This window comes from Podarcis gaigeae (genome assembly GCF_964106915.1).
Source record: "Podarcis gaigeae genome assembly, chromosome: 5".
Taxonomy (NCBI): domain Eukaryota; kingdom Metazoa; phylum Chordata; class Lepidosauria; order Squamata; family Lacertidae; genus Podarcis; species Podarcis gaigeae.
The window spans coordinates 52,632,914-52,777,092 of record NC_139681.1 but is presented as its reverse complement, the minus strand read 5'-3'; the positions used below and the strand labels follow the sequence as shown (position 1 = coordinate 52,777,092).

Sequence of the window (144,179 nt, the reverse complement as noted above, 5' to 3'; positions counted from 1 at the left end):
TCTGTTTTGGAGGAAAATAATCACTTCGTTTCCCAAGAGCCGCAGACTAATTAAGGCTACATCTGTTAAAGTTTGCAGTGATGTGGTTTGCTAATTGTGCATGCAAAAAACTCTGTGAGAGTCTCATTACGTTTAACAGGTTGTGTTAACCATTTAGCGCACGTTCAGGACTGAGTTGGTATGGTTAGCTCAGCGTGGACAAATAAGCCATATGCTGAATAACAGAGCAGTATCGGTCCCTGCTCCTGCCAACCTAGCAGTTCGAAAGCACATCAAAGTGCAAGTAAATAAATAGGTACCGCTCCGGCGGGAAGGTAAACAGCATTTCCGTGCACTGCTCTGGTTCACCAGAAGCAGCTTAGTCATGCTGTCCACATGACCCGGAAGCTGTACGCCAGCTCCCTCGGCCAGTAAAACAAATGAGTGCCGCAACCCCAGAGTCAGTCACGACTGGACCTAATGGTCAGGGGTCCCTTTACCTTTACCTTTATGCTGACTTTTACTAGGGTTGTTCCTTTAGGGTGGCTCAACAAAGTTTATTTAGAGCAGGCCTATTGAAATTAGTGGCCCTCACTCATGTTCATTAATTTGAGTGGACTTAATCTGGGTATAATCTAGTTGAATACCACCCTTAGTTTTGAACAGTGCTGTCATGTAAGAACCTCATAAGTATTGAAGACTGCCTCTCCACTCAAGGGAGAGCAAAGATCTCTTAAACAAAAGCCTTAGAATTATAGAATTGTAGAGTTGGAAGGGACTCCAAGCATCACATAGTCTAACTCCCTGCAGTTCAGGGATATTGATTAAAGCATCCATGGCAGAGGGCCACCCAACCTCTGCTTAAAAACTTCTGAAGCAGGTGAGTCCACCACTTCCCAAGGGAGTCTGTTCCAGTGTCAAACAGCTCTTACTGCCAGAAAGTTCTTCCTGATGGTTGGTGGGAATCACATTTCTTGTAACTTGAATCTATTGGTTTGGGTCCTAACCTTCAGAGCAGGAGAAAACAAGCTTGTTCCATATTACTTTAAGACACTAGCCTCCATTGTGCCTCAATTTCCCCAATGGAAACACAGCCCTGGGCGAGCGCCTGGAAGCCCCTGCTCAGCAGATCTTGGAGGTGACACACAACCTTCATCACAATATACACAAATGAAAATGACACACACATTTTGCTTTTTCCTTTACTTTTTTATTTGTCAGCCTGCTTGAACTGAGTAATTAAATTCTAGTTGAGTTTTATAATTCTAGCTAGTTGCCACATAACTTCCTGTGCAAATTATTGGGTGCTAAAACATAAAGATGCTACCATGTTTTATCCAAATTCTCATTCTATTCTGACTAAGGTAATAATGATGCACAGCTGTTAAACTTTTTAAAATTACTTTTCTACTAACACAATTTTTAATTAAGTCATTTAAAGCCAGTAATTTGGCTTCTTTGATGTATGCTGATATCCCCCATTCATTTTTTTAAAAAAAGCAACATTGCATATGCTTAAGATCATTGCTGTGATAGAAGCTGAAATATATTCCCAGCAATTAACACTGGTTCATCTTGCTAAATGATGGGCAATCTGAAAGAAAGTTTTAACTGCAATTATAGTTTAATGGCATATTTGCCGAAAACTGTGAGCACTAGCAATAAGATGCGTAAAGAGTTTGTTTTATTAATATTTAAAGAATATTGCTCTGCTGACATTGTGTTTGGGAGGCTGGTCAGAAATGATTGGATCTGCAGGCCAAGAAACCAATGGAATCCACATCTGGGAGAAATAAATATTGTTTGCTCTCAAAGGATGCTGGTTTTCCAGGGACTTCTTTTTTACTGAATTTGTGTGGAAATTAAGCTTCAGGATTATACACCACAGAACCAAATGTCATAGGACAAATGAAATAGTTGTCAACGTGGTACCCATTATTGTGCCCACCAGTCAATATTCCCTTAAAATCCACAATGCATAAGGGAGTGCTTGCTGTTCCCATCCAATTCCTGTTTGCAGTGGCTTGGCCTCTCCTACATTGAACATGCACCCTTAGATATGTTCATATTTCATTGGATGGCAGAACTGGATACCCACCCTCCATTTTGCTTTGAACAGACAAGAGGTACAGGTCAGGGAGTGTAGCAGTAGCTACACGTTGCAGGATTCCCAAAAAAAATTAGACCAGAGGCAATTGTATTTTATCCAGCAGAGCTTTACTGCTACTGAAGGCAAATGAGCATAATAGTCACAAATCCTAATACATCCAGGATTAGCACAGTCCATAAGAAATCCAGTTGCAGCAGACTTAACTTAAACTTAACAATAACTTATAAGAAGACTAGACCTTAACACCAGAACAGAACACCACACCACAACAAACAGATAGAAAGAGAAAGTGTGAAACTCAGGCTCCTCCTGGCCTGACTATTATAGTCAGCATGACCTTGACAGAAAGGATAACAGAACCAGTTTAAACCAGTTGTACTCAGCTTCCCAGAAGGAATAACCCAAACATTAGAAACCTTCTGCCTGTTTCTTTCACACAGAAATAAACCTTCCAGAACCCTCTTGAACTAAGTAGAACAGGAAAGATCTCTACACATCAAATCAATACTTTCTGTACTAAGAAATGCAAACTGGGGGTGGGGGAAGGCTCACACTATCTGAACCTGTTTCTTTTTATGCTCTTTTAGATGTGGCAGCCATTTAGTTTTATGCCACACCCCTTCATAGCTATCAACTTTTCCCTTTTCTTGTGAGGAATCCTATTCAGAATAAGGGAATTTCCATTTTTAAAAAGGGAAACATTGACAGCTATGCACCCCTTATGCCAACCATTTTGTGACTGGCACCCACATCACTTCCCCAAAATTCCAGATGTGCCTTCTGCAGAAATCTTCTTCATGGGATGACCTGGAGCTCCCACAGTGTTGAGATATCTTTATTCCTCAATAAATGGATAGCTACTTCACAGAAATGTTGCCAAGCCGCCGCCCTTGACTCTAAGGGCATGCAGGTGCCTAAAAATACAGACTCCATCAGCTTTCAGCTGCCAGAAACCAAAGCACCACAGGATGAAATTGATATGCATGAGTAGACTGCTCCTCACAAACATCCACTGGGATCTTGACTCCACTCCCCTGTTGTAGCAGATGAATCTCAAGGGCTTCCAGAGCATGATCTAGTCCAGGGGTGGCCAACTCCCAAAAGACTATGATCTACTCACAGAGTTAAAAAACGAACCCCTTTTTTGGAGTTCAGGTCAAAGTTGTTGAGCTTTTTTATGAAGGAGGAAGGCCCATTTGAGGGGGGTTTGGGTGAAAGTTGTTGAGTTTTTTTCAGGGAGGAGGTAAAATATTGAGCTTTTTTTAGGGGAGCCACAGTTGTTCAGCTTCACGATCTACCTGTTGGACATGCCTGATCTAGTCCTTTGGTTTGGATGAGTTTCAGTTGGTAAGCCTAGAGGATGTGGACAAGGTGCTCAGATCAGTCAGGGCAACCACTTGGCTGTACATGTCAACTGTAATTTACTTGTCCAATGACTCCAGAACCCTTTCTGGCTATCTTAAGTGTTTGTGACTGGCCAGAACATCCTTTTGTTTCCTTGACCAGCTCTTTCACAAATAAGAAATCGTTTTTAGGTCAAACTTGCAGCAAATTTATTATTATAAGGCATGTACTTCATTACACCATACTATAATTCATTTGCAGGATTCCATTCATTTACTTGTCAGATTTATGCCTGACCCTTTTCATGAATTCCTTTTCATCTATTTGTTGTTGTTGTTGTTTGAATTGATATACAGCCCTACACCTGCAGATATCAGGGTGGTTTGAGCAGAATCTGACTTTTTTATATTAAAAAACACAAACCATTACTGAGCAACATGCATTAAACAGCATTCATAAAAGAATTGCATGAGATATATGTTGCTGTTAACAGGAAATTGACATTTTACAAATGAAAATAATGATCAGACCTTTATAAAGGGTACATTAATTACAATGGGCTTTTATTTGTTCTGAGTAAATTGGAACATGAATAGTTGAGAGTACACTTGCCATTTGAAAAAAATAAAAGCTTTCCTTAGAGCTACAGAGTACTGTATTTAATTTAAAGGTTGCTGATTACACATTGGGAATCTAGGAAGCTCACTTATAGGCAGTCAGACCTTTGGTCTATCTAGTTCAGTACTTTCCACTCTGAATGGTAGCAACCGCCCAGGGTTTGAGACAGAATTCTGAATCCTACCTGGAGATGATGGGTTTCTTATCTTTAAATTAGACTTGGATTGGACTGCTCTCCAATACAGAACACCTTCTGACAGAGCACTGTTCTCTGACACCCCATCAACAGATGATTGTCCTCTGTTAAGCAGGAGACATGACTACCCTACACTGACACCCCCCCTCCATCCCCCATTGGCATATCAATGAATTATCCCTGCTGTGAGTTCTTAGTATCCAGTCATCTTGACTGCAACTTGAGGAGATTGCCTCACTTTGCCTAATGGTAGCGTCAGCCCTATCAGTCTGCTTTCTGTCCTGTAGAGAATCACTGAAGCCATTACAATTTAAACTTCATTCTTCTAATCCTAATATACAGTTGTTCTTTCATGCTTCTCCTAAACCCCAAAATAAGTCTCTGCCTTTTCATTTAATTACAGGAGATGCATCCACATGACCAAATGCCTCACAGCTAAATCAAAGTTCGCACTCCTGCTGCAGCCATAGTGAGCAGTTGGACGAAATGCATTATGATGGGCAAAGAGTGGGCAGCTTTGTAAATAACCCTACAACTCACTGTTTTCTTGGCAGAATATGTTTTCTTGGCAGAATATGAATTTGAGGTGTAAATTGCTTCACCCAAGACCTCTGTTAATCCCTCCTCCCCTCACAGGGTGCTAATTGGTTTGTTGGGGGGGGGGGGGATATTTCACACTTCATTGCAAATGAAGCAAGGAGAATAAATGTTGGAGGTTGAGTGAAAGGATTAAAGGAAGGAAGGAGTAATTTGTTACAAAATGGGGCCATAGCTGTCCTTTGCATTGGTATAGTTTGCATTAATTGAAACTGGTTCTGCTGGCATTAAATTCAGTGTAATTAAATTTGAAACTAATTTGCCTGAACTGTTCGTTTGGTGTTTTATGTGACTCATTAACCACGTTATTTCCTTGTAAACTATTATTGTTATTCTTCAGTAATATGTTCTTTGGATCGTTCTTTTTTCTTATTTAACTAGTACTTCTGGACTATTAAGCTAAGTATCCCAGAGCTGCTACACTTTCCACAGCAACTGTGTTTTCTGCAGCTCACAACAGTATTATACAGGTGTTTGGTGCCATGTGTGAAGATGATGTGTCTTTCCAGATGCCTGGGAACACTCAGGATGACCATGTGCTGGGACATTATAATTGGCCACAGGTCTCCGCTACATAGCTTCTGCACATTTGGAGAGGCAATTCTCCCTTTCACACAAAAAGTCCTGGTGGAATGCTGGCATAGCCACAGAAACTGGATTGTTTCTTAAGTCAGCTCTCCCTTTTTGGAGGGCTGCTTTGGAAGTGGAAATCTGGAGCCTGCAACAACCTGGTAGTGGGCGGAGGAACACTGCCCACGTCAGCAGCATCCCCGGCCGCATCATGCTCCCAACCAGCCAATTGGGTTTGTCTGGGGGCGTGGCAGTGTCGGTTTAAATTATGGCACCGTCAGGGAGGCAGCCTCCTTTTGCTTTGGGAGGGGGAGGTTGTTGCTTCCACCAGCCCCCTCCACAGTAAGGGTATCCCGTTAAAGGGATCCGGGGGTGTGGTTCCTGTCCGAAGCCCAAGCGTGGGCTAGGGCCATGCCATGACCCCAAAGGTGACCCTGGAGGGGGGGCTCAATTGATGTACATCATAGGGCTCCCCCCTGCTGGTGGTTGACCCTTAAAGAGACTTCCTGCAGTCAGGCAGGAGTCAGGTTATAGGCTTGCTTCACCCAATTGCCTAAGCCAAGCCTCTCACATCTGTAACCAATAAAAAGTTGTGGCCTTTTTTATCCCATTAACCCAAGATACTTGTGTTTGTGTATTTATTTCGGAGGGATCCAGGGCCCTCGCTACGCAAGGTATGAAACCAAACCAGACCATTGTTCTACTGTACTGCATCATTCTTAAACCAGATATTTGCCTAGGCTTATTTTCTTGCACATATGATACCAGACCAATGTAAAGTTGCCATGGAGCATAGACTGGTTTGGTGCTCCACAAAACAACACTGTCCTCATGGCTGGGTGTAGCCAGACAGTCATAAAAACTGGACTAAATGCCTCTACTCAAGAACCAGTTAGTCATCTTTCCCCCCATTGATCAACTACTGGTTATGCAACACATTTTAACGTTGAGCCTGCATTGGTGGATACTTTTATAGAAAATGGGTAGCAGTGCTAATTTTTTAGAAAAAGAGGTATTGGGACTCATCACAAACTCCCTTGCTTTCTTTTAATGGCAGCGGCGCCTACCTGAGAGGTGCTTGAACTGAATTCCAGCAAGTTCCCACTGAAAAAAAAGCCTGGAGTCAACAAAACCCTGGTTTATTTCAACATAACCAGCTGCCTGGAATGAAGCTGTTGAGAGCTGCTATAATCTACCGGGCAAAACATTAATGCTGGACTAAGGTAGGGCAGGGGTCACATGTGTCATGAGCTTATTATCAGCTTCTCTGTTTGTTAATGGCTATTTATCTCACAGGACCTTCTGAGAACAGATGGGATATAAACATTATTTACACATGCACAATATGTAATGAGAAATGTACAGAGTTGAGAGACACTCACTACTACGCAATATGGCAAGGGGACTGTGAAAATGTGTGAAAGGCCCTGGTTGTATAATGTAACAAGAAGATCACAAAGAAGCTATGATTCTCTGAAATGGTTGTAGCATCCTAGGACACCATGTTGCATTAAGATGTGGGAGTGAGCAGATTTTCATCAACAGCTCCTCTTTTTTATGTTGCGTGAAGTATGCATTTGCTGGCACTTCTGGAGTTATTCATTACTCTCCTCCTGTTTTCGCTATTATTCTTTACCCGGTCCAGCTTGAAAGAACAGTGTAATACGCTCTCCAGTGAGCCTAATCTTCTACGGTGTTTGTAATCTACTGCCCACTTACTTCAGCACAGTCCCATTGGCTGCAATAGGATTAGGAAAACAGTATGCAGAATGGTTCATGCATAGGTTATCAGTAGGACAGTTTTAGTCTTTAAATCCCATATAAAGGAGAAATGAAACCCAGTTAAACAGTGCCAATAAACAGCAGCCTTCCAATGAAATTAAAATATAGAGAAATGCTTGTGGTGACACAATTACTTTTTTGCTTTGTTTTGTAAAACTAGCCATAGGACAAGGATTTGAGGTGTATATTGAGGCACAGGTAATAATAATAGCTTGTGTAAGTAGGGAGCCTTCAGTGCTCTCTGTGAATGGGCAATTAGTTCTCCATTTGACTGAATTATTGTTCACAAAGGCATCTTAATGGATTGGATCTTACAGCGTAATTGTTAAGTATTTGAAATAATTTGCATGAATGATCAAATCTTTTTCTCCAGGTATTAGATGGTTATATAGCTGGGCCACATTTAGTTTAATATACATATTAAATTTTCGGGGAAGATATGCGAAAAGTAGATATTCTTGATCTTTGCTTAGAATACCAAATCTTACACACACACACACACACACACACACACACACAAAATAAATAAAACTCTAAGGCTCATAAGAATGAGGTGGTCATTCAATGACTATTTTCCACCCTCTCAGAGTGCTACAAAGGTATTGGAGCTGGGATGCTGAAGAGGAAGCAAAGCTATCAGTATTATTAAGATAATAATCAGTCAAGCAATTTCTGCCAAAGGAGAAAAGAAGAAACTTCACATGAAGTTTACGTTCTTGTGAACTGTCACTTTGTTTAAATATCTCAAACAATGCTATAACTTTTTGATTGATCTTGCATGAGAGACATTAAAACAAATAGAAATTATGCATCACTAAAGAAGAATTAGTACAACACACACACACACACACACACACACACACACACACACGGTAAAAGAAGACACAGATCTGTATAAAATCTTCACATGCTTATTTATATGGATAGATGCAAATTTAGAAAAAAAACTTAATAGGAATACACTCCCTATAGTGGGGAAGCTTATGACCAGGTATCTGCCTGTTCCATCTGCTGTCACTAAGGTGCTAACACATCCTGAGTTGCCTGAGTGTGTATACAACACTTTGCTGATGGACAATTTCTAGGCCCCACCTTTTCTCATGTTATTGTTCCTTTTCTTTTTTAAAAACATACTTCTTTATTTTAAAAGTAAGACTTAGCAACCCTCAAATACAGAAGACTCAGGGGTGTGTCTCCTGACTGTCTTGTAAGTTGTGGGTTGTTTTCTACCAAGTAGGGCACAGGGCCCATTCCAACATGGGTTCCTACTGAATCATGTATACATCATCTTGAGATGGCTTCCCAGATGCCTCTGTTCCTTCCTATAGCACAAATTCCTATTTAAAAAGAAGAGGAGACTCAGGCGAGGTCTTAAGAGCATAATATCCTTGAACATTATCTTCCTTACAGAGGAAAAATGGGGAAAGTACAGCTCTAAAGTTAAGGGTATGTGAACCAAAAGCTGTGAACATTTTATTGTAGAATCAATTGAGACTAGATACTTCTTTATGTAGTCCACACAGACTCTTGCTCTACTGCCTACCTTTTGCCCATGAAAAGAACTTCTTGAGAAACTGGTTTCATTCCAAAAACAAAATGTCGTTGCAGATAAATTCTGCATTATCCCACAGTGTGTCCATTTGAAACAAGACATAGGTGGTTTCAATATTGGAGGGAGCCATGTATCCACACCTGACCAATGGCATTGTGGGTGAACATATACTAAGATTGCAATCACCACTTCCTTCTTCATTTCCCCAGTGTAGGTGCAGGGAGGGAAAAAGTGTAGATAAGCTAATCAAAGGGGAGGGTTTTAAAAACATGTATCAAGCAACCACACTCATTCTTGTGACTGGCAGGATCTACAACCAATCTAGATTGAAAGCAGAATGTTGAGTACGAGCATTCTGTATTGGGAAATTTTCTTTAAAAAAATGCTGCGAATGAGCTAGTTGTATAGTCAACCCAAATCTATCCTCTCTCAGAAGTATCTGAAATTCAAGCTCACCAAGGGAAAGACAGGAAGAAAAACAAAATGAGAGATGGAAATGCCATGCTGTTTCTCAGCCTTGTTTTCATGCACATATCTTCCTGGCTATATATCAGGCCTCAAGCCTTTAAAAATGCAACAGAGCCATTATAAGCATTGTTATGCTGATACAGTCGTTCTGTTGTGCTCTGAAATGCATAATAATATATCTTTACAGAGAGAAACTTTTCATAGGATAATTGTAGTTAATGTTCATGCACTACCATATGAAGAAAAGAAGGTGAAGAGGCCAATAATCTGAAATTATTATGCTGCCGGAGGGAGGATTGCGGTATGAATGTTGATTACATTTTAACTCCCATCTGATAGAATATTTGGATTTTTTTTTCTCCCCCAGGCCCGAAAGGTCAGCATTGAAAGCGTTGTACTTACATTTTGTTTACAACAGCCAATTTATATTTCCAGATTGGCAATCTTTGCACAGGCTGTTTACATGTTGTCTTATATTGCGGTTTTCACTAATTATGTACCCGATCTTCTGGAGTTTGTAAATCAAACCATAAATTTTGAAACATGACCAAACTGAAAATCATTCAGACATCTGAGAGCTAGTGCAGTGAAGTGGCAAGAAGTAAAGTGCGGTTCAAAAACAACCCCAAACAAATACCCCAATTAAAACCTCAGCATGTAATGCTAGTAAAAGCCAATGTCTTGCCATGTTAGCCCCACATTTTCAATTCTGGGGGACAGCACAGGATTGGTACAATGGACAATGAAATAATGCATGTGAATATCTGAACACACTGAATTGTTTCATAAATTAATATAAATTAATATGATTAGAAAATGTTTCATTTATGGATAAGACAGGAGTGGGGTATAGTGGAGCCATTTTGAACAAATGAATCAGTCTTATACCATCAGACCACTGATTTGTGTAGCTCAGTATATTGTCTACCCTGACTGGCAGCTGTTCTTCATGACCTCCACTAGGGGCTGTTACTAACTCTTCTTGCAGATACCAGGGATTAAATCTGGAACCTGTTACATGGAAAGCATGTGCTTTACCACTGAGTTATGTTCAGTAGTGGGTAGTGGGGTGAAAGCATTTAACCTGCCTCCCAGTAGCTGTGTCACTGCTGCTGGGGTTAAGGCAGCGGCAAGTTCAGTGCCATACAAATGTACCCCACAAACCAAATTGGCATGTGTACTGGTGCATTTACACTGCACCACCCACAGTCACTTGATTTTAGGGAAAAACAAAGACGCTGTGTTGCTACCACTATTAATGGCGAGCCCTGCCTCTGAGAAACTCTTGGAAAATTCCTCCTTTTCCTAGACCACAACTCTACAGAAAACAAAGGAATGCAAGTGGCGCTGTGGTCTAAACCACTGAGCCTCTTGGGCTTGCTGATCAGAAGGTTAGCGGTTCAAATCCCCATGACGGGGTGAGCTCCCATTACTCTGTCCCAGCTCCTGCCAACCTAGCAGTTCAAAAGCACACCAGTGTAAATAGATAAATAGGTACTGCTGCAGTGGGAAGGTAAATGGCGTTTCCATGCACTCTGGTTTCCATTATGGTGTTCCGTTGTGCCAGAAGCAGTTTAGTCATGCTGGCCACATGACCCAGAAAGCTGTCTGTGGACAAACGCTGGTTCCCTCAGCCTGAAAGCGAGATGAGCGCCACAACCCCATAGCCGCCTTTGACTGGACTTAACTGTCCAGGGGTCCTTTACCTTTACCTTCTACAGAAAAAACACACATAGCCACACATCACAAAACTACTAGGTAAAAGTCATGTCTAGTTTGCCCTAAATCTAATGCATTTTTTTTGAATGGGTAATCATTCGTTACAATGGATAGTCCCATGAATTGGCAGCTTCTGTGTCATTGTTCCCCACAAAGCTATAGCCATGACTGTGCTGCCTCTCAGCACCCTTCTTGCCCTCCTGGAAAGCAATCTGAATTGTGCAATTCAGAGTGAACTGATACAGTTTTCTAAGAGTAATGTAATATACATCCCTTGGCTTTGACTGATTGTTTGGGTGAGCCTGATTTAAAGGTAGAAGAACATCCTATCTCTGGCTTTAGAACTTAGTTTTTAAGAAAAGACTCCCAATCCTCCCTTAACCCAGAAGCAGATGATGTGTCTGCAATACAAAAGCTTAACAGGAAAACATTACTGGGTCGAAAAGGCTCAGCACATATCTATAGCTGAAATGGTATTATATGAGATCCAGGATGGTTCTCTTTAAAGCACCTTTGACCATAAACCCAGCATCACACTCCAGGATGTATTCCACACATATCACAATGACAAATTACAAAGTTGAGAGTGAGAATCGTGTAGGTTCCAGTTACAAAAGCTTTCCAAGCAACCACAATATGAATTCCATAAATCCTTTAAGGATACACACACACACACACACACACACACACACACTTTCTTATCACCATGTCACTAGAAAGCTTTACCATGATAAACTTTTTTATCTGCGCAGTTTTGTTAGAAAACCAGGAGTTCAACTAAAAAGGGTTTAAAGAAACATTTTAATAGAATTGCAATCTATCCGCAGGAATGTTCAATTTTTCTGCTCATTTTCATTCTGAGGAGAAGTGGGGAACCTCCTTCTGCCAGCAGGCCAGATGCAACTGGGTAACATCTATCAGTCACCCCATACTATATGACGTCAGTGGCTCTGACCCCTGAGCAAAGTAGTGTGGCTTTCATTCAGTGCCAAATTTAAAAAGAGCACAATGCAAGTCGCACTTGGAGCAATCTTGACATTTCTGTCAAATGGCAGCCATGATATCGATCCACTTGGAAGCTCCACCATGTTACAAAGTGGATCTGACCCTGGCAGCATGGCTTGCCTTGGGCAACAAATTGAAGGTGCACCAAATGCAAGCCATGCTGATTATCAGAGCTCCCAATATGACCCTGATAACAACCCAAATTTAAATTTAAATGGCAGGAGCACACTGGCTTCTAATTGTTCCATTGCTGCCATAGCTTTATCTAACTTGTCTTGTGAATTCAGGTGAGTGTCACTAGGGTAAGTTGGCTTGTGGGCCAAATTAGGACTTCTGGCAAGTCCTAATTGTGCTAGAGAACCTCCATTATCAAATAAAGGTTATTTAGAATAGTCCAAAGAAATACACCTCCCACTCATCCAGTTTCCAAGGCTGGTTATCCTCTGCATGAGAACAATTGACTCATGCATGTATTGAACCCAAGCTCCCCCCTGCCTTGGTAGCAGCTGAATGATTCTAAGACATTTCATTGCCTAGTAAGCTACCACCAAAAACAGAGCAGAACTGGCATTACTGGACTGCAAGGATGCAAGTTTTAAGATTACACTGTTAACTCTCCTAGGGGTGATGCTAGGACTGATACCCCCAATTGGAACTGTAGAAAATGGATTATGGACCAGCTCCCTTCATTGCAGGCCTTCTCCACCTGGTCTAGGAGGCTACCCGATTCCAGCTATGAAAGACTCTTGGACTAACAGGTTGTATGAGGGGTTTGGGGACGGTTGTTGGTATTGTTTATGTTGTTTTTTAATCTTTATTTTAGATCTTGTGATGTACGTGTAAATTGTTTAGTTTGGTTGTGTATTTTCTAATTTTTTATTTATAGTTTATGATTACTTTTGCTATTTATTTTTTCATGTTATAAGCCACCTTGAGCATGATTTGAACTGTGTGTATTCGAGTTTTGTTTTTGATAAGCACTGTCTGCTATTCCCAGAAGCTTTTGGTTTGGTGAATCTCTGCAATCCCTGATCTATACTTGCCATTGGGTCAGTGGTGATCAGCAGCTGGAAAAGACTAAAAATATATTTCCTATGATACAGCTCATTCATCCCACATAGGCTACAAGCTGTTTCTATTTTCCATTCTGCCTTTATCCCTCCAAGCAATGCCTCAGGCCAAACCTTTCAGGTAAGTGACATACTGAGAAAGTGCTATGGGTGTCTGTCAGAAAATTGTTGCCATGGGGGTTCCTCATAAATAAAAATGGTGCCACACTGAAAAGAGCAGAAAGAGGCAAGCATGCCCACCAGTGTTTAGTCACACCAGTGTTTAGTCACAGAGAGAAATCCTTCACATTTTCTCTCTGTTCACAAGAGAAGAGAGATTGAGTTTCCAATCCTGGCATCCAGTGAAATGTAAGCATGTTTAAGTAGTTACCGGTATGTTTGGTGGAGGAGACGCCACATCAGTACAAACATAAAACTCAGCAGGAGGAACTGTCTCTCATGAATTGTGGATTTTTGAGGGGATATTTACTGAGACATTTTTGTGGATGCATCTGACCAGCACACTGGGGCTCATGGGAACTATGTTGACAACCCAATCTCATGTATATATCATGGTCTGGTCCAATGCTAGATATCATGAAGGAAGAAGCAAGGGTGGCTGAAGGTCTCTCGATCACGGATAGCTCCCAGTGAGCAGCTTGCTTCAACAAGGGTTGAGAGCAGGCTGAGGCCATGTAAGCTTCTGACTTCAGACTACTTGCTTCAGGATCTGCCACTTCAGAGCTTTAAAGGTTCAACCACCTGGCTTGAAGATGGGAACTGCTCCTCTGCCCCATACGTAGTATCCCTCCTAGTGTGCTCCCTGCACTACCGGACTGGTGATGTGAAGTGGGAGGCAGCTGGTTCTTCAGGCTCAGTGGAAAGGGCCTGTGAGGGTCTAGGCTCTGTCCCCATAAGCCACAGTGGTCTGAGAGGTTCCTCTGGGGGCTCCTATGCAACAAACTCAGGTGCTGTGGTCTCTCTATCTTCAGCAGTCAACTCTGAGCCCTAAACCTGGCCTGGCTCCCCATCTGCAGATGATGGGATGATCAGATCACTGACAGATTCAGGAATCATGACAGACCACAGCTCCATTTTTGCATTCAACAGCTGAAGGAAGACTTGAATCGCATTCTTCCCTGGGTTATCAGTGGCTCACTTTTCTTGTCCCACTGTATGTATTTTATGGGCATATCCACTCCTTTACACTTTCTACTGAAGTGTTATTTTTTTAAAAAAGGAAACAAAAACCCCCCACAAATCTGTTCCAAAGCAGAAAGATGAAAGATGAGAGGACTAACATTCCTCTATATACTAGATCCTACCAACACCATTTTCTGCTACACAGGATCCAAATGTGCTTAGTTCTTTCAAGGTCTTTGCTTGCAGGAAGTAGATTGCATAGATCAATGATGCAATTTTCTTCTATGTTTTATCACCTGCCCAGAGCAAATTAAGGTGTCAAAGCTAAACCTAGATTGTATGGCAGAACATCTGTCTCACTTGCTGAGAACATGAACAGAGGTCTATCAGGAGAGTGAATAAATCAGCCACAAGAGAAAGAAAAGTATCTGTATACTTGAGTTTTACTTTCAGCTACACAGCAGTGGATTTTATTTCCTCCATGTTATCAAAAAGTTCCATTCGGTTACCAAATTGATGTTCCTCATTTTTTACTTTTATTTCTAAGCCGCGCTTTGACCTGTGGGCATTGTTTCCACTTGTAGCTCTCCGTCAGACACAGAAATCATCACCGGCAAGGAAAGGTCAATTGGCAGCAATTATGACAGCGGTTTTTGTTACATGGTCACTCATCCCTCAAAGAGCAATTGGGCCAAGACGGATTGCCGACATGGTTGTCACAAGGACTAAACTGTTCATGACTGACAGCCACATGAACACAAAGTATTAACTCCCTCAAGCTCTTACTTCCCTCGTTACTCATTGAATTAGTGCCAACGACCCACAACTGTTGGAGCATGTCTGATATAATGAGATCTCCAACAGGCAGCTTTTGTGGAAATTAAATTGTGGGCATCAAAATCTCCATCTTCTGTTCAGGCTCAGCACATACCCTACAATGTTTTCTAACTTGGTGTTTTAAGCATTCTGTTTTGGACATAATCTGACTCAAATTATACAACAACATCGGGGGAGGGCACCATGTTGGCTACCCCTTTTTTTCATTGCTATTCCTTCCCATGGGATTCCAGGTACATATTTACTACAGTGGTCCCTTGGGTTATGTTACCTTTGGGTAACGTAACTTTTGGGTTGCAAAAGCGGCGAACCCGGAAGTGTATACTAGTGGCACCTCTAGATGTGGACTTTGCAGGGTACGTACGGACCCCCGGAATGAATTAAGTTCACATCCAGAGGTCCACAGTATTCCCATTGAACCATTTCGGGTGAAACCTTTGTATCTAACACATCTAAACATGGTGAAAAACACACATATGAGTTCATCACACATGGTGGTGTATATGCATTTTTGCCCACAAGGAAGTTATTCTCACAAGGCAAAACTGTCCTCTGTAAAGCATCCTCCTCCTCCTGTTGGGCTATAGCCAGCCGGCGTGTGCTCGCCCCTCCTTGCTCAAGCTGACCCTGCCGTCACCCTTCCTGTCCTCTCAGCGCCTCTGCCACCTTGAGGGATTGGGAGGGGAGAGGGAGGGGAGCAGTCAAATTAGAGTACCCCTAAACATTTTTTAGGGGGGGAAAGCACTGGCAATAACTATTTACATTTCTCTCTCTCTCTTAATACTGAAATGATTTCTAAAAAAAACTTTCATAACCTATTTAATTCAGGAAGATTTTTCTAAATAATAAAAAAGTTTCACTGAAATGCAATTTGCCAGTGGTTACTTGTTCCTTACTTGGTTACTCGTTGGTGCCATCCATTATCAATGTGCAGAGAGTTCCATGCAGAGAAACCTGGACCAAAGATTGTAAATCACCTTGTCTGTGAGGAAAGGAGAGTTTGTGCAGCTTGCAACACCGGCAGTTCCAATCCCATTATATTTTTCCAACAATGAATTTGATATATAGGATGGTGCCAATGCAGCACATCCAACGAAGGCTAAAAGTCTTTCAGACTGTAATCCTTTAACAGTTACCTTGAAGTAAGCCCAGTGCTTTTTTGCTTTTTTAAAAAATAATGTTTAGGGGTACTCTCATTTTTCTACTCACGTTGAAATACTGCCCCTCAATGAGGCCAAACTTAGATTCACAAAATGTTTAGGGGTATGTGTACCCCTGCATCCCCCGTCCAGAAAAAAAGCACTGAGTAAGCCCCACTGAAATAAACTGACTGACCATTATAGGATTGCACTGTTAGAATGGCAAATGAGTCTTCTTTGGTTCTGCCACTATGCCTTCTCACACTGCTTATTTTTGGGCCGTATAGCAGTCGCATGGTGCTTTGCTCCTGTGACACTGTCAGAACGGTGGCAGCTACTGCTACCATAGCATTGCCACAGCGTCTGGAACCAGCTTGTTCTCTCAGTGCAACATTGCCCCCATATCAGTGCAGCCAGCTCTTCTGCATTCAGTTCTATACACTAATTTTCCAGCAGTGATTGAATAAGTGACGATGCCAAGGCAAAGTGAAATTCACGGGTTTGCTGATTGAGATGCAGCTCACCGTTGAACCATACACATTTCTGTTTGCAGTGCAAAATACAATCATGTTTCACTTCTCAGGTGTCCCTTGGGAGCCATGGAATAAAGTGAAGCAAACTGATCGTGAGTGATTGTGACTTAGTTAATATCCTTCTTTGTATTCCTCCTGTGGCTTTGTGCTTTCCACTGCCAGGACCATCCCCGTCTCTCCCACCATCACGCTGCTGTGATCAGCCCTTCCTTTCTCCTGTCAGCCTGTTATGAACACTGCGCAATGTTAAGCAGGCAAGCTAGGAAGGAGGGCTGACAGCCCCACTGCGTTAATGGCAAGGGGTGGCACTCAAATTATTCCATTCAAAGTTTAATTCAAGTACGTTTCTGCTGTTACTGCTGCAGAAGAGATGAGACACTCTGAAGAGCAATCTTCTGCCACACAGAGAAAGAGCAAGACCAGGAGAGACAGAGAGAGAATTCTAATGCATCCCTGGGTAGTTTTGACATCTAATTGAGTTCAATTATGCATCACACAGCAGACAGGAAAGATTGTCAGTTCACTCAGTTTCGAAAGCGCCCTACTATAAGGCAAAGCTGCAATGTCGGGAGAGAGAGATACAGGCTTTATTACGGAAACAACCTTTTATGTCTTTGCCTACTGCGTCATGCATGAGCCTGGAAAATAGATGGTTAAAAGTGGCACAACCTTGGGTTTCGTAATGCCCCAGAATGAGAGACTGGGGTGTGAGGGGAGCATGATTGGACTATTCCTGTCAAGATAAGGAGTCAATTTAAGGAGACCCCTACTGAACTATGAATGGAGGACACTTTTAGTCAGCCCACATTTTTTAGTGAACCAACCTAATTCACATCTCCCAGACTAATTCAGGGACCGTAACATAATTATCCTCCAGAATTTTCACTTGTCTGAATTGTGTGATAGTTTTCTGCTTTTTTTAAATAAAAAAAACCCATTTAAATCTGCATTAAAAATGTGTATGTCGCGAAAGTTTTAGCTCACTTGGCAGAGCCTGAGACCCTTAATCTCAGGGTTGTGGGTTTGTGTCCCATGTTGGGCAAAAGATTCCTGCATTGCAGAGGGGTTGCTAGAAGACCCTTGTGATCCTTTCCAACTCTATGATTCTGTGTTTAGATGTGTATACCCTGAGATAAAATACATATTTAAATCTGAATGTTGTACTTTTTAAAAGAAAAAAATTAACAGATTATTGCGGCCATAGGTTAAAGGGATGATTTAGGAATGAACACCTGTGAAATTGATGCAGAGCAGAGACAGACTGATCCATCCTTTCATATACTGAACAGTTCCTTGTTGCAATGGCATGAAGCTTCTCTTCAAACAAAATGGAAGAACTACTGAAATACTTAAACTACTACAAACATCATAAAATCAACCTTGGATTGGCCCATGGAGGAGGTTTACAGGAGCAAGACTTACTGATTGGATGGTTGTCTGGGTTCTTTCCAGAAAAATAGATAAATATAATCAATGCCATATTAGCATCTTGCCTTATTTCATATGCTGCAAAGTAATCTCTTAAAGTCATGAAATTGCATTATTTACAGCTGGATTTACAAATGAAAAAAGGTTTCTCACAATCAAACAAAACTGTATATACATCTTTTTAGAGCTTTAGCAGTGTGCACTGCAGTTTAAATCAAATTTCATTAACTTGATTATAAAATCTGCCTAATTGACTGCACTTGCCATGCATTTGCAGAATGTGGGCTTCATTTTGGATCTTGCTTGCAATGAACTAATAAACTTGACATTATTATTATTTTTTGTTACATTTATGAGTCACTTCCTATGAGCCTCTGAAAGCAATTTGCAGTATAATAAGAACATATAAACCAATTACACAAAAAGTTAAAAGAACTGCATACATAAAAATTTAAAACAAAAATGGACTCTTTGCCCTACCACTTGACAGCAAGGGATCACTTTTTGTACTGGTGGTACAGGAACAGCAGGAAGCTCTTAGAGATTCAAATTTCTAGCATTTGGACCTGCTGAACCAATAAGCAGGACACCACCACCACCCCTAAATATGGAGGGCACACCGAAGTTTGCTATCCCTTCCTGACTCTCTGACTCTCCTTAACTATAGTAAGAGATATACTAGTAAATATATTTTTTGAAAGAAGGCAAGCAGGTGGGGGCTGGATGGAGACAAACTGATGTCGATGGAGTAGTGCCCCATTTGCCAAAATGGGCCAATGTTTGCTGGGCTGTACTTTGGTTTGTTCTATAATAAGGGTGCTGGCAGGTGTTATGAAGCATCTTTCATCTCCTTAGCTTTGAGGGACAGCTTTGAAATGCCATCCTTTCATATCTTGCTAGTAATCCAGGTGTGTCAGACATACTGAATTTCTGTTTCGTTTTGTCTGTTGTAATCTTAGAGGTACCTAAACCATTTCAATAACCTCCTATCAGTATATATATGTGTGTGTGTGAATAAACAAGTCGGTAGGATGTTTCTCCTCCATCGTCACAACGTCGGTCTGCAGCTATTTAAGCTGCAATTTTCTCGTGGAAAGTTTCAAGGTTCCCTCATGTCGAAACCTGACTGCACGGATATGTGTATAATAATTTCACGCAGCGGCACTGGCTTGTTAGCCTCTTTAAATCTGTTCTGTAGAAGAAACAGGGAAAGAGGGATATGGCATACTGAGGAAGAGAGGAAAGAATCCAGATCCACTGCTATGACTAATGCAGATGATATAAAAGCATACGGTATAATTCAACCATCAGCCTGAGGCAACCTCCAAGCACAAGATGGATGATAATGCCTCTGTGTCACATCTCCCTAATATTCTCTGAGGCAGGTTTGTCAAGTGTGAGGCCAGGCTTTCCAAAGCAGCCGGCCTCCTGCTGAGCAGCTGTAATGAGCAGAGTGGAGGGTGTGAAGACAGCTGCCTTTAACAGTGTAGCTTGCCACTCTCTCCCTTTCTTTGTATGCCAAAGGGCTTGAGGCAGGCCGCTGTGTGAAAAGACAATGCCCTTTGGTGGGCAAAGTGTTGTTGACGGTTCAGCCTGGTTCCTTAGCTACCTTCACACTGAAATCCTCAGGGCTGGGCAACTTCTTATGGCCTTATCTGGAGCAGCTGACACAAGGGTCCTCCAAAACAAGGAGTCTCCCATAATGACAGTGTTAGATTGTGGGTGAACATATCAGACGACACAGCGATTCGCCAAACAGCTCTTGTTTATTCACAGGTCAGAACAGAACTGAACTGAAGGGTTCAGCCAGCCTGCAGATATAGAACTCCAGTACAACGTAACTGTAACAACTTTCTGTAACTATCCAATCACTGAATGTCACTTTCAATCCCTTATTTGCATATGTGGACCTGAACTATCTACAGTATCCCCTGCTGGCCCAGGGTGAGAACTTCAGTACATAACAGACAGGTTGCTCTAGAGAAACCCTGGGTTAAATATTTCCATGTGATTGAGTGGATCCACATGACCATCTGTACTTGATTTAGCCAAGGCATGGAGAGTCACTGCATGGAAGTAACCTCACTTTGACAGGCTTAAGATAAGGTTTTAATGCTAAAATGAATGCTAAACAAACCAGGACCCACCAGGTCTTGAGGCCTGTTTTTTGAAGTCTAGCCAGATCCCACCCTTTTGCTAACAGAATCGCCTGGTTTGTCCAAGGAGTTGCTGCCTGGGAGTGACAAACACATGTCCAGCAGCCTGAAATCATATTTTGGAAAATAAAACATGTTTTTTAAGGATAAGATCAGTCTTATTGGACCTAGCAGTCTTTGGATCCAGTATCGCAGGTACGATAGCAGACAGAACAGAATGCAAATGGATAACTGCACAGGTAACAGGTATGCTATTTTGTTGCCCATCGTTTGTTTTCCACTGTGGGTCATTAGTCATACCTGCAGGCCTTGCCAGAAAATGCATGCCCTGAATGTAATGGTAATGGGGAAACACACATATTAGTGGAGGACCATTGTTATGAAGGCTCAGTTGCCTAGGAATGCAATGGCAAAAGCAATTATACATGGCTCTCCAGGTGATGTGGGTGATCCAAGTGGCAAGCTGTTCTGCCCATATGGCTGCTACATACAGCTACTACTCCCATGGTGGAAGTTGTTTCAGGTGTCCTCCACAGAGTGCGGGAGAAATCCATGCGGTGCTCTGCAGCTGTTGTTGAACTGCCACTCCCGTCTTCTCTGGCCATTGACCATGACTGGTGGACGTTGCAGTCCAACAGCAGCTGGATGGCACCACATTGGCTACCCTTGGAGTAGTGGCAATTATATGTAGATTGAACCTAATCCAAAAGATGCTGCAATCCTTATGTATCTCACACCATGCCTGAACATAATACAAATCTTCTCCTGAAGCCACACTATCCTTAGAAACTGCCTCCAAACCATCAAAGTCTAACTCTCTAATCTAAATAAGGGTCATGGCTATGGAAAACTGGTGAATTCTGCCACAGAAATTTTGAACTTTAGGGGTGCTAAAACAGAGTCCCTCCTACAGCAGAATTTGAGAGATACACATATCTTTGAGAGATATAATATGGCACCCCACATGGCACCACTGAGCAGCTGCTGACAGGCATCTGTGGATGAGCAAGTCCTTTAGGGATGCTTGCCAACCAAGTAGCTGGAGGAAGATGCCGAGAAGCGAAAGAGCTTTAAGGGAGCTGGAGGAGGAGGGTGACAGTTATATCTCTGCGTGGGAGGGAAAGTTACAAACAACCTCTGTTGCTATAGTGTCACTTCATTCCCACAAAACTCCCGCGAACGCAACAACTGCTTCACATTTGGGGTGGGGAAGCAAGTCCAAACTCAATTATTTCTCCTGATCTCCAGCCATACTTCAAAATGGAAGCAAAGATGCTCCCCTCTTCTTTCCCTGCCACCCCTTAGAACATTGTTTTGTACATTGTTGCCGTTAGGCTTTAAGGGAAAGCATTCAGTCTCTCACTTGGTCTTGCCAAATCCAATTTCCTCTTTGCCATGCTTCCCACAGATACGATCATGATTGCCGCTCATTTGCTGCCAGAGTTCTTGTCAGATAAGCAATATGCAGGTGGCTGAGTTTAGCTGTAACCAGACTCCCATCGAACAGCACAATCCGAAGACAGTGCCAGTGCTCTGGATTATACGCAGCTCCAATGTAATCCCTTCTACCATGGTGGGCTAAATCTAGTAAACATTGCTAGATCTAGGCAAAAAGTTAATCTGACATGACATTTCACGCTCAAGTAATGAAGAATTAATGGCAACAAGCACATCTTAGTGGATAAAAGCACTAGCTTCCTTGTACAAATTATACCTCAGTTTTGAACTCACAAAATGGCCTTTACCAAAACCTAAACACTCCATAAGCCTCAGTTTAACACCTGTAGAAAGCAGAATCTGGGGCTGCTATCTTCTGGTATAAATACAAGTCCCCGCTGCAAAACCCAGCTATCTAGAGGCTGCTTTTCTTTAAAAAAGAGAAGCCTGGAACTGCAATGGGTTCCTGAAAGCAAACACGCATGCCAAAACTAGTAAAGCAGACTAGATCCAAAAGGAAAGCTATCAGCAGAAGGGGCACCAGTCTGGAGCCCCTGGCCTACCTGGCAGCAAGTCAGTGTGCAAAGTCCAAAGGTCAGGAAACACAGTCAACTGACAAAATCAAGTCTGAAGTACAGCAGTCAGGATACAGTCCAGAATCAACCCCACAGAGGACCAGGAGCAACCAAGCCAAGGTCCATCAACATGGGCAGTTGAAGAGACACAGCACCTCAGCTCTGCTTCCCTTGTGTACTTGCAGCTGATTGCAGCATCTGGGCTTGACGAGGCAGGTGACTCTCACCTGTTCCAAGCCTCCTCCAGCTGAGGAATCACACCCCTCCTCTCAGAGCTAGCGAGCCCCACCTGGCCAGCCAGGGAGCTGGGCTGTGGGCTTTTGCCTGCCTCAGCCTCCAAGAGCACCCCTCCCGCTGCTCCCTACACCTCAGAGCCCACTGTGTTTGGGGTGACAGGGGCTCCTCTGGCTCTGGTGATGAATCCTGCTTCTCTGGTTCCTCTGTACTGACCCCCCTCCCCTCCTCATCCTCCATCACCCTGTGAGTACTTTCTACATCAACCTCTCTTTCCCCATCCCCTGCTTGCCCTGGTGTGTCCCAGTCCCAGCTACACCCCTCACTGGGATCCTCCTCATCCTGCTCTGGGAAAAGAGAGGAGCCCTAGCTCAAGAGGAAGACAAGTTGGCTGTGAAACCAAAACTTAGGAATCCCGTTTCAGCACAAGATTTTTGACATGAGAGAGAAGCCATTTGACAGCAAAGGCATAACTCAGGATACAGGGTAAAGATTGCTCCTCAGTGATTGAGGCAAACCCAGACCAAAGTTTCCCTATCCTTGCCCTTGGAAGAAACTTCTGTTAGGGCACGGCCCAAGTAACTCCCATTGAGAAAGGGAACAAGGACACACTTGGCTGTGAATGTGAATGCATTTGGTCTGCTACAGACTTACAATATTATATGATCTTTTCTATAAAATGGGCTACTACAGCTTGAGCTGATCCATGCTACCTTCCTCTTGAAACTGGATGCCGGTACGTTTGAGCATGCTGGCTGCGCTCTACGGTCCATCATTTCCCTGCCTTACGTAACCTGTATTGCTTCCCAGAGGCCCAGATAATGAATTTCAAAGGTGTCGCCTGCTTGCCCAGCCCTAATTGACTCAGCTTCCATTTACGTCACTGAGCCTGTTAATTATTCAGGACAGATTTCTCAGTTGGCCACAGTCAATACTACCTAGCAACTGTTCTTGATACTTTAGCCTGCTCCCCGCCAGGCTTCCTGGTAAAAGCAGATGCTGCATTTAGAAATGCAGTTCTGGCACTTCTCTTTAAAGCCTCTTATTAGCTCACAGAACCATCACCGAGGTTTAAAAGCAAAACAAAAACAGAAAAGCAACATGAACATAAGAACATAAAATAGCCATAATGGATCAGACCACAGGGTTATAGTGCCACATCTTGTTACGCAGATATCGCTAGAAACTCGCAATCAGGACATAAGGCCAATAGTCCTCTCGATATTGTTGTTCCCCAGCAACTGATGTTCGGAGCCATATAGCCTCTGAACCAAGAGGTAATATTGTGAATTCATCCAATCTTCTTCTAAAACAATCTAATTTAAAACAATCTTTTCACTGCATGCCTTGCTAGAGCAGAAGTAAGAACCATACCAATGAAATGAAATCAGGCTACCCCTGCAGGACGGCAGCCCCTATAATATTCTTAGATACACATGATTTTCAAGAACCAGCTACAGTACTGCCCACTACAAATGTTCCCATCTCGATTCTGTCACTTAGAATGGGAATTGATTGACACCACAACAATATGTTTTATGGTCACTTTGTTTCTTGAGGCCATGGCAACTCCCTGCTAATGTCTGACTCATTGGCCAAGAGCACAAGTTGTCAATTTTACCTGCCTACACAGGCTGAAGGGGGAGAAAAAAGGAGCCAGAACATCAGTTGCTGCTGTTTTTTTATTCTGAAATAGACTGATATTCTCAAAGAGGCAGTGGCCATTTTGTAAAACTGGCAGCTGAAGAGAACTCTGAACTTTGGCTCTACCCAAACAGTAAACAAAGTTTTAAAAATATGTTTGGCATCAAGGCTCAGTTTCTGTCAACTGACACCTCATTTTTCCATCTCCCAAACCAAATCAATAGCACAAGGTTTCTAACTGCTGCCACCAAACCAATAATATAGCTCTGGTAGTGAGAAATACTTGCTGCTTCCTGGAAACTCTTTTGCATTCATTGTTACAGAACGCCAGTAACCTACATGTTAGCAATTCTAACCACAAATTTCAAAATGCCATTGATGCTTATAAAAGTTGATTGTTCTACATTCACCTTCTCAGGAGTCCACAAGTACACACTGCTACAGCCACAGTGGTGGAAGCTGGTGTTTCCAAAATTGTTACTCCAGGAAAAAAAAGACATGAGGGGCACCTGTTGACCAATCAGCAGCCACCCAATGTCCCAATAACTAGGTTCCAACCAACACTCTGACACCTCCAAACAGCTGAGATGCCACCAGGGTACCTTGCTAAGCTTTTCAGCCCTTGGTTCTACCCACCCAAAGCTCCTCCTGACTGCTTCAGGGGCGGAGGAAGGGGGTGCGGTGAGGGCAAGCCGCCCCGGGTGTCACCACTGAGGGGGGGAGTGACAAATGTCAGGTGGGACTCACTGCAGGGCCTGCAGCACGCCTGAGCCACATGTCTCTTTTGGGAGTGATACGTTGGCTTGGGCACCCACAGGCTCCACACCATCCCAAACGATCCGCTCCCCGCCTCCCCCTCAGCTGTAGGGCGGCTGAGTAGGAGGAGGCAGACAGACTCCTCGGAGGCCCCATGGAGCGTTCTGCTCTGACTCGTCCCACTCGCCGCCCCAGGCACATGATCGGCTTGCTCCACTGCTGGACTGCTTGACTCACATTCTGCCAATAATAATAATAATAATAATAATAATAATAATAATAATAATATTTATACCCCGTCCATCTGGCTGGGTTTTCCCAGCCACTCTGGACAGCTCCCAACAGAATATTAAAAATACGATAACACATCAAACATTAAAAACTTGCCTAAACAGGGCTGCCTTCAGATGTTTTCTAAAAGTCAGATAGTTGTTTATTTCCTTGACAACTGATGGGAGGGCGTTCCAAAGGATGGACGCCACCACTGAGAAGACCCTCTGCCTGGTTCCCTGTAACCTCACTCACAGTGAGGGAACCGTCAGAAGGCCCTCGGAGCTGGACCTCAATGTCCAGGCTGAACGATGGGGGTGGAGGACCAGGACAATGGCACACTGCGGGGGGTGGGCGGGGGGGAGTTAAATCAAAAACCCCTCTAAAAATTCCATTAGTACCAAATGGTAGGGAGAGTTAGGTATTGTATACCTCTCTTATATGCATTTTTTACTTCTCCAACAAGGCTAGTAGCAGTGGGCGCATCTTTGTTTGTTGGCGTAGGGAGGTTGTATTATAGGTTTCTTTTGAAAGAGATGGATCTCCTGAGTCACATTGTGTGTATTGTGGCCTTGTGTGCCAAGGCATACAGTCCCCAAGCCCATTCCTGCTCCCACAATTGCAGGGGTTAGACTAGATGACTCTTTAGGTCACCTTCCAACTCTACCATTATTCTAATTTGCTGCTGGAGTACATGCAGGAGGAGACCATACGTGAGCCACGCAGGAGCTTCCTGCAGCCAATCAGAAGCCATGCTTTGGTTTCTGAACGTTTTGGAAGTCAAACAGACTTCCAGAACGGATTCCGTTCGACTTCCAAGGTACAACTGTACAATAGGATTTGATAGGATTTGAACCTCAACTCTTAAGCTCCCCAAATTTTGGTCTTCAATTATTTTTTCCCACACACACACAAAACCCCATTCCCCCCCTTGTATCCTCTACCCGATCTATGGGGCCCAACCTTTTCTTCTCTCTGCCTTGCCTTCAGTGAGCCCTTTCGGCATTGGCCAAAGGACAGCTACTCATGGAACACTCAATGGGGCAGGCAGAGAAAATCTCTGTGGACCCTTTCCATGCATGCTCTGACCTGCTCTGGATGTGATTGCCAGCAAAAAAATCAACACGTTGATTTATATTGTGGGTTTTGCAATGGTTTTTAGGGAGGGGAGTGTCAGACTTTAAAGAATTTGAGAAGGCGTCAGGGGTCTCTGATTGGATGCCTGATTGCAGTATTGCCAAGATCAATAAAGACAATAACAGACAGAAAAAAAGAAAATACAGAATAAGGCAAAAGTATCACCTGTGAGATAACCAAGGGCTAGGATGGGGGGCAAATATACCGCCTTTATCTCCTCATGTGCTCATACTGCCTTTATAAATGAGAGACTGGTTGTGTATGTTCTTGCAATGCCACCTAGTGGACACAATTAAAATTAAGCCAATATTGTCTCAATATTGTGTATTAATGAATACACGTACACACACAAAACCACTATCTTGTGGCATCTGAAACGACTAACAGGTTACTTGTGACACCAGGAGCTTCTCCGCAGCACATTTCTTTCGCCATCCCTCCACCACTCCCATGTAGTCCCATCTGAATGGTGTTGCTTAGCTTATTTTTCAGTAGCTGCTTTGTTAACAGTTTTTATAGACTGTACTTGGTTCACTGATGATTTTTAAATTGTTCCATATGATTTATGCTGTGTTTTTGATGTTCTGCCATGTTATTGTTGCTTCCTGTTTGCAAGCCGCTTTGGGATTTATTTGAATGAAAAACAGCATGAAAATATAATAAATCACAGAATCATAGAATCCTTAATCTTCCCACTTTTCACCTTCACAACCCTATTTCCGAAGCCACCTCTCTCTTCTGTTCTGTAGCCCTGCTTTGCCCTTCCCCCTTGTCACCTTCACCCCATGCTCATCCCTCCTCCTTTCCCCCTCTTTTTTTTGCACCTCCCCTTGTACCCAAGGCTTTCCCATGGCCCCGCACAGCCCTCAAGCTGCCAGCTAAATGTGTCACTGGGATTTGGCAAGGAGCCATGAGGTTCTGGAAGGTTCTAGAGCCTTCCCACCTCCTTCCCAAAGCTGAGAAAGTGCTACCCAGGCTAACTCTCATGCCTCCTTTCCAAAGCTCAGCATTCCACCTACCTGGCTCTGCAAGGGCGGCGGGGGGGGGGGGGAATGTTGCTGAGGGCCACCCAAAAAAGGCATTGAGGGTCAAAAATTAAGATAATAATAATTTATTATTTATACTCCATCCATCTGGCTGGGTTTCCCCAGCCACTCTGGGCAGCTCCCAACAGAATATTAGAAACACGATAACACATCAAATATTAAAAACATCCCTAAACAGGGCTGCCTTCAGATGTCTTCTAAAAGTCAGATAGTTGTTTATTTCCTTGACATCTGATGGTAGTGGCGGGTGCCACTACCAAGTAGGCCCTCTGCCTGGTTCCCTATAACCTTAGTTCTCACAGTGAGGGAACTGCCAGAAGGCCCTCGGTGCTGGACCTCAGTGTCTGGGCAGAGCAATGGGGGTGGAGACACTCCTTCAGGTATACTGGGCCGAGACTGCTTAGGGCTTTAAAGGTCAGCACCTACCCTTTGAATTTTGCTCGGAATCGTATTGAGAGACAACGTAGGTCTTTCAGGACCGGTGTTACATGTGATCTTTGGGCTGTGTGCTGGACCATCTTCTTGATAAATTGTACATTACTTACAAAGGGTTGCATTTGACTAACTTTTACTCAAAGTAAACCCAAAGTAGAATAGGAGATGGAACAGGAGAGAAGCTTGATGACTTAGGCATTGCTTGCAGCCTCTAACATGGAGACTCCCTATCAATGTACTGACGTGAGGTTTTGGGAGCAGACCTGCAGGAGAATTCAATTGAGCAAAGCATTTGCTGCTGCCTCCTAATGGACCATTTCCCTGAACACAATCTTTGATGTACTTAACCTAGCAATGTGATCCGATCCGGTGAGCATTGGCATGATACGGTTACATGTTTGACAACCTGAACAATACATTTTCTTTTTATATGCTTTGTGCAATGCTGTTGATGGTGACAAGAACAAAACAGTAAGACACAGCAGGGCTTGCCCAGTTGTCCAGTTAAAGTCTGTTGCCTTTTGCATAAAATACGTAAAATGTTTCTGTATGCTCTTACCATTAAAAAAGAGGGAGCCAGAAATCACCTCTTGGGAACCATTAGACAATTCGAATGTATCAGAGTGAGTCATTTTCTGGCTTAGCAGGAATTTTCAGTAGCTCTCACCCTTCGAGGATGGAACTTAATGATGAAATCAACGGCGGAATTTCAATCAGATTTCTTAATAAAGCAAAGCAAGGAGGTGTTAATAAAAGAGCAGGGGATCTTGCAGTGCATTGCTGCGACTAATCTTTAAATCACTAGAAGTGATGGACAAATTACTCTTAACTCCTCCGCTAGCATTTATCTTTTGCTCTGAAATATTAATGGCCAGTTTGTGTTTAATTCAGTTACTATAGCAGATGAACTACCTGAGCCAATATATGAAAAGATCACAAATCACTTTCCCTGTCCCCTGGTTGAATCTCTGCCTTGGCAATGAGGATAGTCAACCTCACATTGCTACCATCACTTAAAGGATGTCCTTGCTGATCAGAAGGTCGGCGGTTCAAATCCACACAATGGGGTGGGCTCCCATTGCTCTGTCCCAGCTCCTGCCAACCTAGCAGTTCGAAAGCACACCAGTGTGAGTAGATAAATGGGTACCGCTGCAGTGGAAGGTAAACAGCATTTCCATGCACTCTGGTTTCTGTCATGGTGTTCCTTTAGTCATGCTTGCCACATGACCCGGAAAGTTGTCTGTGGACAAACGCCAGCTCCCTTGGCCTGAAAGCAAGATGAGCGCTGCAAACCCATAGTCGTCTTTGAAGGGACTTAACCATCCAGGGGTCCTTTACCTTTACCTTTACCTACCTACTTGTCAAATGACTAAACAATGTAAATTCACATTACATAAGCACCCTGGTACTTTATTTTCAAATAATCACGTGAGATGTTTTCAAAAGTGAGCACCATTTAATTTGTGCTGAAATTGGCACTTTCAAATTGATAGCATTTTTCAAGACATTTGAATCCTTTGCATGAGGGAGTCAGCAGCCGGGGGAGGTGTTACTTAGGGTATCTTCACATTGCTGGTTACTCCGCATCCATTGTGGTCACACTGCTAGTTTTTGAAACCCCGTTCCCAAGAGGTTGGCTGCAATCCATACTTATCCTGTAGTCGGACACATTCTTCCCACTAGAAAACTGGGTGTGAAGTTAACACCTCCATGAACAGGAGTTCTGGAGGGTGAGAGATTTCAGGGATGGGGAAACCCAAAAGGTCATGTGCCTCAGGTGAAGTCATCTCTATCCCCCCTCTGATGTGAACACCAGCTTGAAACACAGCGAAGGGAGATGGCCTCACTGCGGTTTAAGCTGCTCACGTGAACATGCCCCTTATTTTGCTTTTTCCCATGGCTTCTCCCCTCAAATTGCCCCTGGGATGGTTCTGTATCAAAAGCAAGGATTGAACTGTCATTCTCTGTAGGGATGGAGGGGGAATTAAGAGGCAGTTTTGTTCAGAGATAAGGATATGCTCTTTTACACTGTTTCTGCACTTTAGATATTCTGATTCTCATTCTCCCCTCCCATGTTTTTCAGGAGGTTGCTGTTATTAAATATGTATTATGTTTTATTGTTGCACTCAGGACAAGTAGGTAATAACTTATCTTACATTATGAGGGGTTGTGGAGTTTATTGCTGGGGTGATGGTGTGTACAATTTGACGCTGCTGCTTAAAATATGTTCATTATGTTTTCCTTGTGTATTATGTACTCTTATGTATTATTTATCACTATGCATCGCTTATTATTATGCATTGTATTTACATAACTGTTATTAACTTTTTGTATTGCATGGGCATTGCATTATGTATGGGCATATATTGTTTATTATGTTCTATGCTGTAAACTCCCCTGTGGTCTTTTGATGAAGGGTGGCATATAAATCGTAAAAGCAAACAAACAACAGCTCTGCTTGCCCTCCAATTGCCCTCCCCCCCGCTGCCACCCATGCAAATCACTCCTGCCTGTCCCAAATTAGAAAACAAGGGACTGTTTATATTTTACAGCTGTTTATTATTATTACGTATTAAATTTATTAGTCGCTCTTTTTTTTGCCACAAAGCAATTCAAAGCATGTTAAACAAACAAACAAACAAAACGACATTAAAACCAACTTTTTTAAAAATCAAAAAAGACAATTTTATTTTTAAAAACTAAAAGAAAACATCCCACCCATTCACAAATGCCACAGATAAGTAAAAACCAAAGGCAAAGTCTGAAAAGGTTATGTAACAATATCTTTCTAGTTTTGAAACAAATCAGTTCTGAAATATTCTATGTATTTGAAAGGTCAGTTCAGGATTTCTTCAACTGGCACTTTCTGCTTAAAATACCAAAGTCTTGTGCCGCCTATTACCCAAATAATAATAATGCAATGAAGCACAATTAAATAGCCAACTAAATTAACACGTGTTAATGGGGAATCAGTTGCTCATCAGATGTTGTCAAATTCCAACTCTCATCAGCCTCAGCAGGCATGGCTAGTGGGCAATTGTGATGGAAGCTGTATCCCAACATCATCTAGGGAGACACAGGGTCCCCATCCATGCTATACAAATTTTCCTGGAAGTCAACTCCATTGAAGGGAATGTGGTTTGCTTCTCAGGAGGTAAGCTTAAGATTGCCCTTTCAGTTTCACCTGCTCAGTCTTGCACCAAGGGCAGCTCTCCAATCCACCCACTTTCCCCCTCATTGCTTATTTTATAGAACCCACAACTGGCCTACTCCCTCCAATATCATATCTCATGTCTAACAACTTGCACATGTCTACAACGTTTCTCCTCTTCCCCACTGCCTGCTACCCACTCCCTTGTCTTGTTTCCTTCTATCCCTTCTATCAAACGTCCCTTAGGGAAAAGATAATTGTACAGATCCTTTAAACAGACACAGTTGCCATTACGCTTAATGAGAAGCGCAGAATTAAATCCTTTCCAAATGGCTTTGAAAAATCTCAGCCATTGCCCTTCCATATGTTCCACAACATTCTGTGTTCATTTGGTGGCCTCATTCATACAGCAAGGCACCAAATACCATTGGCCTGTTTCAGCAAAACTACCCTGTCTTCTGTATAGATACACCTTTAAAGGCATTTACTGATGTCAGTTGCTGGGCGTATTCTTTTACATGCTTATGTGTAACTTTATTTTTCAATGTACTAGACTTGAAAAGGTGGGCTGAGCGGGTGGATGTTGCAAATTCCTCTCTCTGCTGCTTCTGCTGCTGGAGGCTAGAGGTTTCCCTGTTGTAGTGAAAAGCTTCTCCACCATCATTCCCACCCCAGTGGTAGGAGATAAAACAGGCATCCCCAACCTTGGCCCTCCAGATGTTTTGGGACTACAACTCCCATCATCCCTAGCTAACAGGACCAGTGGTCAGGGATGATGGGAATTGTAGTCCCAAAACATCTGGAGGGCTGAGTTTGGGGATGCCTGGGATAAAACCAGATACTCTTGTGTGGGAAAGGGCACCATCAGCACATAGAAACTGTGGAGACACAGCATCTAAAGCCTTCAATAAAAAGCAGAGGAAGAGAAGATGAAAGACCAAGTACAAAAAGAGAGGGAAAGGGTAAAGGCAGCCTTCTCTGCTCAGGCTACTGTAAGCCCAGCAGAGCATTGATTTCTCTGCCATGACACCTCCACCTCCTCCCAAACCCCACAGGATTACTCTGCCTGGAAAAGCTTCTGTGTCTTTCATCTTGTTTGCTCTAAGACAGGGCTAGGCAGCCTAAGGCCTGTGGGCCGAATGCGGCCCAATCACCTTCTCAATCCGGCCCACGGACGGTCAGGGAATCAGTCTCTGGGTTATTTGTGAGGCCTGCCTGGTGTTTTTACATGTGTAGAATGTGTGCTTTTATTTAAAATGCATCTCTGGGTTATTGTGGGGCATTGGAATTCGTTCATCCCCCCCCCAAAAAAAATATAGTCCAGCCCACCACATGGTCTGAGGAATGGTGGACCAGCCCATGGCTGAAAAAGGTTGCTGACCCCTGCTCTAAGAAGAGCCCAGATGCTATTAGCACACCAAGAATCAGCACCAACATTTATTGTTCCCCGCTGCAATGACTATAGTTTCCTTAGGAAGGCCCATCTCACACTTTGTGAACCAGGACTCTACAACACAGGTGAAGAAATGGCTCTAGCACATTTCAGTAGGCAGTGATACAAGTATCATTATTTATTTATTTTAAAGCTAAAAACAGTCTCTCAATCAGTGATTTCAGGGTTGCCAGGGAGGGTGTCTTCTAGCCCTGAATTGCTTCGTAAACAGGAATGTTTTTAAATTCTGCCTGATAATAATGTTTTTAATAAGTGCTTTAAATCTATGCAAATTCCAACAGCATTCTACATGACGGCCACTATATTCACATCACTGCGGTCTTTGATAGAAGGCTCAGTATCATACCATTCGTCACACTTCCCAGAATAAGCATCATACCAACAACGGTACCCAAGAACGGCACCTTCTTCTGACTGATCTCAAACCCGTTTAATAAAATATCACTGAGAACAAAACTGACTTACATGAAGATTGAAAGATTAGAAGTTGCTTCATCTGACATCTTGCAGGCAAGCAGATTTAGAAAGTGCAAGCTGTTGACATAGAAGAGAATGTGTGCTCACTGTCAATTAAAAGAGGGAGGGGTTACATAAGCCATTGGCAATAATAGAATCTTCATTCTGTACCCAAGCTTTCATTCCAAGAGTTGTTCCGCCTGGCCTTTGGCTTGGAGCCAATTTGATTCCCTCCCTCCCTCCCTCCCTCCCTCTCTCTCTCTCTCTCTCTCTCTCCCCCCCCCCCCTCTTTCTTTCTTTTCCTTCTCCTCCTGCGATGAGGCTACATTTTAATATTTTAATGTTCCATTATTTTAATGTTGTATTTTATTTTGTTTTTAAGTTGTAATCATTCATCTTGTTTTTATTATTGCTTGTAAGCCGCTCTGAGCCCGGCCTTGGCTGGGGAGGGCGGGGTATAAATAAAAAATTATTATTATTATTATTATTATTCCAGAATTATTGTGATGGATAGTGGATGGGCGCAGGCGTAGCCAAAGACTTGCAAAGCAAAACCAGTTGATAAAGAATAAGAAAATCACGAGTCATTCATGACCAATTTCTCTCTAGCCCATGGGCCTAATTATTCCCACCAAGTGTCCCCATTTGACCCGCAAGGCCGTTCTGGCCAAGCCACACCCACCTTCCCTCCTCCTGACATCAGGTAAAGGCATGGCAAGGCCAAAAGGGATTTGCAGACATCAATTATCAGCTGTTGTGCAGCATTTGCAAAGCCCTGTGCACAGGTGACAGATTTCCCCCTTTTAAGAACTTTTTCTCATGCGATGAGCTGAAACCAGCACCTCATTGTGAAGCATCGGGTTTCTTACAAAAGCCCTGTTACGAGCTGCAACCTTAACCTACCCTCAAGTATGTAGACTTTTAGTTCCTACACAAGACAAATCACATCAAGCTTTCATTGTTGGAAAAATACAACTGTCCTATGTTGAAGTAAAGAAAATAGTGTGTTTAGATGAGTATAGATTAAGTTAATTCTTCCTTGCAGTAGAGTAGCAATGAGTGGTCTACAAGCCACTGAACAGGGACTGATTTTTCCCCCCTAATAGGCACAACTGGTGTGAGAATATGCAAACCTATGCTTTAGAGAGAACCTTCAGAGATTGAACAAGGAGTGCTCTTTATAATTTCTTAAGTGATATCACAACAACACAATTTCAAACTGTTTATTAAAATAAAATTACTTTGCAGCTCTGTGCTTCTTACAAGAGGTACAGAAGGAAATGTTAAAGAGAAAAAGAAATGTGTTAACATTCTTCAAGACAGTGCCTGGCTTCACAAAGCAAAATTATAGAGCAGCTACAGTATTTTACTCTTCTCCTCAAGACTTCTATGGCTGATAATGTCATGCAAATACTTTTTTTAAAAAAAAAAATCTGTAAAGGCAAGGCAATAGATTAAAAAAATGAAAGTGTTGCACTTCAGAATGTAAAGCATTAGAATGCAATAGTTACTGTGGCAGGAAAGCTGTATATCCTTAAGAAATCATTCATATGGGATTATAAAAGGTAATGTTACCCTTTCCCTAGGGAGAACAAATTCTACATATTAGCCAACAAGCAAGAGTCCAGTGATGTAATTTGGAATGTTGGTCTTTATACTAACTTGTCCAGCTACACTCCCCTAAGTACAAGTTGCAATTGTACTTGCGATGAAATTTAACTAGCTTTATTATAGATCCAGAATCAGATTATCTTACTTTTAAAAACATAAGTAAAAACCTTGCCTTATACCTATCAGCAAGAAAGATTGTAGGATTAAACCCCAGAAAGGCAGAATTTTATTTAGTAGCATTATTGTAAAAGAGCTTTGTGCTTTACCTTTGCGGAAAAGCAAAACCAGCCCACATGCAAGTAGGTGCATAGCCACGTCCCCCTCCCAGCATAATATTCACAGCTTGACATTTCTGCACATGCAAAGTCTCTCTGCTGATGAAGCCTACGCTGAAAAACACCCTCTCACATCCAGCAATTACAATGTACTGCACATACCAACACAACTCAAATGCACACTGCTGTACCCCAGAAACATTTTAATAATGTAGTAAGTTATTATCATTAGTGACAACAAGCTATTTTACTTTCTAGTGTTCAAACTAATTCCCAGCCCCTCATTGCTTTAAAATTAGGCAGAACATTCTTGTTAAAATTAGCCAAGCATCATCTGCAATATATTGCTTGGTTGTACTTATTTTAAATACACAATCTTCATTCTAGCATACACCAAAATGTTCACTGAAGCATGGTAAAACAAAGGAAAGTTATTTATTTACAAGCACCTACTTATCTGACCTTAAAATGGAAGCCATCAACAATCTTTAAAAATTGCTACTCGGAGAATACATTCAGTTTTAAACAAATAGTGCACATTAGCAAGGATGAGATGTAATTGCTCTAAGTAGCTAGTTGGCTTTATTAGAACAAATGGATTTCATTTCAGCTGCTATTCTACTGGAAATGGTAAAAGAACAAACTACTTTATTCACACTTGCTGCCCGCTGCTGTCACTGATATGATGCAACTTTGGTTCAGAAATTCATCTTTAAAAAAATTCAAAGCACCTATTTAGTGTTGGGAAACATGCATAGCAGTTCCTCTCACAGGAAATTGCATGGGAATACTGACAAAAATATTGTGATCCATTAATTGTTTTAATCCATAAACAGAGTTATAGAAAATATTACTTTTAACAAACGTGGAGTAAACACGCAGTCTAAAACGGCACAGAAGTTCTGTGCTGGAGTTAATGTGCAGTGCTGTTATCACTTCGGCATGCTTTAATTTTTTTTTAAAAAAAGCTGGCAGCTAAAAGGTATTTTCATGATCAAGCTCCCAACTTTAAACAGAAAAGGAGAAAAGGAAAGGATTGTTGTTTTGTTAGTAATACAAGGAGAAATGGGGGGGATACCTAATTTCTCTTAATAAAAATGCCATGCTTATTGCTTATCAAAGGAGTGAATTTGGTGATAATCCACTCTGTGAAACATCATTGCCTTCTATACTATTACCCGAGGATTGCAATATTAATCTATCATAACTTAGACCTCCATGCCCATGTTATGCATCTGCTTGAATAGCCTATGCTTGCAAGATTCTTATGTTCTAGACTCATTCTCCCACTCAAAATTAGTCAAGATTGGAATGAGCTAGTTAACTTATGAAACAACTTTAGTGCTATTTTTGAAATTTAGAGAGCTTAGGCTATAATTATTTTAGAGATCAATATGCTAGCAAGTAGCGAAATGATGCAAACCTTCTGGTTCAAAGTAAAAGTCAAGTGTTTTTGCAATTTGGGTGCAAAATGCTAGTGATTCAGATATTTAATATTCTAACGTGTAACTTCTCTATTAATATATCTTAATAATACTTGTTCATTCTGCCACTGTGTCATTGGTAGTTATTCAACTGATCCTTAATAAGGTACTGGCAGTTAGTCTTATTTTATTTAGTGTGTTGCCATAGTAATCAACAACACACATCAAACACCTCCCCCCCACCAACAGAAAAAAGACAACCTGCATTCAATTCTCCTAAAATTCTCACAGTTTGAAAGAATGAGACCAATGGGTAGGTCTTGTTGACAAGGCTTTTGCAAAGTTCCCACATTACATGGAGTTTAAATGACATTCAGAACTGATGTATTAAAATGACAGATTGCTGGTATATATGTTTGTGCATTTGTCACAGTCATTAGTCTTGAAACAAATGTAACACTGGATACATGTAAAAACTAGTGTGTGTCTGTGTGTGTGTTTGCGTGTTTTTCCCATTAATGGCTCTTCTCTTGCATCCAAGATGTTGTGTTTGACTTGGTTACCAAATCTTGTAGTTCAAGACATGCATATGTATGAAGGCACTTGTCTTCCAGTGGTTTGGGTCAGATAAAGCCTTACCCACAAATGGCACTGTACACATTATGGAAGCAGCAAAAGCCCCGAAGCTTTGTGTCACATTCTCCAAGTCTACCAGCTTCTTGCTGGCAGACAAAGTCAACCCGAAATGTTCTACAGTACAACAAATCCCAGAATGAATTCTAGTAGTTTTTGCCGATTACAATGAGGTAGAAAAGTGCTGCTCAGCTCCAAAATAGAATCTCTCTTCTGCTTTGTCTCCTTAAATACCTAAAAGGGAAATGTAAAAGTGTGTTTCATCACTAACACCTTCCAGCAGCGCCACATATTTGCAAAGTTCACACCAAAGCTGTTCAGCAAAATTGTTCCTCCTACAGCCATGTTATCTTGGGCTGCTTTTCCCATTCAGAAAAGTAATCCACTGCTGCAATAACAGTGTAACAGCTGGCAGATATCAGCTGCAACAACTTTCCTGATCTGCAAGGCTATAAACATACCTCACCATTTGTAACAGCCCTTGCAACTGATTCTTGCAAATGAAAAAGCACCCACAACGAAAATGTGTGAATGAGCTTCGTCTGAATCTAGCCCATCTTCAACACATCTTTAAAACTAGTACTGTATGCAAGCTCTGTTAGTCATGCTCTTAGACATGAGTAATTCAACGTCAAAAGTTGTGGAGTATTGCATATTTATGGCAGGGTGGAAAACTGATCACCTTCCAACTGTTAACTGACTGCAGATCCCATCAACACTGACCACCGGTAATGCTGGCTGCACCCCTGCCATAAATACCAATACTACAAACTTGAATTTATAGAATGGGTAGATAGGTTAACATCATTGAAAGAAGGAATATGCTGAGTGTCCATATGGGGAGAGAAAAAGGACAAGGCCTATGACTGTGATTTGTGTGATTTGTCTGGAAGAAACTGTGGCACCAAAACTGCTTTTTGTTGGAGCGTTCTAAATAGAACAGCACACTAGTCTACTCAACCACGTTGAAAACCAACAGCGTCCAAAGGAACTCAGAACATGTCTGCGTGTTTTCTTAAGTCCAGAGTGGCCCAGTCATTAAGATTTTCAGGACTGATTCACATCCTTCTCAGAACCCCTTTGCAGGTGGGTAGCAGGCTGCCACATGCCTCTAACAATGCATGTCACACTGACCTACCTGGGACACATGTGGACACCAACCTATAACATGACACATTCTCGCCATCTCCCCACCACAACCCACACATACTTTTTGTGGGTTGGAGAGAGGATTGCAGGGGATGTATTTATGCAGGACTGCAATAATTGTATCCTCAAATGAGATACTTTACTCTTGTGCTGATGATACTAGAAAGCTGCTCAGTTTTTATATTAATGTAGCAAGGTGTGTAGCAGGCAAGAGTACTCTTCCTGAGGCAGAGACAGTGGCTATCAACCGGCATCTAGACAGAATATCACTGGAGGATGTTATGGTATTTGGGTACTAGCAACAAGTGGGAAATTCAGGAAGAGGCTGTGAAGGTCAAACTTTCATTTTCAAATAGGTCCATAGCAGCATTTTTCTAAATGAGTAAAAGGGTAGCACTTCAAAAGCATGATTGATGTGGTAAAGGAAGAAGAAATTCAATGTTTTAAAGGTATACAATGGGGGTGTGCACATCTGTAGAGATGTGTAGTTTGATTGTTGTAGGACTCAGTTGTAGATATTTAAAAATAAAACATTTAATGAAAAAATAAAATATTATAGGGGTTCTCTTTTTACACATACCCTTTTGCATAGGGCACAGACTTTCCTCAAGCAAGGAAGTTAGTACAACTCTTCATGTTCAGTTATGTTTAACATCATGCACCTTGCTTATACCACAGGGAACATTGGGATAATACAATTTGGATATAATGAGCTAATCTCTTGAGCCTTAGTGCAGCCCTTTAGCCTAAATAAAGGTTAAATTACCATATCACATCACATTATCCATTTTTAAGGACTAAGATTACAACCCTCAATACACATATTGAAGGAAGTCTCATTAACAGGAATACATAAGTTTAGTTGCGCTGTAAGGCGCCTGAAGCTAACATGACACTTACCCCCATGTCCTTAAAGACTTTCACTGCGTTTTTTGCAAGGCAATAGGTGGCACTCTCAGCTGTAAACATGGAAAGGCAGGCAGATAAACACACATCAGGCTGAATACAGGAAACTTTGATAAGAATATATTGAAAGACAGAGAAGGCTGCTCCACAGAAAGCAGCTGTTTGACATACCATATACTGCGACGTTCTTTTCTGTTCGTGTTATTAAGTATCTGTGTAATTTTTGAAGATATTCCGATTCCCTGACAGGACCGCTGAAGTTATGTATGAAGATGGCAGCAGAACTGTATGCCTCCAGTAACGGTCCCAGTAGCTTCTGAAGGAAGGTGATATACTGCTGGTGCTCCTGAGACTGGCTCACCTGTGCAAGGTATGAAAGGAAAGGAAAAATAAATGTCACTCAAGCTACCTACATCCAGTCCCGTCTCTCGCACCAGCCCAGGCAGGAGGCGGCAAGAGAAGCAAACGGCTTTTTGCTGCAGCCAAGAGGCCTGGATCAGGCCTGTGATAACAGCAGAGCCTGCTCAAGAGCCAGCAGGTCTTTGCCAGCCCTGCTCTGTTTCAGGGTTTTCCAGTGGTAGCTTCTGTCTGCACTGGGACATTTCTTGTAGGTGGGGCTTCCTGGCCAATAGAGCTGGGAGGACGGACACCTTCAGTTCATCCAAACCCCCTCCACAGCAGGGCAGGTCATAGGTTTGGACTGCTCTGCCCAGTTCTGAAAACATTAGAACTGAAGCATTATGCAATATTGCAGCAAAGCTGTAATGGATCTATTTCCCATTCCATAACCAATATAGCAAGGGGTGCACATTATTGATATGCATATTAGTGAACTGAGGTGCTCAATTATGATGGCTATGTAACAACAACAAAGCACTGAGAAACAAGACGGAGGGATGGTTAGAGGAACCCAAAGGGCTTGCAAGAGTAGGAAAAATCCCAAGAGGCCAAAAAGCTCCACACGGCTCCAGAACAACCCAATGATGGGCTGTAGACCACAGAAACAGATGGCATAATAAATCCGCTAGGTCCTTTTCAAAGCCTGAGTTTCAAACTCCCTCATTCATTCTGTGCAGCGCAGCTATGCATATGAAGCACTTCAGAACAGTATGTGCTCTTACAGCCTATGCAGTACCTTCAAGTAGCAATCTCGTTGTTCTTCGCCAAAGTCACTGTCTTCATCCTCCCCGTCACTCCTCCAAGATAATGGCTCTGGGAGTTTCTTTTCCCAGTGCTGCTCTGCAAGGCTAGGACTAATATCCTCCTGCTCATCCTGCTTAATAGAGGAACGCAAAGCAGTAAGCATCAGGCACCCACTAAAACTACTGCATTTTTTCGCTTTGGTGGCCCTGGAGCAGCTACTGTGTGGATTTTTAGAGCCCATACAGTGGCAAGGGAGCAAAGGGAAGACAAGCCTTTATTTCCCCTATAAAGCGATCTCAATTTCCAAAAATGATGCCCAAGGCGACAGTCTTCAGATTAATTCCCTTAACAATAGTTTTCACAAAAGCAAGTCCACACAACTTTGAATATTACAGCTCCCAGAGACCTCTGTATCAGACCCAAAGGAACTCTGGAGAATTTAACCACTGAGTAAGCACTAGAATACTATGAGCAATGACGTTCATAATATTGCCTGGGGGAGGAAGCATTCTCGTTTCCTTGCAACAAGCAAAGGGAGTGCTGCTTCAATGGCATTTAGGAGCCCTCAGAGTGTAGAAGAGATAGCTCTCCTCTTGTTGCTTCTACTGGTTTTAGCTAAACCGCTTATTTGGTTTTTCTAGTTTGCTAAATTTAGCTGCCTTTGATGGACCTTTATTGCAGAATATTAATCATTTAGTAAAGAGGAACAGTACCACAAATATATAGAATGCATGAGCCCAAAGACCTGACATAAATTGTCATTTTCATGAATGTATGTTCAGACTTGTAGCACATACACAAAAAACAACACCTAAATGAATCTACCAGTAAGTTGATCTCTGAGTTCATTTCCTATTGTTTACATTGGGCAAAATAAATAAAAGTCTATCACAATGAAATGGCCATTCCCACATAACAGAAACACATGCAAGCATGAGTTGTATTCAATACAGTGGTACCTCGGTTGTCGAACGTAATCTATTCCAGAAGACCCTTCAACATTCGAAAAGCGTTTGAAAACTGAAACAATTACTTCTGCATTTTCGGCGTTCGAAAACCGAAACATTTGGCTTCTGAGACACTCGAAAACCGAGGCACCACTGTACTTTCTGTATGCCAGTGGAACAGAGCTCAGCTTGCACCATAGGATTTAATCTTCCCCTCTCTTGCACACTCTCAGAATTCACTGCAGAGGATTGGAGGTACTCTCTGGAGCAGATTCTACGGGTGTACATGAGGCAAAGGAAAGTATAATCCCTTCCCCCCTTCATTTGTCTGATTTATTAAAGAAAAGGAAAAACAATTGAACACATTTATAAAATGAACAAGTTGCCCTCATATTTGAGAAGTCAAGACACGGCGAAAGTATAATTCTGTTGTACAATTGGAAGTCTGTTCATTCATACAACACTGGATTGTGATGATTAAAATCAGCCTCTTTTTTAATGGAGCAAAATGCAATAATCACCTCTTCCAAATCTAGTCAACCACTTCCCCATATGCTATATTTGGTAAGTTTTAAGATATACTGTATCACATTAAGGTACATTGTTTGGTGTTAGAAACAGTAGACATAGAAGATCTCAATGATCTTATAGCACTTTTAAAAGTCCAAAAGTAAAAACCTCATAACAAGTTCACTAATCACAACAAAAGAGAATATTATTTCCCCCACTAATCATAACAAATAACAGAACAAAATTCTTATAACACTTCCCCCATTTTTCTCAAGATTTCACACAGACAGATACAGACATACAAACGTAGATAGTAAAACAGAAAGGGGAAAACTATGAACCAATACCAAAGGGAACAGTGCCTTCTAGAGGGCCAAATGTTAGATTACAAGACATTGATGACAACATTTGCAATGAAAATTAACAAAGCTACCCTAATGAAAAAATAAGAATATTCTATAATAAGGCAATGCCACACAATAAGAGGAAAAGAATCAGTGTGAAACTTAAATGAAGTGAATCAGGCAAATGATTTGATAGGATTCTGACCCAAACTGAAAGGTAACAAGACACATTTAACAATTTTCTCGGGAGGGGGACGACGACAACACACTAACAATGTGATCCTATGCATATCTGCTCAGAAAGAGGTCCCATTACATACAATGAGGCTTACTCTCAGGGAGCTGCAGCCTAATTTCATTGCTGACATATGTCAAGGTTGAGAAGAACATATTCTAATATTAGGATTAATGATTCTGACTTTTGCTTTTAAAAAATAGTGAGAACCATTACTAGTACTTTTATAGAACTACTTCCCCAAAAGAGTTCTACATTAAGATGGAGGGAGGTGGGATATAAATTGTAATAAATGATGATGATGATGATGATGATGTTACAGTTTGCCCTGTATTATATTGGTTAAAAAGCTTATTTCCCGCCCCCCTCTGATTAAGATCTGAAACTGAAGATTCACCCACCCCACTGAAGGATTGGAAAATTCACTTGACTTCCACCATTAGATTCCATTAATGGCTGCCTGGGACCTGAACTAAAAATAAATGTAAGTTAAAAAGCACTCTGTGCATACATGGGTGTGCAAAACCTCCCCCCTTTTTGTATTCCAAGTTGAAAAATCAATAAATACTCAGGAAGATGTGAAATTAGGATCTGTTTAACTGTGGCCTTGGTCCAGCAAGCTGCTTAGGATGCTAAAATTAGGTGTGCAGGAACACTAGGCAGACTCCTTCTGTGTTATCAGTCCTCAGAGACAAGAGGCAGGATATTAACTATTGGAATAATGCAAACCATCAGCAACTTACCTCCGCTACCAAAAGAATGCCATACTGTATGAACTGTTCAATTGCTTCATGACACACTTGGCATAACAGCTGGCAGGGCTAAGGAGAACAAGTCAGGTTAATCATTCACAGAAGCTCATCCATCCTATCTTCCCCCTCCCTCCCCCTGGCATTAACTGCCCTGTTCCAAATCGTCACTTGCTTTCCTGTGGAAAGCAGGACTTGCCCCTGGGTGACCCTTCTATTTCTAGAAGAGTTCTCTCTCCCTCTTTTACCCCAAGCTCTCCCAGTACCCCAAATAATTAAGAGGTGAGGGGGCCGGGGGGGGGGCAGGAGTTGTGGATATTTTTACAAGGACTGTCTTGCTTTTCTATTTTCTCTGGCATTTTCCTGTTTCATGGAATCAAAGCCACGACAACAATAAAATGCTGCTATGATATCCATTCTAACCCAAACACAGTCTTTATTCTCAAGCCTTCATTCCCTTCCACTTTTTACCCCCAAACAAGTATATCGTTCATCAAACACACGAGTTCACTGTTAATGCAATCTCCTATTTTTTTCCATACTGCACTTCCCAGTTTCTTCCATCCTATGCATTCAGCTTAACATTTCACATATATACTCAGGGCTTATTTTCAGAGGGTAGGGGGTACTCAAGGGCACACAGTACCAGCACCTCTTTTAGTTGTTGTTAAAAAGTGTGGCACTTTATGGTGAGTACCAGCCCCCAACTTTCTAGAAAAAAAAGCAATGTATATATTCCACCATATGCAGCTGTTTTCATAATTCTGCTTGCCTCCTTGTGCAACACCTGTCAAACTATATTTGTTTACTACCAGGAGCCTTAGATTTTTCCTGCTTTCATTTTCCCTTTCAGGTTTTCAAAGAGTTTTAAGAATTCAGATATACAGTGGTACCTCTGGGTTACATATGCTTCAGGTTACACACTCCACTAACCCAGAAATAGTGCTTCAGGTTAAGAACTTTGCTTCAGGGTAAGAACAGAAATTGTGCTCCGGCAGCGCGGAGACAGCAGGAGGCCCCATTAGCTAAAGTGCTGCTCCAGGTTAAGAACAGTTTCAGGTTAAGAATGGACCTCCGGAACGAATTAAGTACTTAACCTGAGGTACCACTGTACCTCTAATTACCGTTGAACACCTTAACACAGTATAAACGATATGTGGCAGTAGCAGCAAAGCACTTGGTTTCTCTCTCTCTCTCTCTCTCTCTCTCTCTCTCTCACACACACACACACACCCCTACACCCCAAACCTACCAGTGCAATAGTGCCTTCATTGGAAAGCAAGTAGCACAAGCTGGCAGCTTTTCGGACCAGTTGTTCCTGACTGATCATGTTTGGTGGGATTCCGTTGATGCCATTTCTGTGCCTTTTATTCTGTATAGCATGGAGACTACAAGCTGAAGTGAAAAGAAAAAACACATAAAAAGTTAGCTTTAAAAACAAATCAACTCAAAATCGGCTTCAAACAATTAGTAAAATGGTAATTTTTCAATTAAAAAACCACACAATTCTTGCAAAGTAAGATCAAAATACAATAGATTTTGAAATTAGGACAATGTGCAGAAGAAGGAAGGAAACTAGGAAGAAAATGTGCTATCCACACCTTTAAAATTATTCACTGCCTTGAGAAGACCCTACACTGCCTTTCAAATGACAGACAGATCAATAATCCTTGCAGCAGCAATCACTACAGTATATGAAATGTTGGCATTGCTCTATGAAGTGCAGAACTCATAATTTCTTACTTTGGCTTTGGAACATACCAACAATGGCCTCTTTGAAGAAGACATGCAGTACCCCGTTGCTGTAGAAGTTGAGTTCAAAGACAGTAGGAATGGATGTGCTGGGTGTGATGAAGAATTCGTTGTTTCGGCTTGTATTTGTGATAGTTATACAGTTCCCCAACAAATGGATGGCATGCATGACAACATCTTCAGAATTCCCAGAAAATCCCAAGTCATAGTCCCGAGCCAGAACCTCCTCCTTCATGGAAAAAAAATCTTCTACCAGCTTGGAAAGATCAATTCCCTGTAGAAAATCAACCAAAAGATCCAAGACAGTACATCTTTTTATATAATACATTTTAAGAATATGGAAAACTTTATTATCTAAACATCAAGTTTTCAAAATCCGTGTGTTTTAATTACTAATTGGCTCTAACCTTCCAGGACTGAGTGTCCCCAACCTTTATGGACTTGGGAGCACATTTCAAATTTTGAGAGTGTGCTGGGGGGATTCAGTCACAAAATAGTTGCTAGTGGGAGGTTGTGGCACCACACAAAATGCTTCCCATAGAAGGGCAGGTGTAACACATAGTTAGAAACACAATCTTCCCCAGAGAATCCTATGCTTACAATCAGAAGTCAGCTGTGTACTCCTGCTTCCGATTGTGGAGATCACACAATAATGATTTCGTGCATGCACACACACACACACACACACACACACACCTTTGCTGTATAATAGCAGTAGAGAGCATTCCTCAGTGCCAGGAAAAATGTACACAAAGTGGCAACACCACACTCACTCTCATTTTAAAGAAATCTCTAAGGAGACACCTACTCTACAACTTTCTTTCAGGGAGGGCTAGAGTCTGGCACATCTGCCCAGAGGCCCCAGTGACAGCCTTTATGAGTGACAAGGTATCAGTGAGCCCTGGTCTAGGCCCTTTGAGATGTTTCCAAACCCTTTTCAGCTAATTTAGGCTAGTCTAGTCTATTCTACTATCAAATCCATATCATAAATATAAATAAAAGGTCAAAATAGTTCTCAGCTCAACATTATGTATGAACTGGACTCAATTCTAGCATATACTTCATGCCAGCATTTTTTATTTTAATTTTTGATCACATCTTTACTACAAGAAACTGAGTCTTACAGTCACACCCAGTCTGTGTCACCATGTTAAAGAAACATTTAAGGCTGCATAGAGCAGGAGTGAGGAACATTTGGCCTAGTGATGACTGGAGCTGTAGCGCAGCAACATCTGGCAGGCCAAAGGTTCTTCACACCTGGCTTAAAGTAATTTCCAAGAAACACTGCAGCAACAATGCTTAATGAAGAAGTTACAGATAGATTCCACAGCACCAATGAATACACTTGCCCTGAACCAATATGGTGTGTTCCACCCCGGTCATGAGCAACTCATCATTTTTGTAACGGCCTCCACACAAGTAACATTCACTCCACAGAAGTAACATTCACTTGTTAGCCTTTGTGTGGAGCCATTGTTATAAATGCCAGCAAGCTGACTTTCTGCATAATCTTAAACTATTCAAATAGCATTTTCTCTTACAAGAATTGCTCCTTTCCATTGGATCACCTAAACACACAGTTATTGCCCTTGAATATGCATTGCATTCTCCCTCACAATGTCTAAGGGAAAGGTAGGATGAGCAGATTACGTTATACTATGCAAGACAGGATAAGAAGTGAAAGAAATCAGAGTAGTACAAAATTTAACAGTAGGGTGGCGCTGTGGTCTAAACCACTGAGCTTAGGGCTTGCTGATTGGAAGGTTGGCGGTTTGAATCCCTGTGATGGGGTGAGCTCCCGTTGCTCAGTCCCAGCTCCTGTCAACCTATAGGTTTGAAAGCACGTCAAAGTGCAAGTAGATAAATAGGTACCGCTCCGTTGGGAAGGGCAATGGCATTTCCGTGTGCTGCTCTGGTTTCGCCAGAAATGGCTTAGACATGCTGGCCACATGATCCGGAAAAACTGTCTGCGGACAAACATCGGCTCCCTCAGCCAGTAAAGCGAGATGAGCACTGCAACCCGAGAGTCCTTCGCAACTGGACTTAACTGTCAGGGGTCCTTTACCTTTACCTTTTTACAGGATACTTAAGCTCTGAGGGCTAAAGTTGTGGATTGGGGCAGGATGCACTTGAAAGCCCCTCCGTCATTGCATGTTTCTTGAAAAGGTTTACAGGGGAGTTCTAAACAAATTCTGTGGAAGACTTAGAAACGTCAGGTTCAGAAACCCCTGCAGACCTTTGCACTAAATGCACGAGGATCTAGAAAGGAACCTGTGCACATAGTGTTGCTAACATAATGCTGGCCTCCAGTAACTACTAACAAGTTTGATCTTCATGAGATGACTATGACCAATTCAGAACATTCAAACAACAACAACAGAATGGGATCCACAGCCTAACTAGATGGCCAGTTTGCATGGGACTCGGACAAATGTTTTGACACCTCCAACCCTAGAGGTGAGCAGGATACAACGTGGATTACAAGGATACAGGATATGCTAAGCATCCCTGACATTTAAAAGCTGTCGTCAAGAGAGATGTTCAGAGATGCAGAAGCACAGCAGCCTTACCTGCCTGTGTCGGTAGAGCAGCAAACAGGCAACAATGTGTGTTGACATCACAGCACATGACTTGTTAGCAGCTAAAAGCAAACAAAACAAAATAAAGCTATGCAGGCACTTTTGTCATGCAACTGAAGTGCGTAGAAGGCAACTTGGAACAAAAACGATAGCCATCAATGAACCACGAACAGCAATCTTTTATGATTTTATATTGAAAAACTTCACATATTAGACAGCACAGTGCACAAGACTGGTCAGAAAGAAAGCCAACTGAACTTTGACTGTGACTTAAATGTTTCAAAGCTAGGAGCAGGCAGCATTTTCTTTGGGCTGCATTCCCTCAAAGCTAATCTGCTGGAGGTGGGCAGGGCCAGAAGAGAAGGGACCACTCCCCTCCCTCTCTCTCTCATACTCTATGCCCCCCACCCTTCTGGTGAGGGACCTATTGCTCGTGCCAGGCCTGAACCAATCACTTGCAGAGGGCTTTTCTCAATTCCTCTTCCTCCAGTTCTTTTTTCAACCCCACTCCACACTCCATTTTCCCCTTCTTACCAAGTGAAATTAGGCAAAGGGCTATGTCACAGGCTCCCCAACCCTGCTATATACAATTGGCTCTACTGACAGCTCCTTTCCACACTGGTATAAACTTCACTGTGGACATTTGTATAATTTACTTTTTCCAGCACTGATAAACACCTTAGTTCTGCCTGTTGTCTGTTTTTTTAACAACTCTGGTTACCTAGCCTACAATCCTATACCCACTTACCTGGCAGTGAGCCCCACTTAACTGAATGGATCTGAGTATACCTGTACAGGATTGCAATGCATGTGTGCACTCAATTTCTTTTCTTTTTTTAAGGTATCTGAAGTAGAGAATTATCTTCAGGGTTACTCTATTTACACATTACCCATTCACAAGAAATTCAGGTGTGGTGTTCCCACAACATCTGGGTTGCTTCCTATATTAAAGTATTGCAGGTGCAAAAGACGAAAGTAAACCACCATAGCAAAAGGAAGTCACTACTTGCCTCCGGACTAGCAGATGAAATAAAAACCTTACTAAGAGGCCCATTCAAAATAAGACCCTTCAAAACGAAGAAAAAGATAAAATGTATTTTTTTTTTATGATAACAAGGGCACAGGGTTTTGAAAGAGGAATGCCTTGCCATATTTAAAAGCATAATGGAAGCAGAGAGTCATATCTGAACTTTAACAGCTACTTACTGAACATTACGTGCTCTGCCAAGTTAGCGATTAACTGTCTTCTCAATGGTTCACAGGATAAATCCCTGGAATCAGGAAGTGCAGCTCCTGTACCTTCTTCTACCACATAATTAGGTCTAAAGAAAGTAAACATACAAAGATGATTTAGGCTTACAGTTCTAAGATAAATTACTACATCTCGTAGGCTCAAAGCACAAAAATATTTCAGTAATAACGTCTTGTGTATTTGAGTGTAGGCTACAATTCCTGATACTATTTGACCACTTAAGATCATGTTTGTAAGATGCTTAGAAGGGAGGCACCTGTAAAACTACCTGGAAGCTGCTTTAGGCTCCAAGAAGCATCAATATGTAAAAACAGACATATTTTGTCCACTACTGTCTGACACTAGTGCTCTCCCAGTTCTCTCACACACATACAGGTGAATCTTTCTACAACTACTCGCATCTTCAAGCCGTTGCATGTTAGCCTAGAGACATTCTAGACTCTTACAGCAGCTCCAAGATTGTATCACAACTCAAAGGCATCATGATGCAACATTAAGGGTGGGATGACAGCTACGCACCAAAATTTATTTATACACATCTTTTCTCTCATATCAGCAAGTCTGCACAAGCTTGTCGTCTTTTAATACACGAGTGTATTTTTGCAACAGGTGCTGCAAAAAACCAAGAAAGAAGCTTTCAGTCCATCAACTTTGCCTATTATAATCCAGTACCTAACAGGCATGAATTACTGAAGATAATGACTTGGAATTGCTTCCAACAAAATCATCTCATTAGTGCAAAGGCTTCCTCTTGTGCAACAGTACTTCTCCCTTTCCTCTCACACTTCCCGAACTGCTCCAGGGGACTGGAGGAATCCCGGTGCAGATTTTGGGCAGCATGCGGGACAGGAACTCAAGTTGCACAAGCTGAAGTCTAGTCACTAACGGGCCAACTTTGCTGGCTGCAATCCTATGCCCACTTATCTAGGGAAAAGCCCGAATGAACTCCATAGGACTTTCTTCTAAGCAGACATTCTAGGATTAACACTGCAAGGAGCATTCCAGTGGTAGTGGGAGATTCCACATCCCAAACCCTGCTGACTAGCTAAGGCCAAAGCAGGCGATGATGGAGGCTTTCTATGCCTTTTTTCCTTGAAAAACATCCCTTCCATTGACTCTTAAGGGAGGGAATTTACTACATCAGCTCCGGTGTTGAGTATAGGAGGAGAAGATACCTCTCTCAACAGAACCGTGCGCAGAAATGATTAAGGAGCTTTTCAACATCAATAGTTGGTGTTCCTTTAAGTAGGGGAAAGGAAGGGAAGCTGGTACGGCTCAGCTGCTGCTGAGATTTACCAAAGAGCTCTGAGATCTCCTGCTCTGTTTGTGCAGGCAGGCAATGGCAAAGGGATGCACTGATGACAGTACTAGGCACTCAAGAAAGTGGGTAGGCTGGAAAGAAACTTCTTTAATGAAACAAGCCATTGTTTGATTGCCTGTGGGACAACTTGTGGTTTGCTTGCAGTAAGCCTTAGCATTTGCTAGGCCAGGCTTAGCAGGACATGTGAACCTGGCCACTATGATCTTGTGATAATATCTGTTTAAATTCAACCTGCTACAGTTCAACAAAGCCTACAAGAGAACATTTCAAAGACTCAGAATCATGGGCTGATATAAACTTGTCCATTGCTGCTCAAACTCCGCAGCTCAGTCCTACCTTGAAGGGAGTACAGCTGGTAAGAGAGTTTGCTCCAGAGAAAGAGGGATAGGCACAGGCATAGGCTTCTGGCTTTGGCCATCCAAATATTCCTGCAAATACACAAGGTTATTCATGTTTCTCCCGGGAAAATGTAGCACTCCAACAGCCATCTTACTCACCACTGAAAGTAGTTTTGAAAAGTAGGATAAAGAAAATGTATTTAAGATTTCAAGTAAACAGATGCTGAAGCTGCAACATTTTTGCAATATACTTTGGTCCTCTGTGATGTCCTTAGCATTAACTAATCAATGCTATTCAGCTGTAAGCAGTAAGCAGAATTGAAATTGACGTTTACACACTTTGAGGGATGTAACAATTTTTGGGTGTACATGCTTACCTATGTTCTATCTATATTAATAAGCACAAGTAACTGACGGGACAGTTCACCTGAGTACACAATTTTTTGGAGGGGAAAGAAATCTTTAAAAAATCAATGTCATTAGCACTAAACATTTAAGTACAATTATGAAATAAAGACTCCTTAAAGTAAAGTTTAAATATGATAGGAAGTGTTTAGGAGTAAATCTGTAGGTGGCTAAAAGAAGGAGGAGGAAGGTGCTAAAATGACAGCCATAAGAAAGGCAACCTATTTTTTAAAAAATATATTTAAAATTAGTGGTCTTTAAGTAATATTGCATGAATATTCTAAACAGTATGAGTAGCCCTGAGGCATTATTGTGCTGATTAAAATGTTGATGAGAAACAACATGGTGATATGATGAAGAACAACAACATGGTAATAAAAGGACACCCACTGGAATGATAGTAATGAAGATACTCCAAATGATCATTATATTTGTATTAAGTCACTGCACACATCAAAACCACACATCTTTGAAAAGATGGAAGAGAAATGCTAGGGTGATCCACATCTGTGGTAACAGAACTACAGTTCTGTTCTCTATTAGTGGTTCTGTCGCTATGTATGTAAGCACAGTTTCTAACAACCAAAATGCCTCTATTATTGCTGCCTTTACTAAATAGCTTATTTAGATTTGTTCTCACAACACTGCATGCACTGCACCATGAAGATACACATTCAAGACAATATAATCTTACTCCAGATAAGGCTCCATAGCTTCATCTAAGTCTTGGGCATTAGAGGTATTGGTGAAAACACTGTCAAATATTTCTAAAGCATTAACCTTTATTGCAAGTTTGCACACTTTAAATATCAACAGCTTTGATAGACATCCTAGTTTAATTTCACAATGATGATTAACTTTTAAAGACGTTAACCAGTTTCAGAAGTTAAACAGTTTCCAGATCCGAGTCCAATCTGCCACAGGATCTTTGCAGAGCTGAGAGGGCAAAGGGGCATTTCCTGGTTCCTGCAGCAAGCAAGACTGAGTTGTGAGCTGTCCAAGGCAAAGAGGTTTGCCACTAATGACTGCTAAAGTTCCCATTTCTGATCAGAGAAGCCTGTAGTTACAGCTGGTGGCTAGCTGGGAAAGCTTTGTCCCCAGTCACTGCAATACAAGGGGGAACACTGCCCTCAGTCATGTCCCTCCTAACAAATGACACTACAATTAAAAGTAGCGAAGCCACCCAGACTGTGGCATCTTTGGCTTCATGGAGAATCTGACCACAGTCAAATAACAGGCAGAAAGCTAACTGGTTAATTGACATTATTTAACAAGTCAGTCAATTGGCTGCCATGCTAGCCAGAACCCTTCTGCAAAATATATTAAACCCACCCAGGATGAAAACAGAGACACAGAATTGGGAGTGGAACATATCTGAAAATGATCAAAGGGTGAGTCTTAAGATTTTGGGCCTGGGACTGCTATAAGAAGAGGCTACCGTATAAAATTTTACAGGTTACACTGAAAGGCAAGCAAACTGCAAAAAGACAAGAAAATCCAAGAAAAGTGGACATGGATGTGAAGCAATAGTTACAAAGCCTATCACCTGTACAACTAAGTATTTTCAAATATAATATGATACTGGGCAGTATCTTCATAAGTTTTGCTAGTGCAAGGACTTTTGGGCTTTGCAACAGAACTTCCCCTCCCTCTCCTCCCCCTGTGTCCCTCTGAATCTGTTCTGGGGTTTCAGCCAGTCCTCCAGAACAGATTTGGGGAGAGCACAAGGATGCGCAGGCAGAGGAGAGGGAAGGGAAGTTCTGTTGCATAAGAAGAAACCCTTGTGCTAGTGGAAGGACTTCATTGGATAACACCCATTATATCTAACTACACACAGGTTGAAACATATGTATAGCTTGCTGGGTGTGCTGATAAAGCCAATTTTAGGCTTGTAGGAGTTGTGATAGAATTAAGGCTTTCTAAAGTGAATAATTCCAGTTACAGATAGGTAGCCGTGTTGGTCTGCCATAGTAAAAAAAAAAATAAAAAAAAATTCCTTCCAGTAGCACCTTAAAGACCAACTAAGTCAGTTCTTGGTATGAGCTTTCGTGTGCATGCACACTTCTTCAGGTATCTGAAATAATTAAGGAAATAAATCCTGAAGCTATCCCTGTGTAAATGATAGGAGGTACTGGAATTAAAGCAATATGCACTTATTTCGAATTTCTGAACACAGAAGGGGATTATGTTCTACTGGCTTGCTAAATTATGCATACAAAGCTACCTGTCAGGAAGACCGCTGCAATAAAACTTAATTAGAAGTGCCCTGCATATTTCCATCAGCTGAAAAAGTGACAAGAAGCAGCTTTTTTCTTAGCTCATACCACATTCCTTGGTGAGCCAACATTTCTCAGGCAGCAAAAGTACATGATGGCCCGACTGGCATCCCACTGATTTCCTTTTACTTAAGAATTCTAACTTGTTTATTATTAGCCCCCTGGAAATCCAATCCGCCATTATATTTGGACAATTCAACGACGCACAAAAAATTGGTTTATGGCTGGAAGTGGATAAGTAAGACCAAGGCTTCTGTGGAATCTCTCTTTTGGAAACTAGCGTAAAGACTACAACACGAGATGAGCAGAACTGGTAATATTAGCACCCGTTTTTCACATCTTCTTCTGTACTATTAGAGTTGGTACATCTTAAGTGCTGTTATCCTTCAGCTGTAAGTGAATTATATCTTAACTGTAGAATCAAAGATTTATCTCTGCATTCTTCAGCAGCTTTATTGCTATTAAAAACTTCTAAAAGTTACACGTATGGTGGAATTTGTGGTAGGGGTGTGACAAACACAACCAATCCAAACAGTTCAACAGTTTTAGATCCTATGCATGCATTATTTTTTCCTGCGAAATTACAAACCTCTTTTTTAACTGCCTGCTATATATCCTGACCTCCTGCCAACCTAGCAGTTCGAAAGCACATCAAAGTGCAAGGAGATAAATAGGTACCGCTCCGGCAGGAAGGTAAACAGCGTTTCCGTGCGCTGCTCTGGTTCGCCAGAAGCGGCTTAGTCATGCTGGCCACATGACCGAGAAGCTGTACGCCGGCTCCCTTGGCCAGTAAAGCGAGATGAGCGCCACAACCCCAGAGTCGGCCATGACTGGACCTAATGGTCAGGGGTCCCTTTACCTTTATATATCCTGACAAAATTTCAAGTATAAAATTGGACTGGTCACAAGTTTCCATTCTGTCCTAGTGATGGAGAGAAATGAGTTCTCCTGTGCTCATTGGTAAGAAGACTTAAGCTCTTCTGAAATCAGGAGGCAAGCAATCATTTCTCTTCCCCACAGTGAGAGATAGCTTCAATCTGTGGGTCGGTAAAACTGCTCCATTGAAGCAACTTTATGGTCAGATACCAAAGCACAATGAAACAGTATGAGTAAGAAAGGGGTGATGTGGGAAAATACATCCACAGGTAGCTCTGAAGAAGAAACCAACAAGGCATGCAAGAAAACGGGGCAGGTATCGCTGAATGGACTAGGATCCACAGCTGAACAGACTGCTGGGCCAGGCTGACTAAGACAGAACAGAAGTTCACTTGAAGTCCAATTTTTCTTTCTTGCCTAGCGACATATAGTCTTAAGACTATTTTATCACCATAGGTGCAACCCTACAATAAGAAATTATGTTCATATTATATGAACTTACTTTCAGAGAGAACGGTTGAGCGAAATCTACCCTAACACAGCCGTAATTCTTCCGCAGCATTCGGAATACTCCTCTGGCCACGCTCCAAAGGCTTTCGTTCTTCTTGGGCTTCCCCTGTGAAACATCGGGACAGCAAGGGAGTTCAACAATTGCATCAAAAAGCTACTTAATGTTAAACAAGTTCATAAATCCAAGCCACCTAATTATGCTCAGAAATAAATCTGGGCAACAGCTCAAGCATCGTAAAAAGCATTGTGGTCACTTGGGCCATTTCCTCTAAGCCAGACATCTATTTGGATATTTCAAATGCTGTTTATGAAAATCATTATTCAGATGTCATTTTTCCTTGTATCTCAACTTGATACAAATAAGTATTTGCGAAGATCAGCATGCAATTTATGTTTCCAAGGCCCTGTTTTCTGACCAAAGGGACACATTTTTATCACCAAGATGGTTACAACTGACAGTGATCTCAATATCTGCTGAGCGGACAACAGCATTCCAAACACTTTTACCAGCTGTTCACTGTTGTAGTGGCCTTCAATGATTCTATCATAGGATATTCCCACGGGTATGATTAGGATGTCTGGAGTAGCATTTGAATACAGAGCGTCCACCACTACTGATAAAAGCCCTGCCCTTCCACAGGATGTCTTTCCACTCCGGGACCGGGTGCCCTCCAGGAATATCTCTAAGAACTGCTGCTGGCGAAGCAACTCTTGGATATGCTAAATGAAGAATGAACAACAACAACAAAAATCAGACACAAGTTATTTGCGTTCCTCTTTTATATTTGTACTGTAATAATATCCTCCCTTGCTGATTTTTTTTATTATTTCTTCCTGCTGACACCCTCATTGTACTGTGGCTCAGTAGCCACTAGAATTCCACTAATCCTCCAATCCAATAAGCATTTGTAAAACAACTGTATTGTTGTTTTGTACGTAATTACAAACTATTATATTGCTGCATACCTAAAGAATCTCCCAAATATTCAGAAATCACTTCCTTTCTTAAAGGAAGGGGTGTGAGTGCTTTTTCACAGGAGCATCCAAACTCGCTAGCAGTTCAACTCTCATTTTCTTTGAAAGTCACTTTTTTCCAGGTAACAGAAGAAAGAATATACCTCCCCCCTTTTAAACCAGTTTCTGAGACTTGAGACACTGAAGAACCAACACAGGATTTCTAGCAAAGCAGATGGCACCAAGCCCAGCATTGCACAATATAATTCTAGTCCATGCGCAGTGATCCCATTAGTTTTATTAGGATTACACAGTAACACAGAAGAACAGTGAGTGCTTCAAGTTCATAGGTGTCCTTGACATCCGCTGAAAGGACTACCGATTAATAGTATTCAAATGTGCAACACTGCTTCGGTATCTGAGGTACAGGCATTTCTGCAGATGCTCCATACAGTACACAACAACACTAACAAGAGCATCACAAACTTGTGTAAAACATTTTTGCTTTGTATTGTACAGTGGTACCTCAGGTTAAGAACTTAATTCATTCTGGAGGTCCGTTCTTAACCTGAGGTACCGCTTTACCTAATGGGGCCTCCCACTGCTGCTGCGTGATTTCTGTTCTCATCCTAAAGCAAAGTTCTTAACCCAAGGTACTATTTCTGGGTTAGCGGAATCTGTAACCTGAAGCATCTGTAATCCGAGGTAGCACTGTATTGTTTTTAAAAAGGTTATTTGCTGTTATTTTCTGCCCTATTTTTAACTGGTTTTATTATATTTTGTACATTGCCTTAAGACATATATGTGGAAGGCAATTAATAAGCAATATACAGAGTAATTCCCCATTTTTTCTTCAAAGGGGCATATCCCACCACCTACCTCCGATATAAAGAACACCCTTCAGATTATATTGGAACCTGCAGTCTTACAGATGCCCCTGGACCACAACTTCCATCCATCCTTGATGGGTGTTGGACTCCAATAACATATGGAAGTCCAGAGACTCCCCAACCCTGTTCAACTGTATCTTACACCACACACGTTTAGATGCAACTAATTCCTAATTATTAAGACGTTTAAAATGCTACCTCTTCTTCTTTTTTGCTATTTAACTGTTGAACCTTGCCGCAAACCTGCACACCCCACAATCAAGCCTGAGATGGTGGCCTGGCTCTTCAAATACTTTGCAGAGATAAGCCTTGAATTAAGAAAAAGATACATACCACATACAGCAAGGTTCTGTACAAAATATCTTTACGGCCATCGGGCCTCTCATCCAATTTTCTCCGTATAAAAAACCCTCCAAGCTTGTGGATCAAAGTGCTATAGGTAAAGAAAACCTTTTTTTATTAAAAGGCTAAGAATGTTAACATTAGCACAGGTTGTTGTGTCCACAGTGTGATATAACCATACAACTCAATGATTGATCTCTCTGCATGAGAAAGCTGCACATTAAGTTCTGTAGTAAAAAGGTAAAGGTAAAGGGACCCCTGACCATTAGGTCCAGTCGTGACCGACTCTGGGGTTGCGGCACTCATCTCGCTTTATTGGCCGAGGGAGCCGGCGTACAGCTTCCGATCATGTGGCCAGCATGACTAAGCCGCTTCTGGCGAACCAGAGCAGCGCGCGGAAACGCCGTTTACCTTCCTGCCAGAGGTAGGTTTATCTACTTGCACTTTGATGTGCTTTCAAACTGCTAGGTTGGCAGGAGCAGGGACCGAGCAACGGGAGCTCACCTCATGGCGGGGATTCAAACTGCCGACTTTCTGATCGGCAAGTCCTAGGCTCTGTGGTTTAACCCACAGTGCCACCTGCGTCCCTGAGTTCTGTGGTACCGCAGACAAATGTTGGTAGTCCATATATGAGCACAAGCTCTCCAGTACACAGAAATTAGGGACAACAGGCTTCGTGGTGACTTCCTTTCATGGTGACTACCAATATATACGTTTTTCAAAGCGGGATAATTTTGGCTCCAGCTGTTTTTAAACAACTTTACTTTCAGAACGCAATTTACTAATTATTTCCTATGTCGCTTGTTCTTAAAGGCTAAATTAAGAAAAGTTTTGACACCACATTTTTGTTATTAAAATTGCCTTGTACTAGAGATCTTTACTGGTTCAACCAGACAAAATTTATTTGGCCTGGCGAAGATTGCAATATTACATATATAGTAATAAAACAAGCCTGAAGTCCCTCCTATGCCTTAGAATATAAACAGGTGAAAATTTAAGGAAGTAACAAACAAAAATGTCAGTATGGTATACATTGGGATAACAGAAAATTAGCAAAGCAGCTCACAATTTTCACATAAAATTTTTACAGCGTTTGCAACTCTAACCAATTATTCTGGTCAGATAAATGAAAAATGGGGAAGAAAAAGATCAAGTCACACAACTATTTGTATAAAGGCCCTACCATCTAGCCAAAAATTTGTGGCCTAACATTATGTGACTTAAAATTGTGGCTCTCTATTATTTATACCTAATAACAGCATATAACGCTGAATAAAAGGCTACTATAGAATTTAATAAAACTACAGTACAGAAGATTGTTCTGACTATATCGTCTACCATTTCAGAGATTAAAATCCTATTTACACTTACTTGGGTCCCTCAACTCACTGAAACTTATTTCCAAATAAGCATGCATAATATTAGACATAATATCACCGCCAGGACTCGCAATCATATTTAGAAGGTGCCACATACATTATCTTGTGTTATATGAACATGAAGCAGACTACAGCATATCTAAACATGATGTGTGCCTATCTGCTGATACACCTTTTATCAAGGAAGTTACATTTGCCTCACTTTCTATGGCTGAAAAATTCTGCTCCATTAACTGTGTTTTGTGATAAACATTCTTCCCATTAATAATGCTCGACACAGGGGTCTTCACATGCATCGCAGCATAGGAGCAGCTCGATCGTGATGCATTTGAACAATGCTAACCTCCCTCTTGAGGTGCCAATTTTACACAACTGGACTTAGGTTGCTGCAGCATGGACTCAGTACCTCTGCAGCATGTGATCACACCATGCTGAAGCGTATGAACTGACACATACATATTGATCCCACAAGGACAAGTGGAGAAGTAATGCTTCCATAAGCACGGTCAAGAATTACACACCTTTGAAGCTCACTAATTCAACTGAATGCTTCTTTTGATGACCTTGGGACAATGTACCAGGCGCCACCAAGTGTTACGTGCAACTACGGATTGGGGCCAAAGCCTTCACTGGTTTGAGTGCACTGTTTTTTGATATGCTAATAATGACATTAGAATGCAAGATTATGACTACAACTGGCATATTAATATTAATAAAATTATTTCACAATTGCAGGCCAAGTGTTAAAACAATCAAGACAGTTACTGGGGCACTGCAAGGTAAGCACAAAATTTATTTGCCAGCATATGAAGGTTCATTTAGCTAGGATTTTGATACAGTAATTCACATGGCTGAAATCAACAAAGTGAAAGTATACATGAATAGAACATTACCTGAAAATGGGGATATTCAGATTATTCCCTGCAGCAATGTACGGTGCTTTGATGTTATGACAGAAAAGAATGAACGTGAGAAGCAAGTAGTCAATATGAGATTTGTGAACAGGTAGAAATATAAGCGGCAAATTCAGCTGTAAGAAGAAGAAAAGAAGCAATTATATAAATACCCAAACAATCTGGTTTTAAAACTGTATTTTTAAAAGTTAAAATGTGTTTTTGACAAGTAAAGCAGGTCAGGTAGGTACTCTTTCTACTCTTTATGCAAAACAACTGAATTGCCAGCATGGGGTGAGTAGAGGTGAGGAGCGGGGGGCACTTGTATTATAAAAAGTTATTAAGTATCCCCCAAATAATTCTGATTATGTGCAAGCTTTTATTTTCACTGAATACAGTTGTATGCAAACACTACGTAACATTGCATAGTTGACAAAACTGCTTTTAAGGGTATTATCTATGGCTACAGAGTGGTTGGTTTTAGTAAATACTAAATGCACATATGTATTTCACAACTCTTGACAAATGGATTTCATTCCAAAATAAGCACAGTTAACTCCAGTAATTAGATCTAGGTGAATTTGGCCCATATTGACTCTTTTCAAATTGAATTCCAGTGTGCTAAGATTGATTTATTTTGCCAAATTGTTAAAAGAGTCCTCTAAGGCCCAAACAATATTAGAAATGGAACAATGTCATATTTTTCCTCTAAAGGGATTTTTTTTTTTTGCCTCAGGGATTTTATTACCTCTGTTGCTGCTTTCACCATCTCCAATTGGCCTTTGTGAATCTGGATATTCCAAAAAAAGCTGTTAAATAATTTCAGCAACACCCATCCCGTTAACCTAAAAGGGGCAATAAAAGTTGAGCCAACATTTAATAGTATTCGTGTTTTATATGCAATTTTAGTTTCAAGCAGAATGAAACAATATAAGAGAAGCATACACACAGAAACATACTGCCTTTAAAACCGACACTACTGTAGAAACACAGAACAGAAGCAACTAAATCAGCAGTCATGAAAAAAGTGTAACAGTTGCAAAAATTCTATATGAAACAAACAGGTTGTTTCTTAAAAAAAAACCCAAAACAGACAACAGTTGTTGCAGCCTTAGTAAATGTAGCAAGAAGTTTACATCCAGTTTGAAAATAGAGAGTAACTTCGTGATGATAACATGAAATTCATTTATGACAAAATGTTATTTTGTTTCATGGAAAAGTCTGTATTAGACTATTGACGCAAGACACACACACACTATATATTCTTCAAGAGCAAATACCAGGGCTTTGAGTTCAGCTTACACCACAGATAAGAGAAGCAGAAATCTGAGGCAGCTAGAAACAGTTATCTCCATGTGAACACAGGTTGTATTTCAGCACCCCCTGACACCAGCAACCATGATCTAGTTTCATTACCTGATCAAAGCAGGCGAGACATTTGCTACCATTTCCTGCAGAATTTTTCTAGCTTGCTTCTTGACCTTGTTGACGTTTCTGGGGTCTGGCTGACCAGAGCCACTCACAGCAGACATTTCTGAAGCTTCCTGTGCAATAGCATTCTGCACTCTAGGTGTTACAAATAAAGTAAGATGATTCTTAAAATAAGCTCGATATTTCACCTGTTTTTGAGATGCATAGACAGACAGACAGAACGTATAGCTACAGAATGTAGGGGAACTTGTAGTGCAATTATATTCAGTCATACGTACTTTTTAAATTAAGGTTCCAGTACAGTGACACTTTCCAAGTAGAAAAGCACACACATATACACATATCTCAAATGCACAAGGCAAAATATCTCAGTGTAAAGCCAGTATAAAGCCTATAAAGATTTTATAAGTCTTCAACATCTGGGGAGCAGTAACTAGTCACTGAAAAACAGCCTTCCTCAACCTGATACCTGTAGATGTTGTTGAACTATAACTCCTATTATCCTTGACCATTGACCATGTTGACTGGAGCCAATAGGAGTTGTAGTCTAGAACTTCTGGACAGCAACAGGTTGGGGAAGGCTGCAATAGAAAAGCTAGTGTACAACTCACATTAACTTTATGTCACACAATTTGACACATTATGCTGTACACTGATGCCTTCGTAATGGTTGCTTGCAGATTCCAAAATTGTGGAAACAAGTATCTGAGATATCAGGCACTGGGCATAAATAGTAGCAAATTCGGCTTCATTGGTTTAAAAATGGGATTTCTCAAAAAGGACAGTTCTTTTTCAAAGAAACCCAATACATTGTATTGACAATGGAACTTTACAAAAAACAATGGTATTTTAATTTCTTACCTGTTGCTTTTCAGCACATTTTCTGTCACATTATTTGCAAACATACCCTTATGAACATCCCGTTCTTGCACGAAAAGAACATAACAGAGTCGCCTCGCAAGCCAACCTCTGTGCCTACAACAATACAAAGTAACTTAGCAAAACACAACAATGAGAAATATTGCATTCAATATTGTCAATCGTGTCCCTATCAAAACTAACTTTAATTGGTAAATCCATTAAATAATAGGGGGTCAATCAGAAAGGGTAAATCTTAAATTGGTGAGGCTAAGAGTTAAGGCAAACACTTTTTTGTTTTAAGGCTAGTTTGATCAAGGTGTGTATGTATTACACAGTATGAAAAAGAAAATATTAAAGCAATCTTCCTTCCAAGCTTTTATTAAGCTGTTATCCACAGATACTTGTCACTGTGCCCTTTACTTATTGACCCCAAAGCCACACATTCTATTAACCAATCCAAGCAAACACAAATTCTCACATCATTGCACTTCAATAAAAAATCATTTACACGTGTTAATGACGGCAGCATATCCCACTAACTGCTTGAGGATAAGGAAATCTTACAGAATTGTGGGCAGTGATGAAGAGGGAGGGACTGCATTGGTTGTGGGGGTGGAATGTACGGAAGCTGCACTGCATGACCGGAAGTGCCTTTCCATTCATCCATAGGTACCACTAGAGCCAATCTTCTATCCTTTAATTCAGGAATGGGGCACTTGTGGCCCCTGACATGTCGCTCCTATCATTCCTGACCCTTGGCTGTGTTGAAAGTTGGAGCCCACTAACATTTGGAGAGTCACATGTCTGCCACCCTTGCTTTAATGCATGGTTAAGGTTCCTTTAAGAATGAAATGAAGACACTGTCTTCGAATCTAAATGGCCTTCAAAGCCGTTACAATGTGAAAATCATATTGATGGCTGCCTAGTACCAGAAAATATTGGTAAGTAGATGCTTGCAAACCTTAAAACATGATGGAGTTCTGAGGATCAAATCCATTGCATTTGCAACCAACAAATGTTTTACAGCCCATTAATGTATTGATTTTGCATGTACTATTTTTAAATGTACTATTTAACAGACTCTCTCTGTGAATAGAGTCCCAAATACATAAATCCTTTTTTGATATGACTGTCTACTAAAGAGAACAAAAGAAAAATCTAAGTTGTGCTAACACTGAATTTTGCTGCTGCTGCTGTTTAATAAAAGCCTGGAACTTTCAAAGCTATTTTAAATTAGGTATTCAGCAATGTATTCATTCAAAAGTATGTCTATATTCTTACAATTCAACAGATATCTGGTTTTACCAGAAGATTTGATTAGAAAGAAACTCACGAGTAGCTTTACTATGTCCTTTGGGGGATCAAGTTCCAGTAATTTAGCTTGAAAGAAAAATGCTATAGGCCATCCTTTGCCATCCTGGTGCTTGCTAAAACTTGTGATTCTTTCCTCACTTCTGTTACATGTTTTCTTGGTCAGAGAATGAGATATACATCTTACTGATCAAACTCTATTCTTTCCAACACTTCAGGTTTTGTACCAAAAAAATGCAATTTTTTGTGCAACATTTTAGGTTTGTTTGTTTTTTTATAATCACCATATATTCAGAGATGAAAGTATTTAAAATGTGTAGGTGAAAGTCAAAAGCCACATAATGAACAAGATTTACTATCCGGATTTACTAATATGCAATTTCATAAAGTCTGATGAAACCAGTATCTGTTACAAAAACTGTACCCAATATTGTTGCAGTACTGTGGTAGGAGTGGACTTCACAACTGGCTAGTAGAAAATTTGGCTGACAAAAAATCCAGTTACATTTTGGGGATCCTGCTTTTTAGTTGACAGCAACATCTATTTATGTTAGTAGTGCAAGCTCAACCTGTACATTTGTGATTCCGCAATGAGTACCGCATGTGAACTCATAGTTTCTCATTACTGTAAGCCAGAGCTTTCCAAACTTTTCATGTTGGTGACACACTTTTTAGACATGCATCATTTTGTGACATGGTAATTCAGCTTTATTAGCAAACCAGCGGTTAAACTAACTCCTTTCCAGCTCTGGGAAGCATGCGGGGAGCGTTTGTGCGACACACCTACACACTGCAGTCAACACACTAATGTGTCGTGACACACAGTTCAGAAAGCTCTGCTCTAAGTCACTCTGAAGTATGTATGTATGAGCTGCAAGCCAAAACGTAGCCTATTCTGGAAGTTAATTCAGTGAAAGAACAACATTAACACATCTTGGTTTTCATTCTTCTTGCTTATCCACAAAAATAATACAATACATATTGGCTTGGCTCACATATCACGTTTAACTACTGTTTAAAACAACCTATGGTGTAATTTAGGTGTGAGGAACAGAATCCAAGTTGCATACCATATCCACTTTTGAGAGGTGGGCGGAACTGCCCACCCGTCAGTACCAGATGCTACATGACATCAGGCAACTCAACTTCAAATGCAGAATCGGAAGCACATTTTTTCATTTAAAAATCTGGATTGAAGCAGGGATTCCTACTGAAAGCAGGGCTTGCAGCCTGCCAGGAATTTAAATTTAGAGCCAACTAATAAGACCCACTTTCTGCAGGGATCAGCTCAACTTCGGTGCCAATTTAAAAGGCACAAAATGCAGTCTGTGCTTGCCAAGAAACAACTGAAAGTATGATTGCAATATGTCAGGTAAGCAGCACATGAGCATGGCTGGGGAAGCAGAGAGAACAGCCTCACCGGCCATTTCAGGCCCCTTGATGGGTGTGATTTGGCTCATGAGTTAGAGGTTCGCCATCCTGGGCTTAATATGAATGAACAGTGATATGAACCAACGTAGTTTGTTTTATGCTACGGCTTAATGCCACATGCAAACTGGGCAACTGTGTTGTGAACAGTAACATTAAGTATACGAAAAGAAGAAGACTTACCTTGTGTGTGTTTCATTAATATAGATGACATTTCGAAGGCCCAAAGAAGGGATACTAGCATTAAAGAGCTTGTCCTGAAAGTTAACAGAGAAACATGTCTTCCATTTCCAGTCATGGCTTCATAAGGACTGCAGAGTTTATATATTATGGTGCCTTTCTTTAAAACAAGGACACGGAACACAAACCAACTGTGACAAGGCAGAATCTGAATTGAAACAATTAGATGCCAGCTACTGTGAATGATATTACATGGAAAGTGTGTTTCAATTAGTTACCAATATAATCTAATTTACCCGGCTTTGAGGAGTGCATACGTAGCAACAGCGCCCCACAAAGGGCCGATTCCGGCCAAGTAGGGTCTCTTTCCATTTCAGAGTGGCTGATCGGAAGACAGTAGGCCTAGAATTGCACTCTCCCTAGAAAACAGTGAAATACAGTAAGCGAAGATAGCACATTAAAGTCCATACACTCTTTCCTATATATGAAACAGAGAACGCAGAACCCTTTAAAAGGCACACTGACTTCAACACAGATTCCTGTGCAAACATAATCCTCTTGCTGAAACAGATCAGACTCTAAGTCTTGACCTAGCCAAAGTTTATTACCCAATTACATGACTAAAGGTTAATCTTTTAATAACAAGATGTGATTCAAGGCCAAAACTTCCATGCCCATAAAATCCCAAAATTCCAACCACTGTGCAAGATGTATAGATACACTTGTAAAATGCCAAATGTCCTAACATGTTACAACCCTACTGCACATTAAATAAGCTCCATTTGCACAGCATTGCATGGTGACAAAATGGAAAGTATAAGATTAAAAGTGAATTATAAAAATCGAAGACTGCTGTTAATTTTGTGCTTAAATATTCCATTTACTATCAATTTATCTTCCTGACACTTGCTTGGGTGTTTTTCTTGTTAAGATCGCATGTAGGATTTGCAGGGGAGAAGTTACCACATATGGTAAGTTTTTTTAAACATATAGTGTGATGGGGAAATGCATAAAAACAAACAAGTGCTGCAATCCTATGTACACTTGCTTGGGAGTCCCATGACAATCCCATGGGCTTATTTCTGAGTACACATGCCCATGGCTGGCCTCTAAATACAGCAATAATTACAAGTAATAGAGGGACACAAAAATGACTAGATGTTAATTGAAGAGGTTAGAGCAGACACAAAAGTCAGAAAGCCAAATAAAAGGTAAACCTTAACCAGAAAAAAGTAATCATTCCACACCTTCATTAGTAGCATTTGACTAATATTCACCCAGACTTATTAAAATAAACAAAGTGAAGACCCTCTTAACCATCCTAGTAGTTTCTTAGCTTTTCTTACTATGATTTCACCAGGGACAGTTTGCAACACTAAACAAACTTTTAGCTCATCTTTCTAGCCTCTTTTATTGCTCTGACCATCTCTCCAAATCTCTGAGTTTCAGGTTCAAGCTTCTTCTCACCCATCAATATTAGATAACTGGTATTTTTCCTACCCTACAATTCTCATCATCTCCATTTCATGAGTATCTTTATGCTCCACGCAGACATATCTATTCACTACTCCTCATGCCTATTTCAAGTCCAGAGTGTGCATTTTCAGATTTTTTAAAATCTGCATTAGATCGCCCAGAAATCCCCCATATCTATTACAGTACATCTTTTTTAGACCACAAAGTCATTAGTTATGGTGTAAACCCATCTCTTTATACATTATTTTAAACTCTTGATTTTTACCCTGTTTCATATTTAACAGTTACAAATAGAGAATCTTTTATGTTTCAAGCAGAGATTATCACCACAGCAGAGATTATCACCAGCAGAAAAACTTACTACCCTTCCTCATAAATGTACTGAGGTGCATTCCTAATTTTCTGAAATACGCAGACGTGTAAGCTAATTTTCTTAACAGTGGGAGAATAATTCTACACTTAAGCAACAAGGTGCTTATGAAAAAACAGAAAGCTGTATCTTACATACCCATTCTTCACTGGAGTGTTTACATCTAGTCACAGTGCATTCTGCCAAGGAAGAAGAATAGGAAACATCTATTGCTCCAAGTGACAAAGCAGCGTCATCCATGACACAGAACTTATATTCAGTATCATGAGCTAGAAAAGAAAAGAGTCAGTGTTAAAGAAAACAACTATGCGGCATGCCTGAGAAATCTTTCTTATAAGTGACATAGTATGTTCCTCTTTCCAAAGACCACTTGCTTCTTCTCTTTGTTCCCTGAAGCTACAATCCCATGTACACACTCTGATATTCACTTCCAAGTAAACATGTTCACCATGAGGCTTTGTGGTCAAAATATAAACTTGTTCCCTTTCAGTAGCCCCATCTCATTTTGGAAGTCACATTTGGTCTTCACATCTGCTCCACTCACATATGAAGAGGGGAGTGCAAATTACTACAAGGGAAGTGAACATGAGTGAGAAGAACTGAAAACCCACACCCTTCTCTAACCTGCATCCCCGCTGCCATATCCCACACTTTGGAACCCCCTGCCTATTGGCATCAGGTGAGCGCCTTCACTTTTTGTCACTTGCGAAAAACTTTTTTCTTTAGGCAAGTCTATCCAGATATGTGGGACACGGGTGGCACTGTGGTCTAAACCACAGAGCCTAGGACTTGTCGATCAGAAGGTCGGCAGTTTGAATCCCCGCGGCGGGGGTGAGCTCCCGTTGTTTGGTTCCAGCTCCTGCCAACCTAGCAGTTCGAAAGCACGTCAAAGTCCAGTAGAAGGTGGAAGTGGAAGGAAGGTAAACGGCATTTCTATGTGCTGCTCTGGTTATGCCAAAAGTGCCTTAGTCATGCTGGCCACATGACCCGGAAAAACTGTCTGCAGACAAACGCCATATCCCTCAGCCTGTAAAGTGAGATGAGCACTGCAACCCCAGAGTCATCTGTGACTGGACTTAACTGTCAGGGGTCCTTTAATTTTTATCCAGACATGTACAAACTGTCATGTGTTGTTAATATGATTTCAGCTTAATGCTGATTATAAATATTTTTAATGTTTTAAAAACCTGTTTTTAACAAGGGGGTTACTTATAATTTTGTTGTTTCATTCTTTTTTCAAACTGCTTTGATGTTTCATTACAAACAAGTGGTATATAAATGTTGATATAAAACTAAATAACAATTGCCATAGAAACTAGGATACGAAGAGGAAATCTCAAGACTTCAGTACTCAAGAAACATGCCATTTTAGTATGCCAACACTAATGCTGCATTTATATTCTTAAACATTCACAATGCAATATATTATTCTGCAAAAAGCAAACTAGTGAACATGTTGATTCCCATGATCCAAGGGTGTATAATTTCAAACTGTTTATTTTCAATTTCTTTCCTCATGATCCCTAGCATCGAACTTGCCTTTTTCATAGCTACCACACCCTGTTAATTAGTATGGGAAAAGGTATGCTGGAACTCACCAACAGCAATTATCATCATCATTCGGAACATGATGCTCCATGGCCAATGGAAAAGAGATCTAAGGCCATTTCCAGGCTCACCTGTAACTAAGTCACACTGAACCCATTAGGACTTATTCCCAAGTTAACAAGGATAGGGACTGAGTGCACATTAATTTAGAAAGAGGAAATGATGATCTCTAAAGAAACAAAAGGTTCCTCTTTCAGACCCTGCTCTTTCGGTAGCTTATAAATTATGGACAGTTAAAACCAGGTACTATAGCCTAATTTAAAGCAGCATCGTGTAAGGATACACAGCAGGGTCAAAAGCTCTGCTATAAATAAAGCACAACTGCCAGACAGTAGTATCAGGTGTTGAATATCTCTGAGTAGCAGGCGGCTACTGCCAAGGGATTTCACTCAAGCTATGTAATCACCAGGGGAACGGCACCCATCTAAGCCAAGTTGGCAAGATGGTTGAAAGGACTTTCACACAGGGTTAGTTAAGTACACCAGTGACGGACAACTGCAGGGTCAAAAGAAAAGGGGAGAAGGAGAAGCAGCCCATATTAAAAAGGAAATTGGCTTTCCTTCCAGCATCTACTCTGAACTCAAGTCCAAATGCACTAAGCTGGTTCTCACAGCTGAAAGAATGCCTTTCATCCACTTTTTGTTTCCGTCCACTTTTATGTTTGGGACAAAAGGCACCAACATAAAAACGCAGAGATGCATTGGCGCAAATGGGCCTCAAGCTGCCAGGCTTTTGCAAGAACCACTCTCCCCACCACGTCACCCCACACACATTGCTAGTAACAAAAGCAACATACCGGTACATATTTTTGCTAGAAGCCCATCACTCATAACTTTTGAACATCCTAAAGAGCTCAGCTATGACTTACAGAGGACACATTTTACAATGGCACTACCATGCTCGCTTCTAGTACTCTTGCTGCCTTCCTCCCACAGCTCTTAGGCTGGCCAGAAAGAGGTCCATCTCCATATTCCAACCCCCTCCTCCCGGTGCTGAATCACTGGGCGCAGCTCATCTGCACATGGGTCCATGCATGCACGTTGTTGCTGCTGCTGCTTCTGACCCTTGCCACCTGCCCCTTATTTCAAGGCACTGTCCCTTCCTTGGACGCAGGGCTCCTTTCCTTCCAAGTTCATAAGCAATGCAATTCGTTACCTTCCTTGCTGTGGTGTCACCGCCTTGGCGCGCGCATAACAGAGAGTGGCAGGAGGCGATGCCCTTCTCCTGCCCCGAGCCACAAGCCGCCAAAACCGCGACCTCGCCCCACACACCCCGCGGCCAGCATCCCCGGCGGAGGCAGCACTGCGTTGGTCCAAGCCTCCCGCGCGCGCCTCCCCTCTTCTTCTCCTCCCGCAGCGCCAGGCTCGCCTTACCAGCAGCGCCCCTTCAACACGTTGCCTTCAACCGGCTGCTTCCAGGCTCAGCGCCGTCCGCCGGGGCACCTTGGGCAGCCGCGCCGTCTGCGGGGGGGACCCGTCCTTGCCAGCGGCGGCGGCGGCACCCAGGGCTGCCTAATCGGGCCGCGGGCGCAGGCTCGCCGGCACTCGCTCTGGCGGACTGCCCGGCTGCACTGGCTGCCTCGCTAAAGCGGCCCCGGCAGAGGAGGGCGGGATGCTGACGCGATTTCCGGAGCGCCCGTTGCCATGGCGCCGGGGACACGCCGACCCGCCTCTCCCGGGCCGGGCTCGCGGGGAGGCGGCAGAGGCGCCTGGCTGATCGTGGAGGCTTGGGGGGAATCGTGACCTGCTATTTTTAGAAGGAGGGGCGGGATCAGCAGCTGCTGGTGGTGAGGAGATCAAGCAGGAAAGAGAGGATCGCAGAGCTGGAAGGATCCCATGGTTAATCTAGTCCAGTGTTCCTCAACCTTCCGACCTTGTTTCCTTCCTGTGCCCCCCATGGATGTAGGCAGGGGGGCAGCTGCCCCCCCCCCCCAATAAGTAAAAATCAATACAAAACTGAGGTTCTGCCCTCCTAACAAAAACCTACCCCCCAACAAAAATCCTGCCAGCTGGTGGGCATCCCTCTTACTCGCTTGTCAGCTGCCCCCCTGCCTACATCCATGGGGGGCACAGGAAGGAAACAAGGTCGGAAGGTTGAGAAACACTGGACTAGATTAACCATGGGATCCTTCCAGCTCTGCGATCCTCTCTTTCCTGCTTGATCTCCTCACCACCAGCAGCTGCTGATCCCGCCCCTCCTTCTAAAAATAGCAGGTCACGATTCCCCCATCAGGATTTTTTTAATTTAAAAAATGTTATTTTCCCCCTTCGCTTCTTACTTTCCTCTGTTATTTCCTTATGTTATCCCCCACACACACACACACACGATTTTCACCTGGGGAAAATGCTGATCTAGTCCAACCCCCTGCAATAGAGGAATAACAATCCCCCCTCCCAACCCCTTCCGTGCAAGAAAGATGGGGATATGAAATGGGGGCAAGTCTCTCCCCCCCTCCCAGCTTTCAAGTCTGCAACTTCCCCTGTAGGCTCACTCCTCTGAGCTCTGCATCACAGGTGGGGTGTAGCACAGAGTGCTTTGCACAAGAACCTAAGGAGAGCCTGCTGGGTCACGCCATGGCCCCATGCTAGACTGCATTCAGTTATCTACACTCTCCCTCCAGGTGGTAGGGATTTGGGAGGAGGAAGAGGCAGAAGCAGTGACTAACCCTTCAAGAAGCAGCATGCCCTCCTTGCTTGCTTCCTCACTCTGGATAGGCCTGTTGGCCCCAATGCTTCCTGCAGAATCAGCCAAAGCTGGAGGAAAGGCAAGCAGGCAGAGAGAGAGAAAGAGAGTGAGCAATAGGAGCCAGGAAATACGCTCCGCCTCAGCACCAGATTTAGGGTGGTGTGAGTGGTTCCCCCACACAGGGTGCCAAGCCAAAGAGACACAAAATTCAGATGATCCATAACTGAGAAGATCCATTTGAGGGTGCACAGGGTGCCATATTCTGAAAGCTTACCAGAGTCCTCTCCTGTCTGCCTCCACAGTCAGAGGCAGCAATGCTTCTGAATACCAATTTCTGGAAGCCACAGAAGGGGAGAGTGCTCTTGCCCTCAAGTCCTACTCACATAGACATCTGGCTGGCCACTGTGAGAATGGGATGCTGGACTAGGAGAGCAATTGGCCTGATCCAGCAACCTGTTCTTGTGGACAACTATCACTTTGCTCAGTCCCTTGCTGCTGAGAGAAAGAAATGCTGAGCAATTGTGTGGAAACAGCGGCTGCTCCAATGGTCTACTGACCACAGTCTGGGTCACCAATACCTACCAGGCCCCCACTGCCCTTGCCAGCATTGTTTCAGCTACTAGCCGCCACCACTATAAATCCCATGCATTACAACCACTTCATGTGTCTTGGCAGTTTTGTGATCAAGTCTCCCAGCATCTCTTATTTCTTCTTAAAGGAGCTATAGAATGAAGTGTCAGCCTACTTTACTCAAGGCACACTTTTCTACAGGTCTAGCATATCCATGCAGGAAAACAACATGCAGACCACAGCTAACCAATGTTGTTGGACCACAGCTCCCATTGTCGTCCCTGACCATAGGGCATGATGGGTGGGACTGATGGGAATTGTAGTCCAACAACTTCTGGAGGGCACCATGTGGGGTATCCCCAAGATGGCTCATCATCTCATGAGACATCATATACATTTTTCCATGCTTTTTTCATAAATAAAAGCAATGGTATCCAGAGGGAAATGATCATATACAAGATAGCCTTTACTGTGAGTGTCAGAGGAATGTTACTGCGGAGAATGCAATATGTGTTTGTGGAGATAGCGTTGTTTCTTATAACAAATTCTACTGGGGAGTTACCCAAGCACAAATTGCACATTGAGTTAGCTACATTATCTTTTTCTTCATTTTTTCACACTCTTACCAACAAAGTTGCTGAGCAAACAACATAAATCTGTATGTGCCCTTGGAAAAAATATCAGGAGCAAAGTGATCCTAAAAATAATAAGTGTGCCTAAAAATCATAGGACCAGTACTTAAATATTTGAGTATTTAATATTTAAGTAAGCATGCTCAGGATATCCCCCCCCCCCGATCTGCCTTGTTTTAAGAAATCAGCTTACACATTAAAAGTTATTAAGATGCAATATGAAGATAATGATAATATTTACAATTACATTTTACTGGCAGAATAATTGCAGTTTAATGGCTGAGCAAATTTCAACTCAATATATTCAGCTGCCAAATGCCTATACTATTTCAATTATGTTTTTCATCAGTTTCTAAATGAAACTTTGCCCAATGGCACCTGTACTGGGTATCCCAGACCTGGGGGGGGGGTGTTTAATTTTTATAGAACTGTATGCACAAACAACAAGTAAACCATGCTGTGGTTTCCTCTTTACATAAATGCTGGGTTAATGCTGCACCCAAATCATCCAGTAATACATGCTTAGGACAAATCCACTAATGTACAAAAGCAAGGACAGTCATCCATTTGAAGAGATGTCAAAGGATCGCATTCTATTAGAAGGTGGCCTAGATTTGATTGAAGTCAGGTTTAAAGATAAAGGACCATAGGAAGGGCAAGCAGTGACCTTGAAGTTGCCCACCAACAGTGAACACCTGGACAATAGCAAAGTACAGTACATACGGTAGATCACTTGGCCACAGTCTATGAAATTCTATTGACATTTACTTGTAAATTTGCATCTCCGCATATAAATTTGCACACAAACATTTTGGGCAAATCCGCACCCTCTTTTATCCTCTTTGGCAGTATTAAAGCAGCCACTTTTTCTGTAACTGAAACAACAATATATTCTCCCTGTTTACCACTGCCTGCTCTTCTGTCCCCTATTTCAAATTAAATTGCAAGCTACTTGGAGCAAGGATCTCTCTTCTGCTCTGTGAAGCACATTGGTGGCACTATATAAGTGACAAATAATTAAAGGCGGGGACATGATAAGTTATCCTGCCATCATTAAGAATCATTAATGTAAGTTAAAAATGATGCTTTTATTTCCCTGATGTGCCTGTGTGTGCACATGTGAACACATCCACCAACTATATTTTAACTGGCAGTAGCTTTTCATTTGGAGGATTAGATTAGATAGCAGATTTTGATAACAATGCCAGTTAAGGATATAAAAATGTTCTTTTCTGTATAATATTCTACATTCAGCAATGTTCTAGTCTGTGAATTAATTTTTAATGTTTTCCTCTCTGGGGCGATGGTGTTCTTGTTGTTCTTGTTTTCCTTTTTGGCAGCTTTATTCATGGGAGAATAAATTTCCTTTGAAGTGAATGGTTGCCAGCAATGGTGTACTTACAAAAGATGAAATCCATTAAAAGCTTTGGACAAGAAATCCCTCCGTGTATATAAAAAGGTCTCCATTTTGTATTCAGAGTGTGTGTGTGTGTGTGTGTGTGTGTGTGTGTGTGTGTGTGTGCATGTGTGTGTGTGTGCAATGTTGCTATGGAGTTGAGGAAATGAGAATAGTTTTATAATGTGCCTAAAGGCATTGGCTTCTAGGACTGCATGATTTCTTTAGAAAAGAAGAATCAGACAACATAGTCTTTTGATGCCACTTAAAGCTGTATTCCGTTTTTATTGAAGTGATTTAGATTTTTGACATTAGCCTTGGTAGAAGCTATCTTAAAGAATGTCATTTCCCCCTTCACCTGTCTTTTAAATTGAATATGTTTTCAGTGTTCAGTTGGTATACATGTATTTTGAGTTTTGTAGAAAAATTGCAATCTTTTCTGTGGTCATATGGTGGCCATGTGTTTGTGTGGTGACAGGCTATATATAAGAGCTAATGTAAGCATAAAATTTCATCTGATCTGTCTCTTGCAAATACCGTAAATGATTGCACCTAATATCTGCCACCTACTCTGTTTCTAGCAATTTCCACATAACTACTTTCACAAGAAAAAACAAAGACACATTTACAGAAAAATACTGTACGTTTGTTTGTTTGTTTGTTTGTTTGTTTGTTTGTTTAAAAAAATGAAAGTTAAAAGAAACTTTTAAGCTAAGGCACTGTTCAGAAACCAAAAACGCTACAGAGAAGGCAAGTGAAGGAAGGAGTCAAATCCACAAAGGATCTTTTGTTTCCTTTGACCAAGTTTGCCCTCCCAAGAATACAAACAATCTGGTCTATTTGGCAGTAGAAAGCTCCAATAGCAATATTATTGCATTTTGTATATATTATATTAGGGACATTTGCAGATTTAGAGAGCTAGTCTATTGCCTGTTAAGGCTTCATGACAGTAGTTGTTCAGCTGTCTGTTGTAACCCCTTAGATAAATTATTTCCTTTCTACTTGAAAAGAAATAGAACATGTATGAAGCCCATATTCATTTTGTCATGGTTTAGAGGTGGAAAAAGTCCAAACATTATCTCAGCTCAATAATGATGGGAACAGAGAGCTCATTCAGGCTATGTTCTAAATGCTTTTATTTGTTTCTTATTTTGCATTAGCAGAAAAGGGATTCAATATTACTGGGTTTTGTGATTTATCAGCTATTCAAACTTGCAATCACAGCATTGTCTGCCTGTTAATTCATTACTACTAAAGCACATTTACAAAGTCCAGGATTGCAGACTTCTCCATAGTTACTGCTGGGAGGTGGTTGCTTGGAATATAGCAGGATTGGCAGGAGATGGGGACTTCACCACCAATTTGAGTTTTTCCAGTATGCTCATCTTCCTTTCTTTAAAAAATGATGTTTTCTGACTGACAGAAACACTTGGAAAACACCAAATGTTTTTCAAGACAAGCCCAGAACGGATCCATGCATTGTTAACTCCAGGTCAAACTCAGAAGTATGCAAAGCATTTTGGATTTCCACATACCCAAACTCAGCTTTGTTGACAGATGAAACTTCATGGCATAGCCTACATAGATAGTTGGAATTGTGGAGAGCTCATTCCAATCAACAGGGAAGTAATCAAACACACCTTATAATTACTTCCTGCCTCCAGTCAATGATACAAAGACTGCAATTTCCCAGCTCTGGATTGTGACCAAGACATAGACATGGATTTGGAATCAGAGTACACACAGCCCTAAAGAAACTGAAGCCTTATCTGAGACAAGAGCTTTGTTTTAATTTTTTTAAAAATATATTTCTACGCTACTTTTCCAGGTAAATTGGGCAAATGGTGGGTCTCATTATTGAAGGACACCCCACCCCAATTGAAGAAGAAGAAGAAGAGGAGGAGGAGGAGGAGGAGGAGGAGTTTGGATTTGATATCCCGCTTTATCACTACCCTAAGGAGTCTCAAAGCGGCTAACATTCTCCTTTCCCTTCCCCACAACAAACACTCTGTGAGGTGAGTGAGGCTGAGAGACTTCAGAGAAGTGTGACTAGCCCAAGGTCACCCAGCAGTTGCATGTAGAGGAGCGAGGAAGCGAACCCGGTTCACCAGATTACGAGCCACTGCTGTTAACCACTATACCACACTGGCTCTCACTATTGAATAGTGAATCACCAGAACCTCATACCATTCAATGGCAAAATCGTACAGTGATCCATGCCACCACACCCAAGTTGGAAACAAGTCCATCAAGAGGAGATAGAATGCCATGATAATGCTAAATCCAAAGTGAGCCAGAACTGGAGGTTGTTTTTTTTTTTAATTGATTATTTATTTGAGGTCACATCCATAGAGATTCACTGTATACGGAGATTCCATTACTTCTAAATCTCCACTGCCTTTGCCACTTTTGTTACGGAGAAAAAGATTTACAAACTCTTGCCAAAGCAATAAAGGCCGAAACTTATTTTGATGGATTATTCAATCCTGGTGCAGAGATTTTTATTCTACTACATAGGAGAACTTCCAGCTTGCAGGGGCATTGGTCTTCGTGATAGAAAAGTAATATTAACAGCGGATTCCCATGCCAATTGCCATAAATGTCCCAAAAGTTCCACCACTCTGCATCATGGTTTTGCCAACACCACCCATCAGTTCTCGCCCTCTCATGCCAAACCTGAGACAAGAAAATGTGCCGAACAGTGCACCTGCTGCCATACCAACAGCAAAGCCCATCATGAAGCCCATTTTCACTCTGTCAAAGCAACTGGGTTGGGATTGGCCATATGGCCCCACTGTCACAGGCATCTCGACCACTCCGCGCTTCGTTCCACCCGAGTTTCCCTCAGAACTGGAGGTTGTTATGGTTACTGTCAAACTCATGAAGCTTTCCATTCTAGATACTAGATGTTGGAGGGGTTTTGGATGGGCTAGATACTGTAAGGCCTTCTGCCTATCCCTGCCCAGCTGTAATCATGGGGACAACCCAGAAACAGCCACCCAAATGGGAGATGGGCAGAAGCAACCAGTGGCAGCATCCCCAGCAGCTATCAGGAACTCTCAAAACAGGGCACTTCAGGGTAGGGCTGGGCTGGGCTCGGATAGTATGTGATTGCAAAGACCCTGATTTGGGTCTCTTTGCTGTGCCAGCATGGGAGCTAGCTCAGTAAAGAGACATTAATCCCTGTCCGACCTTCTGTCCTGGCTGGCACAAATGGCAGCATTGGCACTTCCCAGAGTAGCTGGGGTGTGGTACAAGTAATAAATTAGTAGTAGTAGTGGCTACAAGTCCTGCCACTACCAGCCATTCATCTGGATTGGTAATGATCAGCAAATCCTGCAATCTCTTGCATAGATGATATATGAAATGTGTTGATGCACTTCATGTATTTGTTGTTTAGTCGTTTAGTCATGTCCGACTCTTCATGACCCCATGGACCAGAGCACGCCAGGCACTTCTGTCCTCCACTGCCTCCCGCAGTTTGATCAAACTCATGCTGGTAGCTTCAAGAACACCATCCAACTATCTCGTCCTCTGTCGTCCCCTTCTCCTTGTGCCCTCAATCTTTCCCAGCATCAGGGTCTTTTCCAGAGGGTCTTCTCTTCTCATGAGGTGGCCAAAGTATTGGAGCCTCAGCTTCACAATCTGTCCTTCCAGTGAGCACTCAGGGCTGATTTCCTTAAGAATGGATACGTTTGATCTTCTTGCAGTCCATGGGACTCTCAAGAGTCTCCTCCAGCACCATAATTCAAAAACATCAATTCTTCGGCGATCAGCCTTCTTTATGGTCCAGCTCTCACTTCCATACATCACTACTGGGAAAACCATAGCTTTTACTATACGGACCTTTGTTGGCAAGGTGATGTCTCTACTTTTTAAGATGCTGTCTAGGTTTGTCATTGCTTTTCTCTTTTTAATTAAAAAAAGTTAAAATGGCAACACAGAGGCCACCATTCAGGGAATGGGGACCATTGCATCGAGGGAAGGGAACTAACCACCACCGCCAGTCTGCCATGCCATGCCACAGAATTGCCACTTGCGAAACTTCTGTTCGCTTAGGAAATCTGAGTGAGGGCATCTGCTGTTAGCTGCCTTTCCAACTTTGTCTTCCTGAACAGCACTTCTCACAGCTGCCCCCTTGCTGTAGAAAATGAGAGGCGCACATAAATGAGGAAGCAGGCAAAAGCAACAGTAATGTTGGGAAATACTCAGGTTTGTAACCACAGTGGTACAGCGAGAGCTGGACCTTGCGGCTGATGCCGAGGACCCAACAATCCAGGGGCTGCCTAGATGACCATTTGGAGAACAACAGATAATTGTGGAGGGGGGGAGGATATAGCATGGCAAACAGGCCCTGCATCAGCCCCTGTGTTGGCATGCACATCCCAGGGCATTGGTCATTACAGCATCCTTATGATCCTTTTTTCAAAAACACATTTTATACTTGTGGATTAGTCTGCCAGACATGTACATGGTTACAGATGTTCATTTTATTATTTTTATTTTGAGAATATATTATCCTCTTCCCAGTGCTATTGTTATAGAAAAAGAGTTGCCGGAACTCACCATAAACACCTCCCTTGTTCTCTTATAATGACAATGGTACCCACCTGAAAGGTGCCAGAACTGAGTTCTAGCAGAAAAACACCCTGCATACACATATAATATATATTGCTATTCTTTGTAACCACCTGAACTAACTAAAATTGCTTTTTACACCCTTCCCTTGCCACTGCTACATCCATGATATAACCTTATACAGCCAATGTTTTCACAGACAATATTGAGTTGAGCTTTATTTTCTATATATTTTCGCTTTTCTGTCACACACAACATTGATGGTGCTTCTCTAAACCAGGCAATAGAATGCATGTGATTATCTCCATGACACTTGGAATGCTTCTGGCACTGATTTCATAGCACTCAATTAATTGCTTTTAATGCTTGTTCAGGCACAGATTTAAATGACACTGGAGGGAACAATCAAATTGATTAATCCTCTGAATCTGCTAAGCTTCTTGAATACATTACTACAGTCATTTCAATTTAGCAAAGGGAAAAAAGAAAATATCTTGGCATTGTTTGGATCTTAACAGCACAAGCAGCTCAAATGTAGATATCTAATTATTAGCTCCACCTATTCATTTTTCTATCCCTTCAAATTTACTAAATTACATTACCCCATGCTGTTCGTTTCACATTCACCCTGTTAGACTGGGTCCCAATTCAACCTTAAATTCAGATTCTCATTTTAGATACTGTTAAATTATAACTCTGAGTCTTTGTTTACAAGAATATGACTTGTGTTTCATTTCAAGTTACAGAAACAAACCCTAAAACATTTTATATCTTGTGTCATATAGGAATTCTAATGGAAAGCATAATTCTTTGTAGCAAATTCATAACAAAAAGAAGGCAGATATAACATCATTAAATGTTGTGATTCAATCTGAAATCTATGGTTTTCCCAATCATGACTATCATTAAATACGTTTGGTATATGTGTAAGTCAATTTACTTGAATTTCAAAAGGATAAATTTATTTTAAATGGCCATGTCTGTTAGAAAAAAGCTAAAGGGTACAATTAGGTTGGTAACATCTCTTTTAAAGCATGTTTGAAATAAGCAGTAATTTAGTAAATAAATCTAAAGTTCTGTCCGAGAATGAAGAACCCATGAAATAAAGACTCTGACTAGTGCATTCCATGTCTACCCAAAAGAAAGCTGTGTTGCTTTCAATGGTACTTGTTCCCAGGTAGGCATATATAGCAGAATCAGGATCCTCAGGCCTGGAGGTCAAGTACAGTCTGCCAAGCCTCTCCATCTACTCTTCCCAGGTCTTACCCCAACCTCGGCCGCATGTTGCTGCTACTAAGTGGCCCTGCTCCATTATCTACTTGAGTGCTTTTAGATTTCTGGATTGTATCATTGAACTGTAGTAATGCCTCTTGTTTACTTGGATGGATGGCGGATGGAAAGATATATGTATGTGGAAACCTCTGGCTTTTGTGTGGCTGGAATGTAGCCTCCTGTACAAAGGTAAGAATCACACCTGTTGCTCCACCCACTTCTGCCTCTGGCTCTGCTCATCACAGGAGGGAAGCCCCTGGCAAGTTATTCATGAGAAGTGGTCTTCAAGCTGAAGAAAAAGGTTTCCCAGCCTTGGTGTATAGGTTCACAGTCTAAGTGATTCCTCTCTCAGAAACAACAACAACATGAAAATATACCCTTTTCGAAATGTAAGAGCTACTAAAAAGGGAGGGGAAAGTGAAAAGCAAACAAAACAAACCCTACTTTGTGCAATTTCATGAAAGAAGGTGACCATACAATGAGGAACTGTCCCATTCTAACTGTTATCAACAAGCTGAAAATCACACACACAACCTGGGGCAAGAGAAGGATCATGATTCTAGTGTGCCAATGAAAGTAGAGAGAAATATTCAGTAGAATTTTGTGACTTGGGAAAACTAGACACCTTTTTTCTCTCTCATCTGTAGCCATTCTTGGAACGAGTGTGAATATTGATGTTCATATTTCATAGAAAAACTAACAGAAGATGGAAGTTTGTGGAGGCAGAGGAAATGTCATTTCCAAAGCACTGAATAACTATGATATTTAAAATGACTGAGGGAAGCATTATAATGTCTGCTGGATTCTTCTTTATTCTGAATTCCACTTTGTAAGCATGAACAAATCCACTTGATATTTGGAATTTCGGGAAGTTACTTGAAGACTCCAAACTGTATTTTCCACCCCTTAAGGGTCGCTGTATCACTCTAGCACAGTGTGGAAAAGTACAGCAGATACACCATAAAGATGGGAAGAGGGGAACCTAACCCCCCCCCCCATGACACTATCTTCAATTGCTGCTGGTGGTGTTCTCAGTACAGTTTCACACAAACCCCATCATTCTTCTGCCAGTCCTCAAGTTCATTTTATTTTATTTTATTTTAAAATCTGTAATTGGAGTTTTATTTATTTTACTCTAGGTATAGGCTGCTCACTATTCCACAGATCTCAAAGCAAGAAAAGGGGGGAAACCAAAATACACATATATGGAGATTGTTACCTGGACATAGAACGAACTAGAAATGTGATTGTTTTCTTTGATTTGCTAAAAACCAATCCAAGTCTCCTCCCATCATTCTAGAGTTAGTTAAGTGAAAGAGAGGGCTGTTAGATTACATCAGTTCTGTACCTATGTCAACAGCTCAACTTAGTCCAGGGGGGTTACAGGCTGGGATTCAATCCTGCCTGAAAGATTACTGTTGACCTCCAGGAAGAGTATGGAAAAAGGGAAGCCAAACCGACAGACTTCTAATGAACTTAAGCTCTTTGTTCTTCTTACTGCTTCTCCCTCAGCGAGCTCCTGAGCTGCTGCTGCCTCCCAGTGTTGAGCAGAAGGACCTTATAAAGACAACTAGGCTGCCCTTGTGAAAGAGTAACTTCCTTGGGATTTGTGCCCATTTTGCTGGCACAACCTGCTTTTCCAGGAAAGGCTAATCAATCTTGGGTGTGGTTTGGATGCACTATGGCTGTCGGATGGAGAGGAGGAGGAGACCTGTCTTGCCCATAGTACTGTGTCCTGTTCTGATTCCCTAATAAATCTGACCTCTAATCTATTCCTGAGTCCAAAGCATATCCAGCTACATTGGTTGTTGTACCTCCTAACATGTGCTGATCTTATAAGTTTCTAATAAAAGTTATATTGTAACAGGAGCAGCCAGGGGACCTGGGAAAGCTGAAAAATCTCTTTTAATTATGTTGAGATAATCCCGATTTGCCTATTTAGAGCCCATTCTCACAGAGGGGGGTAACATTTCTTTTCCTATTATGGATTAGGGTTAGTTTAGTTTTGTTTTTTTAAGGTTGTTCCTGTTCCCTTGACATACGCTTGATCATCCCATATATCAGAAACAACTTTTTCCCAGAATGGCACTCCCAGCATAGGCTACCCAGTATATTCAAAGACTTTCTGGGTATTAGCAGCAGCTAGACTGGTGACTTTGAGCAACCGCCGAGACCACAAAACACCAGTCTTGAAAGACCTACATTGGCTCCCAGTACGTTAACGAGCAAAATTCAAAGTGTTGGTGCTGACCTTTAAAGACCTAAATGGCCTCGGCCCAGTATACCTGAAGAAGCCTCTCTACCCCCATCGTTCTGCCTGGACCCTAAGGTCCAGCGCCGAAGGCCTTCTGGCGGTTCCCTCACTGCGATAAGCCAAGTTACAGGGAACCAGGCAGAGGGCCTTCTCGGTAGTGGCACCCACCCTGTGGAACACCCTCCCATCAGATGTCAAGGAAATAAACAATTATCTGACGTTTAGAAGACATCTGAAGGCAGCCCTGTTTAGGGAAGTTTTTTATGACTGGTGTTTTAATGTATTGTTAATCTTTTGTTGGAAGCTGCCCAAAGTGGCTGGGGAAACCCAGCCAGATGGGCAGGGTGTAAATAAAAAAGTTGTTGTTGTTGTTGTTGTTGTTGTTAGTGGGCAAGTAAGTGACCATCTTGAAATAGTTCTACCCTAAACAGGATGACCTTGATGGCAGAAAGTGAGGAGCAATTAAAGAACCTTTTATTGAGGGTGAAAGAGGAGAGTCCAATACTTTGGCCACCTCATGAGAAGAGAAGACTCCCTGGAAAAGACCCTGATGCTGGGAAAGATTGAGGGCACAAGGAGAAGGGGACGACAGAGGACGAGATGGTTGGAAAGTGTTATTGAAGCTACCAACATGAGTTTGAGGCAGTGGAAGACAGAAGTGCCTGGCATGCTATGGTCCATGGGGTCACAAAGAGTCGGACATGACTAAATGACTAAATGACTAAACAATAACAACAATAAACAGGATGACATCAGGCTCAAGATACGGAATATATCTGTATCATGAAGTGGTATTTGTCAGGTATACCAAACATTGCTACCAGCTAGGTAAAGGTAAAGGCACCCCTGACCGTTAGGTCCAGTCGTGGCAGACTCTGGGGTTGTGGCACTCATCTCACTTTATTGGCCGAGGGAGCCGGCGTACAGCTTCCAGTCATGTGGCCAGCATGACTAAGCCGCTTCTGGTGAACCAGAGCAGCGCAAGGAAATGCCGTTTACCTTCCCACCAGAGCTGTACCTATTTATCTACTTGCACTTTGACATGCTTTCAAACTGCTAGGTGGGCAGGAGCAGGGACCAAACAACGGGAGCTCACCCCGCTGTGGGGATTTGAACCGCCAACCTTCTGATCGGCAAGTCCTAGGCTCAATGATTTAGACCACAGCACTACCTGCGTCCTTGCCACCAGCTAGCTCCATCTTAATGCTCAGACACTTATGAGCGGTTTCATTCCTGCTATACTTTCTCTGCATTTTTCTCTTTCTTCCACCAGTGAAAAAGATTCCCCCCTCCTTTTTTTTAGTAAAGGAGAAAAGAAGGGAAAATGGGTCCTTTGTGCCATTCATTAGTCTGTCAGATTGCCTAAGATTGGCAGTCAGCCCTTGTATCAAAGCCATTGTTCTTGGTGTATTTCGTTGCTGGACATGGTCCCAGTAGCACTGGAAGGCTGCCACAGATATGGCAATGGCAGCAGCTTCATAACAGCCTCTCTTTATCCTGGCAACTCAAAGCCAGCCAAATTGTCCCTGTTCCATGGCTTTTAAGTAAAGAAATGCTGTGCCGTGTTCTATGGGAATGAGAATACAAGACCACAGTACAGAGCATAACTGAAAATACTAAGAGCCAGCCACTTGATTTGTGTAGATTTTGGGGGGTGGGACACAACAACAACAACAACAACTGCATTGCCAGGACAAAATTGGAATATGGCATCACCCTAGAAGATCAGATCTTTTCCCTGAGATATGAGAAGAAATAAATATAAGATGAAAGAGACACTGAGCATGTGCAAAGTACAAAGTACATTTCCTCCTCACCTGTGAGTAACCAGAACCAGCCTTCCTGTACATCTGGGATAAGTGGGAAAGACTCATTTGTTGACCCACTTCAGACAACCTTTCTCACCTGATCGCCATTCCGTGAATGAAATTACAAAATCCAGAATGGGTAGCAGACAAGGAACTGGTGAGCCGATTTGGCACAAAATTCATGACATGAGCAAAGTGGTAATCCTAAACCAGGCATGTCCAAAGTTTGTTTCGAAGGCCTAATCTGGCCCATTGGTTGGTTTAATCCGGCCCCTGTGGCAGTTTATTTCCTGGGGTAAAATCCTAAAAAAAACCCTCAACAACTTAAATCCTAAAAAAACTCAACAACTTCAATCTTAAGGAAAGCTCAACAACTTTGGTTGTTCCTTTGGTCGGCCCTCACGGCCCTTCACTTCATCAAATCTGGCCCTCTTTGAAAAATGTTTGGACACCACTGTGACATAAGCTGTCCTCTTCTGCTCTGCAAAGAGCCATGTATATTAATAAACAAACAGCTAAGCAATGATGCGGCCACCTAGTGGAAACTGCTTGAAACAATGTGCACACTGCAGTTCATATGGGGACTACAGTATTATAGGTAAACCCACATTGCAGCCCACTGCCCATTTAACTGGATCAGCAATCTACAACCCTGTCTTGGTTTCCACACAATACAAACAGAGCTTCAAAACAACTAGAAAAACATAGTGTAAAGTCATTAGAAGAACACTGTAAGATATTTTGTTGCTAGATTGCTCCAACACGAGTGTGTTTTCTGTAAGAAGAGCCGTTTTCTTGCTGTAAAACACTGATTATATTATCTCGCAAAGTGCCACTTTTTGCATGAACAGGTCTCCACCTTACAACAGGTAAACAGCAAACATTCTAAGTAACAGCCGAGACAACAAGGAGAAATTGAAAAGCTATTTCTTAAACAGCATTTTGAAGCGAAGATCACAAGAAGCCATTTATTCACTTTTTGTAGATCATTCTAGAGATACTCAAATAGTTAAGGTTTTTGCAATCTGCTTAATCTAAAGGGGGCTCTTGGGGCGGGTAATTAGCATCCACAGTATAATTTGCTATTTAGTGAATGCTCTGTTTTTTTTATTTGCAACTACTCAGAGAAATACAAACCTCCCCTGAGCCCTCACCTTTTATCAGTGCAGATATCAAATGTTGTTTCACCTAAGTAAGTTTTGTGCAGTTCTTGTTTCTTATGCAAATAAAAACATCTACAGACAACTCTTCAGTGTAGCAGAAATTGCTCTGATTAGTGCCTTTTGCCCAAGAGGGGATTGTGTACTTAAAACTACTTACTTGTAATGAAACTTTGGGAATTTTATTTCCTCTGACAATTATAAAATCAAAGTAGTTTATTATCTCAAAGAAAGTGGTGCATTTTGATTTAAAAACTGCTCTGTCAAGATTATCTCTTGGTGAGATTTCAGGCATCTCTTAAAAAAGAAAAACACTTAGACTTACCACAAACATTAGGGGCGATATCCAACTAAGATACTTAGAGTAGACCCATTTAAACCAATTGACTTAATTGGATTTCTGTGGGTTTACTCTGAAGACTTAGTTGGACATGACTACAGAAGACTTTCAGATTGTTTTAAAGTCCTTTATAGGTCTGGATCAACCAGGTGCTTATAGTATAAAACACACATGTTAATAGCTCAGTTGATAAAACTAGATCTGTGCTAGTTGCAATTTTCTTTAAACACTGCCTGAAAAAATATACACATTTTTGTAAAACCATGTCAGTTGCAATAAACAGATTTCTCTTTAGTCATTTAAAAATGAGTCATACTTTGGTAAAGAGTCCTGTATATGACACAACTTGACAGTAAAATACTGAATACTGAAAAATCTGGACCGCTTGTATTGGAAAAGAGAGTGATCTAACCTGTTATCCATCCAACCCTGTTTCCCCACAAGGGCTAATCAAGGCTGAATATGCAGGGGCTCCTTTTACAAGATGGCCTATATAAAGCAAAGATAATGCCAGCTGGTGCTGTTTGAAAGAACACCTTGGGAAAAGCAAATATACCCTCTTTCATTTTAAACAGAGATAATGAACAGCTTGATCTACAACCTTGTTCCAATGCTGTACGTATGATGCTCTAAACATTTTCCTGGACATAATTAGGTGATTGAAACAGAAAATTAATACTAGTACTAATACTAATACTAAAATGTGTGTCTGAAAATATTGTGTAATAGATTTTGAAATAAATTATGAGAGAGATTTGAAAACATCAGATAGATGCCTAGATGGATTACAATGTTAAAAGATAAAATAGTAGTGCTAAAATGGCTTTCAGTGTCCAGGGTATGATTTGTGTAATATCAGTGACCTAATTTTTTAAATTTGAAATAAATAGCATTATGAGTAATGTATTATGGCTGGCTTTATAATAGGTGATCTCACAGAAATATTAAGCTTCAAAATACATTGTTTTAAATTATAATTATAATTTGTGAGGTAGAAGAGCAGTAATTACACTCATGTGAAAGAATGTTTGGATACAAGGCACAAAATCCTCCAGTTAACAATAGAAATTACAACTGCCAAATCAATGAATGTGTAAAATATTTTTGTTACTTTGACTTTTCTCTTGCCTTCTAATGAGATCTTTTCTTTTATCCAGTGTATGCTTTCTCTCCAGTCCCATTCACTGTCAGATTTAGTATTTCTCCTCCAGATCCCATTTTACTTCTTTTTTAAAAAAACAACAACAAATTTGTTTTAAAAAATAAAATGAAAGAAGGCATTAGTAATTATTTTTTTATTAGATAGAAGATAAAGGTTGCAATCCAGTACCCTCAAACTCATTGGTCTCAATATGATCTATCTATTGAGTTGATAGGGATAAGGTTGTACTGTAAGAACATGGAAGGGAAAAATTCAAAATCCAGTAGATTTTAATAGTTTGTGTTGGGAATTGCACTTAACTCATTTTGGATAGAAGAGTTTACATTTCTCACTTCTGGTAATTCATAGGCAATTCAAAGAAGTTTGATACATGTGAATCCTTCTCAGCATCCAGCAGCATTTCGGAAAATCAAGTCCTGGTTTTCTTAGTATTTACATATCTTTGGAAAGATGATGATGGTGGCTTTTCTCCTGTGGGTCATCTTGGCTCGAGGCATTGTAGCGCGTTGCAGTCCAAACAAAGCAGGTAAAATAGCTGCATACTATTCCAGATATGTTAACCTCTTGCAATTAAATACGCTTCAAACTGCTTAGTTTTATTTATCAAGAGATCCACAGATATTCATTACAACCTGTTTGTGACAATGTATATATGGGCTTGGATTGAATGTTCTCTGACTGCCAGTGCAAGGACTGTTGCCCTAGCATAATATTGTTTGTGCAGTATCAAATCCAGGACAAGAATCCTAGTGAAAAATTGCCATGCAACAGGTGGTACAACACAGAGGTGGCAAGCCTTGTTTCACCGCTTGAGGCAAGATGAGAATGTGCTGTGTGCTCCGTGATATCTCACGAGATTATGATTAGATTGTTTGGACCATGTATCCTTTGGCTTTTCCATCGGCACTGGTCACCTCATCACTGAAACACAAATCAAGGGCCTATTGCTTACATAAACGGTGGGTTAATGTGAGACAGTATCCCTGTTCTTGCTTTGAAAATGTAATTTGGAGATTGCGGGGAAATAGCTGAAAGAGTCCAATATCTCTGCCGGCTTCTTTGGAGTGTGTCACACACACATAGTAGGACCTGCAATAGTACTTTTGTCTAGATAAAGGAAAGAACTTATCTGAATCACTGCCCCTAGCCCCTGTTCAGGGTACCTGTAATTAAACTGAAATGTTAGCAGCTGATTATTCTCTCTCTCTTTAATTCAGTGGGTTTTTTTCTGGGGGGACACAGGGGGACACATACCCCTAAACATTTTGTGAATCTAAGTTTGGCCTCATGGAGGGGCAGTGGTGTAGCGTGGGGGGTGTAGGGGGGCCGGCTGCACAACATCTAGGGGTTAGGGTTAGGGGGCGCAAATCCACGGGTTAGGGGGCACAAATTACTTGCCTTGCCCCGGGTGCTGACAACCCATGTTACGCCACTGTGGAGGGGCAGTATTTCATTATGAGTGGAGAAATGACAGTACCCCTAAACATCTTCTTAGAAGAAGAAAAAAGCACTGCTTTAATTGCAAACTGATGTGTAAATGTGTAAAACTGAAGACGGGAAATGAGAAACTGAGAGAAACTGAAAGTGACAGATTCACCCATCTGAACATGATGTGGCATGGAAATAGCCTGCAGGCATCCTAATGAACATGTGTACATTGGGGTTGCAGGCTGCTGCCTCCTACCACATGCATTTATTGAATGTAGTTTGAACGTCTGGAGAAACAACTAGTTGCCAAGCTGAAAACTTGATTTGAGTCCAGGCTTACCAGAGCTAAACCTTGGAACTTGTGTTTTCACTGATGAGGTCAGGCTGGCATTTGCAAAATAATGATAGAGGCGCATTTTGTAATCATTTAACCATGCTCTAGTAGTGCTCCCCCCTTTTTTTTACTTCTAGATGCCATTTTGGTGTACTGTTATCCTAAAACCATAATCGCAAGAATCCCCGAATGTCCTTATGGGTGGGAAGTTAATCAACTGGCTCTTGGAGGAATTTGCTACAACGGGGTCCATGAGTCGGGGTATTACCAGTTTACAATCCCAGATTTGTCACCCAAAAATAAGTCATACTGTGGAACTCAATCTGATGTAAGTAGCCAAAGTATAAATGCTTCCCCGAGTTGGATGGTGACTGTGTCCAATAAATGTCTGAAGCTGTTCCTGCCTTTCCTGAGACTTTCACCAGTTTTACAATAACTTTTTAATTTATAATTTGAAAAACAATAGATTCACAATATCTCTTATACCTTTTCAACATTGTTTTATATAGATCCATTGTTAAAATTTATATTTGATCCCTGACAGCTTCACCCTGATGGAACACACACTGCTGGCCCTATCCATTCAATGTACAGGCGTTTAAAATGACATCTATACAGCTCTGTGCACTAGGGAGATTTTCACAGTTGCGGCACATGTGCAATCATGGGTACCATGCCACACACCCCTATGCAGACCCTGTACTAAATATGTGTATACCTAGGGCTAGCACTGCAGATGAGCTCCTACTTCACACATTCCCTTGTACATGTGGGGAAGAATTGAATGGATATTTGGGTGTATGTTTATGTCTAATACATCTAATAACTACAAGACATTTTAAAAAATAAAATAAAGCACTGCAAATTGCTGAGGGACTCTAGATTACAGAGGTGTAATCTAAAAATATGAAGTTTGGAGCAAAAAAAAAAAAACAACCCACGGACTTTAATAACCAACTTATTTACAGGCCATGACTTTTTGCTGGCAAAAGTTTATTTCACCAGACCAGTCACAGTGTTCTCTCTTTCGGAAATTTGAGATAATGTAGAAGTGAACTCTTGACATGACCGTGTAAAACAAAAATGGCATATGCAGTGTCACCGTTTACCTCTTGATCTTTTCATGGTTGCAGTTCAAAAGCCCCATCTATCATTTCTATAACTCCATCGTCTCCAATGACACCTCTGTGATTGTGAAGAGCCAGCCTGTAAACTACTCATTTACATGCACATACCATGCAAACTATCTGGTGAACCACGCTGCCTTTGACCAAAGGTAACTCTGCCTCGATTCAATTGGCCTTCGTCTTCTAGCATATGCCTCACTCTGCATTCAACAGTGTATGATTCAGTCATGTGACATTTCCTGCCTCTTTTAGAGTGGCAACTATTCATGTGAAGAATGGCAGCTCCGGTTCATTTGAAAGCCAGCTGTCCCTCAACTTCTATACTGTAAGTACCCTCTGTGTCTGTCTGCTGATTTCCACTGTAAATTTTTCGATGGTGCAATGGTGAAGTGAAGAGGCCAAAAATATGCAAATGTATAGGAGACTGCCTCCATTTTACCAAATGTAAATGAAAAATTTGATTGTAGACATTCTGTTACTCTTTGGGGGTACCATAGGCTACACAAACTAGCGAGCCGTAATAGTGGTTTTTAGGTTTCAAACAACTGAGATTGCAGCAAAATTTTGACATCAATCCAGTCATGCATTCTTCCATTCCATTCCCCTTCCTCCCACATTTTCCTTTTTTTTTTTTTTTTTACTCTCTCCAGCATTCCATGGCCTTAAACATGCTCATCCTCACTGGACTTTCCATCCCTTAGTTTCCCCCTAAACCATTATTATTATTTCTTGTGCTTCCTCCAAGCCTGTGGATACCTTCTCACTGGTGTGTGGTTAATGCTGTTTCGGCTATGTGGCATTCAAAAAATGTATTTTGCTATTAGTATGCATAAGGGTTTCCTATTAGTCTGTATAATAAGATATGTGCATGTGCAGTCATCACTTAAGCATTTCTTATTCAATATTATGAACAGCTTGCATTCAAAAATATTTGGGTTAAACCAAGAATTCAATGGAGTTCTGCTTGTGGAATGGCATGATTTCAGGACTTGGCAGTTTGGAGTCCCTTTAGAATGCGTAAGAGATGGCCTGGGGGATGTAGGGAGAAATGGTGAAACTCACCTCTTCTCCACTTCCAGTCATTGGAGCTTCACCTAGATCCAAACTCATTCTGCAAATGGAAGAATTTCTCCCATTCACAGAATGGCAGCTCTGCATTGTGTTTCTGGTAGTGTGGTGTGGGCTCTGAACTATTCATTGTGTGACAAGAAGTTCCACTTATATAAATCATCGCTTGATGCTGTAGTCACTGGGTGATAATGGGCATGCATGTATCAACTCACTTAGTTTTTGCACCAGATGCCAGAGCCACAATTTGACTGTAACCATGTAGGTTTTAAGATTTTTAATTTATGGGCCCCTTGGCTGGCATGGTGAGCATATGTCTTGCAGCAGAACAATTCATTACTTATGTAAACATCTGCTGTATTATAGGCTGGTCTGGTACCACTCAATTATTCTATGCACTTGAATTATGTTAATTCAAATTTTGTAGCAAATGAACCCAGCATTGAGATTCTTCCCTACATTACACCAAACATGCCCTTAGGATCCGATTGTTTACTAAACTGATCATGTAACAATGTACTATGCAGACTGCTTTCTACATCATCTTTATATATTTGCAGTTCCAAACTGCGGTCCAAGCACTGTACTCTCAGCATTCTGCACTAGTGCTGTAACTGACGCCATTAAACCCTCCCGAAAACCGCAAACAAAGGGCAATGACTATCTTGTCTTTTAGGTCTCACTACGCATAGAAGTTCCTTTCATTCCCCCTGAAATTTGCCTAGCTATCCTCTGAATCGAGAAGATGCTTATTGTTCTCTTGGGATCTTTATTCCGCTTTGTGTTTGGTTTCTCGTGTTTGTTCCAGGTTATAAGGCTTTTAACTGAAAGTTCTAACCCCCTTTCAGTATTTTGGTACAGTATGTGTGAGCACACTCAGTGCTTGAATAGAAATCAACTCCAAATCTCTTTCTGTCAAATTTCAGACAGAGGGTGGCCCAGATTTTGCCATGAATAACTGAAGAGGCCAGACCTCAAGATACTCTAGCAGAGATTCTCTCCATGGGGTCAGGTGACTGACGTTTTCCCATGACCCTAAAGTAATAGAATGTCACTGAAACTGCACTGTGTTTGGTGTTTATATTCCTTGTTTCAGCACACCTAGAATAAAAGACTGTTGGAAAATTGTCTATAACAGTTACTTAACTAGCTGTGGCTTGGGGATGAAATGTGCTAAACAGGAAAGGAGAATGCTGTTGTATTTGTGGCTGGCCACTGTGGAGGCTGGACTAGATGGGCCATTAGCCTGGTTATCCAGGCTTACTTTGTGTTCTTATGTATTTATGTACATTTCACCACCTTATGTGGCTTGGTTATTTATCAACTTCTTTTTTTCAGAATAAAATTTGTTGTGCCCGAGTTTTTACTACTCTTCTGTTATACTATTAAGAATAGGCTGGAATCCAACAAGTGGTTTGACACTGACCGATTGAGCCTTTTTGAGCACTGAAATAACTAACGTAGCTCAGGGTCAGAACACATACTTTGCCTGCAAACTGTCCACAATACTGAGCTCAATGGTCCAACTTGGTATAAGGCAGCTTCTTCTATTCCTAATTCAATTAATTATCATGAGAGAAAACCGGGAGGGGGAGGGGATTCACTTGCAAAGTCATTTCACTACCTTTCTTTCTGACAATTTTCCACATCACAAATATCTTGCATAGCATGCACCAGCCAGGTTGGGTGTGTGTTATGTGATATATATCCCTGAATCAATTTTGTACTTGAGTCATTTCACCCAGCAGTTTTAGCATTGGAATTTGAGAAGACATTGTGTGATTTGATGCTTCATGGACAATTAATCTTGTGCTTTGCTCACCAGAGAAATGTGTGGCTTTCCTCATTCAGCACTGCATGGCTGGCTATGGCAAACTGGTAGTTGGATGTTGCCTATAAATGGTTTCCCCCCCTCTGATACTGATAAGCTTGTTGCTGTCCTTTATATGTGGCTGTTCAGTGATTTGCATAGTTCCTTCTAAGCCACATTTCTTGAGCTTTCATCGAAGCATTACACACTCGACTTCAAGGCATCCTGTTGTTGAGCCAATTTAGGGCAAACATCATAAGAATATTAAGAAAAAGAAACGAAACACAGATACAAAAATGGCATAAGGGGAAACGAAGTGGAAATTGCTGATGACAGAGTATCTTTGCTGACATTATATCTAATTGTTAAGCTTTTGCTGTTCCTCCTTTGCATTACTAACCCATTCCTCCATTTTCCCTCTCAGAATGCCAAGTTTACAGTCAAGAAGGAAGCCCCCTTCGTAGTTGAAACTTCAGAAATTGGTTCAGACATATTTGCTGGCGTAGAAGCAAAGGGCTTAAGTAGCAGGTGCAACTTTTCATCCATCAACACAAATGTGAAATTATCATTGAAATTTTCACTCGTCTGGTACTCACATCTCTTTGTCTCCTCAGATTTAAAGTAGTTCTGACTAACTGTTGGGCAACCCCCTCATCAGAATATTTCTTTCCAGTCCAGTGGCCTCTGATAACTAAGGGGTAGGTAAATTTGTGAGAAGGTCAACATATACATTACTCACATGAAATGGAACTGTTGTGGGTAAGCATAACTTAAGAAACCAATGCCATCCTGAAGTTAATAGAATAAAATTTAGGCTAGGCATAGTGTCACCTGAAGTACTTTTCTAGTAATATTATACAACTCAGGCCCCAAATATATGAAAGACCACCTCCTTCACTCTTGGGTGCTGAGATCGAAGATCTCTTGGTAGTTTCTCAGAGGGTTGAGGGATGGCAGCCCGGGAGAGGGCATTGTCTGTGGTGGCCCCTAAGTTGTGGAACGTCTTCCCCACAGAAGCACAGCTGGCAGTTTTATTATCCAGTTTCTGGAGAATGCTGAAGACATACCTCTGACTTTTGACATTTGAGGTGCATGTTTTAAGGACCCACCTTATTGTTATCATTGTAGGTTGTTTTAAAAATAATAATAATATTGTGTTTTAATGTTGTAACCCACCCTTGGACCTTAGGGTGAAGGGCAGGTAATATATAAATAATAGTACATGTGATATAGTGTTTGCCTGTGTGATCAGTATATGATGTGGTCTGAGCAAATCGTTAGGGGTTTTGATCCAAGGTTTCACTTCATGTAGTGGTGATTTTTTTACACCAAGTGGTGGCCAAGTTGATGCTCTCCAGATGTTGGACTACCATTCCCATCAGCTCCAGTCAACACAGACATTGTTCAAAGATGATGGGAGTTGCAGACCAACAACATTTATAGGACAAGGACACTATTTTGGCTACCCTGTTCTCTGCAACATTACTACTGTTTTCAATCGACCAGAAATATATAGGACAGACATTTCACTCTCTGATTTTTGTCCAATCACAGCTTCTTTTTACACAACTGAATCTAACATTCAGAGGTACTCAGTTTGTCACAGAAACCATGCGATGTTCTTGCAATAGCCGCAAAAAAATACAGTAATAGTATTAGAGATAAGAGAAGAAAAGGAGTGCCTTATTGTTCTTCTCATTCTAAGAGTGCCTGTTATCATGTGGCTCAGGTGCCCCACAGATGACACCATCATAGTGCATGAAAATGGGAAAGACAGCCGAGCGACCTTCCAGTTTAATGCATTTCGGTTCCGGAATATTCCCAAACTCTCCAAGGTGTGGCTGCACTGTGAGACGCATGTATGTGACAGTGAGAAGTTATCGTGCCCTGTGGTAAGTTTTCTGTGTGTAGCAATTAAGAATGAAGTCTAGCCTGCAAAAAAACGAAACCCTGCACGTTCCCGAGGACCTATTAAAGCAGTGAGAAGGAATTTTGATTGAACCTTTTGAAAAAGAAAAAGAAGACATTTCTCATTTTGTTACAAGAAACAACTTAAGACTTTGCTGGATTGGGTAGACTGCAAATTTTGGCGCAATCCCATGGTTCCAACCCCTGCTCTGCCTTAAAGGTCATTGGGCCAAACAGTCACTGTCTCTCTGCCTAGCCCACTTGACTGTGTTATTTGAAAAGGTAATATAGAGTAGACATCACCATGCTTCCCCGATCTCCTTAGGGCAGGGGTTTAGAACCTTTGGGAGGAATTCAACATTGCACTACTATGATCATTCTATTAGCACAAGCATTTTTGTTTGCCCAGTGCAATGCTCTTCTGGGGTTCTTCCCAAAGAGAGGATTCATTGTCCTGCTAGCACATCAGTTTCGTTGAATCCAACCCTACGGTCATCCAGCTCCCGTCGGCCCCAGCCAGTATTGCCAGTCCTCGGGGATTATGGGAATTACAGTCTAACAATATCTGGACGTCCATAAGTTCTATACCTCTGCCTTAGAGGAAGACAACTGCAATAAATGGAAATTAGAAAACTATGGTTCTTCACTAGGAGGAACTAGAGCAACACACGGGACAATGTTTGTTTGTGGATAAATTGTTTCTAGATTCCAAACCTACACAGCGCTCCTTTCAGAGGTGGATTTAGGGAAGCACAACCAGTTCAGTAACACTGGGCACTGCAACTATGATGTAGAGTGGAAGGCAAAAGGCGGGAGGCGGCAAACACAGGTGTTGTGTGGGGGCACCGCTGATACCTGGCCATTACGATATCTGCATATGCAACTTCATTCCTCCATATACCCATGGATACATGTAGCTAAATAGCAGATAATCAGCACACACCTTTTTGATTTTGGGTAGCTGAAAGGAACTTCTGTAACTGCCAACAGTTTTCTTTGATTCTTGGTTTTGGGTCAACTTGAAACAAAAGCAGAACATCCAAATCTTGTCTGATTGCTAACGCTGCCATCTGGCAGCTGGCTAACCTGCTGGAAAAGTGATGGATGGAGGTATCATGTTGCAGCACATCTTTGGGAGAATTTAGAGCATGAAACATGTAGTAATAAAAATAATAACTTATTATTTATACCCCGCCCATGTGGCTGGGTGATAAAACATCAAACACTAAAAACTTCCCTAAACAGGGCTGCCTTCAGTGTTAAACCACGTGACAGTAGAAACTGAATGAAGACACCACACATTGCCCAGAAATCACCAGTTTATCTCAGGCCAGAAAATATAATTGGATGCTATTTTCTTTGATTACAGTGAATTTGAATAAACCACGCAGGGAGAAATCCTCTGATGTTCCATTAAGTACCCTGCAGTGCTTTGTTCTTAGGAACTATTCACCTTCAGCTTGAGTCATATGTCCCCCTCAGCGCTGCATGTTTAAACCCTGTTTTGACCAGTTGATCTTTTTTGACAAAACTGAAATGAAATGAGGCAAATGAGACTGCTGGTCTGGGGATCCCACCCTTAGCCCTATGGTGACTCTTGCTTCTGGACAGGAACTCTGGGGGAACCTGACTGGGTGCTGGCCGAAACAGCTCTTCAACGACGTTGCTCCTGCAACCTGGGACCGGGCTGACTGGCCTTTATCTTCTCTGAGGCCAGGGGCGGCCCCGGCCCCCAGGAGACCTGCCTCTCCTGGCCTTAAGGCGAGCACTCCTCCTGGGAGAAACCAGTTCCCTCCGCCTCTCTGCCCTGAGCCTCTGCAGTTCAGGAGAGGCTAAAGGGTTACTGGACCCAGGGGAGACTCACCTGTAGGCACTGAGTCCTCAACCACCTCCAGAGCCAGAGTGGATTCACCTGGTGCCTGCTCCTGAGGATCCGGCACAGGTGCTGGTGCTTCCGAATCAAGGCCCTGTCCCAGTTCAGCCGGCCCTGGAGGCGGGGACTCCTGTGCAGGCTGGGATTCCTCCGGTTCAGCCTCTGAATCGGATTCCCAGGTGTTGGGTTGAAATAAACGACAGACGAATGACGAGTGTCATATGGGAGGCATCTCCCGAGCACGTCTCGGGGAGTCCCTTTTATTGAATATTACAGCATTGCCACATATGTGCTTGTTGCTGATTGGTTAACATAAATACAATGCAAAGGTTACATATAAGCATTAATCATGAATAGATTAAAGGTTGGGAAAGGGAACACAGAATTGGACAGGCGTGAAAACCTCCTTGTTAAACTATTACTAGTGATTGATATAGCATTCATCCGTAGATGTGGTCATCCATGCTTTAAGAACAGGTCAGGGTACAATGTTTTCATGAACTCAATGTGAACTGAACATTCTAGGGTGAGGAAGGAATGTCTCAGCTTAGAACGGTTTTGCCAAAGTCATGTGCAGAAGCAAAACTTCCCATCACCCAGGCCATCACAAAACCTCTGTACATTTTCCTGGAAGTGAGCTCTATGGAACACCATGGGGCTTGGACCACAATTCCAACCCCCTGATTTGCTGCACTAACAAGAGGCTGGTTGAGAGGTCTTCCTCCGTCCTGCCCAAAACAACTCTACTGGCCTCAGCCCATGGTATGATGCCGACATCATGCTGGCATGGAACTCCCAGTTCCATCTACTGAAAATATAGGCAGGTGGAAGTACCATCTGTGGGACTCCCATTGGCAATAGCCTACAAAAAGCTGCAAATAGGTTTGGGCGTGGAAAATAAGCTGGCCCATGTTCCCTTGGACTCCAGGCCACCCTGCTGTCTTCATTTGAAGGCACTGGGCACAGTTCAGGCTGCATAACATGGAGCAATAGCACAGAGCTGGGTTTTGCAACTCTCTGCATTTTCCAGCCTTGCTGATATGGGCAGCAGGACTTTGGATGCAGCCCTGGCCATGCTGCTCCACTCCACCCCACTGGATTGCTCTGTTACTTCTGAATAAACAAAGCCTAGCGTTATCGTTCCCCTATGCCTAGAGAGCCACAAAGATGCTAACACACTGATAAGGTTTATTAGGTTTAGAGGAAGAAAAAATGTTCCTTTGTTAAGTATGTGTTCAGTTCTATGGACATACACATTGTCTACCTTTTCTTCTTTGGGACTATCATATCTGGGTGTAGTCTGCTGCTGTATTTTGTAATGGTGGGTTTTATATTTTATTTTTATATTTTTATATTTTATATTTATATTTTAACTGAGTTTGAGGTTGTGATTTCAATGACTATTTTATTAGGATTGCATGGCCCAGGATCGATTTGATGAAAGGCAGGATATAAATGAAATATTTTAGAAATAAATATTGATCAAGCAAATCGTTTTCTTTGTTCCTTTTAAGTTATGTACAAATCGGAGACAACGAATGGAGCCAACAGGTGGTGTGTTAATGGCTGAACTCACTGTGAACAGTAAGTGCAGAAGGATATTTTGATTTATAATTAGGGTGCTACATTGTGAAACAGTTTTTTCTTTACCTGCAAAAGGGAGGATTAATGCTGCCCTTCCTCTTCAGTAGGAATGCAATAACTTACTGGGTTTGATTTCTGATGCAGGTGTTTCAGATTAACTGGTGTGGGCTGGTTTCCAATATCCTCCTAATCTCTGATTACGGCACATCTATTACTAGGGAAATTCTTCAAATATGGGGATGAAATATCAACGCTTTTTAAGTTGGACTCAGGGGCAGAGCAAGGTGGGGGGCGGTCTACATCACCCTGGGTGTCATCACTGAGGGGGGTGACATTCTACACGTTGCCCACCTGTGACTCCCGCCTACCGCGAGCTGTCAGGGGAAGGAGGGGAGCTGCACTGCTTTGCTGTTTTGAAAGTCTGTCTCTCCTGGGCTGCTGGAGGAGGCAGGCAGGCAGGCAAGGAGAGGATGGGAAGGAGCAAACAAGCAGAGGTTGCAGGGAAGGATAGAAGCTCCCTCAACTCAGGACCCAAACCCTGTAACCCCACAGAAAGCTCAACAACTTTTGTTAACCCTCTCCAAAAGATGCTCAACAACTTTGGCCAATCCTCCCCTAGAAAAAGCTCAACAACTTTGCTCAACTTTGCTCAATCCTTCCCTAAAAAAAGCTGGCAATGACAATGGGTAGATCACAGCTGTGAGTAGATCACAGTCTCTTGGGAGTCCAACTAGATTTCAATGTGGGTGTGGGTGTGACATTTTCCATGCCGGGTACCATCTGACTTTGCTACGCCACTGGTTGGACCCAGAACTCTTAGGAGTCCTGCTCCAAATGAAGTTTGTCCCCTTCCACTAAACATTACTCCCTTGCCAAGGCAAAAGCAAATATATATTAATCGGGGGTGGACTTTGGTTATCTTTGATAGACTGGCACCCTGAGCAACGCCAAAATCTGGTGCCCCCAAATGAATCTTCTCAATGATGGTTCTTCTCAATTATGGGCCCTCTCAGCTCAGCGCCCTGTATAGGGGAGCTGCCTGAACCACCCTAAATCCGACACCGTATTAAATTTGCAAAAGTGGGAGGAGAGGTGTTACTAAACACAGGCAATACCTTGCAGGTTTTATCCTTAGTTGGAAACGATACTTCTGGGCATGTTCTGGTATGTTATTTCCAACCAGGTATTATGCAAGAAACCAACCAGGGATTATGCGAGAAATTGTGGCCAAGGATAACTGTGGATTTGTAGCTTTCTTTGTCTCATTAATCAGTCCAGAAGAAATTCAGTAGAGTCATTTACAAAAAAAGGGTGTTCCAAAGCAGCCATATGAGGTGCACGGAACATATAACAACATAGGTACAGTAGCTCCTTATACCTGTGTCAGAGCAGTGATTCATCTAACTCAGAACTGTCTACAGTAACTGACAGCAGGTCTCTGAGTTCTACGTGGAGATGCTGGACCTTTGGCATTCAAAACAGATGCTTTACCTCTGAGCTGTGGTCCTTTCAGCAACAGTAGGGGTGGAGGCTAACTCTGAGATTTCTGTAACTCCTGGTGTGCCTCAAGACTTTGTAGTCTCCAAGTTTTTAAGGAACCTACACATGTTGCAGGGCACACTTTCTATTTATAGTTTTGCATTGCCCAGTGTTTTGTTGAGCTGAAATGGCCTTGCGTTTAGACCCTATTCCAGATCACTTTATTATTTTAACATAGAAATAGGAGAACACGTCCACAGATAGGGGGCCTGTTTGGAGGGCCCACTTTCAGACACCGATAGATTAAAGGATAATGCAAGATATAAACATTTTAAAGGACATAAGGAAGTAATAAAATCAAGCTATTCCATCTTGCTAAATGGATCATTACTTTAGCATGTAGTTAGTGGCAGTGTAATATTAATCACATTATTGCATTGATTTATCTTTTTACTTATAAGTCTTTTCCTGTGAGCATTCTAACTTTTCTTATTTCTCACAGATAGAGGATTAACCAGGAATTACAACTTTTCAGGTAAAAATTACAAATATTAAACTATCTAGCATGTTAGTCAATGGAAATTTATCAGCACTAATGCAAATGCCGTATGATAAACTTTATTATAGTTGAAGGATGTCAGAACTATAATAGTATTAGATTAATTGCTTTCCTGGACAGAATTTGCTGCCATGTCCTTGTTTATGATAAACAAGGAAATCAATGTAAATCAATATCAGAAATTATGAGTGATACCATGGAGGGCTGGTGCGGAAGTAGAATGTGAAATGAATATGAATCGGGAAAGTATGTATCAATTTCTAAACTTTTTAAATTCAGAAATAAAATGATAAAAAGATAAATCAAGGTAGCTTATAAACACCACAAATGTAAACATCATAAATGTAGAAAAAGCTAATATAAAAACAATCAATTACAATAGTGGTGGGGGACCTTAGGCCTGGGGGCCAAATGCAGCCCCCCCGACCCATTATTTTATCACTGGGACTCTTCATAGGCCCATTCCCCTCACCAGGCCACATATTTCACGGGCCACTACTCTGCAGCCACTAGGCAGCTTTATCTGGCCCTTAAAATTGTCCCAAGGCCACAACCCCCCGGCCCTGCTGCACATCCTTTCCAAGTGTTTTTCCCTAACTGGAATATGTCCTTGAACTGTGATAATGCACACCTCTCAACTGCCCCAATTGAACTGGGACATCTCATTTTTGGGTGCCATGCTCTCTCACAAGATCACAGAGTCCCCGAAAATGTGAGATCGGACCTCACGTGAAAGCACGGAACCCCAAAGTGCTCAGGTTTTTTTGCCTCCACGCTGTCACACAGGTCACAAGACTCACACAGAAGCATATCAGGGAACATGCACACCCCAGTTTTCAGTCTCAACATGTTGGAGGGTATAGATAATGCCTATTTCTTGCTTGCCTGTCTGGAGGATGGAGAGAGGTGACTAATTTTTGCATGACTGGAATGTAGCCTGCTAGACAATGATAAGAAGCTAAAAAAGCCAATGCAATTCTGGGCTACATCAATAGGAGTATAGCATCTAGATCAAGGGAAGTAATAGTGGCACTGTATTCTGCTCTGGTCAGACCTCACCTGGAGTACTGTGTCCAGTTCTGGGCACCACAGTTCAAGAAGGACACTGACCAACTGGAAGGTGTCCAGAGGAGGGCAACCAAAATGGTCAAAGGCCTGGAAACGATGCCTTATGAGGAACGGCTAAGGGAGCTGGGCATGTTTAGCCTGGAGAAGAGGGGTGATATGATAGCCATGTTCAAATATATAAAAGGATGTCACATAGAGGAGGGAGAAAGGTTGTTTTCTGCTGCTCCAGAGAAGCGGACACGGAGCAATGGTTCCAAACTACAAGAAAAAAGATTCCACCTAAACATTAGGAAAAACTTCCTGACAGTAAGAGCTGTTCGACAGTGGAATTTGCTGCCAAGGAGTGTGGTGGAGTCTCCTTCTTTGGAGGTCTTTAAGCAGAGGCTTGACAACCATATGTCAGGAGTGCTCCAATGGTGTTTCCTGCTTGGCAGGGGGTTGGACTCGATGGCCCTTGCGGTCTCTTCCAACTCTATGATTCTATGATTCTAAGAATCACATCCATTGCTCTGCCTGCTTTTGCTTTTGGCTCCACTCATTACTGGCGCAAAGCCCCTGAAATGTGCTCCTCCCCTCCCCCATGGGACTGCAGCCCTTGAGGTAAAAAAAGGTGACAGCAAGAAAAATATGAAGTAAGAAAAGTTCCAAATTCACCCAGAATCACTAACTTTTTGGCTTAATACATACAGGGTGGTATTCAACTGAGTTTTACACACAGCAAACCCATCGAAATTAATGGGCATCCAGCTCCACTTGTGGTCTTACCGGCATTGTGTGGGGAATGGGCTATACAACTGCACAGCACAGCCTGCATCCTAACTAAAACATTCCTGATCATGGCAGATGGCCAACCCAGGCAGATTCCAGGATGTTCCTCATCTGGAACAGTTCCACCACAATGCATATATCCACCACAAGGCTCTGCATAAAATTCAACTCAGCATATAACTTAATCCCCGTGGAAAGATGGAATGATAAATATGGGTTGGGCCTTTTTAAATGGTGTAAAAACTGTGGCTATATAAAATCTCAAACAGGACAATGTAACAGAAATTCACTGAGCGAGACTACCATTCTTGGGCAAGGTGATTAAGCGAGTGGTTGCTGAACAACTCCAGGCATGCCTGGAAGAAGCGGACCATTTGGATCCCGTCCAGTTGGGATTCAGGCCTCATCATGGGACTGAAACTGCCTTGGTTGCACTGGTTGATGATCTCCAGTGGGCTAGGGACAAAGGTGAGAGCTGTTTCCTAGTTCTGCTGGATCTCTCAGCGGCGTTTGATACCATCGACCATAACATCCTTCTGGACCGTCTTGAGGGGCTGGGAGCTGGGGGCACTGTCCTACAGTGGTTCCGCTCCTTCCTCCTGGGCCGTGTTCAGAAAGTGGGGGGGGGGATGAGTGTTCAGACCCCTGGGCTCTCACTTGTGGGGTGCCTCAGGGTTCTGTCCTCTCCCCCATGCTTTTCAACATCTACATGAAGCCGCTGGGAGAGATCATCAGGGGATGTGGGCTGGGTGTTCATCAGTATGCGGATGATACCGAGCTCTACCTCTCTTTCAAATCAGAACCAGTGAAGGAAGTGAAGGTCCTGTGTGAGTGCCTGGATGCGGTTGGAGGTTGGATGGTGGCTAACAGATTGAGGTTGAATCCTGACAAGACAGAAGTACCGTTTTTGGGGGACAGGAGGCAGGCAGGTGTGGAGGATTCCCTGGTCCTAAATGGGGTAACTGTGTCCCTGAAGGACCAGGTGTGCAGCCTGGGAGTCATTTTGGACTCACAGCTGTCCATGGAGGCACAGGTCAAATCTGTGTCCAGGGCAGCTGTTTACCAGCTCCATCTGGTACGCAGGCTGAGACCCTATCTGCCCGCGGACTGCCTCACCAGAGTGGTGCATGCTCTGGTTATCTCCCGCTTGGATTACTGCAATGCGCTCTACGTGGGGCTACCTTTGAAGGTGACCCAGAAACTACAACTAATCCAGAACGCGGCCGCTAGACTGGTGACTGGGAGCGGCCGCAGAGACCACATAACACCGGTCTTGAAAGACCTGTGGCTCCCAGTACGTTTCCGGGCACAATTCAAAGTGTTGGTGCTGACCTTTAAAGCCCTAAACAGCCTTGGTCCAGTATATCTGAAGGAGCGTCTCCACGCCCATCGTTCTGCCCGGACGCTGAGGTCCAGCAACGAGGGCCTTCTGGCAGTTCCCTCATTGCGAGAAGCAAAGCTACAGGGAACCAGGCAGAGGGCCTCCTCGGTAGTGGCGCCCGCCCTGTGGAACGCCCTCCCATCAGATGTCAAAGCGATAAACAACTATCTGACATTCAGAAGACATCTTAAGGCAGCCCTGTTCAGGGAAGTTTTTAATGTGTGATATTTTAGTGTTTTTTTGGTTTCTATGGAAGCCGCCCAGAGTGGCTGGGAAAACGCAGCCAGATGGGCGGGGTACAAATAAATTATTATTATTATTATTATTATTATTATTATTGCTCCTCACATTCTTCCTATTTCTCTCTTCTTTGCAGCTATCCTTTGCCATTTACTCCTCTTTCTTGGAATTCGCGCAGTTCTTTTATAATACTCAACCCAACATCAGCTGCTGCTGATCACCCCCATGGTCCTTTACTGCTACGAAGAGATGCTTGCTTTGCCTGCTGCCTTGTTTCACATGACAAATAAATTTCTCCTGGCTTACATTTGGTTTCTGTGGCAGCTGAGAATACCAATGGTGATTTTTACCAGCTGTGTGCACATTGTTCAAATAAGTGTATCTCAAACGAAGTTTGAGAGCGCTAGAAGGAAGTCCACTGTTTGCTTCAAAGTGTTAGTCGAAAGACAAGGAAGTCCTCACTTCATGGCTGTCTGCATTAAGGAGCTAAATCATTCTTGGGATTCTGGGAGCACTCTTAGCAGAAGACTGCTGGCTTCACTCTCATGGTGGTGATGTTTTTAAAAAGTACCATACTGTTACACACCACCCCAGGCTCTGAGTGGTGTGAATTCCAGGGGTTCCAGAGTTCGGTTTCCTTCAGAAGAAAGGCCAGTGGAGACTGTGGTGTCCTTATGATATATGGTTTATTTGCACATAAATACAACTTAAGCCTAGAAGGGGCTCACAGCATTAACATGCCAAGAAGGTCTTGTTTCGCCCATAGCCATAGGCTTGGATTCTAGAAATAGTCAGGCATGGCTCTGTCTCTGCAGCCTTGCTTCAAGCTTCTACCTCGCACACCAACTCTCATCTCTGGCCTTTCTCTTTCTAACTACCAGCAACTTGAGGGGCTCCCACCCATTTGTCGTCAGGCACAGAGCCACTTCCTTTGTTACCTTAATGGCCTATGCTTAGAGGGCCATTACCTCACTGAGAAGCTAGCCTGGCTATTCCAGGAATTGAATCTGTGCTGGATCCAGGAATTAGAAGGGAGCTCAGGCATGCATTGTACCTCCACCAAACTCAAAAACAATACAGCACTATTTGGTCAATGGGCAGTTCTTTTCCCTAGAGCATAGCTGTTCCTACTTCTTTGATACCATAGCAATTCTAGCATGCAGTTTTCCATATGGTGGCTTAGCACAAGAATATGTTACACCGAGCATAAATGATGGAGAATTTGCTAGAATGAAAGTCACGTGAGTTAGGTCTCAGCATCTGTTAGCGGGAAGACTGTGTGTGCTATTGCTTGCTGCTTAAGTGAGCAGCAGTGCTGATTCCATGTACTAGAACTGGATATCTATTTTTCAGAATCAAGGAACTCACAATGGCTAGCAAAGATTGCTGCAGGTGAATAAGCGCAACATCCACCCACATGATGAATGCCTGTACAGTGGTACCTCGGGTTACATACGCTTCAGGTTACATACGCTTCAGGTTACAGACTCCGCTAACCCAGAAATAGTACCTCGGGTTAAGAACTTTGCTTCAGGATGAGAACAGAAATTGTGCAGCGGCAGCAGGAGGCCCCATTAGCTAAAGTGGTGCTTCAGGTTAAGAACAGTTTCAGGTTAAGAACGGACCTCTGGAACAAATTAAGTACTTAACCCGAGGTACCACTGTATTGCATACAGTTTGGGGGCAGCTGCAGAATGCATCATGTTTAGTAAATGGGTATGTGTGGGTGTTGCATGCCAAGCTATGGCTGTATTTCCTTGAAGGGTAAAAGTTATCAGCCTGTGAGAGCCACAACCCAAGAAAGTATTTGAATTACAGCTGACGTTTGTGTTGTGACATAGCATCAGAGGCTCCCTTAGCAGCTGTTCTCCCTGTGTAACAGATGCCCCTTAGACTAACATCATCATCATAATTCGTATGCCACCTTTCCACAGTTAATACAACGCTCAAGGCAGCTTACAATATGAAAAGATTTACATCATTACAAACATAGCAAAGTAGTCATAAAAATAAATAAAATACATCAAAAACTACATAACCAAACTGAACAATTTCCACATACAAATAAATATACAAAAAATTAATATCAATAACAGCAAAAACTCCCAACAAAACTTCCCCCCAAATACCCCAGTCCTTGCTGAGCAGCAGCAGTTCTTATGAAGCCTGTCAGGCCTTGCCCTGGGCCAGGTGGAGAGAAGCAGGAACCCTCAGGCTCCCAGAAGGCTGATGAAGTAGAAAGGTGGGTAACTTGTGACACCCCAGATCTTGTTGAGCTATAGCTCCCATCATCCCTGACCATTGGCCATACTGATTGGGGTTGATGGGAGTTGGAGTCCAGTAATGTCTGGAAGGCCACAGATTAGGCACCCCGGATATAGTCAGACCACAGCCTGTCTTTATTGGATAGTATTGTTCATGGGAGAACATGCACATTTCAGGACATAGTAGAAGAAGTAATTATATGTTTTAATGCAGGTTCCTCCTCACTTCAGAACTTGATTTTTCTACCTTGAACATACACGCTACACACACTTTTATGGAATATGGAGAAAATGAATAGGGGAAAGTTAAACTCTGTTATGCTGAAACTCTTTGATTCAACTGTTTTAACTAATTTTTACTCAGTTGTCTTAGGATTGAAGTTGCTGAGCTTTTTTTTTACAATTTTACCTCGAAGTTGTAGATCTAGGCTATACATCTAGGCCAGGTTCATAAAACAAAGTGCCTGATAACTTTGGGAAACCTAATAGCCAACTAGCTACACCTTTGCAGACCCTCCAAGTGTCCCTGTTTTCCAGGGACAGTCCCGCTGTCTCAGTTTATGATTTGATACCAGAATGTCCCACTTTTCCTTAGGACATCCTTATTTTCTTCTGAGAAGTGTTGGAGGATATGGAGTCACCCAACTCCTGAGCCATCTGAAGGCAGCCCTGTATAGTGGAAATAATTAATGGGAATTTTAATTTAATAAATAATATTGAAAGGGGGGCTGTTTGAGAGTTTGTTCATTAATCCCATTTGTTATTCTCACTGTGGCTATCACTGTAGAGAAACAATATTCTTACAAACACTTGTCCCCAGGACTGAAATGCATTTGTCAGCTCCCACACTCCATTTGAAAGTGCAGAAGGCAGCCCATTAGTCATTGTAACAGCTCTGACATCGCGCTACACTACTCTGAATTAAGATCTTGTTGATGGTTGACTATGACCATAAATAAGTCCTATTTAGCCACTATTAAGATATAATTAAGATATATATTTGGGCCTTGGGCTAGGTATCCTGAGGAACTATTTGGAAATAGTTTCTAAAATACTACAGTGCTATAACTGACACAACTAAGTACTTGCACAAACTGAGAATATGGGTTGTATCCAGTTTAGCACTCAGTTAGGGTCCCATTGGCACAAGCATTACTGCTTACTCAACAGGCCTTTCCCTCTCTCCTCCCTGCTCTGCACCCCCCCCCCCACACACAAACACACAATCTGTTCTTGACATGCTGCCTGGAGCTGATGGGACACAATATTGGCTAACCTAGCTTAAGGGATTTGATTCCCCCCCCACACACACACCTTTTCCATCTCCAGAACCAGGGAGGAGGGGAGGGGGGAGGAGCAGGAGGAACTATGAAAGTTAAGGCTAAACTCACAGAGCATAAGGTCCCAGAAAAGCCAAGCTAAAGGATGGTTAGACTAAAGAAGATTTAGCAAACTCCAAAACTTTGGGCCTACAGTTCTCATTGGCCCTAGCCAAAACACTCATGTTAACATGACTAATGGGAGTTGTAGCCCAAATCATCGGGTGTGGGGGCACCAAGCTGGCAAAGCCAGAACCAATGGAATACTTGCGTACCCACTGGCAGATGACGATAAGAAGAGGACTTATTGTGACAGGATAAATTGTGAAGATTCCCAGCTGTTAAATCAATTAAAAATTACCAAAGCAATTTCAGTCTTTTGTATGGCTCTATTTCCCCCAATGGTAGATGTCAGGATTCCAAAAGGCATGTGGAGGAGGCAAGGGAGCTGGAGGAGGATCTAAGAGAAGGGACCAGTGACTTGTGGGGTTCTGTGCTACCTGCAAGGCAGGAGTTGGGGCTGAGGGAAGAGGAAGCGATGGGGCTGTCCTAGGTGCAGGAGGAGTTGCAGGAAGGATTGGGAGGAAGAGACAGTCCTTAGAAGACTTGGGTTGTTAGGGTCTCTTCCATCCCCTCCTCCTCTGTCTCCAAGGACAAAGAGGGGCTTAAAGCACCAGGTTCAGGGAAAGCTGCAGGTTGCTTGCACATGCCCTGTCAAGTGAGGGGATTTGCATTCAGGAAGAGACACGGTCATGTTGTTGCTCCAACATTCAAGGCACAAGGCTAGGGGAGTAAATGCCTAGCTAGCTATGTAGCGGGAGCGGTGTACCCTGGGAGATTCTGCAATGGAGTGCTTTACCAATAAGGAATTCAACTACCACCCATTTGTGCCCCTTGGGGTGGGTGTGCTCAGCCTACAATCAAACGCTAATCCTTCCCCATGCAAACGCTGCACTTATCACATATGAGTTATCTAATATTGTCCAATGTATGTTATTGCTTGCCGGGTCTAATAGCTACATGTCTACCTCAGCATTTCCCTTTGGGCGGCTTTCTACATCACTGCCAAACTCTGGTAGGGGCAGATGGAATCCAACCTTTCCTTTCAGCCAAAACGTTCTTTGCTGTCCTTTGCCCTGGCAGCCAAGAGAAATAACATGAAAGCAAAGTTGCCTCACATAACCACAACAAAAACGAAAGATTTATACGATCTGAGGAGAAGCCAGAGTATCAAAAACAACCCTCTAAATGTTTGCACACACCTTAGGAATAGTTGGTGCTTTGAAAAATAAAACGAATTTCCTTCAAGGTAAAAGGTAAAGGTGGTGTGAAAAAAAACAGGGAAGATGGATTGTTGGAATTTTTCATCCTTTCTCCCAGTATCCACATCAGGGAGATTGCTAGGTATTTAGAGTCAGGGCACAGGTCCATGACATAGATTTCCATTTCCTAATATATATGTATAGATGCACATTTAGACTGACATTTTTAGGGGGTGGGGAGCTCTGGCTCTTGCTGTCAAGACTTACTCAGAACCATGGGATGCAACAGGATTTTCTGGGCCCAGAACACTGTATGTATATTAGAACCCAACCCACAGGAATGGCTGCTTACGGACATATTAAAAATAAATAGTATTGTCCAACATCTTAAGATGACCCCCCCCAACAGTTCAGTGATTGACCTAAATTTGTTACTAGTCAAAGTGCCTGACAATCCATCACCTAATTCTGAGGCCAAGACCCCATGACATTGAAAACTCAACATGCACAACTTCATACGATATTAAGCTATGGGCAGATGTCTTCACAAGGTATACCTTTCTCCAGTGCATCTGCTCCTTGCTTGTGGTGGAGGACTGTTGTCTGACTTTGAATTTTAAAAATTCATATGGCTAGAAGCTGGTGGCCTCATGTTTGTGCAGAAGCTTGGACTAGATCACCACTGGGTTCTTCCCAGCTCTATGAACCCTTATTTCCATGAAAATTATACCTTTATTCTTATGGTCCCTCTTTCCTGCAAATCATAACCTCCAATCATCTGGAGAACATTTGCTGTGATCATAGAGACATGGATTTGGAGAGCTAGAGAGAGAGAGAGAGAGAGAGAGAGAGAGAGAGAGAGAGAGAGAGAAATTTACCATATTGCATATTGATTGCCTATATTGGAAAGAAAAACTCTAAAAATGTTGTAGTAAAAACAAATATGGACAGTTGCTTATATTTGTACCAACTAACACTTTCAGTGTTAGGGCCTGGCTATGAGGTAAGAGAAATAGGTGAGCACAAGGAAACGGCATCTGATTTCAACTAACAACTCAAGTGGCCTTACAGCTGAGCATCGATTGGAAGCTGGTTGTTAAGGACCACCCACTATGGAACCTAGGGGGCACGGTGCTTAAAAAGCAGTAGAACGGGGGCAGCAGATACTAAGCTAAATCCAACTCCCAGTGTTGAGTACCACTGTCTCAGTTGCCAATTCAGAGGCAAGTGTGGTGTATGGGAATGATGACAGTTCTTGACATGAAATGTGCCCACCAACTTTTCATTTTTCTTCACTTTGTAATACTCTAAAAAAAGAAGAAGAAAATTCCTATTCAGTCTGAACAAAGGTCTGTATAGTCCATTAACCTATTGCCAATAGTGAGCAACCACCTGCCTCAGGGAAGCACACAAGGAGGGCATAATAGCTATGTAATTCTCTTGCTGCTTTCCAGCAACTGGAATGAAGACATCCCTTCATGATTATACATTGCCGAAAGTCCTGCTTCTCTCCCTGCTCTAAGCTTTCAGTCATTGGCTTTTGAAACACAACATGTTCTCTCGCCTTTTGGAGCTTACACCAGCCTTTCTCATACCTTCATAACAAATACATGCAACGTACGTAAGCTGGTACTTTCCATCCTTGAAGCCACATTCACTGTGTCTCCAAACAAGCAGTAACGTGGCCTTGTGATCCCCACCACACCTGCAACAACAGGGCCTAGAAGAACAAACACCACAAAGGCATCAGCCACAGAGAAAAGAAAGGCAGAATCTCATATGCAATGATGCTTTTGAGAGTTATGAATTAATGTTTGGATTTTACAGCAATGTGATCCCATTTACCAATTGTCTTTTCTGCTTCCCACAGGGCAGTCATGTTTTTTGGTTTTTTTTTGGGGGGGGGATATGTAGTCAAGTGGGGAAGCGGGTGGTGCTGTGGGTTAAACCACAGAGCCTAGGACTTGCCGATCAGAAGGTCAGTGGTTCAAATCCCCACAACGTTTCTCTGTCCCAGCTCCTGCCAACCTAGCAGTTCGAAAGCACATCAAAGTGCAAGTAGATAAATAGGAACCGCTTCGGCGGGAAGGTAAACTGTTTCCGTGCGCTGCTCTGGTTCGCTAGAAGCGGTTTAGTCATGCTGACCACATGACCTGGAAGCTGTACGCCGGCTCCCTCAGCCAAAAAAGCGAGATGAGCGCCGCAACCCCAAAGTCATCTGCGTCTGGACCTAATGGTCAGGGGTCCCTTTACCTTTACCTTTATGTAGTCAAGTAGACTGAGTTACTCTGAAGTACTAACGTCAGACATTTCTGCAGCCATTTTCTACATAGATACACACAAATGAGAATGTGACCAGACTTAAATCACCTCAAAAATACACTTGTGAATCAAATCTTAAATGATGCTGAGAAAATTTTACTCCTTGTGCCAGATTCCCTTCAAATTAATTACCGGTATATCTCAGAACATATTGTCTATAACATGATAGGGAACCATCAGCCACATTCTTATTACTACATCTCCAAATCCTGGTAGCCCACATTTGGCAAGACTAAAGGCATTTCCAGGAAGCCTAATGGATCGATCACACACACACACACACACACACACACACACACACACACACTCTCTCTCTCTTATACAAATTATGTTGCTTTAGTGCTTTAACTTGGTATTAGAGCAAAGGACTACAATAGAAACTATCTCAGCATGTCCCTATTTTTATGGTTCATCAATCTGTAGCCATACTTGATATTTCAGCACCAAAGATATACACTTGTGTTTGCAATATCACGTGACAAGATGATTTATGTCTCAACGTGTTTGTATTTGCTTTTAAAACGTGTCACTACCTCCCCCAAAGTCCTTGGAAAGCGTGTTCTCCTTCATGGAGAGCACGTGTTGCGGTGGGGGCTGCCAGGACACTCCAAAGTTGGTGGGCGGGCTAATTGATTGTTGGCCACTGATGCGATTGGGGCTTCCCTTGTTGTTGGGAAGAAGTTAATGTTGCCATTTATTGATTGACAGCCAGAAATAGTAAAACTCCTTGCACGAGGCTAGGGCTTCCTCTTTTCGCCCGTGCAGCGGATTGCCCGTCCCTCCCTCCCTAGAATAGGGTTGTTCGCTTTGACCTTGCTATGCCTGTCATGGGGTCATCTGCTTTGGAGCGGGGGCCTGGTAGGAATTTGTCCATCTGGCTGATTGGCTGGGGCCATTTGGTTTTTTGCCTACTGCGTAGCAAATCGTCACAACTTGTAAGGTTCGCGGTTAGGCATTGTATTTTAATATGCATTTGTATTTTAATAAAGTTGTGGCCAAAATTATGCCAAAAATCTTAAACAAAAATTTCTGTGTGATGTGTGAGTTATTGGGGTGGACCTGGGGACCTCGACACGCAACAGAGCTGCACACAAAGTGAAGTTGAATATGAATAGTCCCTTCGTTATAGTATTTAATTGGCACAATCACAGGATTTGACCCTGTAATTTCACTGCAATCTTACTTGCAGCTCCGGGTATCAATTCATTTTACTAGTTACTATCCCTCAGTCAAAATCTGGAACATAGTTGTGAGTGGCATTCTACTGAACTATACATTTAAAGTCATCTCAGTTGTGGCTTCCCCCAAAGAATCCTGCAACCTGCAGTTTGTTAAGGACAAGGAGACTTGTTAGAATATTCCTATTCTCCCACATTGCTGCAATTCCCAGAGTGATTTAACAATCAATTCCTCTTTCCAAGGACTTGTAGTTCTCTGGGACTTGTAGTTCTCTGAGGGGGGGGGGAAGGGGTCTCATAACAATTCTCAGAACCCTTACTTAACAAACAATGTAGCAAAAGCTTTAAAATCATGCTTAGCTGAAACCACTGCCTTTCACCTGTATGAATACCAATACGCAGGCTCAGTTTCTCCTTCGGCATGTGCCTAATCTTGAAGGAAATGATTGCATTGAGAAAGTGCAAAGACATGGTAGCAATTTCCTCAACATGTTTCTTCCCGTTGCGAATGGGGAGGCCGCTAGCAACCATATAGGCGTCTCCAATAGTTTCAACCTGTAAGCAATCAAAGGACTCATTAGCGCTTTTTAAATTGAAAAGTGAGAAATGGGAAAATGAAGGAAGCCTTAAGAGTTCCTTAGGAACGTTATGCCCAATTCAGAACCCACATATGATACACACACAAACACACAAATAGCTATTGTATGTTCCGGCGTACAAGACGATTTTTTAACCCAAAAAAATCACCCCCAAAGTCATGGGTCGTCTTATACGCCGGGTATACGCAGAGCCACCTGTTGGGAAGGAGGAGAGGGAGCCGGTGAGCAAAGGCACCCCTTCTGCCATCGCTCCTCCTCCCTCCCCACGGAAGGCGACACAGCCTCCTGTGACGCAGCGCGAGGCCCCGCCTCTTCCATACCGCCACAGCGCGTGTTCGTTGGCCACCGCTCTCTCCTCACTGCGGAAAGTCCTTTCGAGCGCGGTGCTCACCTGCCCGCTTGTCTGCTGCTGCCATCGTGGGAGCCGGATCCGGCCTCCATCGTGGCCATGTGGGGCTTCACTCAGCTTGCGGGTGCCATGAAGAGCCTGCCACGGCGAGGTGGTGGGCTTCGGCCAGGGCTCCAAGGAGCTGGGCATCCCCACAGGTGTGGGTGGTGGAGGCTGAGGCGCCCGCTCGTGGCCTTTTCCCAGAGGGAGGGAGGGAGCCGGGCTGGGCCTCCCTCCCTCCAGGTGGTGGGTTTCGGTTTTGTTTCACCCACCAAATGCCTCGCCTTGGGCTGCTGCTGCTGTGATGGCAGAGGCAGCGGAGGGGTGCGTGCTCTGCCCCTGGCGGTGCTTAGCGGGCAGCCAAACGCTATAATTTTACAGCAAAAGTTGGGGGGTTGTCTTATAGGCCCAGTCACCTAATACGCTGGAACATACGGTAGATGAAAGGAACCCCTCATTCATTTCTCGTTATTATCTTCAGAGATACTCTACTGATGACATGTGTCAAAACATGGTCCATTACTGATGGGCCCTCATTAGTACCAAGAGGAATGACTTGCCATGCCCTTCCCTGAGGGGAACTTCATTGTTTTATTTTAAAAATTTAAGTTTTGGAGTGAGCTCATCCCACTTTTAGTATCTCACAGGGATGTATCCATGCTAGCCTGGCTTCCTCCCAATGGGTAGTTCTTTCCTTTGGGTGAAAGGGAGCCAAGTAAATGTATGTGGCCAGAACTAGTCAGAGATTAACATCAACAAAAATACCCTTTCAGTCAACCCACTCAATTCCAGGGAATGCTGGCTGCCTACCTTGTAGACATCGTAGTTTTTAATGATGTTATCAAACAGACTGTACAGGTCATTGAGGAGATTCACAACCTGCAATGGAGAGCTGAGAGAGCATAGCTTGGTGAAGCCAACAATGTCTGAGAAGAAGATGGAGACTGAATCAAAGCTCTCGGGTTCCACTGATTTCCCAGCAACAAGTTGTTCTCCAATGAAACTGGAACAAGAATACGGGTAAAAGGCAGAGATGAAGGAATCCATTTGTTTCGGTTTCTCATTTTTCTGTTTTAAATTCAGTTCACATTTCTGCAGCAATCTGGGAATTATTTATTTTTTAAATCCCCATGAAAATTATTCAGGGTTTTAGTGTTAATTTCTCCTAATACACACCTTTATACATAGTTTTGACTAATATACACGTTTCTGAAGCAATTTTTTGAAGCATCCTCCTCTAATATACTGCATGTTATACATATATCAACTAATATACGAATCTTTTGTATATATTGTTTGGTTTCCCACTGTGTGTGTGTGTGTGTGGCCCAATTCAATTTAAATAATCATATTTTAATATTTCCAAACCTATATCCATAACTATGTTCAATAGAGACTTGTTATTTCTTTTTTAAGCTAGATGAAATTTAAGAAAACGGGGGTTCAAGCAAAGGCCTAATGCACATAACTGCCCACTCATTCTTGGGCAGGACTTATTCCAAAGGTGAAAGTGTTTCAAGGCATCTTCTACTGGAGAATGTCTTAAAAGCAGTAAAGGGTTTCTGTTACCCAGGTAGCATAGCTGATAAAAGCTTTTCTGTCTTCTTCTTCTCTGCCATCAGCTGAGTTGTCCTTGACTCAACCACTTCCTCCAGGTGATTTGCGTATTTTTCCAGTTTATTCACCATGTTGTCCAAGATACCGAAGTGACTTCTGGAAATGTTCAAAAAACAAAACACAATTTTTTTTTGAAGGAACTGGTGCGTATCCGTTTCTACCAAATTTCTTTCCATTGTTTGTAAGATAGTGCATTATTGTCTCTAGAACTGTTTTGATGCATGTGTAGAGAATCTTTTCACACTCCCGCATGGGCAACCTTTCAGGGGCCACATGCCTTTCAGGAGCATGGTAAGAGGCAAGAAAAAATAGGCAGAGCAACGGACATGACCCTTACCTTGGTCCAGGAGGTTACATTCCAGCCATGCAAAAAACAGAGGTTTCTATACACACACCTTTCTAGGCAAGCAAGAGGCATGATCACAGTCAAAGGACACATTCCAGATTGGCAAAAATACTTGACAGAGTTGCAGAGTAGAGCTAGTGAAGAGTCATGGCCTAGGAAGAGTCCCAAGGGTCAGATAGAGGGGGCTGCATTTGGCCTCACCTAGAAACTCTTCCTATCCCATTCACTGTTTTCTGGTTTAGCAAATGGAGGTAAAGAGGTGAGAATACTGAGATTTGGCAACCACACAATTGAGGTGTGGTTTATTTTTTTATCTTCAGGAACAGAACCCAACATGAAGGTTAGCTTTCTGTTCTGAATAATAACCACACATACTTGGTTTCACATGAAGGAAAATAATCACCCTTCTGGGCTGGCATCTTTCAGTGCTTTCTTGATGTTGAGGAATGTTGGCCTCCTCTCTGGATATTCATCCCAACATGCCTTCAAAAGTGCAACGATCCTTTCGTTACATTTCTGTGTTGAAATAGAAGGGCGCAGTGGAATGGGAGAATTAGGGTCCTGGATTCTTTTTATTATCTCTGGAACAAAAAACCAAACAAACAGTATGAGTCAGATTTCAGAATATTAATTCTTTTCTTTTGCTTTTGCTTTCAGTTCCTTTAATTTTATATGCTTTCAACATTTGAGGAAGAACCATAATTCAGTGGTAGAGAATCTGCTTTGCATGCAGAAAGTCTGAGGTTCAATCTCTGGCCTCTCCAGCAAGAGTTGGGAGAGAACCTTGTCTGATAACCTGGAGAGCTGCTGTTGGTGGTCAGTAGGAATGGACCATAGTCTGCCTCAGTATAAAGCAGCTTCCTAAATGTCCCATTAAGGTGGTGAACCCCATTCCTCAGATAATTCTTGGAACACCTGGTGTGCACAGCCACTCTCCCCAAGAGAAGGGGGGGAAAACCCAAAAGACATTTCTCCTGTCTCTGGAAGTCACTTCGCAACCTTGCTCAAAAGCAGAGATGAGGAGAAGGCCCATGGAGTCTGTGTGTGTGGACAACTTCATGGACAACTTCCCAAGCACTGTAGGGCTTCGAATTTTACCCAGAAATGGGCCAGCGAGCCATGTAGTTCTTAAAGAAATGGCAATATATGTTCTTTTCAGCCAGTTCCTTTCGAACATGAGCTAGACTGAGATATGTCATAGTAATCTAAATGCATATTGCTTGCAGCCATAACCAGTTGGAAATAGATCTGCAATATAATACAGTAATTTATTTGAATAAATATGGATTATATTTGGTTTACTAGGCATTAAGTATGGGAATATTGGTTTTGGGACTGTGCAACTTAATCTTGTAGACATTATTTAGGACCCTGAGTTAGCCAATTAACTTATGAAACTTGCTAAATATAGGATGAATTTCCATATCCTGTATTTACAGTAAATAGTTATTTAAATTTGGATTCTGAGCAAAGCTCAGTAACTTTTTAGATATGCACACTGTTTTGGAACACTTACACCTTGTTGATAACGAGCACTATTTTAAACTTTGCAATTTCTATGAAAATATTAGTATTACTAAGGTAAAGGTAAAGGTACCCCTGCTAATATCTAGAAATTGTATGGAATACAGTTTGCTATTGATAGAAAACATGTGTGACTCGTTAAGGAAAAAACTGAATCAGGCCCAGTCTTTCTACTAACAAGAGTTTGAGAATCATTTATTAGATGAATTGCTTTTCAAAGGGAGTTGCATGATGCATATGTTTTCTTTAGTAGCAGTTTTAATTTCAGGGTTACTACTGTTTGAAGAAACAAACCACATTCACAGGCATAGAATTTCCTAATATGTTTTGATCTCATCTTCCTTTCTTTCCCTTGCTCTATAATTATAATTAAAGGGACGCGGGTGGCGCTGTGGGTAAAACCTCAGTGCCTAGGGCTTGCCGATCGCATGGTCGGCGGTTCGAATCCCCGCGGCGGGGTGAGCTCCTGTCTTTCGGTCCCAGCTCCTGCCCACCTAGCAGTTCGAAGGCACCCTTAGGTGCAAGTAGATAAATAGGTACCGCTTTATAGCAGGAAGGTAAACAGCGTTTCCGTGTGCTGCGCTGGTGCAGGATTGCCAGAGCAGCTTTGTCACGCTGGCCACGTGACCCGGAAGTGTCTCTGGACAGCGCTGGCCCCCGGCCTCTTAAGTGAGATGGGCGCACAACCCTAGAGTCGGACACGACTGGCCCGTACGGGCAGGGGTACCTTTACCTTTATAATTATAATTGCTCAAAATTATATATTGTTTGTATTGTTTCCTCTGTTAATGGACTGCATAATTTTGAGGAGGAGGACATGTTAGATGTACAAACACACAGAGAGGATTTTGTTGCTTTTCCTACACATCTGGAAGAAAAAATAAAGCTCAAGGTCAGATCTCAAAGAAACAACCTTCTGCATTCTGGCTTAGATCATGGAATGGGCCATCTTCATGATTGTATATCAGTTCTCTCATAATAATAGCAAAGCTGTACACATCCCCCTTCTGAGTGCCATGGAATGGAGATTCTGCCATTCTTAGCAATTCAGGTGCTGTCCAGTAAAGCTCTAAAATAAGAAGAGAGAAAATATTGGAATGATAAAACATTTATTTAAAAGGCTCAACAGTCTGTTAAAATTGCTGCCATGAAATAGTTTTACCCCAGGTGTAATTGGTGAGTAATTATGAGTTTTGCCCATTCCCAAAGGGGGACAAAGCTATCCATTTCTGGTCTGTGTCATTTTTGCACAAGTTAACCTATCGTTTCATTCTGTTCCACATTCATTTGTATTTTAAAAATAAATAAATAGCTATTCATTATGAATCTTTACTCGTTCAAAATGCCAACAAACTGTGTCGCTACAATCTTTACTCCAAGAAGTGCAGAACAGAAATGACTGGCAGAATACGAGACACGGGAGAAGAACAAATGGAAGAGGATTGGAAGAAATTTAAAGACTATCTGCAAAAACATTGCAAACTATTTGAATGTTAAAGTGATGCAGGATATAAAGTTAGTGTGGCATTAGTGACATAGTTGAAAGGAATATGTAAAGATGTTTTTTGAGTAAGAACTAAAAATATATAGCAAAATTAATCAATGTTAAAATGATGGGGATTGGAAGATAAGTGGTTAGTAGCGGTAATGGTTAATTTAAAAGAAAATAAGCAACATTAAATTTAGCTAAATAGAGGAAGGATTTGCTGAAAATAAATTAGAAATTGGAATACAGAAAGGGGAGGTGTGAGGAAGTCGAGAAAGTAAGCAACAAGAAATTAAGATTTGAATTTATATATTTTTCTTTGTTTTTTATGTTTTATATTGTTTTTTGTTTGTAATTGTGTTGTTTTGTTTTATTATGATAAAATGTGTTGAAACCTTAATAAAAATTCTTAAAAAACAAACAAACAAGAAGTGCAGAACAGATAATTTCACACAGAAATTCACAAAGGCAGAAATCCTCAACTATCCCTGTTTCCTTTTTGCATTCCCTACAGGTGCTTATTCGTCTCCGTTTAGGCCATAGCATATGCTAAATTACAGGGACGTCCATGTAGATAGTTGTGCCCCAGACACATCCAGGTATGTTGCTGGCAGCAATGAATACCACAGCTTTGTTGGTAATAGTATACAGTGGTACCTTGGTTCTCAAAAGCACGGCTTCCGATTGGCTGGAGGAGCTTCCTGCACTCAAGCGGAAGCCACGTCAGATGTTTGGCTTTCGAAAAACATTCCCTAAGCGGAACACTTACTTCTGGGTTTGTGGCGTTTGGGAGCTGATTTGTTTGACAACCAAGCCGTTCAAGAACCAAGGTATGACTGTATATTAGAATTTGGGATGGCCAGGCCCTGCCCACCTGCTAATAGGTAGTTGCCAGCCTTGACCCCACCATTATGCAGACCGTTTCTTGTGGGCACTGCTAACAACTTGAGGACACGGAAAATTGCCCGGCACCCACTCCCCAGAGCCAGCAACAAGGCGTGAAGGTGCCATCTTTTATCATGTGCATGATGCAATGTATGAAAACAAGCACCAGGAGGTTTCTGTATTTGTCAATCCTAGTTTCGCCCTCTGGGGTTTCCATGGAAGCTTCAAATTCAAATTCAAATTTATTTATTTACGGCTATTAGCCCATAAAATATGTACAACCTAAAAGCACAGAAACATAAAAACCAATACATCTAACAACAGAAGGGGAACACCACGATGCAAGGGTGGGTCATTGAGCAGTGACAAATAACAGCTTGGGGCCCGGAAAGATCCAAGGGACGGTTCACAGAAAAAGGAGAACTGGAGACGAGATCCGTCATGCACTCTCATCATAACTGGAAGCTTGCTCTGTGAACCAGCAAACAACCACAATTAATTATTATTTCATAACCCGTCTGTAATTAATAACGACTGCTTATGCTACCAACTGCTACACCCAGTGGCGTAGCGTGGGTTGTCAGCACCCAGGGCAAGGCAAGTAATTTGTGCCCCCTAACCCGTGGATTTTAGCACTCGAGTGCGAGCGCCCCCCCCCAGATGTTGCGCCCGGTGCTGCCGGCCCCCTGCACCCCCACGCTACGCCACTGGCTACACCACCCCTCAAAATCTCACTAACTAACATCCTGCCCAATTTGCTTTCTTGCCAGGAGACTTTGCTAGTTGGAGACATACCATATTTTTCTGTGTATAACCCGCTCCTATAAAGAAGAAGAAGTTTGAATTTGATATCCTGCTTTATCACTACCCTAAGGAGTCTCAAAGCAGCTAACAATCTTCTTTCCCTTCCCCCCTCCCACAACAAACACTCTGTGAGGTGAGTGAGGCTGAGAGACTTCAAGGAAGTGTGACTAGCCCAAAGTCAGCTTCATGTGGAGGAGTGGAGACGCGAACCCAGTTCACCAGATTACGAGACTACTGCTCTTAACCACTACACCACACTGGCTCTCCGTGTGTATGAGATGACCCCTATTTTTGGGGACACCAAATTAAGGAAACGGGGGAAATTTCCCACAGTTGTAAGCTTTTTTGGGGGGGGGGTTGCCCAGAGTTGTTGAGCTTTTTTGGGGGGATTACTAACAATCGCTCACCCACCTGACCACTGCTAACAATCGCACACCTCACCGAAGCCACCAATCATCAATCTGTTCGGCGCCAGCAGCCACCAATCACCCGCCAAATCACCGCTGACAATCTCCTGCTCATGACTGACACCAATTGTCCTTCCCTCCTCTGCACTCTCCGTGTATAAGACGACCCCCCATTTTTGACACTTTTTATAATTAAAAAAAACCTCGTCGTATACACGGAAAAAAACGGTAATTGCAACATGGAAAGACACAACCTTGCTGTGGGAAAGTCATAAACTTCGCAATCACAGCATTCAGCATTCTCAGAGATATTCTCTTTGTACCCACCCCCTGATATTTCAGAATATCTGAACGCTATTCAAATCAGTTGCATTTTCAAATTGTTTTCTTTCCTGTTTTCCAGTCCTTCTAGCATGAGTGGAGACTCTTGTATTACATACATTAAACAGCTGGGTGAACCACCCTGTGACCTTTGGACAAAGGGTGGTATATAAGTTTAATAAATAAAAATAAAGATAAACCTCTACTAAAGCATTTGCATGCAAAATGCTCTGGTGGGTGGTGCTTTTTTTCTTGGAATGGAAAGTACTTAATGTTCTTACCTGCATAATTGCTTTCTTCTGCCATTACCTGAGATTTCCTTCCATATTTAAATTCCCACAACCCAAAGCCACACAGCTTCACCTGCATGCGACTGTCTACCAGGCAGTTGGTGGGCTTTAAGTTTCCATGAGAATTCAGGGGGCTGTTGTGAATGAACACCATACCCTAAAATTCAAACACACAGTGTAGACAAAGACATGAAATACATGTACCAAACAAAGCAAGTTAGCTTGGGATTCTGCAGTTTCCACAAACAAGAACTTTTTAGCTTTGGATTGTATTTCATTCATTGCATAGATTTAGAAGAGTTTGGATTTGATATCCTGCTTTATCACTACCCGAAGGAGTCTCAAAGTGGCTAACATTCTCCTTTCCCTTCCTCCCCCACAACAAACACTCTGTGAGGTGAATGGGGCTGAGAGACTTCGAAGAAGTGTGACTGGCCCAAGGTCACCCAGCAGCTGCATGTGGAGGAGCAGGGATGCAAACCCAGTTCACCAGATTACGAGACCACCGCTCTTAACCACTACACCACACTGATTTATTTTAGCAGGTTACATAGGTAACACTTTTACATTTTTACTTCAATGTTCTGGATTGAGGCTTTTGTCTCTAGATCAGAGTTTCCTAGTTGTTGCCACCTGTGCCTTTTCTGGAGGTCATAAACTCATCTTATATGTTCTACTTTGGGAGAGGTCACAGTTAAAAAATACACACACACATACGTCCAAATAAAAATAAGAAAAACAGAACACTTCATCTACTGAAAGCCTAGCACAAAATGCAAGAGGGAGTATACAAGGCATAGAAGCCAACTCCAGGGAGCTGTGGCTTCTTGGGAACCCACAATAATATAATTATGGGAGGCTGGGCACCCACAAAGTCAATGAGAAAAGCTGGCAGGCAGCAGTGCTGCCTCTGAGAGAGAAGCAGTTCAGCTCCACCCTCCACAGTCAGTGAGCAAGGCACCCTTTATCAGTAGGGGGGAGCTCGGACATGGAAAAGGGTGCCTCACTGGCTTTGGAAAGGAGGAGCGTGTGCGTGTTCACAAGTCTGCATTGCAGTGGCAGGCACCCACAATACTGAGGGCGAGTTGGCAGCCCTGGTACAAGGGAAGTGAATTCCACAACTGATGCTAACCATGGAAAAGCCTCTTCATTTGCCACTGATGTATAAACACGCTACAGAAATGGAATAATCAAAAGTGCGTGGCTATTAGATCATGTAACATGCAAAGACTAAAAACAACACTTTTCAAAGTGCCGCTTCTGATATTGAAACACTGGTGTGATACACTCCAAACAACCCACTTCATCAGATAATTTTTCGGCACCATCTGAAGATCCCAGTGCTCTTAGAAGTGGGTTGCAAAACTTCATGCAGTTTACACACACACTCTCTCTGATAAACACCAATGCTTTAGCTACAAGAACAACAGATGCTTGTGATGGATATGGATCTTTCTGGCTTCTTTTCAGCTGTCAGTCACTACAATAACAGCATTTTTAATGACTTTCCTAGTAGCCGACAGCAATTCCATTACTCCATACTTACGTTGACTATGTCATAGGCAAAGGAGATTTTGAATATCCAGTCCAGTTCGATATCAGAATGCATCAAAATATCCTAGAAAATGCACATATAGAAATATTTCTTTTGAGATACAATTGCACTTGCTGCCTGACTCCACTCAAAGTAGGCATGTAAATATATATCAGCTGCCTGGAGCCACGCTTAGCTCATACTGATGGAAAGAAGACAAAACTCTTTGAAATGACTGAAAAGGCAAAACTTTAAGTATTGTGGAAACATTACTGAGGTACACATGACTTTCATGGGGCAAACCACACATTCAACTGGGGTGGTATTCAACTACTGCATCACATTAGAGCAAGTATTGCCACTTCTGCAAGAGGACTCCCCCCTCCTCCCCCCATGTGCCTTCCAGATGTGCTGGACCACATCCCATTATTCCTGAACATTAACCATGTTGGCTACCACTGATCAGGAGCATATCTGGAGGGCACCTCCATTGGCTGTCTTGTGAGATGATAGAGATAGATGATAGATAGATGATAGATAGAGATATAATACTGAAGAGAGCCAAAAATAGCATATATGACTTGGCAACACACTGCTTTAGTAATCCTTTCTAGGGCAATTAAGTATGATCTACTTTCATGTAATAACTGTTCTAAACTTTGACGTACAGAACTCCATACTCACGGAGGGATGCGGGTGGCGCTGTGGGTAAAACCTCAGCGCCTAGGACTTGCCGATCGCATGGTCGGCGGTTCGAATCCCCGCGGGGGGGGGGAGCTCCCATCGTTCAGTCGCAGCTCCTGCCCACCTAGCAGTTCAAAAGCACCCTTAAAGTGCAAGTAGATAAATAGGTACCGCTTTATAGCAGGAAGGTAAACGGCGTTTCCGTGGGCTGCGCTGGTGCAGGATCAGCAGAGCAGCTTTGTCATGCTGGCCACGTGACCCGGAAGTGTTCTCGGACAGCGCTGGCCCCCAGCCTCTTAAGTGAGATGGGTGCACAACCCTAGAGTTGGACACGACTGGCCCGTACGAGCAGGGGTACCTTTACCTTTACCTTTTACTCACCTTTAGGCTACCTTTCTTACAGTAATGCATCACAATGCACATGTTTGGAGCTTCAGGACATATCCCATAGAAGGCCACCAGATTCTCATGTCTCAATTCTCTCATCTAAAGCAAAGGAATGTTGGGAAGTGTGGTATCCAGATTTGACACCATACAGCAAAGCAAATACAATCTTTTTCAGACTACTCTGCTCCTTCTTACTGGCATTGCAGAAGAAATAAGCTATGGGACTACTCTGAGATATCTGGTCAAAGCAAGACAATGCCCTGTGTTGGAGACCTTGCTAATTAAATCTGTTTTCCAAAGCATATCGACCTATAGCCTCATTTAGAAATTTCAGTCAGTTCATGTTTTTTTTCTGCATTACTCGATAAACTTCCATACTTCAGTTGTGAATTTTAGATCACCTGCCTGTTTCAGTTAGCTTACTGTTCAAATGGAAATTTGCAATCCAGAATGTTAAACTATTTAAGAGTGAAACATACCACCCGAACCTCCTGGAGAACTGATGGTTTCCGGATCCAGGCATCTGTTTGATTATCAATGAATTTGAGAGCAACAACAATTCCCTGAAACAGAAATTGTAAGAGGCACAATACATTAACATGGAAACTGTTGGGGAAAAATGAATGTAGTCTGGTAGGCATCTTCAGGGATACATTGAGGATCTTTCTGTGTGACTGCATCAACTATGCCACTCTAGGAATTTACAGAGGACTTAGTTAGCTACTCTGGGTACATATTGGTAGAAATAATGGGCAGACAAATAAGAGGAATATATTACATAATAGTAATGATACATAGGCCTGGTTCATATGTAATGTTAAGCGCAACTATGGCTTGCATGGTGTGGGCTGCTAGAGAGGAAACTGTGGCCGCTTTGCTCCTCTTCCACTTCTGCTGCTGGTGTGTCACTGTGAGTTAAACATGATTTGTCTTAGTCTGCTGCCCAAACCTGTGCTCATGACAAACCATGAGTGGTAAACTGTAGAACAATCATTACAGCTGATGGCTTTTGTCTGAGGCAAGAGAAATCCTGAGCTCAGATTCATAAACGTCTTAATACGTTCCATCTTTTGCAAGCTCAAGAATTATAAAACAATAATAAGTCCACTAGATGGTAAGATGGATGTGCTGAATCCAATGCAGTTATCTTACAGGTGGAATAAACTCTGCCCATGGAGCAGAACTTTGCATCTATCTCCTCCCCCCCCCCGGGGATAACTTTTCAACTTTTCTCCGTTCTAGCACAGCTGTAAAGCACAATTTCAATTTTTATATATAAAAAAGATAAGTTTTAAAATAAAACAAAATGGTGAGTGGCGCAAGTGGGTGTTTTATGCATCATAACTTATAGCAACACAAATATTATCCAGTAAGGTCCTATGGTGTTCATACGGTATGTTCATTTTCCAGACAACAGTAGCAAATGCAATAATTGAGGAAATTCAGTTTCCCCACAATTAAATACTGGCCTCAGTGGGTGACTCTGTGCCATTTACAGGAAACAAATGTACATTTATTGATCAATAAAAGTTAAACTATTAATGTGGAACTGATCAACATTACAACCTACATCTTAATTAGAAATGTACTGTATTTAAATTGAAAAAAGTGTCAACAGTACAAGTACAGCTTGGTGATTGTGGCAAAAGCCTAAGCTGATTTGTAACAGTGATAAGTCAAGTGTAATATAATGATTATGGTAATACTTTCAGAAATATTACTTGCAGATAATTATAGTGCCTACTGTTGCTGTACTACACTATGTTATGTTACTGATAGGAACCAATGGGTCTGGTTTAGCACCTGAACATTCACACCTTTGGAAAACCATCACAATCTATTACTTTACACCATGCCTACATTATTCTAAGAACTTTATCAAGACAGGTACTATCCATTGTACAATGCTAGAGCATATTATGAAAGACCTGGAGAAAATTAACACTGTCACGCTTTACAATCCTACCTGTGAATCCTGTGACTTATTCTGGCTTTTATTCTGTTGGGCAGTTTGTGCCCTGTTCTCCTGTACATAATAGAAATAACACGAAATTTTATGTACAGTGGTACCTCGGGTTAAGTACTTAATTCATTCCAGAGGTCCGTTCTTAACCTGAAACTGTGCTTAACCTGAAGCACCGCTTTAGCTAATGGGGCCTCCTGCTGCCGCTGCACGATTTCTGTTCTCATCCTGAAGCAAAGTTCTTAACCCGAGGTACTATTTCTGGGTTAGCGGAGTGTGTAACCTGAAGCGTATGTAACCTGAAGCGTATGTAACCCGAGGTACCACTGTACTAAGCTTGGATCCTAGAACAATAGGCAAGTAGGATCCTAGAATTGATTGGCTTGCAGGAAAAGACCAATCAGGCTCCAGGAGGAAGTTAATCATCCTATTAGGCAGGTAGGATCGTAGAATGCAACAACTGATTGGCCTGCAGGAAAAGACCAATCAGGCTCCAAGTGGGAAGCAGAATCAGCCAATCAGATGGGACTCATTGTATAAATAATGTATATAACAGCCTTAGGTTTGGGGGGCAATTCAATCACTGTTTTACATGCTGCAATAAAGAGCATGAAATCACTACAGGACTCTGAGTATATTTCAAGAAGTGAATGGAACACAATTCCATTTGGCACAATATATTCTGGGTGTTTACATATGCACCTGATAAAGTCCTACAGTGGTGTAAAATACTTCTTTCCCTCGCTTGCTCTTCGGTCCAGAATCATCATTATTAGAAATAAACAAATGGGAGCCCAAGCTCTCTGTTTCTTTGGACACTGGTGTGCTTGCTTGAGACAGACAGAAGTTTCCCTTTGAAAGATAATATAAGGTACAATGTTACAAGCTGATATATTGACCTGGATGAAAATAACACTGGCATTAGTAGTGAAAGCAAAATTTGGGTTAACTGTGTTTACTAGATTCAGATTTCAAAACACAGATTGAAGCATCATTGCCATTGTCATGAGAAAAACCTACTGTAAATAAGCAGCTTGGGATTTTTGATATGCTATTTGTTTACGAGATTTGCTATGAGATTTTTGATTATATGGTTCTTTTTGGAGACCTACGGTATGCCTTTACGAGGGACAAACAACTATTGAATGTGCTACAGTGCTCAACTCAGCAACTTTGTATTTCAGTTTTGATTTAATTATGATTTTAAAATGATTATTTAATTATTTGATTTAAAAATGCCGAAATGCAAAAGTTTATTCCAAATGGCCACGTTAATTTTCGCTCCATTACTGAAATATTCAAAACCTGTCATTGTTATTACCATTATTTGCAATAGTGGTGGCAAGTAGTTAACATGAAGTTGCCGCAAAGCAAGTACCTACAGTAAGTATGAAACACAGACATAGTTCTTGTACAAAGAGTACAAGAGGAATTATGTCTCAACTGCACCACTTCACATCATAGGAAGGGAAAATACTCTTATATATAGGAAACTAGCACGTTAGGGAGAAGGCTGGGCTAGAACCTTCCACCCTGATATCTGCTTTTCTTTTTGCTGATACTAATGAATTATGAAATAACGTATTGTAGTCATACAGGATATATAGACCTTGTTCATCTTGTCAGAAAAAGAGAACTTCTTGTGGTTTTGATATTATTGTTAACCCCCCAGAAAACCTTTATTACTGAGTGATATTGTAAATGAAACAAAATTATAAAGCTAACAGGGCAAACGAGAGATGTTTCTACATAGTCGCTGAAGGACGACTATGGCAAGTGAGGGTTTCTAAAAAGTGCAGTAAAATTGCACCAGTATGAGAGATTTTCTGCTTCATGCAGTCATCTACCAACCTGTGAAGGGTCCCGAGAAAGAGGAACAAGGGGGTAGAGTGTCTAATGAAGACTATGGCTATTGAAAAGACTTGGCTTCAGAACTGTATTATATCATTATGGTTCCACATCCACCAACAAGTACTACATGAATGCAACTGATCCGCTCAAATAAGCCCCTGGAGAACTGTATCCTTGGGATAAAGAACTTGAGTTTCAGTACACAACAGCTCATCCTTTACCTTATTATCATTTAAAATGATGATATCCTCATAATTAATTCTCCACCACGTATCATTTCGAAGGTTTCCCTTGTGGTTTTTCATATACATTGCCACACCAATGGCCCCCGATACCGATATTATCAGCAGAATTATCATAACAATCAGGGCTGAACCTTTTAACAACAAAAGAACAGTTCATTAAAGAACATATAAATGAAGCTGAATCTTGGGAACACATCCAAAAACAAAACAAAGCAAAAAAGGCCAAATTCAAGCAGCAAAGCCATCGCACCACTGCGAAAAGAATATAAAGGAGCAAGAAATCACACAAGCATGGCTATTAATTATAATACAATCATACCATGGAACATGTGATCACAGCCCCCGCCACAACTGTAACTTAAAAACAAACAAATAAATCAGTTTTCTTTGCAACAAGAACATCCAGGTTTGACTTGGTGGAATGAAAATGGTCAGAACTGCACAGCTGTAGTTGCATAGTTGTGTCAGACAAGAACAGAGCAGTTTTGATACAGCAAAAGGCATACAAGACACATGATTTGCAGTATGTCCTACTTGCATGCTAGTAGTAGTAATAAATTTATAACCCACATTTCACCGGCAGGCATTACATAATCACACTTACTGGTAACTGGAGTTTTGCAGTGTTCATTGTGAAACCCACACAGTGGTTTGTCCTTAGGTATTTCTCCATCTGCCCAACTGATATAGTCAATCTCTCTGGTTGGGCTATGGACAGAGACAATAAGTATGTCAGCATCTTGCATTAATTATAAAGCTGAAGGCTCTTTATTTCCAAAACTCATTAACACACATACTTTGTGATAAATGTACCCATACAACGAAAGAGGAATGTACAAATAGCCATAATTCTCCACATGAAAATGAAGCAGAAATTGGTTTTAAGTCCAGATCTGAAACTAAAAGTGCATTGTTATTTCAGAGTTAGCCATAAACTACAAACCTATGAATGAAAGTATATAAATAGAGGGATTTCAGGTAGCAGGTTCAGGTTCAGGTGCAGACACTAGAGCAGTGTCTCCCAAACTTGTGTCTCTAGCTGCTGTTGAACTACAAATCCCATCATCCCTAGCTACCAGGTTCAGTGGTCAGGAATGATGGGAGTTGAGGTCCAAAAACTGCTGGAGACCCAAGTTTGGAAAACCCTTCATTAGAGTTTCCCTGGCTCTTAGGTCAGGAAAGCTCTTCACATTATCTTGGCTTCCATTTTCCTCCCAGTTTTAAGGGTGAGTTGATTGGATTACATTCTGCCATCTTAACTAGAAACTGGGGACAGTAGGTTCTGCGGCTTATAATTACAAAATGTGTGGATCCAGAATTGGCCTTCAGGATGGCCTATGCCAAATTTGGGGTGTAAAGGTTAAGAATGGCTTGTTTTGAAGAAGTCCAGCAAGTGACTTATTGAAGTTGACTGTTGGTATGTGTTTTTCTTCCATGGACTTCACTCAGCCTTTGCTATCTTTTGAGAAATGGGTTGTTGTGTTAGGTCAAGGTATGCGTTTTTACCCATGAGTTGTGTGTAACATATTTGTATTTATTAAAATGGTATGCTCGGAAAATATTTGTTGATTTGGCAGCATATGGACATGCTCTGGTATCCTACATTGTGGTTAGCTCAGGTTTCAGCACTACCTTGGACCTGGATGGCTGTCGATAACAGAGGGGCAAACCTAAGTCCAAGATTTGTCTGTTCACTGGAATAGATACATGGAGCCTATGCAACTGAAGCTATCATGCAACTGCTCTGAGGCCAGTCTCACTGTTCCAGTCCCAAGTGCCAGCATCCTTTCTGTGATCCTCCATTTTCTTAGCTGTGGTTTCTTAATCCCCCAATGCAGGCATGTCCAAAGTCCGTTTCAGGGGCCTTACTCGGCCCGCTGTTCGGTTTAATCTGGCCCCTGTGGCAGTTTACTTCCTGGGATAAAATCCCCAAAAAGCTCAACAATTTCAATCCTAAAAAAAAAGGTCAGCAATTTTGGTCAGCCCTCAGGCATGTTGACTTCATCAAATCTGGCCCCCTTTGAAAAAAGTTTGGGCAAACTGGCCTAATGTCAACCAGGTCATTGTTGATATCACTGATAGATTTATTGTAAAGTATGTTTAATATGATGAAATGTTTTTGTAATATGTTAAAGAGGAAGATTTGATCAGTTGTTCTTTAGAAGCCTGCCAAAAAAATAATGATGGGCGGCATTCAACTTAAAATTTGCCCTAGGACAAGGATTAGTACTGGCACAGTGGGATTTCCTCCACTCTTATTTCATCACATGTGCCATCCCCAAATTAGCCTGGAGGGTTGTTGGGAAACCTAGAATAGATTTAGTGAGGGGTCACAAAGAAGCAGAGTCACGTGAAGAAATCCTTGCGCTGACAGAACTTTATCCTCAATGCTCTGATGCATACAACCCATAATCATTATATCTGCTGGTATCAGAATACCATTCATCTTTAGTGTGTGATTATCCATTTCAGAAATCTGTACAAGAATCTTTACAAGCTCAAATTAGTTCAAAGGAAGCCATGCAATGCTTATGCGAACAATGACAGAGCGATCATGATAACAGAATGATCAGCGCATCTCCTTTGAATTTAACATTGACAATGGACTTTCTAGTCCTGCCACCATTTTGTTCCCGAGTAGCATCAAAGGCAAGGAGCCTTGTAATTTTAAATCCACACTTTTCATTTCAGAGATATTCAATGAAAATAGAATTTCAAGATTTTCATAAAGAAGGAAGCATTGAATTGATTTAAGAAGGAGGAAGATGGCAGCTTTCTACACAGCTAGCATATCCCTCTTTGCATGTAAGTAGGCATCTTGTCCCTCTTAACCTGGTGCTGCCCATTTATGCTGACTGGGGCTATAGGAAATTGTAGACCAAAATATCTGGAGGACACCAGGGTGACTTGCTAACCAGAACAAGACACAGGATGTTGCAGTCAAAATACACTTCCTGCTTAACAAATAATAGTAAGGTTGCAGTCCTGTAACCACTTGGTCCCATTGAACTCAATGGGACTAATAGATCACATGCAATGTGGTTATCTTTGCAAGGAACCAGGTGAATTAAAAATGATTTTGTAAAGCTGAATTCAGTTTGTTGTTACAATATATAATTTAAAGTTGCAGGTGGAGGCATCAAAGGAGCACTAGGGAAGAGGGCTGCCCCACAAAGTCTAGGCATGAGCAGATGCTGGAGAGTAGACTTCCATCGGATCAGGACATCAGAGTAACTGGGTGTCTGAATTACATGGAGGTCTATGTGTGAGCAGCTGCTTGCTCTCTTTTTTTCAGACAACCACAATAATGCATGGATACATGGCAGCTGAACATGGGTTCTGGGTTCAAATATCGCCATACTGTAGAATTCACTCAAATGGCTTTGGGTGAGTCACTGACTCTTGGTCTCAGCTCTTCCCTTTATAAAATGGGCAAAAAGGAAAAGATACTCCTTCAAAGAATGAATACAAATATTATATAGTACTTTACAAGGTAAATCTCCTGTACAAAAGATTAAATTGCAAAGTGCCCATGAACCACACACACAAATAATACCTGATTGTTTTCCTGACACTGTCAAAGTTAAGAACTGGAATGAAATGAACTGAGTTGCCAAATTCCTGGAGATCATACACAGAGTAATCCATGTTCCTCTCACCTAATTCATCAATGTTGACTGGGCCAGTAATGCCTAAACAAAAAAGATATTAAAAATAAGAGCTTTAGCACATTCTCCACACTTCAGCGCACCTGTCCCATTTTGACTGATGTTATTTTTCTGCCTCTTCCTCAGCATAGGAAGACACAATGTACAACATATTTATGTATCCTGTCCATTTTGCAGTAGTCAAAGGTCCACTGGCTAACTTGCAAAGATTTCCAGGATAGTCAGAACACAAGAGCCCTGTTGCATCAGGCCAGAGGCTCATCAAACCCAGCCTGTTCTCACAGTGGCTAATCACATGCCTACAAAAGGAACATGACTGAGCCCTTGCCTGCTGTTGTCCTCAAGTAACTGGTATTCAGATAGTGCTGCCTTTGATCCTGGAAGTAGGACATAGGCATCATGATTAATGGCTGTTGGAGAAACTCCATAGCTCAGCTACGTGCTTATAAGGTGGCCACTTTTAATCAGGAAGGAGTTTCTGTGAATGCCAAAGTTGAACAAATTGTTTATTCTGTTATATCTATCAATGCTGTTTTGACTGAACATGCAACCATGGAGAGACAATACTTTTAAGGGCGGGCAACAGGCAATCACAGAGTTGTACCCAAGCATCCTCTGTTGGCATCACATGAGATCCTAAGAGTCATGTGGAAAAAGTTCCTAAGGCTCACTTGGCAATAGTTAAAGTAGCTTCCTTTGCACATTTATTTAGAAGATCAATGGATCTACTCCAAATATGTGCTGCTTCATGAAGTAAGCCTGGTGGTTCTTTTGACTTGGTACTAGCAGATGCTCTGTATTCTTCACCAACCTGATATCTTGGACTTTAACACCCATCAGCCTCAGCCAGAATGTCCATGGAGGCTGGGACAAATGAGAGTTGTAGTCCAAAACATTTGGATAGTACCAAGTGAATGAAAGCTTCTCTGTTGTCTCAGCCCTGCTCCTTGAGATGCTTTACCTGAAGATACATGGGAGGGGCATCAATGTTCAGAGTATCAGCTCAGCTACAGAGGTGCAGCTTCCCTCCCTCTCTCAAGTGACTGTGTTTACAGTCTGAATCCACAAACTTACCATACATTGGAGTTTTGTTGTAACCTTTCAAACTGTTGACAAGGGCCTTTCCATCACGGAAGTCCTTTTTCCCTTCTAACATTTCTTTTATGGATAACGCATAAAGCAAAACAGCATCATGTAGGTAGGCAGCATAAGAACTTACCTGGAAAAGAGTCAATATAGAATAGTAAGAGTTTGGGCTTCTGAGGGAAGAAGTTTCTTAAACTATTCTTTCCGTTGCCTGACTGCATATATTTAGCAGTGGACTCATTTATTCCAAACTCAAAATCCAGTTGCAATCGAAATTATTCAACCCCCATTACAAATCAGGTTTATTATCAAAATTTACAGATTTTCTGCTGTTTGCAATGAGAAAATCAAACAAAAACAATTGAAATAGCTCAATGCAAGGGATGCTTCAAGTGGTTTCCCCAAATACAATGATACCTCGGTTTGAGAACAGTCCGGTTTAAGAACGATTCGGTTTACAAACCCTGCAAAACCGGAAATAGTGTCTTGGTTTGAGAACTTTACCTCAGTCTAAGAATGGAATCTGAACGGTGGAAGGACACTGGCGGTGGGAGACCTCATTAGGGAAAGTGCGCCTCGGTTTAAGAACAGACTTCTGGAACTGATTAAGTTCATAAACCGAGGTACCACTATACAGCTGAAATTGCAACTTATACAGGGCAGGGCAGTGGCAGCCTCTTTTCCTCGCCCACACTCCAGCAGTCGCTGTGAGGTGCCCAAGGGAGGAGGCTGGCTGTGGTGGCCATAAAGAGGCCACAGAGCGGCAATGGGATATCCGCTCGCAGTCACAACTGTCACTGCCGACTCTGCTCAGAACAAGTGGTGGCTCATCCTCCTCCCTGAGCAAAGTGGTGCTGGCACTGGCAGAGAAAATAGGAACATTCTGGGATCAAATCAAAAGCCGGGATAGCTTTCATCATTCCAGGACTGTCCCTGGAAAATCAGGACACTCGGAAGGTATGTGTTATCTGATATGGTTGCAGGCAGGCCCATGGAGAGTGTGGCAGCTGGGTACACTTGCCCCAGGCCTTGGAGAGCTAAGCTGCTGGGGGGGACGGGACTGCAAGGGATTGGTTACTTTCTTGTGTGAGTTTATAATTTTATTCTACCAAGACTCCTGCCTTGCACCTCAGACAAGCTCTGCACAGGTCTGGTTGCAGGTCAAATGAGACTACACATGTTAGTAAATGAGCTGAAAGCCTCAGCTCCTAAAACTAATCAGCATGGCTTTAGAGTGAAGAAAATCTCTCAAGAAATGTTTTGATGTCTGCCTTTAGAAAATTTGAGATATTTGGCCCTTTTTTCGTGTGGCATCACAGTGCCCTTTCTAAGTTAGGGGAAATGAGGGCATTCAGCCTGGTTTCCTCTTGGTTTTTTGTTATGGCTCCTTGGAACAAGTACAGTGGTACCTCAGGTTAAGTACTTAATTCATTCCAGAGGTCCGTTCTTAACCTGAAACTGTTCTTAACCTGAAGTACCACTTTAGCTAATGGGGCCTCCTGCTGCTTCCGATCCACCAGAGCACGATTTCTGTTCTCATCCTGAAGCAAAGTTCTTAACCTGAAGCATTATTTCTTGGTTAGCGGAGTCTGTAACCTGAAGCTTATGAAACCTGAGGTACTACTGTATCTAAGTTGTGGCTGTGAATATGACCTCTCCGTGTGAAGAAAAGAAACTGTCTGAAAGCTGCTTCTCCTTCAGCTTGCTGTGGACCTCCTTCACAAAATCAGAATAGGTCTTGTATTCTCTGTAAGATCTGAGAGCTATGAGCAGCACAGGCTGATAGGCATCTGGGACGCTGCTGTTCCCATTACTCCAAGTCTCTTTCAAAAAATTGTCCTAGAAGACAAAAGAGTGATTGACAGCATTGTTTGTAATAAATAGGCAGTTTACCCCATTCCCATAATGCTTAGTAATATGAATACAACAAACACTTTGTGAGGTGAGTGGGGCTGAGAGACTTCAGAGAAGTGTGACTGGCCCAAGGTCACCCAACAGCTGCATATGAAGGAGCGGAGACACAAACCCAGTTCACCAGATTATGAGTCTACCACTCTTAACCACTACACCACACTGGTATAGAGCACAATAGATGTTTGATTTTATCTTCACGAAGTGTGCAAGGTAGGTTAGATGAGAGATGGCGATAGATATTGCAAAATTTGAATCCAACTCTTCCCAGCCATAGTCCAGAATTCTAAATACTACAGCATGCTAGATTTGGAGATACCCATTGCTTTTCTGACCTACCATCCATACAACTTGTAACTGAGAACTTAAACCTGAGTTTGCTCCCCCCCGCCTTGCCTCACAATCCATTTTCCTGTTGTGTTGTGTCTTTTTAGATTGTAAGTCTGAGGACAGTATTCCTTAAAACCATGCCTTTAGCAAGGTAATGAAGAAATACTCACCACATTGCAGCTATTTACTGACCTCAAACTGCTGCAGCACAAAGAACACGTATGGTCCATTTGTCATACCTAGTTTCTTGGCCTCTAACAAAATAGATCTTGCATCCAAAGAACTGCAGATTAAAACAATAACTGCAAAAGAAATAGTACAGATCAGTTCCCAGCGCATCTAAAAAGTCAAGTGTACCCACCAACTGAGCCAGTAGCAGCAACTAAATTAGAGCTGCCATATGTCTGGATTTTCCCTTACATTACCAGGATTTCAAAGGCAGAAATGACGTCTGGGGGGAATTTCCAAAATGTAGCGCTTTGTCCTAGATCTTAGGCAAGTCAATCGAAAATCAAGATTTTTTTGGCGGTTTTGGAGTTGTTGGTTGTTGTTTTTTTAAAAAGCAACTTTAGGGTTTGTCCTGGTTTTTACTTTTTGAAATATGGCAACCCTAACTAAATAGTTGGTACAACAGCAAACTCAGTGGTATAAAACTCAAAAGGGAAAGAAAGCCAAAACAATGTCTTGATAAATGCACATTGGATAATGTGGTGAACAAAGTTGTTGTAAGGGTATTGGTAAATTACTGATTGATTCTGTGTAATTTGGGGTGCATCACTATGAAGCAATACAAAATATCTTGGATAATTAAAACCAATGCAACTTTAGATCATTTCCTAATCACCCAAATCATTTAATAAACCCCTAGGCCCTCAGGTACACAAATGACTATCCCATTGAAATCAGCGCACAGGACAAAAGATTAAAGTGTTGCAGTCCAGAGAAGTGTATCATATTTTAGAGAGAGAGAGAAAAGTCACTTATTTGGTCTCTGGAAGTCCCTGTGCATTAAGTGCATGACAAGAGCCCCTGAATGTAACCAGAAGCTGTGCATATGAATACTCCTTAAGCAAAGAAGTATTCCCAACTTCAGTTGTTATTGGTACTTTAAAAAAGAAAAAAGTATGAGAATGCTGCCTCCATTTCTACTAAGTATTGTATAAATAGTTCTTGTTACAAGTGGGCATTAAGTAGAGCTCTTTGCCTTGTGTAGCCATGTGACTTACACACCCAGACTTAAACACCTCCACTCCTTTCTTGCCTGTGAAACAGAATGTTATGGAAAGGTGAGAGTTGTGAACATTACAAAGGTTTAGCAATATATAATCCGGTAATATATAATTGTGAAGTGCTCTCTTCAGGGAGACTCGTCTGGTGGCTTCATCACGTATCTTGAGGCATGAGGCAAAAACATTTCTCTATAATCAGGCCTTTGGCTGATTAAACGACCTGTGGCCTTTTAAATGTGTTTGGGTATGGTTTGTTTTTCATTATGTATTTTGTGTTCTCATTTTTGATCTTCAGATGAAGGGTGGTATACCAATTTTAATAAATAAATATCCTTGGGAAAATCTTTCATCATGCCCTTAGTTCTGCTCATTTAAAGAGTTTCTTAATTGAAATAGTTTTACACAGAGAATCCTATAAGAATTTTCACATAGGATAAAAAATTCCTGCTGGTTCAGTCCATAAAAAAAACCACCACAATCTTGTTAGTAATATCTACCTTTTCCCTATATGTGATAGAATATCTTGCCTTTCTGCTCTGCCTACCAGGCATGCGTCCTGGGCTTCCATGTATGCATGCAACATTTCCTTAGGGCATATCTGGGCAATATGTATAATATGAGTCAATAGGCATAAACCCAAATAATGAGGCCAAATTGCCTCTCAAATAGGATCTTCCATCAGCTCAAATCCTGCAAGTGGTCACATGACTTAAACCTATGTGGCATAAGAACATAAGAGCCTGCTGGATCAGGCCACTGACCCATCTAGTCTGACACCCTGTTCTCACAGTGGCCAGCCACATGGAAAACCCGTAGGAGGGACCTGAAAACAAGAGCACTCTTCCTTCCTTTGTTTACTAGCAACTGAACAAGGAGGCACAGCAAACCCATCATGGTGAGTAGCCTATAGTAGATTATCTTCCATCAGTTTGTTCAGTTCCTTCTCTAAAGCCATGCAAATTGGTGGCCATCACTGCAATCTGTGGAATTTTATAAACTTCTACCATTCCACCTCTTCCTTGCTTTTTGTCTACGGTAAGAATTCCCAAACACCGCGACTATATTTAAACAGGACTACATCTTCAGGCTTAATGCAATGTGAGCGTCTTCAGGCGAATGTAGCATTGCCATACATCCAGAATTCCCTGGACATATCCGGAATACTGAGTTGCAAGCAGTGACTGGGTGGAAATTGGCGAAATGTCCAGGAAAAGCTGGATGTATGGCACCCCATGTTGGCAGTATTGTTTTTGTCGATATTCCTCAGAAGTAGCTCAAAAACGCAATTAAAGCTCAACAACTTTTTGTTCCAGATTTTCACTTTTCGAAGTATGGCAACCCTAGGAATGCAATGTCAATTCCCAGAAGAAGTTAAAGTGTAACACCTTATTGAACACAGGAGCCAGGAGCACCAGAGAGATAAGGGAGAGGTAATCACACAGGTTTAATACCCTTTTCTCTGCACTGATGCCCACAGTACCAGTGGACAGCACATATGGCAGCAAGGCATCTTTGCTTGGACAGCCCCCTGGAGAGCATATCTACTGGGAAGGCACCACTAGTTGGATCTGCTCAAAGGTACACAAAGGCAGCATATAGGGAGAAGAAAGAACTGCAATGAGCTTCAATTTCTGATAAGTTGAGCGGCAGTGTGTTATGTTTTGCAGAGGACACTCTTCTATTTTCAGAAGTTATTTAAGTAAGAGGTGGGTAACCAGTGGACCATGGGCCAGATACAGTTCACCAAGCCATGGGAAATGGATTGGGAAGTAAAATCCCTTTTGTAAGTCCAGCCCATGTTTTATGTGTGTTTCATTTCACTAGGGTCTGGCACTTTAAGTACCAGACCTTGAGGCAGCTGAGGACATAAATTTCTGCTGGGCTTTTCTCATGACCAATGTTGGTTTGAGTTTGTTCCAAATAAAGTGTTTTGGTCACCATCCTTCATGTACAGAGTTCATCTTACAATGGTGCTGAGAGACTTATGAACTCACATGGAGAATGATCTCTTTACCTCCAGAGCTCAGAAACCTGTCATGAAAAACGAAACAAAAAACTTACTTCTGGCAACTGATGCTATATAGTTGAGCTTGTCTTGATGGAGGCTTTGATCTTTTGTGTTGTATCTCACCTTAGCAGTGATGGTGATGTTGCTTTTGAGTTGATTTTCTACAGAAGCCCACAACTCCTCTGTTTCAGCCCAAGTGAAAACATCACTTGAGCTTCCGAAGAGGCCAACGTACCTCCACCCAAAATACTGGAGAGTTTTATAAAGGACTTCCCCGATCATTTGCAGAGGGGTGACAAGATTGATATAAGTGTCATAAACAAAGGAATCTTCCAGCTTGGCTGTATGGCCAACAAACCCAAACATGGGGATGTTCCACTGAGAAGCTAGCAAACCAGTTGCCTAGGTGGAGAATAATAAAAAGAACTGGATTTATTCGTAACATTCAAGAGGCAATAAGTAAACTTGGTTGACTGTCACTCATAGCATTTTGTTCAAATGAAGATCTTTTAGGTGCTGTATAGGTTTCAGATTGCATCAAGGCCTTTGGGGGATGTGAAACTGAAACACATACAGTAATGCCTGATTTCCCATTTCTGGAAATACAAAAACCAGCTGTTAATCATTTTTCTCTATTTCACTGCCTGCAATAATGGTGCCCATAAGTAATAGGGACAATAGGGTTTCAGTGTATAGGATTTCAATGCAATAGGATTTCAGTGTATTTATTTACTGAACAGAACTTATATACCACTTGATTGTAAAAACAAAACAAAACAAAACAACAACCTCTGGTTTACAAGAAATATTAAAATTATCAATAAAAAAGTAATTTAAAACATTTAAATACAAAGTCAGTGGCAAATGAAAAAGAGATTCAAATATGTCCACATCCACATGTCTGGATAAACTTGTCTAAACACAGGAGCTTTAAGTAGATACAGAAAAGAAGCGAATAACACAACATAACATAATTAGGTGTGAAGTTGATATATATTAATGCATAAATAAACATGAGCTAAACTCAGCATTGGGTTTGATTGGGTGGTGAGATACTAACACCAATATTTCTCCCAAATCAATTGTGATACCAGTTATCGAGACCACTGTGAACCATTTACTAGAATATATGCATGGATATTTAAATCACAATTGAGTTGTGCTGTCTTTATTCATGCATATCCATCATGCCCCAAAGCACTCTATGTTTTGTTTGCTTCCAAGCCCATCTGAAATGAATGCAGGTTGTGCCTTTTGTCATAGGCAGGCTCTAATTTAAAGATCTCCATGAGCTCTAATAATATGTACAAATGGTTGCACATTTAACACAGACCCTCCAAGTGTCTCTGTTTTTCAGGGACAGTCCCAGATTTACAGAAGCAGTCCCAGTTTCTGATTTGATATGTCCTGCTTTTCCTTAGGACATCCCTATTTTCATCAGAGAAATGTTGGAGGGTATGGAGTTATCTGACCCCCCCCCCAAGCCATCTGGAGGCAGCCCTGTATAGGGAAGGGTTTTTTAAAATGCTTAATGTATTATTATGCTTTTATATATGTTGGAAGCCTCCCGGAGTGGCTGAGGCAATCCAGGCCGATGGGTGGGATATAAATAGTAAAATTATTATTATTGAATAGGACACCCCTATTTTCATTGGAGGAATGTTGGTGGGTATGAGCTGGAGCATAGTAAAACAGACTAAGGTTGCAGAGAAAAGCTTTGCTGTCCCAGCTGCAGCATCTCCCCTCCCCAGCCTAATACTAGGGCTCTTTTTTCCCTCTTTGGAACTCCCCATCTACTCTCATCAGCTCCAGTCAGCATGGCTAGGAGTTGGGGATGTTGAAAGCTGTGATCTGGTTATGTATGGAGAACCACAGTTTCTCCACCTCTGCTGTAGAGAATTCAAGCAAGCCCATTCCTTCTCCTCCTCCTCCAGTTTCTTTTCCAGCTGTTAGCTTGTTTGTGCACCACCTGGTGGAAAGATGGGATACAGGCCCGAGAGCTCGGGACCAAAAACGGAGCATCCCTATTTCAGTGCCAGAAATGTCGGAGGATATGCTCATGGTGAAGTCCTGACTGGGATTTTCCTTAGCTGGGGACAAAAATAGATCAAAAGCCCACAACCACTTTGTGTGGCAGCACCCACACTTTGCAAGTACCCTCCTATAATCATCACTTTTGCTGCACTCATTTTGGAAGCCACATAAAACTTTTATGTTCAGGCAAGCTTATACAGACAAATAGAAATTACATGTTTTTAGTTAATTGTTCATTCTAATTCATCGTGAATATTTTTAAATGCCCATTTTTAATTGTCTTTTATTGAGAAGCTTAATGTTTTGGGGTTTTTGTTGAGGTTTTATGATTGCTTAAGTGGCACATAATGTTTGTTAATTTCCTTTTTAAGTTGCCAAGGTTAGGTTCCCATCAAAATCAAGATTGCAAAAACCACTGCTTGCATAACAACCAGGTGCATAACAATCAGGTGCCATGACAGATTTAATCCATTCGTGTGTAGAGCCAACGATATTTCAAAGAGACAGGCAAGCAATTATTATAGTGATATTATCAGTCACCTTGCTTTTTAAAAACAACAACAAATGTTTTGTGATTTTTTTTGCAGACACACTGAGCGCAGAGCCCCATTTTAATTGTTTACAGGCACTAAGTACGTAGAACTAATGGAAAGACTAGAGATTAAGCTAGGTCTGAGATATAATCAAACTGTGACCTAAAATACAGTAGAGGCACACAGCCTCCCACCCACAATATATTGGCTGTGGCCTCAGCAGTTCCACAACTGCATGGGGGGGCACCTCTTTTAGATAAAATAGATTAGTGAACCCCAGTCTTTAAATACAACCTACAGGCTATTCTAGAAAGGTGAGAGAAGTTTGTAAACAGGACTAGGCACAAGTGGAATAAATATCTGCTCACACAACAGGAAATCACCTTCTTTTCTTCCCTGCCCCCCACACCTCACAACTCTGTATACATCCTCAAAATCTGCCCTGAAAGGTTGGGAGACACTCCAGTGAAGATTTTAGGGGTGCAGCGAGATCAGCAGGGGAGAAGAGAGGAACGTAAAGCCTGATTGGATGCATTTAAAGTACATTTAACACACATATAATACACATGGCTTTCCCCCAAGGAACCCTGGAACTATAGCTTACTCATAACAGAGCTATAGTTCCGAGAACTGTTAACAAAATACAGTTCCCAGGATGCTCTGGGGGAAGCCTTGCACTTTAAATGAACATTGAATGTGCTTTAAATGCATGGTGTGGATGTGTCCTGGTTCGCACACGATAACAAATATTGTCTATTACAATTAACAAAAGAGAAAAAGCAGGATGAATTCATACTCAACCTCTGCTGCCTCTGAGCAAACTGGTCCGAACAAGGCAGAAATGTGTTCTTTTTGAACCTGGTTGATGAAAGCATGCAGAGACTTCTTTGCTTCACACCCAGAGTCTGCATAAATAAACTCCAAGCTGTAATTGCCTAGGTAAGATGGATCCGCATTGACCTTATCGATGGCAATCTCGACAGCGGAGCTTAACCTTTGGCCACTCAGGGGATGGGAGATATTCCAAGGAGCCTGAAAGCCTATTACAAGCTTGGGCATTCCAAGATCACTAGCAGTGCTAGTGGAATAGACTGCAGTAGCAAATGAGATCACTGAACCATAGTAAATGTGGAAGAAATTCTGTGGGCATTTGCTCATGTGCCACTGCATCACTGAACCAAATACTAAGCTGCTCTCCAATTTGCTAACCTTATGTCGTCCTTTTCTCTGTGTTACTTATACCACTGCTTGAAATGATTATATCAACACCTCTGCCTGTAGCATGACATGTCATCAACAGTTCTAATTAACAGAATCCTTGATCACCAAAACAGCTTCCTTGCAGCACTACCTCCAATCTTGATGTGTCAAAAGGTCAGTTTAAAACTTTTGAAGAGGTATTTTTGTTGTTGCTGCTGACATTGCTAAACTCTGCTTAAATTAACTGAGCCGACAGGAAACATCCAAGGGAAATGTTGGTGTGTGTACTCCTTTCTGTAAAATGAGTGTTTACAGAACACCTTGTTTACAAAATTTCAGGATCTGGCAAAGTGTCAGGTATTATTTCTGCTCTGTTGTTACAGCAAGTACAATCTAGAAGGATGCAATTATGTGCTTGCAAATAATAATGTCCCTTGTGGCTATAAGAAGAGTTGAGTGCAAACCTCTATGAGGTTGCCCATCATGAGTGATCCAGATAATGGAAAACAGTACCCTACAGCTTACTGGATGTTCATAGAATCATAAAATCACAGTTGCAAGGGATCCTAAGGATCATCTAGTCCAACCCCCTGCAGTGCAGGAATATGCAGTTGTCCCTGATGGGGATTGAACCTGCAATCTTGGTGTTAACAGAACATTTGAGGTTTAAATAAGTGCCAAAGCTCTGCCAATCCATTTATTGCACTCTTCACATGGTTGAACCTGATCCCATGGTCATGGTTGACCAAGAGTGGTTTTCACACTGTGACAAAGTGATTTGGTAGAAAGTTTTCAAAACTGAGATGTCAAAGCAGTGCCCTCCATTTCAGAAATATATTGATGTGGAATCTTCTCACAAATGACACTTCTGCACTGCAGCTTAGTCTGAACTCAGTGCAGCTCGTGAATGTGTTGTAGCATCCACAGAATGTTGTTCTCATTGCCACAGTCCCTGAATGGTGATCTTGGTGGTGGTTCTGTGGAGGCTGGGAGAACCCACTTAAAAAAAAAAACACTGCTGCTGCTATTTTGCAATTGGTGGACCTCATAAATTTTAAACCTTCTCAAGTGTGTAAATTTTGTATATGTAAGCTCATTTTGAAATACGTGTGATTAGGATCATTTAATAATCCACAGAAAGGTTCAGTATTTGGTGGGCACTTGTGGCAAAGTTTCTAAGCAGCTTTGCTGGAGGGGGGGGGGAGGAATGCTACATTTTTATTGCCTTTTACTGGTGATAACAATATGCTGACTTAGAAGCCTTCCGAATGATCTTTAAACTTTTTGTGTCTGACTGTTACATGTCCGATACTTCTTCCCTTTGATCCAGTTTTTTTTAATCAATGAAGAGTCCTAAAGTCCAAGTCCACTAAAGCAGATGCTTGGATTCCACTTTAATGTCCCAGTTGAGTCTCTGATATTTAAAATCTCTTAGGGAACACTTGTCACTTCCTGTTGCTGACACTACCTTACACATGTTTTCCAAGCATAGGTGGGGACATGTTTTTAGATTGAGGGCCACATGCCCTGACTGCCACCAAAGGGCTACCTGAGGACCACTTTGTCCTGAGGGGACGAGAAAGATAAGCCAGAACAACTCATGAGCTTCTCAGCACATAGCTCCCGGTGAGGTGGCCTTTCTTCTCCAAACTGCCACCACAGGGCTACTCAAGAGCCACCCTGTTCTGAGGGCTGGAGTGTTAAGAACGTAAAAATGTAGGGAAAGCCCTGATTGATCTGACCAGAAACCCACCCAGTGGCCAACCAGTTGCCTCTGGGGGCAATAGTGATTGGTAGTGCAGACAGGGATGCACTGCTGACCTGACTTCCCAGTGCTGCATGTTGCAGATGGTTTCTGAAAGGGGTGGGAGGAGCTGAGCTTGGTGTGGTTCAAGTATGGTGTCAGATTGTCTCTGCCACTGCACCAGCAGCAAGCTCCGCCCTGCCCCTTCCTCCTGGGTAAGCAGCAGTTGATTAAGGAAGGAACCTTTATCCCACCCCTCAACCATAACACACATAGACACTCCAACTGAAATAATATTGACCTACTTTCAAGGGAATATTTAAAGATTGCTGAGATAACTTATGTGGGGCACATTGTGTGTACGCATACACACAAATGTTCAGAAGTAATATATCTGGTGAATTCTGTAATATACTGTATCAGCAATGAACTGTCTCACAAGGCTCAGTGACTCTTTCCCCTGGTATTGTACTGCTATCAATGAATGAAACAGAACCAGGCGGAAAGGGGCCATCCTTGCGTGACTCACTTAAGTTTTGCCATTGTGTTGGTAGAATTCTGTATGCTCAGCATCTGTTTGCTGCCCTTTATGGTGGGACTGAACAGATAACAGGGTGACTGAACAGACTTGCTCAACCTGTCTACATGTTAATGAGAAACTAATACTAATAAGAGGGCTGTCAGTAAATATGCTTAGGATTGCTCTATGCTGCAGAAAATGACCATTTTCATACGTACATCATACAATTGTTGGAGTTGGAAGGGACGACGAAAGTCATCTAAGTCCAACCCCCCTGCAATTCAGGAATCTTTTGGCCTACATGGGGCTAGAACTCTCAACCCTGAGATTAAGAATCTCATGCTCTACTGATTGAACTATCCCAGTTACATAATTAAAATATGGTGGGCATCCATAAGGAGCTGGACATTTTTGGTTGTTGTAGCAACATTGGCGAATCCCTGCCACCCTCAAAAGGCCCACCTAAACCCAACACTGAATGATTATTATTTTAGACAATCTGGTTTGTCAAAGAGGTTTTTTTGTGTATGAGATGATTTCAGTTATAGAATCATCCTCTTGCTGTTACATTGAGGCCCCTTTTAACCTGTTCGTTGTTCTATGGCCTTAAATCAGGATTGGGCAGTCTTCTGCCTTGCAGAATAGACTTTTTTGTTCACCAGACCCTTATGATCCACCAGCCAGAACTAGTCACAGAATGGTGCCTTGAGAGTGAAACCAGCTGCAAGTACCTACTGCCTAGGATTGCCATATTTCAAAAAGTTCATCTTCATGTGCAATTACATCTTTCACTCACATCACCATGGCACTCATCCTTCCCCAGAATATTGGAGGTACGATCAATATACATTGATCGGAGCATATTGCAACAGCGTACAACCATTGCTACATATTTTGGGTGAGGCTCTCCTCACACAACTTTCCCTGCTTTCTAATGAGAAAGATTCAAAATTCACCAGTAAAAGCATGCTGGGTTACGTACTTCTGCTTTAGGTATTCTGATAAGCAGCTGGCGAAAGCTAGTGCTGGTTTTTCAACTTTAGACACCCTACAAATTTGTAGAGCTATTGTGTAAACATTAACTGCTTAGCCTTTTGCTAAACAGGCATTTTTCACCAGCTCAAATTATTCCATCTGTTTGATCACGTCAAGCCCCACCCTTGAACCTGCTACAAGGTATGTTCAAAGATTGCAGAGTGCAATGCTGTTACTTTATTAGAGCCCTCTGAGCATGGAGGACTGAAGCAGATCAGCTCCAAGAACTACTTGTGAGAGGAGCATGTGCTAAACTTCAGTGTGGGACAAGCTTTCACTCACTTTTGTGGTTGATCAACAGGAAGAAGGTAAGCATTGAAATTAACTCTCTCCCAGTCAACATCCAGTGATGCTAAATAGCTTGTTTTTGCTGTTTAAAGATTATGGGGAAACAAAATAGCCGATAGCTGTTAAACACTGGTAGCAGATTAAGAATTGGTATATCTAAATAATAATAAAAATACTGTTAGTGTCGGGTCAATACAAAGCAATCTGATGACGAGCAGGTGATCTAACAAATAAGTCTGCAATCATAAATGAAAAACCTGATTCTAGACTGCACTGAACCCAAAATTTCATTTCTGTATCATGACATAAGTTTTTTAAAGACTTCTCAGAGGGTACAACAACTCTATCAGTTTTGAAGATGCCATGAGAATGCCTCTCATTTCCTGTATGAATCCCCCTGGAATTATTCATTTGAATGATCAATGGCTTATATCTGCTTTGGGAGCCAATCTCATCAGTAATTAATTCCTTTTTTGAAACCTCACTGTGTCCTTTTCTTGAGAGCGAGAGGAAGAGTTGTTCCACTTGTACCATTCAGTGACTGTTTATTATTATTATTATTATTATTATTATTATTATTATTATTAAACTGAAGCTACATATGGCAATTAGAGATATAGATCAATACAGATCATACACAGCTTTCTCTTTGTACAGCGATAAATGGTACCAGTGAACAATGTTATACAAATTGAAGGTCATACATACAATCGGTTAAACTGGAATATTTCATCATATATCACTTTACCACCTCTTCGATTCTCCTCTCATGTGCTGTGCTGATGTTGTAAGCTTCAGGTAACATTGGACATGGTGCATTCTTCACTTTTTGCACTATCCTTCTGAATCTCTTGCACAGCATTATTGACATAAAGGTAGTGATGCATACAAGTGTCAGTCTGGAAAAGCTGTGAGGATCAAAGACAACGAATTTAATTATGGAACTACAACTGCTTATTGTTGTTTTAGTGGGAAAGTTGGTTTTTTTAAAAAAAGTACTTTTGTGCAATTTCAAATCCTGCCTTGCCCGGAGGAACCTTGTGCCTTCACACTAGGAAGTATTGTAATGAAAACCCATTGCAGCCATGCTTACTGCCAGCAAGAAGCAAAGAGTAGTTCCCACAACTGTTTGCAAAAGCACATGCCGTACAATGTCACGACTAGATAAAAAAGGATAGTGAACAAAATGCTTAGAATTATGGGAAGCAGAACTACCGTATTTTTCGCTCTATAGGACGCACCTAGTTTTTAGGGGG

At 41.9% G+C, this 144,179-nt stretch overlaps 5 protein-coding genes across 9 annotated transcripts in view; 2 read left to right on the top strand and 3 right to left on the bottom strand.

Moving 5' to 3' along the window:
- Positions 1-34,028: 34,028 nt before the first annotated feature.
- GPAM (glycerol-3-phosphate acyltransferase, mitochondrial) lies at positions 34,029-68,782 on the bottom strand. Of its 3 annotated transcripts, none has more exons than XM_083741251.1 (21): positions 68,551-68,782; positions 65,708-65,838; positions 64,020-64,142; positions 63,727-63,800; positions 60,805-60,918; positions 59,929-60,078; positions 59,261-59,357; positions 58,513-58,649; positions 56,232-56,331; positions 54,562-54,774; positions 54,047-54,160; positions 49,986-50,077; positions 48,283-48,398; positions 47,068-47,138; positions 44,507-44,771; positions 43,998-44,140; positions 42,740-42,817; positions 39,953-40,090; positions 38,989-39,178; positions 38,812-38,870; positions 34,029-36,996 (listed from the first exon to the last, which is right to left on the bottom strand). In XM_083741251.1, the coding sequence occupies exons 2-21, from the start codon at positions 65,807-65,809 to the stop codon at positions 36,880-36,882; spliced, it is 2,493 nt and encodes an 830-aa protein (XP_083597377.1). In that variant the 5' UTR covers positions 65,810-65,838; positions 68,551-68,782; the 3' UTR covers positions 34,029-36,879. The 3 variants fall into 3 exon arrangements, with proteins under 3 accessions (XP_083597377.1, XP_083597375.1, XP_083597376.1); XM_083741249.1 differs by having other exon boundaries at positions 39,953-40,093; positions 68,551-68,777; XM_083741250.1 differs by lacking the exon at positions 68,551-68,782 and adding an exon at positions 68,046-68,410 and having other exon boundaries at positions 39,953-40,093.
- Positions 65,849-101,966, top strand: TECTB (tectorin beta). Of its 2 annotated transcripts, none has more exons than XM_083741489.1 (12): positions 65,849-66,248; positions 84,317-84,487; positions 85,383-85,560; positions 86,934-87,124; positions 87,930-88,072; positions 88,176-88,248; positions 91,226-91,329; positions 91,416-91,499; positions 92,531-92,693; positions 96,097-96,166; positions 98,148-98,180; positions 101,798-101,966. In XM_083741489.1, the coding sequence occupies exons 3-12, from the start codon at positions 85,485-85,487 to the stop codon at positions 101,848-101,850; spliced, it is 990 nt and encodes a 329-aa protein (XP_083597615.1). In that variant the 5' UTR covers positions 65,849-66,248; positions 84,317-84,487; positions 85,383-85,484; the 3' UTR covers positions 101,851-101,966. The 2 variants fall into 2 exon arrangements, with proteins under 2 accessions (XP_083597615.1, XP_083597614.1); XM_083741488.1 differs by having other exon boundaries at positions 96,097-96,170; positions 98,152-98,180.
- LOC310845323 (reactive oxygen species modulator 1) lies at positions 74,924-75,302 on the bottom strand. The gene has a single exon (XM_083740194.1). It carries the CDS (start codon positions 75,265-75,267, stop codon positions 75,028-75,030), a length of 240 nt encoding a protein of 79 aa, XP_083596320.1. The 5' UTR covers positions 75,268-75,302; the 3' UTR covers positions 74,924-75,027.
- A 1,362-nt stretch (positions 101,967-103,328) lies between the features above and the next one.
- LOC310845719 (guanylate cyclase 2G-like) lies at positions 103,329-139,207 on the bottom strand. Of its 2 annotated transcripts, none has more exons than XM_083741218.1 (22): positions 138,938-139,207; positions 135,623-135,971; positions 132,525-132,634; positions 130,080-130,224; positions 128,894-129,029; positions 125,942-126,045; positions 125,314-125,468; positions 123,944-124,093; positions 123,245-123,304; positions 121,758-121,841; positions 121,273-121,377; positions 120,220-120,291; positions 118,665-118,830; positions 115,394-115,549; positions 113,360-113,537; positions 112,563-112,706; positions 111,804-111,996; positions 110,387-110,561; positions 108,128-108,226; positions 107,237-107,328; positions 106,273-106,380; positions 103,329-104,058 (listed from the first exon to the last, which is right to left on the bottom strand). In XM_083741218.1, exons 1-22 carry the CDS (start codon positions 139,193-139,195, stop codon positions 103,831-103,833), a joined length of 3,267 nt encoding a protein of 1,088 aa, XP_083597344.1. In that variant the 5' UTR covers positions 139,196-139,207; the 3' UTR covers positions 103,329-103,830. The 2 variants fall into 2 exon arrangements, with proteins under 2 accessions (XP_083597344.1, XP_083597345.1); XM_083741219.1 differs by having other exon boundaries at positions 103,958-104,594.
- Positions 139,208-142,773: 3,566 nt separating this feature from the next.
- Positions 142,774-144,179, top strand: part of ACSL5 (acyl-CoA synthetase long chain family member 5) — a 29,524-nt gene continuing 28,118 nt past the window's right edge. Inside the window, exon 1 of the mRNA XM_083741286.1 lies at positions 142,774-142,943. The gene's annotated coding sequence lies outside the window, so the exon portion shown is untranslated. The remainder of the gene's footprint in view (positions 142,944-144,179) is intronic.

Coding starts and splice junctions, on each gene's coding strand:
- GPAM (XM_083741249.1), bottom strand. CDS start 65,809: ATGGATGACGCTGCTTTGTCACTTGGAGCAATAGATGTTTCCTATTCT. Junction 63,801..64,019: donor TATGCACTCCTCAAAGCCGG/GTAAATTAGATT, acceptor GTTAACTTTCAG/GACAAGCTCTTTAATGCTAG. Junction 56,332..58,512: donor CTGAATATCCCCATTTTCAG/GTAATGTTCTAT, acceptor CTTTACCTATAG/CACTTTGATCCACAAGCTTG.
- LOC310845323 (XM_083740194.1), bottom strand. CDS start 75,267: ATGCCTGTGACAGTGGGGCCATATGGCCAATCCCAACCCAGTTGCTTT.
- TECTB (XM_083741489.1), top strand. CDS start 85,485: ATGATGATGGTGGCTTTTCTCCTGTGGGTCATCTTGGCTCGAGGCATT. Junction 96,167..98,147: donor GGCTGAACTCACTGTGAACA/GTAAGTGCAGAA, acceptor TATTTCTCACAG/ATAGAGGATTAACCAGGAAT. Junction 98,181..101,797: donor CAGGAATTACAACTTTTCAG/GTAAAAATTACA, acceptor TCTTCTTTGCAG/CTATCCTTTGCCATTTACTC.
- LOC310845719 (XM_083741218.1), bottom strand. CDS start 139,195: ATGCCCAAGCTTGTAATAGGCTTTCAGGCTCCTTGGAATATCTCCCAT. Junction 113,538..115,393: donor TCTAAGCCAGAATGCAGAAG/GTTGTTTCTTTG, acceptor TTTTTGTTCCAG/AGATAATAAAAAGAATCCAG. Junction 112,707..113,359: donor AAAGATGCCAGCCCAGAAGG/GTGATTATTTTC, acceptor GAACATTTCCAG/AAGTCACTTCGGTATCTTGG.